This window comes from Squalius cephalus (genome assembly GCF_949319135.1).
Source record: "Squalius cephalus genome assembly, chromosome: 1".
Taxonomy (NCBI): Eukaryota; Metazoa; Chordata; class Actinopteri; order Cypriniformes; family Leuciscidae; genus Squalius; species Squalius cephalus.
This window is the reverse complement of record NC_137122.1, coordinates 48508652-48638488: the sequence shown is the minus strand read 5'-3', so window position 1 is coordinate 48638488 and position 129837 is coordinate 48508652. Positions and strand designations below refer to the sequence as shown.

Sequence of the window (129837 nt, the reverse complement as noted above, 5' to 3'; positions counted from 1 at the left end):
TTCACCCAACAATGAAAACTCTGTTATCATTTACTCAGCCTCATGTCATTCTAAGGCTGCATGACTCTCTTCTGTGGAGCACATAAGAAGATATTTTGAAGATTGTTTCAGCTGTTTTTGCCCATATTATGAAAGTCAACATAGCTCCAAACATAACTAAGCTCCAAAAAATAAAGCATGAAATGAATCCACTCAACTGAAATATTCCAAGTCTCCTTTAGTGACACAATAACTTTGTATGATCAGATCGAAACAGTCTTTATCAAATCAAAAACACTGATTAATGTTCGCATATGCAGACACATGAAATATGGTGACATAAACCACAAATGTGAATTAAAATCAAACCTAACTTTTCTTGCACATCACATGAGGTTTGGTCTAAACGGTTTGAGTGCAAAGGACGCTATAACATGACATATATAAACGTCTGCTGTCAATGCAGTTTGAGCCAATGATAAAACTGGGGATGTGGGAGTTGAAACTTGTTATTGTTGATTGTTGTGGAAAGAAATGTGATGGCTAAAAGGACAATGCACATTGTGCGTTAACATGTCTATCAAGATCCTGTGACTTATTTCCACTATCGATGTAAGTATATAAAAAAAACAGTGCTTTATTAGGCTACTTCTTCAGAAAAAAAAATACTGGACAGTAGCTACAAAATTAGACAAATAAAATGGTGATCCAGGTTCGAGGCCTGGGTCCTGATCTCACTGATTTTTTTCTTTTCTTCTTTAAAGAAATTATTACTTTCATTCAGCAAGGATGCATTAAATTGATCAAAAGTGACAGTAAATACTTTTTCACTATTTGTGCAATGATGTTAAGCAGCACAACTGTTTTCAACACTGATAATAATAATAAACGTTTCTTGAGCATCATATCATCATATTAGAATGATTTCTAAAGGATCATGTGACACTGAAGACTGGAGTAATGATGCTGAAAATTCAGCTTTGTCATTACATTTTAAAATATATTTCAATAGAAAACGGTTATTTTAAATTGTAACAATACTTCGCAATATTACTGTGTTTACTGATCAAACAAATGCAGACTTGGTGAGCATAAGAGACTTCTTTCAAAAACATTAAAAATCTTACCAACCCCAAAACTTTGAACAGTGTACATATTGGTAAGCAAACTTGAATGGAAGTGTAGGCTACATATTGGAAACATAAAGGTTTGCATTTGCTTTTAAAACGTCTTACTCATAATAATTTGCTTTTGTTTCAGCCTGAAATTAGCTATTTTTGTCTGTGGATAACATAAAGGAGTGAATAACCTCTCAGTAAAGCCCTAACAAGTCCTAGGACATCTTAGAGACTACTTAGCAACGCCTAATGGTCTAACGGCGAAAACTTTTACATTTTCTTTAGAAAAATAAGAAAAGTTTTCTTACTAGGCTATAATTATTTCTATATAAAAAAAGAACATATCTGCCTGGAGTAATCCTTTAGCAGTAGCTTTGGTTGGACGTCAGCGCTGATTGTGGCTGTTAGCATGTCAGCAGTAGCCGTTGGCACGTTAGCAGTAGCCGTTGGCGAGTTCAATATTAGCTCAAAAACGTTTGCGGAGCAATGGCAGAAGGGACACAGGAAGACTCGCAGGTGGCCGCAGGACGGAGGAGGACACACATGTCAGGATGAGAGAAAGTGAGAGAGGCAGAGATGGGCATATGCTCTCTCTCCAAGACTTGGCCGCAGCGTTTCACACACTACGCCGTGCGAGCAACAGGAACAACAGGAGAGAGATATAAAAGAGGTAGACGTGTAGAACGGCAGCGCTGGCACGAGTTCCAAATCCTGACACGTAAAGAACGCGTTCTTCCGCGTCATGTGGAATAGTTGGTAGGCCTATTACAGTTTCTCTCGATTGCTTAAACACATTTCTTGAAACTATGCCTCGTATTCTCAAAACAGAAAACACAAATCCATAAGTTCCCCAGTTCCCCAAACATCCTATTTTCAGGTCAAAATTAAGCTCTACACTCAAAACACTCACCTTTTCACATGATGAACACAAAAGACAACCAATGGATACATTGGCAAATTTGTATTCATTCATGTACTACACAGTCCAACACACACACACACACAAAATTAAACAAAATAATGAATTCCGCCTCAGCATCCCGTCTTTGGTCTGGGTCAGGCCAGAGAATCTAGTCCACATCACAGGGTATATTGGCCCTAGCCAGGCAGCGGGGGTAAAATCCTCTTGCATGCCTGTTCCCCGCTGGCACGCATCAACTGAAATATTTGGCAGGCTTCTTCCATTTCATCGCCTCTGTGTCCTAGAAAAATAGAAGTAGCCTACTGATTACTGTAACTGTATTTTACAGAATGGAAGCATTCAGAGAATCTCAATCTGTATGTGAGGCAATTTGATGCATTTCTTTTTATTACAGTATAGTGCAACAGCTACAGTACATGTATGTGTTGTAACAGCACATAGTACAGCTCTCAAAAGTTACAGTAGAGAGCAGTCTGAAGTACATCTACTGAACCTGTTTTTCTCCCGGAAGGTTCTTATGATTGAGGCGACGGTGAAGCGACTCAAATTTGGCCTGACTCGTAGCCCAGCCTCCCTCATAGTCATACCATGGACAAAGACATGGGCAACTAGTGTCTTGTCTCGTCTTGCCCCTTCACCCTCCTCCTCCTCCACTGCAGTGTCCTCGACCTCTTCCTTCATGTCTTTCTGGATCCATTGTTCCAAAACGGAATGAACTGACTCTGGCCCTTTTATCTATCTGTTGAAGGTTCTGATTGGTGTGTGATCAATTTTGACTTTTAGTGTTTCCACTTGGGTAATTGTATGCTAATTTAGCTGAAGCTGTGCTGACTTGAGTTCACAATATTGAATGCTATTGCTTTCTAAATGACAACATGGTCTAAGCAATGAATGAAGGGATTTGTAGTTTTGCAGTGACAGTTCAACAAATCTGACTCGTGTGTCAAAACAGGGGAAGTTTATAGTTTAGGGAAATGGGTGTGCTTTTTGATAAATGGCGTTATGGTTTTGACATAATTTAGTTCAAAAGCCTAGTTATAGTATTTAAGCAATCAAGAAAAACTGTATTAGTCATGGTCTTGACGGAAAACGGTAAAAAGGAGGGGAAAGGGGCAACTTGGCACGGGCCAGATCTCAGGGGAGATGTCCAAATATAGCGAGACGTCTCAGAGTATTGAACAGCAGCTCAGCTTACGTCCTCAAACCTGCTCCAAATGCCCTCTCGCTCTCTATCCTGAAATTTGTCGTTTTCTCTCGTCATAGAAGAAAGCTCAAGATAAAAGTTTATGAAAACAGCTGTGGTTTGCCAGAACTTTACCATAGTAAATAGCCTACAGTAGCAAAACATTTTGGTTTTATGGATTTGAACTTAAATTTACAGTAAAAAAAACATATTTCATTAACTTGTATAGGCCTATGCCAACCTACTGAAGTTCTAAAATCTGTTTTGTTCCTTTATACTAATATACTGACAAGTTCAACCTCCAAAACACAGGGGGTAATAAGTCAAATAAGTTCATCACAAATAGCTATATACTGATAAATAAAAGGTGCAAACAGTGTACAAAATGCACATAAATACAAAGCACTATCATGGTCACACACAACACTAAAATAACTTGTAATTATGACTTTATTTCTTGCAATTCTGAGGGGAAAAAAGTTATAAACTCGAAAATTGCGAGAATTAAAGTCTGAATTATTGCGAGTTATAAACTCAGAATTGCGAGAAAAGTCATAATTCAGAGTTTATACCTCGTAATTCTGACTATTTCTCGCAATTTAGGCAAGGCAAGTTTATTTACTGTATATGGCACATTTCATACACAGTGGTAATTCAAAGTGCTTTACATAAAAAGGATCATAAAATAATCACCAACAACAAGTGCATAGGAAATAAGAAAAACTAAATATGAGACATTGATTTCAAATGTATTAAATCCGTTATAAAAAGAATGAGAATAGGAAACGTATAAAGTGCAATCAGTCGGACGTGGCACAGTGCTCATTCAGTAAATGCACAGCTAAGCAGATGTGTTTTGAGTCTTGGATGTGAAGCTGTTGGAGCACATCTGATCTCTTCTGAGAGCGGCATGGTTCCAGCTACGGCTGGCATAATGGCTAAAAGCGGACTTGCCTTGCTTTGAGTGAACCCATAGTATTTCTGACTTGATCCTGATGATCCGAGTGATCTGGTTTATATTCAGTGAGCATATCTGCGATGTACCGAGGTCCTAGGCCATTGAGTGATTTATAAACAAGAAATATACTTTAAAGTCAATTCTAAATGCACCTGGAAGCCAGTGTAAAGACCTGAGGACTGGTTTGATGTGACTGGGCTGCAGCTGCAACTGTCTTATGGTCTTTTTGTGAAGGCCAGTGAGGAGTCGATTACAGTAGTCCACCCTGCTGGTGATGAAAGCATGAACAAGTTTATCTAAGTCTTGACTTGAAACAAAACATCTAATTCTTGCAATATTTTTTAGATAAGATGCTGATTTAGTTATTGCTTTGACATGACTACTGAAACTAAGGTCCGACTCCAAAATCACACCAAGATTCCTGACTTTATTTATTTTTTTGGACCACTAGAGTATTCACCTTGAGAATTTCATCTTTGTTTCCATATGCAATGACTTCAGTTTTGTCTTTGTTTAACTGAAGAAAGTTTAGGCACATCTAACTGTTAACTTAATTTATGCATTGGCACAGGGAGTCAATGGGGCTGTAATCGTTAGGCGATAGGGCTAATGAGATCTGCATAGCTGTGGTAAGCAGTTTGGTTCTTTTTCATTATTTGGACCATAGTTTGGACATCAGTGGGACCATATTCAAGTTAAACAGGAGCGGTGCATGAATTAAGCCTTGTGAGACTCCGCATGTCAAGGATGTCCACTTAGACTTATGGTCATCTATGTTCACAGTAACTCCTCCCTTATTATGACCTGAACCATTTGAGGACTATCTCAGAAAACCATAGTTTATAACTCGCAGTTCTGACTATTTCTTGCTATTCAGTCCTTATTCTGACTTTATTTCTCACTATTCAGTTTATATCTCGCAATTCAGACTTTATTTTTCGCAATTTAGAGTTTATAACTCGCAATTCTGACTTTATTTCTCGCTATTCTGTATATATCTCGCAATTCTGACTTTATTTCTCGCAATTTGGTATATATCTCGCAATTATGACTTTATTTCTCGCAATTTAGAGTTTATAACTCGCAATTCTGACTTTATTTCTCGCTATTCGGTATATATCTTGCAAATCTGACTTTATTTCTCGCTATTTGGTTTATATCTCGCAATTCTGACTTTATTTCTCGCTATTCTGTTTATAATTTGCAATTCTGACTTTATTTCTCGCTATTCGGTATATATCTCGCAATTCTGACTTTATTTCTCACAATTTAGAGTATAACTCGCAATTCTGACTTTATTTCTCGCTATTCTGTTTATAATTCGCAATTCTGACTTTATTTCTCGCTATTCTGTATATATCTCGCAATTCTGACTTTATTTCTCGCTATTTGGTTTATATCTCGCAATTCAGACTTTATTTCTAGCAATTTAGAGTTTATAACTCGCAATTCTGACTTTATTTCTCGCTATTTGGTTTATATCTCGCAATTCAGACTTTATTTCTTTTTTTTTTTTTTTTTACAACTTTATTTATGATTTTCATTCAGACTTTATTTCTAGCAATTTAGAGTTTATAACTCGCAATTCTGACTTTATTTCTCGCTATTTGGTTTATATCTCGCAATTCTGACTTTATTTCTCGCTATTTGGTTTATATCTCGCAATTCTGACTTTATTTCTCGCTATTCTGTTTATAACTCACAATTCTGACTTTATTTCTTGCTATTCTGTTTATATTTTGCAATTCTGACTTTATTTCTCGCTATTCTTCTGTTTATAACTCAAAATTATGACTTTCTCGCTATTCGGTTTATAACTCACAATTATGACTTTCTTTCTCGCTATTCGGTTTATATCTAGCAATTATGACTTTCTTTCTCGCTATTCGGTTTATATCTAGCAATTATGACTATTTCTTGCTATTCGGTTTATAACTCACAATTATGACTTTCTTTCTCGCTCTTCTGTTTATAACTCACAGTTCTGACTTTATTTCTTGCTATTCTTGTTTATATTTTGCAATTCTGACTTTATTTCTCGCTATTCAGTTTATATCTCGCAATTCTGACTCCATTTCTCGCTATTCGGTTTATATCTAGCAATTATGACTTTATTTCTCACAATTTAGAGTATAACTCGCAATTCTGACTTTATTTCTCGCTATTCTGTTTATAATTCACAATTCTGACTTTATTTCTCGCTATTCTGTATATATCTCGCAATTCTGACTTTATTTCTCGCTATTTGGTTTATATCTAGCAATTCAGACTTTATTTCTAGCAATTTAGAGTTTATAACTCGCAATTCTGACTTTATTTCTCGCTATTTGGTTTATATCTCGCAATTCTGACTTTCTTTCTCGCTATTCGGTTTATATCTAGCAATTATGACTATTTCTCGCTATTCGGTTTATAACTCACAATTATGACTTTCTTTCTCGCTATTCTGTTTATAACTCACAGTTCTGACTTTATTTCTTGCTATTCTGTTTATATTTTGCAATTCTGACTTTATTTCTCGCTATTCAGTTTATATCTCGCAATTCTGACTCCATTTCTCGCTATTCGGTATATATCTCGCAATTCTGACTTTATTTCTCACAATTTAGAGTATAACTCGCAATTCTGACTTTATTTCTCGCTATTCTGTTTATAATTCGCAATTCTGACTCCATTTCTCGCTATTCAGTTTATATCTAGCAATTATGACTATTTCTCGCTATTCGGTTTATATCTAGCAATTATGACTATTTCTCGCTATTTGGTTTATATCTCGCAATTCTGACTTTCTTTCTCGCTATTCGGTTTATATCTAGCAATTATGACTATTTCTCGCTATTCGGTTTATAACTCACAATTATGACTTTCTTTCTCGCTATTCTGTTTATAACTCACAGTTCTGACTTTATTTCTTGCTATTCTGTTTATATTTTGCAATTCTGACTTTATTTCTCGCTATTCAGTTTATATCTCGCAATTCTGACTCCATTTCTCGCTATTCGGTATATATCTCGCAATTCTGACTTTATTTCTCACAATTTAGAGTATAACTCGCAATTCTGACTTTATTTCTCGCTATTCTGTTTATAATTCGCAATTCTGACTTTATTTCTCGCTATTCTGTATATATCTGGCAATTCTGACTCCATTTCTCGCTATTCAGTTTATATCTAGCAATTATGACTATTTCTCGCTATTCGGTTTATATCTAGCAATTATGACTATTTCTCGCTATTTGGTTTATATCTCGCAATTCTGACTTTATTTCTCGCTATTCTGTTTATAACTCATTCTGGCTTTATTTCTTGCTGTTCGGTTTATAACTTCTAATTCTAACTTTATTTCTCGCTATTCAGTTTATATCTAGCAATTATGACTATTTCTCGCTATTCGGTTTATATCTAGCAATTATGACTATTTCTCGCTATTTGGTTTATATCTCGCAATTCTGACTTTCTTTCTCGCTATTCGGTTTATATCTAGCAATTATGACTATTTCTCGCTATTCGGTTTATAACTCACAATTATGACTTTCTTTCTCGCTATTCTGTTTATAACTCACAGTTCTGACTTTATTTCTTGCTATTCTGTTTATATTTTGCAATTCTGACTTTATTTCTCGCTATTCAGTTTATATCTCGCAATTCTGACTCCATTTCTCGCTATTCGGTATATATCTCGCAATTCTGACTTTATTTCTCACAATTTAGAGTATAACTCGCAATTCTGACTTTATTTCTCGCTATTCTGTTTATAATTCGCAATTCTGACTTTATTTCTCGCTATTCTGTATATATCTGGCAATTCTGACTCCATTTCTCGCTATTCAGTTTATATCTAGCAATTATGACTATTTCTCGCTATTCGGTTTATATCTAGCAATTATGACTATTTCTCGCTATTTGGTTTATATCTCGCAATTCTGACTTTATTTCTCGCTATTCTGTTTATAACTCATTCTGGCTTTATTTCTTGCTGTTCGGTTTATAACTTCTAATTCTAACTTTATTTCTCGCTATTCTGTATATATCTCGCAATTCTGACTCCATTTCTCGCTATTCAGTTTATATCTAGCAATTATGACTATTTCTCGCTATTCGGTTTATATCTAGCAATTATGACTATTTCTCGCTATTTGGTTTATATCTCGCAATTCTGACTTTATTTCTCGCTATTCTGTTTATAACTCATTCTGGCTTTATTTCTCGCTGTTCGGTTTATAACTTCTAATTCTAACTTTATTTCTCGCTGTTCAGTTTATAACTCGTAATTCTGACTTTCTCGCAATTTAGTTTAGAACTCACAATTCTGACTTTCTCGCAATTACGAGTATATAAGAATTGTAACATATGAACACGGAATTGCGAGAAAAATGTTGTAAACCCAGAGGAAATGGAATCCTGGGTTATCTTGCTTCACGTTTCACACAGCTAATTTACACGGGTTAACACAGCTCTCGACCATTTTTACAAAGACTCTGACATTGTGGATTCTCATTTTATATAATGCATGTTTGTATATCGACAGTACTGTTACGTTTTTCCTGAATGGACTTTTCGCACAAAAAGTAAGAATGCTTCTAAATTACAAGGGTGAAACGTTCCTCTACCTGAGGTTAAAATAAGGTTTAGAACAATGATAAGGGTAGTGTGAAAAGCCACAAGTGTGTTTTGTCACATCAGTTTGAGAACTCTGAAATCCCCTCGGCATCTGCAATAACACTTGTGGGTTAAACAGACATGTAGCACATGGCAACAAAACAGATAAAAAAAAAAAAAAAAGACAATAAAAATGACCAGTGTTAATTTAGGAACACTTAGAAAGAAAAGCATTTACTCTCTAACTTCTAAAAGTACAGTGATAATTAAAGACACTTTTGGACAAGAAGCTGTCATGATGTACTGATCAGACTGTTGTCACTTCAAGTTTAAGATGCTTAGCATCTACTAACTGCAGCTGTTGTGAGAGGGTGACATTTCTCCAGCCCAAAAACTCAACCAGTCCTAAGCAATCGAAAACAGTTTTGTCATTAAGCATCTGTTCAAACTTCTGCAGCCAAGTTCTGAAAGTTTTTTGATACTGCCAAAATAAATACAATTCAATTGGGCTCTTCTTCAAACTAGATGAACACAAAAATTAAGGGTCCAAAATAAGGTTGTTTGTTTGGGTTTTTTTTGCAGCAATGCCATAGATGAACCATTTTTGGGTTATAAAAGAACCTTTGAGAGTTTAATTTTTTCTTTGTTTGAAGAACATAATCTAAAGAAAAATGTTCCACTATAAAAAAAAACCTTCCAGTTTTAGGGATGTTAAAGGGTCTTCATTAAACCATGAATGCTAATAAAGAAACGTTATTTTGAAGAGTGTAAAATTAAAGTGAATACACCAGGTTTGATAAACTACCAGCTTTCTGCTTCGTCTAATGTCAAATTATAATGTCTCTCTTGTCCTGTGATGTGTGTGCCAGCATTACTGAAAAAAAAAAAAAAAACCCATCTTTCCTCCTACACATTTGGTCTTACTTCAACCACAAGCAATGTTATACTGCCCCCTATTGATGGTCAAACATGGAACCTCCCCTAAATAGTTGCCTGTGCTATGCCTGTGTATGGAAAAAAAAAGTATTTATTCTATTTGAATAAATCTATTTGAAAGAGAGCTCTGTGGTCTGACTGAAAATTTCCACCAGACCTAAACTTCTCTCTACAGTGAACACTCCTGTAGTGCTAACCACGCGCGCGTGTGTGTGTGTGTGTGATGTTTTTGAAAGTAGTCTCTTAATGTTACCAAGGCTGCATTTATTTGATCAAAAATACAGTAAAAACAGTAATACTGTGAAATATTATTACATTTTAAATTAACTGGTTTCTGTTGTAATATATTTTAAAATGTAATTTATTCCTGTGATGCAAAGCTGAATTTTCAGCATCATTACTCCAGTCTTCAGTGTCACATGATCCTTCAGAAATCATTCTAAAATGATGATTTGATGCTCAAGAATCTTTTCTTATTATTATCATTGTCAAACACAGTTGTGCTGCTTAATATTTTTTGTGGAAACTGATTTTTTTCAGGATTCTTTGATGAATAGAAAATTCAAAAGAACAGCATTTATAAACATATTTTTTAGTAATGTTTATAAATGTCATAAATGTCTTTACTGTCTTTTTTTTATCAATTTAATGTGCCTTTGCTAAATAAAAGTATTAATTTATTATTTATTTTTTTAAATCTCCCCAAATTATTAAATAATTACTTTTGGGAGAAATTGAGAAATTATGAATTATTTCTGAAGAATCATGTGACACTGGAGACTGAAGTAACTGCAAATTCAGTTGCTTCTTAGTACCACCAAAAGTTTCTGGCTTTGCCTTTCTTTTTTCTCGATATTGATGAGCTGCTTTTCTCAGAAATGTCTGAGGCACATAATGTGACAGTCTGACAGGAAAGTACCTTGGCAAGTAAATGCATGAACCCCCTCTCATTACCACATGTGATGTTTCTTTGTCACGTTTGCTTTTGGGGGGGGGGGGGCAGGATATCACACTTACAAACTGCAGTTAGGTTGTTAGCAAGACACCTACAACAACGTAGATGTGAAACTGCAGGTTTTAAGAGTGCTTGAGGGGAAAAAAAAAATACAACTTGATATAACTACATATTTAAAACAGTTCACAATTTTAGAAATTATTAATTTATTCATATTTTAAATTAAAAACATCTGGATTCAATTTGATAACGGCAAAGGCACATCCATTCTCATGGTTCAGATTACTCAAAACACTGCCACACTTTTTTGTGTTTGACTTTTTTTTTTTAAGCAAGAAATGGAAACAACTTCAAAAAAAGTGAAAAGGGAAATTCATTTTGCTATGGCTGTCATACAGAGAGGATCTACAGAGATTGTGATATGTTTCTTGTGGTTCTGTCAAGAGAATCAGAGAGAAAGAAAAGCATTATATGCTGGTTTGAGATCAGTCAGCATCTTTGTGCGCTGCTCAATACTCCCATCAGATATACAGCAGCAAAAATCATTGTTTACATATGTTGAATGATATGGGATATAGTTTTAATGTACTTTAGGTCTCTCAAATTGATCAATAAATAATCATTAATGCCACAACACAAGAAAAGGATTAAACGAATGAGTCTTGAGAAGGACAGGGCAGAAAGATCTTTTCGCTCTCTACTTCTACATTTCCTAGCTATATGGGCAGTGGTGTCAAGTTTGTTTGAAGAGTTCTAGTAAAATATCTTGACCCGAATCTCAAATACACAGCAAACCATCAAATATGCACTAAACAGTGTTAGACAATGCTGTACACATCAAGATTGTCACCATGTGACCATATTAAAAAAAAGTAAAAGGACAGAAACATCTAATGTCTTGTACCAACCTCAAGAGGAAAAAGTGCAACAAAATGTTTTTAAATAAATAAATAAATAAACAAAGGGGAAAAAAGAAGAGAGCAAAAACCTTCCTCTCGTTTCTGGCAAACTGCTGTCATTTGCAGAGGTATGTATCCTAGCCCTAGAATTATTATTTTTTATTTTTTAACAGAACCCAGCTGAATCACGTACACCTAGTAGACTCATGGGAAATCGAGTTTTTAAAGAGCTGGGCTATAATATGCTTTAAACATTGAATGACATGGCAGTCACTGAAGGCATCGAGAACTAAAAAAATGGTACCACTGACCAAAACAACTATCAACACTTCTTGAAATCCACGAACGGTCATTCGCACATGCACAAAAACACACGCATTCGCGCTAGCCATTAGCCAATAAAACGATAAGGTCCCGGGGTCACTCACCATCACACAAACAACACACGGATAGGCAGAAAGTATACATCAACACACAACACGCACACTTACAGTCCATCTTTTCTCCCTACACAACCCTTACAGGTTCAAAAAGCTTGACTGACAGTTTCATTCAAGGTTTCAGTAGCCAATCAGAGTTCAGTCCGTCACGAACGGCTCTTGGGATCCAGTTGCAGCAGTTTTCATTTGTGTTCTTGCGTCTTAACAGCTATAGACACAGAATCAGGTTTAGATTCAAGGGCTATTCTTAGTGAGCGATACACGATCTCGATATGATACGTTTATCGATGATCGCGTTCATGTTATGAGCGTGTGTGTCTCTGTGTTTCAGTGAATGCTTGTGTATATGTGCATTTGAGACATCGACGGGCATGGAAATGTACATACGAACATCTGAAATGTTGTGTAAATATGTAAGCTGCAGCATTTATGTTTTTTAGATGCATGTGTTGGTTTAAGTGCACAAATCAGGGGTGATTATCATGTGTAGTGTGTGCTTGTAGGGGCATGTGTGTGTGTGTGTGTGTGTGTGTTTAAGTTCTCAGTTATCCATGCTTCCTGTGGTGAACAGCACCCTCTGGTCGGTTCGAGCCAGCTTGGCGGGCGGCTCCAGAGATTCGTCCCCGATAGCGCCCATATCAGACTGCAGAGACAACTCCTGACACTCATCCTCACTATCTTCTTCCTCCTCCTCTTCCTCTTCTGAGGCACACAGACATACAGAGAATGTCAATTATAAAAATACATGTATTTTATTCAGTACTAAAAATGATTCATAATCCATGTAATTTTTTCAATAATTTTAAAAGTACAATAAAACTTTATTACAAATGACTGAAAATAAGAATTACTTGTTATTGTTGCCTATTATTATAAATACCTATACATTTTTATTGTTAGAAATTCGGTGTATTTTTCTTTTTTATACATATTTTCAAAACACGTAAAATACTTCAGATTTATTATCAATTCATTTTCATTACATTAAATAATAATGAATTAATTTTAAATACACATACATTTTTATTATTTTAATATAAATTCAATGCTTTTTTCAAAAATCGATAATGTAATTTACATTTTAAAATGTCAGATGTTTTAATTATAAATCACTGTACATAATAATTAATATATATACATTTAAAGGCACAATGTGTATGATTTTTTTTATTAAAAAATCCCAAAAAATATTTTTTTCACTTGTGTACTTACATCATCCCAAATGTTTCCAACAATGTTTAATTCAAAGAAATTCGGTATTTTAACCAGTGTCATTGCGTCGCCTGTCAATGACGTCATATCCGCGTTAACACCGGTTTCTGGTTTTACTTCCATAGAAACCATGGAAACACGAAAGACGCTTTAACATATTATGTGTTTTATTAGACAGGTGAGCAACAATTTGGATACTTTTATTGACAGAAAACTGATCATTGTTAAATAGCCCAACACAGTTAAGGTGATGATACATGGGGCAACTTTTGAGCAATGAGCAATGTTGCTTGGCAATGTTGCTGAGCGATGTTGTTGCTTGGGCACTTTCCCATTGATAATGGGCAACAAATTTCTATCTGGATAATTTAGATCGGTTATGGTCCCTGTGTCTCACCTGGTTGCCCGTTGGTGACAACATTGCTCAAAAAGTTGCCCCGTGTATCATTCATCACCATAAGTCTTATTGTTTGAATCTCTTGTTTTCTTATAAGTTACATGTAACATGTAGCGAGTAACATGTTTTTACCAAGCCACAGAGATAATGCTATCTTTTCATGTGACTAACATAACATTTAACCGTAAAATATGCATAAAAAACAAAATGAAAGGAGCGTCAGTGTCAGTTACGTTAAAAAAAAACGTAAAATGTCCCAGGCTTTCGACCCCACCCTGCTTCATACCACAGTAACGTTAATAAAACGTTTATACATTAGCTCATCCAAGCCTGCCTGAGTCCCATCGGATTGCTTTCCTTTGGCTGAGGAGGTGAAGACGACAACTCCCATGATTCCACACTCATTCACGCCGTCAAGCTACGCCTTTGTTATTGTTTGAATAAGAGGCCTTTAGCGGCGAAACTTACATACTGTGCCTTTAAAAGTACACTAAATGGTGAGTGGTGCACACTTCCTCAAGCCACTGCCATGATGCAAGGGTGTTTTGGTTGGTTGCTAGGGTGTTGCTATTTGGCTGCTAAGGTGTTCTGAATGTTTTAGTGCATTGCTATGTGGTTACTAGAGTCCTCTGGGAAGCTAATGCGATTTTTTCACTAAACCCGAATTTTGTAAATTAAGGAGAAACAATTACAAGTCTGTGATTGAGAATATATCAAGCTTTGGCATAGCAAATCTATCCGTGTGCTTGTTTGTTATTTAAAAGATTATTAAGTGTTTGGTTTTTGTGCGTAAAACTACTAACCTTTATCAGGATCGAGTGGGTTCAGACTTCGGCCAAGACTTGCAAACTTAAAGAGCAAAAGAGAATTAGGACATTTAAAACACTCTTTTCAATTCAGAATCAGTCATTCACAGTTCCCTCAGTCTTATATCCTGTTATGAGTAGCATGACGCAATTTTGTTTTGTATAACTCATCGAAATGAGAAGTGTGTCTGAGATTAACGATTTTTGCTTCTGAGTGCGTGTGTGTTTGTACCTCTCCCATGACCGCAATGGGAGTTTCACCCTTGGCCTGGGCAACTCTGTGCTCGATCAGATAGTACATGTACTCATCATAGAGCAGACGGATTAGGTGAAATGAGCCGAAGCTTGCAGCACTGCGGAGAGTCAGGTCTCTGATCACCATCGAGCTAAAGAGAGAACAAAGAAAGAATACAGGAAGTGTGAGAAAGAAGAGAGTTGTTGGGGGGGGAAGACACATGAGATGAGTAAGAGTGAAACATACTTGAAATTACAGTTAGTGGCACCAACAGTCAGTGCAAACCTAACATGCAATATGAAACCTGCTCCAAACAGAAAAATTGTGTTGCCTTTAAGGATTTATTGTTTTAGAAAAATCTAAGGGAGCGCTGCATACATCTGTCATGGATACAGGAGTCCCACAATGACTGCAACAAACTTTGAGAATATTTTCAAGACCTTTTTCAAGAAGACTAACAGAGTTGGAGGAAATTATATATAGATATATTTGATTAAAATATAGGCATATTTTATTCAAAACTACAAAATATTGTTTAAGAAATAGTGATAAAGAAAAATAGACAATCTTTCTCAATAATTCATTAATTTTATTTTATTTTATATATATATACACAGTACAAGCCAAAAGTTTGGACACATTACTATTTTTAATGTTTTTGAAAGAAGTTTCTTCTGCTCATCGAGCCTGCATTTATTTGATCAAAAATACAGAAAAAAATGTAATATTGTGTGATATATTATTACAATTTAAAATAATTGGTTTTCAATTTATTATACTTTAAATTATCATTTATTTCTGTGATGCAAAGCTGAATTTTCAGGATCATTACTCCAGTCTATCACATGATCCTTTAGAAATCATTCTAATATGATGATTCATTATCAAAGTTGGAAACAGTTCTGCTGCTTAATATTTTTTCATAACCTGTGATACTTTTTTAGGATACTTTGATGAATAAAAAGTAAACAAATAAAAATAAAAATAAAAAAAGAAGCAAATGTTTTAAAAATAGAATTTTTTTGTAACAACAATATACACTACTGGTCAGTAATTTGGGGTCAGTCATTTTTTTCTTTCTTTTTTTGAAATAAATCAAAAACTTTTATTCAGCAAGGAAGTGTTAAATTGATAAAAAGTGATAGTAAAGAAGATTTATATTATTAGAAAATATTTTTTTATTTTGAATAAATGCAGTTCTTTTTAACCTTTTATTCATCAAATATATTAGGCAGCAGAACTGTTTCCAACACTCATAATAAATCAGAACATTAGAATGATTTCTAAAGGATCATGTGATAGACCGGATGTCACATGTGACACTGAAGACTGGAGTAATGATGCTGAAAATTCAGCTTTGCATCACAGAAATAAATGATAATATAAAGTATAATAAATTGAAAACCAATTATTTTAAATTGTAATAATATATCACAATATTACATTTTTTTCTGTATTTTTGATCAAATAAATGCAGGCTTGATGAGCAGAAGAAACTTCTTTCAAAAACATTAAAAATAGTAATGTGTCCAAACTTTTGGCCTGTACTGTATATATATATATATATACAGTGCCCTCCACAATTAATGGCACCCCTGGTAAATATGATCAAAACTGGCTGTAAAAAATAAATCTGCATCGTTTATCCTTTTGATCTTTCATTCAAAAAATGTGCAAAATTCTAACCTTTCATTTAAGTAAAAGAATTGAAAGTGGGGGGAAATCACATTATGAAATAAATGCTTTTCTCCAAAACACGTTGGCCACAATTATTGGCACCCCTAGAATTTTTTACAAGTAAAATAACTCTGAAGTATATTCCCATTAATATTTACCTTTTTTAGCACACCAGGGTGACTAGGAACATGAAACTGTTCAGCTATGACTTCGTGTTTCACAGGAGTTTAAATATGAGGAAACACAAAGGCCAAATCCCCTTAATCATCCATCACAATGAGTAAAACCACAGAATATAGTTCTGATGCGCAGCAAAAGATTGTTGACCATCACAAAATAGAAAGTGGCTGTAAGACAATAGCTAAAGAATTGAAAATCCCCATTTTGACCATTAGGGCAATAATTAAGAAGTTCCAATCAACTAAAGATGTTACGAATCTGCCAGGAAGAGGACGTGTGTCTATACTGTCTTAATGCACGGCGAGCATGAAAGTTTGAGTGGCCAAAGACTCTTCAAGGATCACAGATGGAGAATTGCAGAGATTAGTTGAGTCTTGGGGTCAGAAAGCCAAAAAAAAAAAAAAAAAAAAACCCTACATCCCCACATGTTGTTTGGGAGGGTTTCAAGAAAAATCCTCCTCGCTCCTCCAGAAACAAACTCCAGCATATTCAGTTGTCAGACACGACTGGAACTTCAGACGGCACAGGGTTCTGTGGTCAGATGAGACTAAAAAAAGAGCTTTTTGGCAGCAAACACACTAAATGGGTTTGGTGCACACAAGGATAAAAAGTACCCCATGTGTACAATTTAATATGCCGTTGGATCTTTAATGTTGTGGGCATATTTTTCTGCTGGAGGTCCTGGACTTCTTGTTCAGATACATGGCATCGTGGATTCTATCAAATATCAACAGATAAAAACCTGACGGCCTCTGCTAGAAATCTTATAATGGGCCGTGGTTGGATCTTCCATCAGGACAACGATCCAAAACAAACATCAAAATCAACACAAAAATTTGTTGCGGAGCACAAAATGAAGCTTCTGCCATGAGCGTCCCAGTCCCCTGACCTGATGAGTGGGCTGAACTGAAGAGGAGAAGCACCAACATGGATCTGGGAATCTGAAGGATCTGGAGAGATTCTGTATGGAGGAATGGTCTCTGATCTCTTGTCAGGTGTTCTCCAAACTCATCAAGCATTATAGGAGGAGACTCAGAGCTGGTATCTTGTCAAAAGGAGATTGCAAAAAGTATTTAATAAAAGGGTGCCAATAATTGTGGCCAACGTGTTTTGGAGAAAAACATTTATTTCATAATGTGATTTCCCCCCCACATTCAATTCTTTTACTTCAATGAAAGGTTAGAATTTTGCAAATTTTTTGAATGAAAGATCAAAAGGATAAACGATGCTGATTTATTTTTTACAGCCAGTTTTGATCATATTTACCAGGGGTGCCATTAATTGTGGAGGGCACTGTATATATATATAGCCTATACATATATATATATATATATATATATATATATATATATATATATATATATATATATATTAGGGCTGGGGGAATTAACGCGTTAATTTTTGCGATTAATTTGAAATGTTTAACGCGTTAAAAAAAAAACGCAATTACCCCCCCCCCCCCCCCCACCCCACCCCACCCCACCCCACTGGAAAAGTAAAGTCCACTCAAATAACGTGAAATTTCTCTGTAGATTTCTGTTTGCTGAGCTGGTATAGTCATGCTGGGCAACAATGGTAAAAGCTCTGATCACAGGCTCTGGTAATAATAGATTTGTAGGAATATATTTTATTTTGATAATTAGTAGAAAGAAAAAAAAAATAATAATTGTGGTGTATTGGGTGGTGTAATCTGTTAAATTGATTATGCTGATTATTGAAAAATAATAATATATTGATATATTCATGTTTAATATTATTTTAATATAGGGCGATTTTCTGTTCCTTTTTTTCATGTGTTGTTTAATTTAATTAGGTGATTGTAAGTTTAAATATTGATGATTACAAGCTTGGTGGAAATGCAATTAATTGCAATTAATTACAGCAAATTGTGCAATTAATTAGTTAATTTTTTTTAATCGATTCCCAGCCCTAATATATATATATTTGAATTTATATATTAGTTCAAATTAAATGTTTTATTATAAATTTAATGTATTTTTTATATTTGTGCTTTAATTTTAGTTAGTTATTTCATAATATACTTACGGAGCCCCGCACATGACATACGGACAAAAATATACATATCGTGGCCCCAAAATAAGAATTTGTTCCCACTTGTTCCCATTTGATTATAGTCACACTGTACTAATTTATTTCCCTCAATTTGATTTAACTAAAACAAGGGAATGAATTACAATGTAGCCACGGTTTAGTAAAATGAGGGAACAAATTATCATATTGTGCGCAGACTGCAACAAATGCTGTTGTTTTGAGCTTTCTATTCATCAAAGAATCCTGAAATAAATGTATCACAGTTTCCACAACAGTGATAATAATAAGAAAGGGAATCATAATATTAGAATGATTTCTGAAGGATCATGTGACACTGAAGACTGGAGTAATGATGCTGAAAACTCACACTCAAAATTCTAAATCTTTTGTAATTTTCATTTTACACATGGAAGAAAAAATTTAGCCTTGCCATCACAGGAATCCATTTCAAATAGAAAACAGTTCTCAGTAGGTTTTGGAACAGGATTAATGTGTCACTTCATGTTCTTGTCCACCCCAGAGAACAAATCCCTCGTGATGAGCACAAGCCTAATGTTAGTACAACCTTCTGGAGCTCACCTGTAAAAGCTCCACTTCAGCAGGAAGAGTTTAGCTGCTTTTGGAAAGGCAGAGCTGGACTGGTACGGCTTTAAGACCTGCGAGACCACACCATCCAGCCAGGCTGCCCACTGCTCCAGAGAGTTCTGCTGCTGAAGGGTCAGTTTAAAGTCCTGCTCCAGCCGCTGCACCACCCGGTCCTCACACCGGCACACCCAAGAGGCCTGTTCCTACAGGAGAAAGCACATTGGGATTCAAAAACCCGAACTAAATGAGATATCTATTAATGATCCTTCAGAGATCATTCTGATATGCCGATTCACTGCTCAAGGAGCATTTATTATTATTATCAGTGTTGAAAACAGTTGTGCTGCTTCATATTTTTGAGGAAACCATGAAGTATAAAAATAAAATAAAATAAAAATTATATTCAGCAAGGGCGCATTAAACTAATTAGAAGTGACAGTAAAGACATTTATAATGTTACAAAAAATAATATTTCAAATAAATGCTGTTCTTTTAGCGTATCAGGGTTTCCTCAAAAATATTAAGCAGCAAAAACTGTTTTTTGTTTTTTTACATTTTGATATTAAGAACCATTTGTCTGTCTGTCTGTCTATCTGTCTATACATCTATTGTCTGTCCTTCTGCCTATCATCCATCCATCCGTCTGTCTGTCTGTCTGTCTGTCTCTCTATCCATCTATCTATCTATCTATCTATCTATCTATCTATCTATCTATCTATCTATCTATCTATCTATCTATCTCTATTTTTTTCTATCTATCTATCTATCTATCTATCTATCTATCTCTATATATTTGTTTTCTATCTATCTATCTATCTATCTATCTATCTATCTATCTATCTATCTATCTATCTATATTTGTTTTCTATCTATCTATCTATCTATCTATCTATCTATCTATCTATATATTTGTTTTCTATCTATCTATCTATCTATCTATCTATCTATCTATCTATCTATCTATCTATCTATCTATCTATATTTGTTTTCTATCCAACCATCCATCCATCCATCACAAACAGCAAAATAAACTGTACATTTACATTCTGAAGAAAATGTGATTGGTGCACGTCGCCAACATATTCCTCTCTAAATTAGTCAGTATTTCCCTTTTTGTTATGGCCTAGTGGTTAAAGCTATGACCAAACTGTCACCAAAACTTTTTTTCATTCCACAAGGGCTGATCCACAAACGATCACCATTGTGCTCTTGAGTAAGACACCTTACCCAGCGGTGACCTTATTAATATGTGTACTTAAAGTCATTTTGGATAAAATCATCAGCTAAATGACGGCTGGCATACTCAGCAAACCCACTAATTAAAATCACTTTCAAGGAAACAAACTCTATGTTATGCTAAACATTATGGGTTTCCGTTTCCCTGATAGCTAGACAGACCACAAACACCCACATGACATGCATACAAAAAGTGAGTGTTCATCTCAGATGGTGACAGATGAAAGCTCTAGTTCAGTCTTCATAAATACAGTGTCCAGTTTCAAATCTAACTGAAATGTGAGGGGGTTTGTTTAGTCACACACACCTGCACATTGGCAAAGTCCACTCTGTTGAGGTCACTGAGCACCTGGTTGATCTGCGCTGTGTTTTGCAGGACGGCACGAGCTGCCTGGGCCAGGTGATTTAGAGAGGTGTATCTGCGCAGAGTCTGAGCGAAAGCGCTTGCAGACGTCACCTAAAAACAAAGGCCAATTCACAGAGGAAAGATGCAATAAGTAACAGTTTTATTATCTAATGTTTAATTATTTGTTTTTTGGGTATGTATAACTTAAATAGCTAAAATACCACGGTTTTATGTATTTACTAGGGATTTTGTTTTGCTATTAAAGATCATTTAAAATTAAAACAGTATAAAGAGAACTCTCTTAATCCAAATGAAATTCATTAGGGAAAGTTTTTAAGTCTTTAAACACTTTCAATTCTAGTAAACCCCCCTAGTTTAAAATTGCATGCGTCACTACTATGTTTCACAAGCACACTGTTTTAAGTTCCTGTTAGACCAAGCGCACTAACTATTATTAGTCATTCATAAAAACAGATGTTTTATGGTATTGTACTGTACCACTGTCGTGGTTGACCAATGCAGACACGCTGAATGAAAATGCAAATTCAATCTCTGACAGTAGATGGCGCTTATGGAACATTAGAAATATATCGTTTTTTATAGTTATATCTGTAAACAAAGCAGCGCTACGCCTATAAACACTATTATTAGGTGTTATTTGTTGTAACTTTGATTAACCAATTTTGATGTAGCTTGATACTGAGCCAAGCATCGATGAATTTGAACTTCCCTGACACTGAGGTAGTTAAATAGCTCCATGCTTCTCAGGCATACATCATGCAGGGCTGCTGCACGTGATCACGATCCATAAGCTTTTCAGGTTTTTCCCGCTTTCCCTTCAATCAGTAGCGCTGTTTCATTCTGGCTTCGGCAGTGCAAAAAGGCTAATTTTTGTGATATCACCATACTACTCTAACAAAATTTTGTTCAAGTTTAATTCAAGCACTTTCAAGGATCTATGTTTGTTTTCACATACTTTCAAGAAGCGTGGGTACCCTTTCAATAAGAGTACCGTTCAAACATTTAACAAACATTTAAGGTCTTTAGATTTTCTCTTTTTTTATTTCACTGACCTTGACACGAACCATCTCTTCAGGAATGTTCATCATGGCGTTAGTCAACCAGCTCTCGAGACTCTTAGCAAAGTTTCGGATGGCTTGTGTTAAGGCACCTTGGAGAAAGAATTTAGAATTAATTTCAGCAAAATATATGATGTTGTCTGGCAGTGGACGCCCATAATTGGTACCAACAGCCCTGATATTGACCCACAAGTTGGCAAGATGAAGGTGAATGTGAGTGAAAGAGGCCCCTGTTGGCAAAATGTGACTCACTTGATAGATCACCACCGGCTCTTGCACATACTGCTGCATATTAAAATGCAAATCTGTAGTGAGAGTACATTGGTCAACTCACTGGGAATAGGTCTCAGAACGTCTGGGATGAGCATCTCCACCAGGCCCTGGTACAGTGTGTTGTCGCAGTCACGACTCCAGCGAAGCACTGGATCATATTTACAGAGCTGCACCAAACATGACTTGGGCAGCCTCTTCTCTGACTCATCATGTCTAATAAAACATCCAAAGAAAAACAGATAATGTTTAGTGTCTAATTATTCATTAAATCTATGAAGCCTACTTTAACATATTTGTTTCAAGAATTTCTAAGACCGTGTCTAAACCAGACGCAAGCGGCGCAACGCAACACGACAACAGAAAATAGAACCCATTAGGCCTTGTGTCCACCAAAGCGTTTTTAGCTAATTGAATACGCTAGGCGCTCTGCTAAAAATGCCTAGCTGTGGCCGCTTGAGAGTGTTTTGGCAGCGCAGCGTTTTTTTCAGCTGAGACGCTTTGCTTGCTATTATACAGAATAATTTCACAGATAGTTTGTTTCTGTGTTGTTTCTATATAAAAATGTTGATTCATTGTAAAGTATTTGCTCTGGCTCTTGTTTTAAATTATTTTGTTCCGTTATTATGCTTTTTGTCATCTGTTGACGTTGTACAAGCGGAATGTGACGGTTGGTCGGTGTGGTATTGTCCCGCCCCTCCTGGGTAAAAAGTGACAGTGATGAGCGCTGCTTTTTACTCAAAGTTGAACCTTTTTCAACTCTCTGCGACCTGTAAAAAAAACACAGTGTTCAGCGCTTCAGCATGACAGAACACTTCAGCGCCACAGAATAAAATAAATATTATTATTTAAAATAGAATTGTGACTTTTTATCTCACAATTGCAAGTTTACATCTTGCAAATCTGACTTTTTTTCTTTGTTTTATTCTGTGGCGGAAACAAGCTCTGCGAGTTATAAAGTCCAATTCTAAGGAAAAAAAGACTGACTTTTTCCTCAGAATTGCCAGTTTATATCTCCCAATTCTGACTTTATATCTCCCAATTGCGTGTTATAAAGTCAGAATTGCGAGATATAAACACGCAATTCATGCAATTTTTTCTCGCAATTGCTAGTTTATATCTCACAATTCTGACTTTATATTACGCAAATTGCGACTTTAGCTCATTCTGAGATAAAAAGTGAGAAGTAAACTTGCAATTGTGAGAAAAAAGTCAGGTTTGTGAGATAAAAAGTTGCAATTACCTTTTTTTTTAATTCTATGGCAGAAACAAGCTTCCATACTTAGCACCTCGTTACGCTCCTGGCATTTTAAAAACATGGCGCTCCCATTGAAATCAATCGGAAAAAAATACGCAAGTCGCGTGAAAAAATGCTTTGGTGAACACAGGGCCTTAAAATCAGAGATGCTGAATATACTAGATGCGGCGTTACGCAAAGCGACACGACAAATTCCCGACATTAAACTGATGCCCCGTTCTATTTTTGACGTACTTCAAGCGTTCATGCTACTTCTGACATCAAGAACAAAGGGATTTGCATCGGTCGTTTTGTCGCATCCTGTGTAAACCGCCTCAAGCTGTTGCGACAACTGTTGCGTCGTCCGGTGTAGACACGGAGTAAGGCCTCAACCACCCAAGAACCACATTAACAAATTCCTCCTGAACGCATGTAACAGTGAAAACCTTGACATGTGTTGGTCTAAAGGAGTTTGTTGTACTGAGAAGTAAACTTACACAGCTAGTTGTGCTGAGTCTCCTGCCTGACTTTCACTGAACCTCCAAAATGTTTTCCAAAGAGTCTCCACCAAAGGGAACTGAAGGTTGACCATTACATCAAGAATGGCCTAAAGAAACACACAACATCAGATAAAAACAGCTTGAAAAGACATTTAGCTCATAAACAGATATTTTTTGCAATGCTGACAGAAAATCAATGGATTCAAACAGAGAAGAAGAGACAAGACTCACTTCGCAGTGTTCTCTGTAGAGCAGCTGAAAGCTCTTGAGATGTTCCAGCTCAATGCCCTCTGGTAAAGCTTTACCCTGCAGGTCAACATCAGGGAATTCGGGGAGAGCTCTGGACGCATCTAAATATCAGGGATTACAGCAACCACATAATGACTTGTTCAAACAAACTGATTCACTAAAATAAATTGAACAGTATCAGTCAAGTGTATATTAAAAATCTCACCTAGAAACTGCTGGTACTGCTGGACCTGGGTGCTGATGTCCGACAGACCCGAGCTCTGCTGCTGCTGCTGTTGCTGTCCAGATCCTGAAGACATCCCGTTAGTGATTCCCTCCACCTTCTGTACCGGCTTCAACCTGCAGGGATACAGAATCAGACGTACTGAGAAACACAGGAACCAGAGAGACTGAGAGCAAGAAATGACAGAGAGCATGTGTGTCCACCTCTGTTTCTGAGAGAAGGGCTGCTGCCTCATGGCCAGGTGCTGCTGGTCCTCCATCAGTCGCAGCAGAGATGAGTTCGCTTTGATCCGCAGTCCATAGTAGTGATATTTGGAATTCCCTCTGGAACAAACACACCAAAGCTTCAGTGCACCTGCATGACCTGAACCATTGGATCATGGAGGCTTCTAACCACATACGTGTATATATGCATGACTCACAAAAACATGCACTACTAAAAACTATGAATATATAATATATACACTATTGTTCAAAATTTTAGGGTCGGTTAGATTGTTTAATGTTTTTGAAAGAAGTATTTATTTCAGTAAAAACTGTAATATTGTGAAAAAATATTATTACAATTTAAAATAAATGTTTTTTTACTGAATTTTCAGCATCATTACTCCAGTCTTCAGTGTCACATGATCCTTCAGAAATCATTGTAATATGTTGATTTGGTGCTCAAGAATCATTTCTTATAATTAATGTTGAAAAGAGTGTTGCTGCTTAATATCTTTGTGGAAGAAGTGATACGTTCTTTTTTCTTTGATGAATAGAAAGTTCAAAAGATCAGCATTTAATTTGAAACAGAATTTGTTTGTAACATTATAAATGTTACACATTAATACTGTTACTTTTGATTTAATGTGTCCTTGCTGAATAAAGGTATTAAATAAAAAGTAGTGACCCCAAACTTGTTATTGTAGTGTATGCCACATGAATTTACTGTGAGTTGATGTTTCTGATTTGAATACATAGAAAATGAAACAATCTAACTTAGACAAAACCTTAGTGATAAACAACTACGTTTCACTTGAATCTGAACAAACTGATTCACTTGTATAAACTGGGCGCTAACAGACAGAGGTCACGTGACCTTTCTCTCACCGTGTGCCGAGACGTCTGGTCCTCAACCCCATGAACACCGAGCGGATGAGTTTTCCAAAGGACGCTGCATTGACAGGTTCCAGCTTTTGCTCCTGACAGTGCAGCAGGTAGTGGCAGTAAAGAGTGGACCGGGGCAAACTCACCCCTTCTGCGGTCTCATAATTATCCAACAACCACTGCACCTGAGGGCCAGAGGACAGCTGCCGGGATAAGACACACACACAGCCATACACACACTCAGACAGAGAGCCCAGGCTAAAGGATGACCTAAGATACACGCAAACGCCTAAATGCAAACATGTGCGTACGCTTTTGCATGCAGACACCACTCATGCATATGCACTGTAATTATGCATTCATGCATAGTTTATGTTATATCATTTAAAGTCAACAAAAAACAGCATTCACTAACCCATTTTAGTTCACTTTAAAGCAAAACAAAACATTCAAGTGGAAAACAACGTAGGACAGAACTTGTTCTGGATCGGAATGTGAGTTTGTAGTGGATTTTAATTTCATGTTGACTTTAAATAAACAACAAATTGCATATTTAGCCATGTCTACACAAATACTCTTATTCTGACAGCTTCATGAAAACATACAGTGCTGTGAATGTCTCTGTCTGAATTTCTGAGTTTGTGCACATTTCTTATAGATTGTGGTAATATATAGCCTGGTGTTAAAATGAAAACAAAGTTTTGGTGTGTCTTTCATTTATCTGGTGTTCAAGGTTTCAGTATGCAATAATCATAGTCAAGTTTGAAGAAGTATGCTGACAGATGAATCAAAAGCAGAACTGTTTAGTAGAGTTGAGTAATAAGTAGCAAAACATTTTGGGTTGGGAGAAAAATCTTGTACCAACAGTCACCCTGTGGTGAAAATCAAGTTTTTAAAGTTGTTTATATGTCTATGTGGTGTTTTTAATATGTTTTAAGGCAAACCATGTGGAAATTCATAAGTCAACATCATTGCTGAGTATTTTCTCCTTAAAACGCCATTGAACCAAAGACAGTCTCAAAAACGCAGTTTGAAATGTAGCCAATCACGTCAACGTGCGGGGGGAATTTAGCATATCATGAACTGCTCTCTGAAGCAGGGGAGTCTCAAAAGAAGCCAGGTTATCCCAGTACATTTTTCTGTTGATATGAAAAGTCAAGTACATTTAGCAATATAGCGGATGAATTATATATGTGACGGACATTACGATGTTAAGATGAACTATATGCCTTTCTCCACTGAGCTACTATGTTGTTCGAAGCGTTTCTGATTTTTAGAAAGCAGCTGTCTGACTCTGAGATGGTGAACGGGAACATGGTTTGTGTAACATTAGCAACAAATTATTAGCTGTTTGATAACGTAGTAAAAAAAGGCTAATCATATCAATTACTTTTATGTGTTCGACGTTGTAAAGAGCGATACCATTGTGCAGCGTTGTTTACTACAGTAAAGTTGACCAAGTGGATCTCTGAGCTGGTGTGATTGAGTGGAGGCGGGGCTAATTAGCATATTCATGGATCCGCATAGATTAAATGAAGCAAGGGTGTAGAGTTACATTCAAGATATTTTAAGGCTTGAAGAAATTTTTTTCACTGGAAAAAACTTTAAAGATGAGTTCTAAGGGTTAAAATTAATGACTACAGGGGGACTTTAAGTGTTTAAGTGTTTAAAATAACTGTTGTCTATTTGAATATATTTAAGATGTAATTTATTCCTGTGATGGTAAAGCTGAATTTTCAGCATCATTACTCCAGTCTTCAGTGTCACATGATCCTTCAGAAATCATTCTAATATGGTGATTTGCTGTACAAGAAACATTTCTTATCATTATCAACTATGAATACAGTTGCGCCGCTTAATACATTAGTAAATCTGATGACATTCAGGATACAAATATGCAAAAATACAGAAAATCAGACAGGGGGCAAACACTTTTTCCCCGCACTGTATGCCTCTCGACAACTGTTTCTGCGTGCCGTGGCATACAAGACGAGTATGCAATGAAACGTTAAATCAATGGAATGCCTCAATCATTAACTGAAAGAATTTTGGAATAGAGTGTGCAGCAAATCTGGAAGGCTGCTGTATATATGAACATGTTGAACAGGACCACACAAGGCCCTCTGTCTCTCATGGATAATATGAATATGGTCATGACTGAAATGTAATGTTTTCTGCGATGAATACGACAGCACAGTGAAAGCCTTAGCAAGCATCAATGATGAGCTACATGTCAACTGGACATGTGTCGTCATAGAAATAGCATTCTGACCAAAGTCAGTCTGATGGCTTTATTTAAATAAAACTGAATTTGGATTTGGAAGTATCACTGTGCTCTCTGACACGTGGAACTGATCAATGAGATCGCCATGCGTTTAAACTCGTTTGGGTGGCAGAAAGAGGAGGGAATCTGTGAGTGGCGATGAGTGACGATTAAGCCCCGCCCCTACTGTCGTCATACCTTTTTGTCTGCCGACGGCACGCTATTGTCCTCGCCTTCGTTTATACTCACGGTGGACGGAGAGGCACGGGTGGGGTGCGGATAACCGTGACCGTTTCCGCTGCTGCCGGTGCCGCTGCCGGCCAGCATATAGCCGCCCTGAATCACGTAGCTCCCGCTGCTACCGTTAGCCTCGCCCCCGGAATCTCCAGAACCGTTCGCTGATGTCCCCGTGGCTGCCACTACAGCTGTGACTCCACCTACAGCCGCCGTCGTGGGATTGGCCACGATCTGCCCTGTCCCTGCCACAAACATGGACACCCCAGGGGATCCTGTTGTGACTGAGACGGTGAGAGGGGTGCCGGGGGACGTGGCCTCAGAACCGGAGGCAGGGGTGCTCTCGTAGTACTGTCCAGCAGTGGTCTGGGTATACAGAGGGGTCTCTGTGTAGGGGAAACTGCTGGAACGACTGTGAGAAAATGACAAGGGTCAGGATTCAGAATTTTTATCAAAAAAACTTGGGCTTTTCACACTTTGTGAGCATAATTAGGGGCAGTTGTGGCCTAATGGTTAGAGAGTTGTAACCCCAAGGTCGCGGGTTCGAGTCTCAGTATAAACAGGAAATGTAGGTTGGGGAAGTGAATAAACACACAAAACTGAGGTGCCCCTGAGCAAGGTGCCTAACCACCAATCGCTCCCCGGGCGCCGCAGCAAAAATGGCTGCCCACTGCTCCGGGTGTGTGTTCACGGTGTGTATGTGTTCAATACTCACTGCTGTGTGTGTGCACTTGGATGGGTGAATGCCGAGCACAAATTCCGAGTATGGGAAACCATACTTGGCAACACGTCACTTCAAAATGGCCTTGTTCTATGTTTAAAACTGTTCATTTTCAGCTGTATTTTCAGTATCATTTCTCCAGTCTTCAGTGTCACATGATCCTTCAGAAATCATTCTAATATGATGATTTGACGCTCCCTTTTTGATGAATAGAAATATTTTGTAACATTATAAATGCATCCTTGCTGAATAAAAATATGAATTTATTTAAAAATATCTATATATTTCATTGACAAACTTTTGAACAGAATTGTACAAAAAAAACACGTAAAATTGGAATGAAATAAAAATTCTCCCTATCTATTTTCTAAATGCATGAAAATTCTGACATTGAATTTCATAGTATGGAAATGTTTGGGTGAACTATCCCTTTAAGCCCTGTCCCTGCAAGCTCACATTCATCTTTCTCCACTTTTGAATAAAACGGCCAAAATCCAACAACAGTGACTTTAATGAAGAGTTAACTGAGGAAGCATGTTTAGTGTGAAAAGCCCTGTAGCTGATTCAGCACAGATGCACAATGCTGCTGCCGAGCGATGGTTTCCATGAATACTCACATGGTGCTGGTGGTGTAGTTAGCATCTCCTCCTTCCACATACTGCACCTGGTTAGTATACACATGCTGGACTGGCACCTGTTGGAGCTGCTGCTGTACCTGTGGCACACATGCAACAATACACAAATTGAGAAGGCACAATTGACACCATCACAGTTCTGCAATAAACTTGTTTATATAGCCTATATATAATGTCTGCAACCACATTCAGTGCACTAATTCAGTGTTTCCCAACCTTTTAGTCTTATGTACCCATCAAAAAACATCAGATCCTCAACAGCAAACTAAAAGCTTTTTTGGAATGTGTTAAAAATAGATCATTTTTTATTTATTTAGATATACTTATATATTTTGTATATCTACACTACACTTCAAACATTTGGGGTCAGTACATTTTTTATTGATTTTTCTATTTTATTATTAAAAAGAATACTATTTAAATTGATCAATTGATGAACATTCTACTCATTAAAGAATCCTATAATAAATATCATTGTTTCTACATTGATAATAATAAGAAATGTTTCTTGAGCATCAAATCAGCATATTATATTGACTTCTAAATGTACCAAAATGTGACACTGAAGACTGGAGTGATAATGCTGAAAGGAATAAGTTACATTTTTAATTATATTTAAAAAGAAAACTAATTTCAAATTGTAATAATATTTCACAATATTGCTATTTTTACTGTATTTATTAGCAAACAAATGCAGCCTTGGTGGGCAAAGGATACTTTCAAAAACATTAAAAAATAATAATAATTTCAAAAACATTAAGAAATATATAATTTACAGACCCCAAACTTTTTATTTATTTATTATTAATTATAATAATTTAAGTTATGTTCTATAATTTTTACAAAGCAAAATACCCAATGTATCCTGTGAAGTACAGTACTGTGCAAAAGTCTTAGGCATGTTAATAGTGGTTTTGAAAAATGGTTTTAATTCAGTTATTTATATCTTTTGCTGTAGTGTGTCAGTAGGAAATATCAGTTTACATTTTCAAACATTCTTTTTGCCATTAATTGTAATAATCCAGTGAGATTTGTGTATGCACAAGGAGTCTGACAACAGCCGGTATGATCTGATCTCACCATCATCGAGTCCGTCTGTGATTACATGAAGAAACAGAAAAAACTGAGACAGACCAAATCCAGAAGAACTGCGGGAACGTCTCTGAGATGCTTGAAGAAACCTATTATATTAACATATTATATATTAACATGCCTAAGACTTTTGCACAATACTGTACATGGACCCCTGGTTGGAAATCACTGCGCTAACTGATCTAACACAATCTCTCGCTGATTGACCACAGCTTCACCTACACACTGTTTTAGCTAAAGTCACCTACGCTATGGGCTGAGGGCATCTCATAGAAGAAAGACTGCACATCTGGCACAGCAGCAGAGGTGTAGGAGACCCCGTCTGTCTCCCAGCCCACCGACATGACAGGTAGAGAGAAGGTGACGGGCGAATAAGCGACAGGTAGAGATGGGGGGAAACAAGATGAGTAATCCAGCAAACCTCCATTAACAGATGCGTAAGATAAACTGTCTCCAAACTGGTTAGTGAGTTTCTCTAGTAGTACTAGTGCTGGCCTACGCTCCAACCAGTCTTCTATCTCTCTCTTTCTCTTCAATTCACTCTCTCTCTGTGCATCACTTCCTCTCTGTCTGAGAAAAGGGCTCTGAAAGCAACCATTAGAGGGTTAGACGACTGCCTGCTTAGAGAACTTTCCATTAAAGGAATGGTTAAGAAACTTTTTTTTAAGATAAACTATTCCTTTAATGTAAGATGGCATGATTATGAACATTAGATGAAATGCACATGAAATGTATTTTATATTGGTCACGGGTTGAACCTGTCTTGACATCATAAGCCATGTTTCCATACACTTATTTTTTGTCAATTTTGGAATACTTGCATAAAAAAGCTGGATGAAAATGCACATAAAAAACATATGCTCTCAACTGAGGCGGATGTTTTTTTATCCGATAAGAAGATGCGCATAAACTACAAAGGAAAGTCATTTACCGAATAAATCCCTCGATGCGCAACAAAAAACTGACTTTGCCTCAACAGTGGATGTGATTGGATAACTGGGCTTAACCAACAGACCAATTTCATTGCACAGCATCTCAAATGTTGGTTTGATCGTTCTGAAATTCCTGAACCAAACGGTTGGGTATAATGACCTTTCAGAAGCGTCTCACGTGATTGCGTTCCCAAACATCCGAACGCAAGATAAAATGAGTGTTTTTTTAGTTTTGTCTGCGTGCTCTGAGACGCAAAAAAACATCCACATTGCAGTAGCTTCCATATTTATTACAGAATTTCTGTGCCAATTTCCCTGGAAGTGATGATTTGGTTTTCTTGAACACATGGGATGGAAACGGTGCTTTATTGAGATGGTCCTCACTGCAGAACACGAAATCCAGGGGGAGGAGTTGGATCCAGATCCAACTCCTCCCACCTTACATATACCTAAACCTACCTGACTCCACCCCTTGATCCCTAAACCCACCCCTAAACCTACCCATCTCCACCCCCTGATCCCTAAACCCACCCCATAACCTACCAATCTCCACCCCCTGATCCCTAAACCCACCCCATAACCTACCAATCTCCACCCCCTGATCCCTAAACCCACCCCTAAACCTACCAATCTCCACCCCCTGATCCCTAAACCCACCCCATAACCTACCAATCTCCACCCCCTGATCCCTAAACCCACCCCTAAACCTACCAATCTCCACCCCCTGATCCCAAAACCCACCCATCTCCACCACCTGATCCCTAAACCCACCCCTAAACCTACCCATCTCCACCCCCTGATCCCTAAACCCACCCCTAAACCTACCAATCTCCACCCCCTGATCCCTAAACCCACCCATCTCCACCCCCTGATCCCTAAACCCACCCCTAAACCTACCCATCTCCACCCCCTGATCCCTAAACCCACCCATCTCCACCCCCTGATCCCTAAACCCACCCCTAAACCTACCCATCTCCACCCCTTAGATCTGGATCCAACTCCGCCCCCTGGATCTCGTGTACTGCAGTGAGGTGCTACTGGTTTTATTCACAAATGTTTTAAATTTTGCGCTTTAAATTCAAATTTGAAGTTAAATTCACAACTTTGGATGGAAACATAGCTAGTGGCATCAATTTGACAGCAAAGCCAGTCTTAACTGACATAACACATTTATATAAGAGAGACAGCTTACCTCCTGTGTCAGGTGCACGGATTGTAGGCTGGTGACATTCAGCTGGGGGCTCGGCTCGGTTTTCGTTGTCTGAGTTGTGGCTTGAACTACTGACCTCTGTTAATCGATTGCAGGGGGAAATGAAAAACATTAGCTCGCTGAACAAGCAACTGTAAGATTGACAAACCACAGTCTAATTGTTCAAAACTGGGCCAAGGTTTACAGCTCTAATGCTTGTTCTCATTAAAAAGCTTTACTTCTGAAAAAAAAAAATGAATAGTGCTGTGTTTTAAACTTGTGTTTAAAATGAGATAAAGACTCCAGTCATATCAGTGGCCTAATTAAAGTCGATTTATTTGGGGCAGAGATGTTGAGATCGCATGTTAACCTGAATACTAATCACATTTACCCCTGTTATAAGAATCTTCTCTCTAGAGAATAAATCACTACTAACTGTGAAAGGGTATTTCTATACTGATACATAAATTTACTATAATGTTTTAGCTTCATCCATGATGCTAGGTGTCAAAGACCACTGTTGTGCAATATAGCGGTACACAAATACAATTGACTAAATAAACCTTTAAATATGTTTTAGGAACACTACAGTTCAAAATTTGAATACATTTTAAAATGTAATTTATTTCTGTGACGACAATTTTCGGCATCATTACTCCAGTCTTCAGTGTCACATGATCCTTTAGAAATCATTCTAATATGATGATTTGGTGCTCAAGCAACATTACTCATTATTATCAATGTTGAAAACAGTTCTGCTTAATATTTCGGCAGGCTTTCGGGGTAACCCTAGCTACGGCCCTGCTACCGATCATGAACCTTTGAACAGTGGTGTACACAAATTGAGTGGTAGTATAAACTACAAAAAACTACAATAAATTGTGTAGAATGCCAAAAAAGGCATTCAAAGTAATGCATTTGCTATGTTGAGATTAACTAGGAACGGTCATTTAAATCGTAATCTAAATCTTATATTGCATAAAGAACTTGCTATGCTCTGGAGAAAATGTAAAACTGTAAAAGCGAATCAGTTCTTAGGGCCAAAGATGCACTGTAACATCATTGTACATGCAAAAGACAGAGACTGTAACCTAAGAAATGGCAAATGGCTTTGCATGATGTGGATCATTATAAGGAAGTCTGCATTAGTACACTTGGACATTTAGTTGGATGTTTAGCTGTGGATGTACAGTTGTTAATCTGCAGAAAAGGTTATCTAGCCCTGTGCTTATTTACCCAAATCATTGGGGCATTCCAGCAGTACTGTGAAACACAGTGGGTGATCTTTAACATATTTAAAATGGGCTTTATTTTTTTAGAGCAGTGGTTTCCTCTGTGGTCACTTGCAATGAACGTTAGTGTTGTTCAGGGTTTAGAAAACAGCAGAATCCCTCAATCATCATGTCTCATTCGTTCGAGGTCTGCAGGGCAAGTCCTTTTACAAGAACTGCTGTTCTACAAAACTCAAACAACAAGCTGTGCTGAATTTTTCTCCATCTGTGGACTGACTGAGGCCCAGGTGTTTAGAAATCTTCTTCCAGCTTTCCAAGCTTCAACAACACTTCTTCTGATCTGATAATCTAACTTAATTAGACCATATTCAGCTAAACACACATTTGACACACATAAAAGAAAACCACAGTTCTGTATTTGTGCATATTATATATATACACATATACATATATATATATATATATATATATAAGGTCAAAACTACCGAATTATGATGCATTCTTTTGAACACTTTAATTCATGTTTAATTCAATGTCATATTCAAGACATTCACATACTTAAAGGGTTAGTTCACTCAAAAATCACATATCTGTCATTAATTACTAACCCTCATGTCGTTCCAAACTCGTAAGACCTTCGTTCATCTTCGGAGCACAAATTAAGATCTTTTTGATTAAATCCGAGGACTCTCTTATTACCACTTTCAAAGCCCAGAAAGGTAGTAAAGACAACATTAAAATAGTCCATGTGACTACAGTGGTTCAACCTTAACTTTATGAAGTGATGAGAATACTTTTTTTGTGTGCAAAAAACCCAAAACAAAAACAAAAATAACGACTTTATTCAACAATTTCTTCTCTTCTTTGTCAGTCTCTGCCACTGTTCACGTGAGCACCACTGTGTTGCTGATGCAGGAGCCGGCCAATAGTGAGCCTGCGTTCTGACGTAGAAACCGTAATTGACGTAGTGTTTACAACGGGATCAGTGTCAGAGATGCTGTTTTGGGCTTTTTTTCTGCACAAAAAGTATTCTCGTCGCATCATAATATTTAAGTTGAAACACTGTAGTCACATGGACTATGTTAAAAGGGGTGGTTGATTATGATTTCACTTTTCTAGCTTCAGTTAGTGTGTAATGTTGCTGCTTGAGCATAAACAACATCTGCAGTTACAACACACAAAGTTCAAAGCAAAAGAAGATATCAGCTTTAAGGACTACAACAAACGGCTGGTAGGGAAATTCCTCCCAGGTTAGTGACATCACAAAACCTAACATTTACATAAACCCCGCCCCCGGGAACACGCAGTCCATGTTGAGAAGAGGAAGAGTTGTTGCAGTAGAGCACATTTGTGAGTCTGCTCAAGCTGTCGCATCCGTCTTTTGACATGCAATACAGTACGTAACACAAATGCAATAGCATGTCATGCTGCAGGCATCTTACAACAGTTCCGACACAATTTATAGATTATCATGAAAGAATATGCTAATCAAAGACTTGAAGATAGTTAACTCCACATCAGCTACATCAGGGGTGCCCAATCCTGCTCCTGCCGATCGACTGTCCTGCACAGTTCATCTCCAACCCTAATCAAACACACCTGAAGCAACCAATTAAGGTCTTCAGGATCACTTGAAAATTAAAGGCAGGTGTTTGATTAGGGTTGGAGATGAACTGTGCAGGACAGTCGATCGGCAGGAGCAGGATTGGGCACCCCTGAGCTACATAAATTCATCAACTAACCATTCAGAAACGTCCTGTTGCATTCTACATGTGGTCACTTCTTCTTGAGTCTCTCCATTGTTGTCCGAATCCAGTTTAAACAGGCAGAATAGTTTCTGACATTTTAGTGCATGTCTGTGTGAGGTCATTGGAGCTGCTAAAACTGAAGCCCCGTCCTCTGTGGGAGCATCAGCTCATTTGCATTTAAAGGAACACACACAAAACCATGCGTTTTTGCTCAGCTTTAAAAAGGGACAATTTTAACATACTGTAAAAAAATACCTGTTGGGTATTTTGAGCTAAAATTTCACATACACACTCTGGGGACATCAGAGACTTATTTTACATCTTGTAAGAAGGGGCATTATACCACCCCTTTAATGTCCCCTTGTAGTCAATCATTGTATCCCATAAAACTCATCTTTGATTTGCACATGGTTTGTCTTAAAGTACATTAAAAACACCACATAGACATATAAACAACATTAAAAACTTGATTTTCACCACAGGGGGACTTTAACAAAGTCTTTACTACCTTTCTGGGCCTTTAAGTTGCAATAACGTTGCTGCCTATGGCTGGTTCAGAAACCTCTGGGATTTCATAAAAAATATCTTAATTTGTGTTCCGAAGATAAACAAAGGTCTTTCGGGTTTGGAACGGCATGAGGGTGAGTAAGTAATGACAGATATTTCATTTTTGGGTGAACAAACCCTTTAAATACATGACCTTGATCACTTTAATAATTTTATTTGTGTATAGATATGGGGGGGAAAATGACTGCATTGACATTTTTTGTCATCATAACCAACATGTTTTGTTTTGTCAAGCCAGATAATTCCAAAGGGTTTCTATACACTTTTGTCAGTCGGTATATTAATCTACACTACCATTCAAAAGCTTGGAGTCATTAAGATTTTTTTTGCAACGTTTCTGAAAGAAGCAGCACTCAGCAGTCACTTTTAATCAATTGAATGCATCCTTGCTGAATAAAAGTATTTAAGTATCAAAAGTAACCTTTTGAACAGTAGTGTAAATATTAAATTATTTCTTGATTTAAGACTTGAAGCCATTGCAGTGCATTCCAAAGTTGTGCTTGTTTAGGTGAGTGGCGGTGCGGGTGGCTTTACTGTGTATTTGGGTGCACAGGTTTGGTGTTTAGGGTTTGTGTTACCTGTTGTGCGGCCTGAACCTGCTGCACCACCTGCGTAGGAACTCCAGTCTGGACTACAGCAGCAGGAGGACTAGAATCTGACACAGAGTCACTGGAATGAAGAGAACCCTCTACAGCAGAAGAAGAAAAGAGAAAACTGTTTAGGATAGGAGGAAAAATATTTGAGAAAAAAACAAGTATATTCATTTTAAAATAATATTTTACATTTATGCATTTGACAGATGCTTTTACTCAAAGCAACTTGGTACACATTTTATTAAGTTCATGCTTTCTCTGGGAATTGAACTCATGACCTTCAGTTGCTAGTGCTATGCTCTGTTTGAGCTACAGGAATAATATGAATAACTAAAAATATATTTAAAATAAAAATAAATTTACAAATAAAAAAAAACATATATACATATATATATTTATATACCATATATATATATATGTACCATATATATATGATAAAATAAACCATTTATAGAGATGATTATTAAATGATTATAAAAAATACAGATTTTTACATTTTCAGAAGAAAATATGAGTGGTGCTTGCCTGTATAAAACACACTGCCATGACACAGATTTCCCAGATGTTGCTTGGTCTAGTAGGGGTTAAACGGATCGTAGTTGATCCATGATCCGTACGGACCAGGCCCCACGGTTCAGCACGCATGTGATTCGTGGATTAATTGCAAAGTTTAATCATCAAAGACTAAAACTTTATCGTTTGCACGTGTTTGTCTTGCCAGTTAACACATTCAAGCTATTTTAAACAATTCCAGCAAGAAGAGGCAAAAGAGAACTCAATTCATTATTTGCGCGCTGTCATCTATGCATGCACACAGCTGCACATAACCAAAGCGCGCACACACAGAGAGGCTACGTACTGAAAGTGTGTGCAAACCGAATTGATTCCTATTTCACATCTCCTTGCGCTTGAACGGACACAAAATTATGTCAAAAAACCTGTCTCGGCAAGAATTCTCGTAAACACAGTTGAGAAAGGAATCAGATGTGTATCGTTATATCGGATCCGTGCATTAGCTCTTAAAGAGACAGCAGCCTATGAAAACCTGCTGCTGTCTGAGTCATTAATGTCAATCAAACAACAAAACACAGCTTTAACAAAGATTAATCTATTAAATCTAATTCATACAGTGAATACTAAAGTGTTATTTTACATTTAGGCCGAATTATTACATTTCTGTACCTGAATACTATTTTATCTATGTTTGTAATTAGTGTATTAGTTACTAAGGTGCTTTATCTGGTTGTTAAAGGAGAACTCCAGTCAATTTTAACATTGAGCTCATTTTTTTGTACATTTGGAGTGCTGTCAATACAGAGAACAACGACAAAAATCGGTGTTGCCTACACCGAGTTATTCTATTTTTAAAATTTGCACCCTGTTGACTTCAATGGGGCAAGTTTTAAACCTGCTTTTAGCCTCTTAACATCCTTGATGTGTCATTACAAGTGCACAGGTCATGTGAGTGATTCCTTCTGAGTGAACACGAGTGAATCTGACTGCAGTAGATGTGAAAGATATGTATAAAAATGATGTTATTTAAGCCAGCGCAAATACCTGTGTTTACATCCTGTTTTCGGTTGAAGTCCAAAGTAGTCGATTGCCGAGTTCACGCGCACTCGTCATTACAAGTGCACAGCCATGTGAGTGATTCCTTCAGAGTCAACATGCGGTGAATCTGACTTAAAATTAAAAAAATTTAAATCACTCACATTTTCTGTGCACTTGTAATGACACATCAAGGATGTTAAGAGGCTAAAAGCAGGTTTAAAACTTGCCCCATTGAAGTCAACAGGGTGCAAATTTTAAAAATAGAATAACTCGGTGTAGGCAACACCGATTTTTGTCGTTGTTCTCTGTATTGACAGCACTCCAAATGTACAAAAAAATGAGCTCAATGTTAAAATTGACCGGAGTTCTCCTTTAAGGGTTGGCAAGGTGGTTTCTAGGATGTTCTATGTGGCTGTTTACTGGACAAAATCAAATGACTCCAACATCAAGTGTCTATGTTATTCTGCTCTCTAGATATGTCCCTCCTTCAGTCAAAGAGCCTGTCCAAGTACCCACACTTGCGGTCTTTGCACTTGACCACTTGTCTACTTACATGACGTTTTTCCTGTATTTGGCCCAAGTGTTCAAGTAGGCGTGAAGACTGCAAGTGTGTGTGCAGAACTTTTGATTACCCGATGGGACACACTTACAGTGTTATAAAAATGCAAATGTTTACAGAGCTCTATTTTGATTTTCAATACTTTGCATTTTAAAATAGAAATCTAAATGTATTTTCAGTAGTCCCTATGTAACAGAGGACACAATTTAGTAATTGTGGTCCTTCTAATTAAGTGATAAAAAGCAGTTGTGCAAAATACAATCATATCTGATGGAAGAAGACATCTATTACCAAAATGATATCTCAATATAGGCATGTATAAAATCAAAGTCTTTTGTTCCCACGTATTTTGCTTATCTTACATCTCAAGACATTAATTCTTAGATAGTTGATTAACTCTTACCTGTAACTGTGACAACAATGTACTGTGGTGTATTCTGAGCATTGCTGGACTGCGTAGGTGAGCTCTGAATCTCAGCTGTGACATATTGAGTCTGAGTGGGCGGGGCTTGTGCAGGTGGTGCCTGGACGATTGCCTGGCTCTTCTGAGCTTGAGAGGGAGGGGGCGTGGTCTGGCCGGTGGACGGGGCCGCTGAAGGTGTGGCCCCTGTAGTCTGAAGTTCAGCCAGGAATTGTTGGGGAGCTGCTGTCACGGTGGCAGCCTGCCCTGATGTGGGAGTCACACCGCCTCCCTGGGGCTGGGAGGTCTGCTGCAGCTCTCTCACATAAACTGGAGTTGCCATTGGGTTCCCTTTTATACTGAGTGCAATAAATCACATGGAATCACATGATAATATGTAAGGTAATGTACATCACGTGTAATACGAGACGTGTAATACGCGCCAGCCTCAAATACCAGGATAAGCTGTCATTATACAGCGTTGCTATTGACGGCGGTCATTATCGGAGGATTAACAGAGTGCATTAGTGCCCGTCCACTTTTTCAGAAGTTTTTTTCCATTTGTTTTTCCCATAGGGATTAAAAAAATTCTTTGTTAAAGTGTTTTAAGCCATGAACCAAACCAATCAGGTACAAGGTTAATCACATTACAACCTTTTTATTTTAAGCAAAAAAAGTATTTGAAAATCGGAAAAAAGACAAATTGTACAAGACTGTGTACTTTAACTACAAAGAACTACAATCCCATGTAGCATTGTGAACAGCATAATTAATGAGATGGAGACAATGAATCAAAGATCGAGAAATATAGGCCTACTCCATAAAGATGGAGAAAAACTATTAATTTAAAGTTGATTATATTTATAGAAGTAATATATTTTTATTGCAATATATTATATACTGTATATATATTTATTCAAAATATTCAACATATATATATAGACACAAAAATATTTAAAGGGGTGGTTGATTATGATTTCACTTTCCTAACTTTAGTTAGTGTGTAATGTTGCTGGTTGAGCATTAACAACACTGCAGTTACAACACTCAAAGTTCAAAGCAAAGGGAGATATTTGCTTTTACCTCCCATCACCAACCCTAAAATGTTTATAAACCCCGCCCCCGGGAACACGATTTATAGATTATCAAGACAGAATATGCTAATCAATGACTAGAAGATAACTACACATAAGCTGCATAAATTCATCAACTAACCATTCAGAAATGGTGTCTACATGTTGTCACTTCTTCTTGAGTCTCTCCATCATTGTCTGACTGCGGTTTGAACATCAAAGGCTAAAAGTTTTTGAAATTTTCAGTGCATGTCTGTGTGAGGTAAAAGGACAGGAACTCTTGAAGCTCCGCCCCCTGTGCCGGGAGCAGCAGCTCATTTGCATTTAAAGGGACAGACACAAAAACGAAGCGTTTTGCTAACCCTCAAAAAGTGACAATTTTAACATGCTATATACAAATGTGGGGTATTTTGAGCTAAAACTTCACATACACACTCTGGGGACATCAAATACTTATTTCACATCTTGTGAAAAGGGCATTATACCACGCCTTTAAGGATTTTGAGAGTATAGGGAGACCAACATTATTATGTCATTCACAGTGCTACATGGGAGTGGGCGGAGCTAAAGAGCTTTTTAGGCACATTTTGCTTGGCATGATTCTCAGATTTGTGGAATTCATGGGTAATGCAGTTTTTCACCACAAATTCAGGTGTCAAACAGCATTGTTTTAAAAATAAGTTGAAATAATGCAAACTGATGGCTTCAACAGAAGCATATTCCATCGAAAACAACCTCGGAGCTCTGTCTTTAATGGTTTATAAGTTATAAGTAATAAAACAAAATGTTCCCTATGGAGAAAATGAATGGAGTTTTTACTTCCGGAACCCAACTGTTCCACTCTATTGTGAGTGAAACAGTCGGGTTCCAGAAGTAAAGATTCCATTCATTTTCTCCATAAGGAAATAGATTTTCAAAGATAAATTATAAACCTTTAAAGACAGATAGCCTTACTGTGAGCTACGAGGTTGTTAATCCATGGTATTTTCTACTGCTGAAGCCATCAGCCTGTTTTTTTTAAATAATCGTGTTTAACATTGGAATTCCTGGTGGAAAACTACATTACCCATAATGCTGTACTGAAAATTACACCAATCAGAGAGTCGAAAAAAAGCAACACATGCCAAAATAGCTCATTAGCCCCGCCCACTCCCATGAAGCACTGCGTAATGATGATGTAATCAAGTCAATCTCTCTACGCTCTCAAAGTACTGAAATGTTTGTATAATATATGCATATCTAGCAATAAATTTAAAATATAGTTTTTTTATACAACATATAATCAACGTTCGTAAATGAGTCATTTTATATTTGTCCATCGTTTTTTAATTTGATTACGCTGTTCACAATTTTCGCACAGTCGTGTACCTTTGTCTTTTTGTCCAATTTAAAAAAAAAACTTTTTTGCTTCAAATCAAAGTGTGTAGTGTTATGGTTCACCTTGAAGCTAATTGGCTTGGTTAATTGTTTATAACGCTTTAACAAAGGCTATTTTAAAATCCCTATGGAAAAAAATGAATGGAAAAAGGAATACTTCCGGAACCAGCGCCGCAGAAAAGGGTGACGGGAACTAATGTAATCTACTGACCTCGGAACGTTGTAACTGACCAATCAGAATCAAGCATTTCAGAGAGCTGTGTAATAAAGAAAATATAATAGACAAACTACATTTAAATGCAGTTGTGTGAAATTTCATCCATTCGCTAGGTAAAAACTGCCAATAGTGCAGGATGAATTATGCACTGATGTAAAAACTCAGTCAAAGTATGACCAATATTACTAGTAATGCTTGCCATAGCTAACAACAGTATCAAAGTTAGTTGGGTTTTTATCATTATCACTAATCACTTTTACTAAGTACCACCTTGGCACAACCATACGGTTACAGGAAAGCCCTAAAGACTACAACCATTGTTGGGCCAGCAAAAAGAAGAGGAGGGAAGGTTCGGGCAGAGCGTTTGGTGTCCTATTACCAGTAACCTGATCACCGCTTGCAAATGAATGAGGGCACACAGAACAAGAACACAAAGTGGGACTCGGAAACTAAAAAAATGAAAATTCAATTTAAATTAAGGTGTATTTCTCTAATAAAAAACAACCATATGTGGTCTTAGATCTTTAAAACTCTAATCTCACAGTTAGTAAAACCCTTCATTGTTGCTTGTCTTCTACTGTTACCAGCATTTGTTACACAACCTACCCAATAATGTCATGTGTCAGTATCAATTTACTTCATTACTGTTACTCTAATCTCACAAATTCACGATTCAGTTACGCAACAATCCTCGAATCAAGCCTGTATACATCTAGTTTACAATGTATTCTTATGAATCTTGTTGTTGCACTTGTTTTGTTCTGCATCACTTGGTTAATGAAAGGCCCTACATAAATAAAAGTATAATATTATAATAATTATCCACAATAATAATGTATTGTAATAAAATACAAATATTACTTACATAAATTAACAAGTATTGATATCATCAATAGGATCAATCCAGTCTATTCTTCTATAATATCTGCACATCATAATTAAATCAAAATAAGTATTTGATCGCATTTACTATAATCATGAAGTAAACTACAAATAACGCAGAAAGATTAAATATATATTGCAGAAAATAATTACATTTTCTTGACGTGCAAACAGTATCTGCGCAATCAAATTCCCTGGTTTGCGTGAGGGCATGTGTATATTATTTACAATGAACAGAAGGTAATTTCGGCACATAATTACATATGGTTTCATATCCAATAACCAGTGAGGTTAAGGACAAGAGGGTCCCTGGTTTATCCAGCAATAACTGCGGGTTTGTCCGCGTGCTCGTCGGTGTAACTATGCCAACAGCGTTTATAACACCTGGCTCCATAGCAACGCTAGCCGAATGCTATGTATGGGTGTCTATCCAGCAATGTGTGGTATGGAGACTCGCGTATTATTGCAAACAACACCCGCCATTTTGTACAACCTATCTAGTATATCGTCATAACAACAACGAGCAGCTTTTGCTGAGGCTGTTGGTCATGTCTATCGTTTATGAGAAACATGAGCTGGCTACAGCGCGCGACTCGATCGCTTAGCAATCCCTGCCACCAATAATGATTACTGGACATCGATAGACGCCAAGAATATCATCATCCTCGCACCTGCTTCGGTTTTCAACATAGTGTGACTTCATATGAAATATAAAAAACGGAATCACCTCTTATTCCGAGTGACTTTTCCAGCGGTACTTTTGATTTAATGCTTTTTTCAATGAATCGGGTTGTTGTTGTTGTTGATTCTCGTTGCTGGGTTCTTGTCACCACGACTACCGTGGCTATGGCGCTTCGTCCTCACCCAGGCAACTGTTGCTACCCACTCGCTGTGTTCCCGCCCCATTTCTTCGCTCTGATTGGTCCAGGTACAATGACTATAACGCCGCGTCTTCCTATTTGTGGAACTGGGGAGCCGATGCGACATTCAGCCGCTGGTTTGTCTGAAGCGTGTCAATCACACGCGCCTCGCGCTCAGATTGTACACACGGGGTGTACTGATGTACTGATCTGGAATCAGTCGTGTTGTTTCGTTAAAGTATTACTATTACAGCACAACTGACAGAAAGCTGAATCTGAATCTACGAGCTGTTAACACGATCTAGCATAAATACGAAATATAAAAAATGTACATACTTTTGATATATAACATTTTTTTATACCTTTACTCCATTTGACATGATCAAAACATGCCTTGAAATAAAATATGTGAAAATGTAAAAATACATCACCTATACATTTTAAGTTTTTAAATGTAATTAATTATATTTAAATATTATTTAGTTAGTATTTGACTACCTTTATAAAAAATAAAAATGGCGTGTCACTCATGAACACGATGGATCTGCAATTGCTTCTAAAATAATTAAAATAATATATGCTATATTTAAATCTCTGTATAAACTAAAAACAGTGGCCACCATCCTTGCTTTTTTAATTAAACACTTCAATTAAACATTTTTTTAATTATATTTAAATATTGTTTAATTAGTATTTAATTACTTTTAATTAAAAAATTGTTTTCAAGTTGTATTGAATTTATTTATTTATTTTTTATGCATATATTTTGAATAACTTAATAGATCTGGGAAATGACGGACCTGCAATTTTATGCTTCTATAAAAGATTTCAAATAACATATTCTATATTTAAATATTCGTATAATCCAAACACAGATGTCCATGGCCACCATCCTTGCAGGCGAAGTTGTAAACGTCAAACATTATGGTTAATGTCTCTCGAAATGTCATGCTGTTGTCATTGTTATCATCGCATTCATTAAAAATTCATTATTCTGTTGTCATTTTGGAAATTGGCGACCTTTGTCCATGTGGTTACAAAGATTACCATGTGCAATGGACTGTGTTATCATACTTTGAAAATGCCATGCTCGCTACATCTCTTTGTCTCTTAACCTTTAACCTCACAGTCATCACATCTTCTGAAAAAAAAGGAAAAATGAATGATGCATAGAAGTGCAAAGAAGGTAAGACAAGCATTTGGGTGAACTCGGGACACAGATTTATGAGAGGTGTGTTGTTATACTTTTATAAGTGATCAGACTTACAATTTTCACCTATAGTGGATGATAAAACGAGTGCACTTTTTTTATTTTTTAGCAGCCATAACCAACTAGAACCCTGTGGCAATTGCATAACAATTAAACAATTGCTGAAACAATTTAACAGTACTATTGTACTATTTCCACATGATTTCAAAAATAAAAATAAAGCATTCCTACGCTTTCCACAGATGATGTCTATAAAAATACACTTAGACCGCTGAACATAGTGATTGCTATGAGGATATGAGGAGACTTTCCTCAACCAGCATAATAATAAAAAAAAAATCCTTAGAGAATCATCTATTGAACATTTAATTTTAAAAAGCTCATAATCAGATTAAAATGACTTTTTATGGATTGAGTGATATTAAATAAACACATAATTTAGGGTTTTCCCCTATTTTTTAAGTTTCTCTTTATATTGACATGCAGGTAAACAAATGAAATACATATATTTTTTTTAGTAAGTGTGTTTTTATTTTTAAATTGTTTATTTTTAATTTACATTTTTACATTTTTATGATTTAATTATGTATTTATTTAAGCTGTTCGTCGGACCCCTAATGCACTTTTCATGTTGTCATGTTGTTATATAATAATCTTATTCAATTTATATATGTGATACATTTAGGTCAAAAGTAATGTAAAAGTAACCAAACAGTAGTCAGATTATATGTAATGTAAAAGATTACTAAAGATTACTAACTACAATTTTTGTCATGAAATGTGTAATCACCACAAATTTTGCACACAGCAATGACTTGAAATGAGTCGTATTGCAAATATGATTCATTAATTTGAATGGAGAAAGAGTGTTTCGTGTCACAGTACGCCATTGCATCTTTTATAATTACACAATCACCTTTCCTGCTCTTGCTTTTGTTTCCAGAAAGGTCTCTGACTTTATCTTACAGGGTTATCTGTGACTCCTGCCTGCCTGTGGGGGTGAGGAGTGAGGGGGGGGGGGGGGGGGGGGGGTGTATGAGCATGTGTGCCTCTCATCTCTTTATAAGCAGGAATAGGAACCCAGGAAAAATCATCAAACAGGCATCTGGTTCTGAACCAAAGGGATCCCAGCAGGTAACCAGCTTCTGAACATCAACCGCTGCTGTCAGTGAATATCTGCTCTCGGCATGATGTGGAAAACCACAGCGCTCGCAGTGTGTCTGCTGCTGGCCGGAGTAAAGGCACTGGACGGCCCCTCGTATGGGGTCAAATTATGCGGCCGGGAGTTCATCCGCGCTGTCATCTTCACCTGCGGAGGCTCTCGATGGAAACGCTCCTTAACAAACACAGGTTAGTATTGAACACTTATCAGAGCAGGAGTCTTAATTTCACTTTTTACTGGTCAGGTCATTTATTTTTATGTAAAACTTATTAAATGCTTATATATTTCATTTTAAAAATGTTGAATTTTAAAATACTTTGATCCCAAAAATATTACAAATACATGACCGGTCAAAAGTTTGGATAGGCTACACTCATTCATTATTTTCACTGGGTTTTACTATAGCAAAGTAATAAAAATTCTAAAATAGCAAAAATGGAATATGGGAATTATGTACACTAATATTCAAAGGCTTGGGGTCAGTATAATTTATTTAAAATAAATGAATTAATACTTTTATTCAGAAATGATGCATTAAATAAATAAAAAAATGGACAGTAAAGACATTTATATGTTACAAAACATTTCAAATAAATGCTGTTTTGAACTTTCTATTCATCAAAAATGGTCAGCACAACTGTTTTCAACATTGATAATAATAATAAATGTTTCTTGAGCATCAAATCATCATATTATAATGATTACTGAAGGATCATGTGACACCGAAGACGAAGTAATCAATGTAAAAAAAAAAAAAAAAAAGAGTTGCTGCCTTCAATTTTTCAGTACTATCTTGGATGTTTACATCATTTAAACTTAAATCACATTAAACTGACTTAAAAAATGAGTTGAATCTTGTATAACTTATAAAAAAAGTTAAAAATTGCCTAACTTATTTTGATGAGTTAAAGCAATGTAAAAACATATGTTGTCATAACTTCATGTAATATTTCACAGTGATGATGCTGAAAATTCAGCTTTGGCATTAAAGGAATAAATTACATTTTTAAAAATGGAAAACTGTTATTTAAAATTGTAATAATACGTCACAATAAGTATTTTTTTAATCAATAAATGCAACCTTGTTGAGCTTATCCTTCTTTCAAAATATAATAAAAATCACACCAACTTTTGAACAGTAGCATATGATTTAAAAAAAAAAAAAAGCTCAAAACTCTTGAGATTCTTCAAAGTGTATACAAACCTCTGACTTGTACATACTATCACTTATATCCATCTTTTGTTTTACAACTATTCCATTTATCAACATCTCTTATGTTGCACAGATGAAATACTGGACCTCTTGAACTCGAATGACAATAATGCTGCAGTTACGTCGGTGCTGTACGGTGCTGCAACATCCTCCCAGCATGCATCTGACTCAAGCCTTCCATCACTGGCACAAGGTGAACAGGAAGGTGACGTGTTCAGCAGGCCTGCGCGCTCTCTCATATCAGAGGAGGTGCTTGAAGCCTTGCGCTCCGTTGACAGAAAGGGACGCGATGTAGTGGTGGGACTGTCCAACGCCTGCTGCAAGTGGGGCTGCAGCAAAGGAGAAATCAGCTCACTTTGCTAAGACTAACCTTCTCTGTGGCATGAGTGAAGAAAAGAGAGTATGCGTGTGTTTGTGCTTCTACACCCCTTCCTCTGTTGAATGTTTCTGTCTCCGTTCATTGCTTGAGAAACCTAAATTGTTTGTTTGCATTGAGCTCCCATGTCACAGTTCATTTAAACAGTGATTTTATACATGTTGTAATGTAATGAGTTACTTTTTGTATTCAATATGTTTAATTTCAATATTTCAATCTTGAATAAAGATGATTATTTGCATGGATCGTTAATGAATCAGTCTGTGCTGAAATATGAACAAAATACAGTGTGTTCACATTGGAAGCTTTTAGTTCTATACACTTAGATACAAGTTTAATGCTTTAAATGTAAAATATACAATGAAGAACAGTTATTGGTAACACTTTACACTAAGGGTTCATTAGTTAACTAGATAACATAAGAATTAACAATACTTAGCTTTTACTAATCGTAGTTAGTGTTAATTTCAACATTTACTAATACATTATTAAAATCTACATTAAAAAATGTAATTAAAAGTTACATTTGTTAACATTAGTTAATGCACTAGTCTTTGAACGAACATGAACAAACGATGAACAGCTGGATTTTTAGCAACTAAAATTAATAAAGATCAATAATACTGTAACAAATGTATTGCTCATTGTTAGTTCATGTTAGTGAATACATTAATGTTTACAAATGAGACCTGTAAAGCGTAACCCAGATATTTAATGATAAATTAATTGAAGCACAACTGTAAAAAAATTCTAACCCTCCCAAATCAAAAATTTCAAGTGACCGATAACATCTACATTTTTCAATTTTTCAAGTGAAATTCTGTACATTTTAATTGGCCCAAGTGAAAATCTGTTAATTTAATTTTATAATTTACAGATTTTCACTTGGGCCAATTGAAAAATTTAGATGTTATCGGTCACTTGAAATTTTTGATTTGGGAGGGTTAGAAATTTTTTACAGATGGTCTTTGGAACATTCTGAAATCACGTTGGAAATTAGAGGTGAAATATTATGGGAGACATATCAAATGCTAATAATTTTTTTTTTTTTAAATCCTGCCTTTTTGTCTTAAATAAGGAAAAATACAACATAGAAGTGCTTTCATTAGTTGCAGACTTTTGGACCCCACAATTTATAGGCAATAGGCAAATAGGCAATTTAGTGTCTAGTCAGTTCAAAAGGGGAAGCTAAAAAAATCGTTTAGAATGGACAATTTCCACACACAAAAACAACAACAACAAAAGAAAACCACTTCCTGGATGCAGGAATTATGACTAATCATACATTGCCCAATCAAATTAGCCAATCCGCACAGCACAATAACCAATGCAAAGCCGATCTAAAAGAGCTATGGTGGAGTCTGATCCAGTGTAATCATCAGTGGATCCATTCTAATATTTCTGACTTGAATAAAAACCAGTTCATTTAGAAGATAGGCTACCAAGTGGAGCACATTTTTAGTTGACCAGTTATATACAGTGTGAGTTTAGTTGGCGCATAGTCTCCCAGAAACAAACTAGTCAAGCAGCTTCCTCTTTTGCTAAAGGTCATTTTACTGAAGGAATCCAGTAGCTCCTCACTGCAGAGAAGGAACCAAAAGGAACCATGCAAGGAACGTGCAGAGTATTTCCCCCCGTGATCTGATTGGTCAACGGGCTTTGCGTAGTAGTGACGATGCGGGCTTGTACCGCGAGCTCACGTACACTACAGGCGTGGACTGACTGTACAGCGACAGCGAGGTCGACTTCGAGCTTGACTGAAGAAGGACGAGCACAGCGAGTGCAACTAAAGCGACGGAAAACTTGAGCTGTAACTAACTTAAGGGAACAATATAACAAGAAATAGAAAATGCTCGTTCCAGGCTAGAGAATGCCGTTATTAAGTGATTACTTTTAAGTGGACTGGCTGAAGAACTTTCATGTGCTCCTTGCTGTCAGCGATGTCACGTAGCAGCGAAACAAACAAACGCCTGGACTTTCCGTAAACGTGCTAATATTACTCGGTTAACGGAACGTTGCGTAATACTGGACTTTTTTGCGTGCGCGAATGCCGTGAGCGATGGCATGGCAGAATGTAAAATTACATTTTCTTATGCTACTTTACATGTGGAGATGCTCTCAAGGTGAGCAAAAAAAAAACTTTTTTTGTGTGTGTGTGGAATATTTCATTCTATCATAAACTCTGATACTAACATGCTTTTTTCGGGGAATGTGTATAATAAAATATAGCACAAGCACACCTTTTACAAAAGTAAGTTTTATAGGTTTTAAATTATGAAACATCACAGTTTCAGACATAACAGTACTAATAGCAAAATACCTTACAAAAGTGAAGCTCTAGCAGCATTAGTTGGCATCTATTCCAGTAACATTTACACATTGTGTCCAAATACTTTTTAGGCAACTTTAACTTTATACAAATTAGTTTTTTTAATCAGTTTTCACATACATTAAATATTCAAATCATGTCAAACATATACAAACGAAGTTTAACATGAATTCAATAATCTATAATAGATTATTGAATTCATGTTAAACTTCGTTTGCATGTTTTTGTGGAACTGAGTGCAAGTCTGCATCTTTGCCCCAATCTGTTCTTGTTGCCATTCATTGTCTTCTTTATTTATTCAGCCTCTTTAGAAGTGGATGTAAACTGCTGGTGGAATCGAGCTCATCCTGTTGGGCACAATGTGTCCGTTGTGTGCCACACGAGTGCACGGGGAAGAGCAAAAAGTTGTGATCTCTTCCAGCTTTGTGTTATCACGCCGGGGCAGAGACATCTGTTACCCAGCACATGTGTCAGTGCCAAAGAAACCTTCAACTTCTCTATCGCAATAAAACATACAGGACATATTCACTGCATGTGCAATGGAAAAACATCCGATACCTGCAATTTAACAGTAAGAGGAGGCTGTGAGTATAACAGAATTGATCATTTATCTACAATGACTTCATTACTGAATCTGGGAATGCTCTGGGTTTCACAAGTTTTATGTACAAGTGTCTATGTTCACATGACACACACACACACTAGGATCCCTGAAGGGAATTGTTTACAAAGAAAAACGATGTAATTATACACAGGATTTTGTTACTCATAACCATAAAATATAAAGCAGAACGTTGTAATGTAAAGCAGAACAATGTAAAGCAGAGCCAAAATAACACACATTAATGAACCGAAGTTGGGATGCACGATATATCAGCCACCATATCGGTATTGCCGATATATGATCATTTTTAATGTTCTCATTATCGGCCCAATAAGAAAATTTGGCTGATATATTAAAGCCGATAAAGAATGGATTATTCCCTTCAGCTGAGACACTTCAGATGCACACTGTTCTCCATAATGGTTTTGAATTGCTTGAAATATGATTGGTATCACCTCAAAAAAGGAAGGTCTGTCATATAGGCTACATAAAATTATAATGAGAACATTATAATTGTGCGCTTGGGACATGGTAATGGTGAGGCTTTTGTTTTTGTAATCTGGCTCTCAAAAATTATATAAAAATGTAGATTTATCGGCCAAGATATCGGTTATTGGCTTTCAGATATAAAGAATTATCGGTTAACAGTATCGGGCAAAATTTTCATATCAGTGCATCCCTAAATCGAAGTGGTTTAACAAAAATACAAGATGCATCATTTTTGTTTCTAAGCTCTCTAGGATGCCTTTCCCCATTGGCTTCCATTGTAAGTGCATTACTGAAAGTTGTGTTGCTGTAGCTCAACCAGTAGAGCATGGGTTAAAGGGATAGTTCACCCAAAAATGAAAATTCTGTCATCATTTACTCTCCCTCAAGTTGTTCCAAACCTTTATGACTTTCTTTCTTCTGCTGAACACAAAAGAAGATATTTTGAAGAAAGTCGGTAACCAAACGACTGATGGACCCCATTGACTTCCATAGTAGGAAAAAACAAAAAAATACTATGGATGTCAATGGGGACCAGCAACTGTTTAATCATCAGCCTTCTTTAAAATATCTTCTTTTGTGTTTAGCAGAAGAAAGGAAATCATACAGGTTTGGAACAACTTGAGGGAGAGTAAATGATGACAGAATTTTCATTTTTGGGTGAACTATCCCTTTAAAATCCCAGGGAATGCATGAACTGATAAAATGTATACCTTGAATGCAATTTAAGTAGTTTTGGATACAAGCATTAGCCAAATGTGTAACTGTAAATTATTTTATTTGGTAACAGCTGAATTGAATTGAATTGATCTGAATTGAGTCTGGACTCTGGAACATTCTTTGAGAAATGCTTGTGTTTAAGTGATGTCCAAAATTAGACAAGGAAGGGAAGTGTGTGAAACACTGGCAGCTTACTTTTGCAGATTTACACACGTGACTTCCTGTTTTCTCTGTCTTGAAATTAAAGGTGCAGCTCTTTGTGTTGGCTATTATGGCTTTGTTCGTTTATATTTCCCATCCCTTTATCTATACTTTATTTGTTGGCTTTCCTCAAGAATAGTTTTCCATCTTTTACAGATCCACCCTCTTCCCCATCCCGCCCTGATTGTGCTATTGAAAACTCGGATGAAGACTTGGATGAAGACATTCACTGCTCCTGGACGAAATCCAATGAGCCAATGATTCCAACCATTTACACTCTTCACTGGAAAGATTGTGATGGGTGTGACAGTGTTTACTTACTAATAATAGACAAAACCTTTGCATTTTTTAAGTAGAACCTAAGTACAATCGCAAATGACTAATAATTCAAATTAAATATCATATTTAAACTTCAAATATAAAAGATTAACTTTGTGTTTATATTCAGGAACATTAACTCAAGGGAGAGCGATCAAGAGAAAGTGGTCATAATCCGAGAGGAGTATATGAAAAGCACTGACATTACAGCATGGGTCACTGCCAAAAATGTGTTGGGTTCTGCACAATCTGAAGAGTCTGTCTTCAACACAGGCCATATCAGTAAGTCATGTTTACTCTGTTGTAAACCATTTCTCTGAACCATGTGCATGTGCATTTATTGGCTGCATTTGAAGCACAGTGAAGTAGTCAGTGTACACACAATTCTGATGATGATTATTATTAATAAATGTTAAAAAAAAAAGAGCCCATCACCTCCAAATCTCTCTCTTCTCCCTCGATATACAGTACGAATCAAAGTACTTTTTTAAAGAAATCTGCACAACCATTTTCAACATTAATAATAATAATAAATGTTTCTTGAGCATCAAATCACCACATCAGAATGATTTCTGAAGGATCATGTGACACTGAAGACTGGAGTAGCCTAATGCTGTAAATCACAGCTTTGATCACACAAATAAAAAAGTTATTTTAAAGTGTAACAGTATTTTACAATATTACTGGTTTTACTGAAGTTTTGATCAAATAGGCAACGTCTACATTAAAGGGTTAGTTCACCCAAAAATGAAAATTCTGTCAGTAATTACTCACCCTCATGTTGTTCCAACCGCGTAAGACCTTCGTTCATCTTCGGAACACAAATTAAGATATTTTTGATGAAATCAGAGCTATGTCTCACTCCTCCATAGGCTGCTATGTGACCGAAACTTGCTGGCCCAGAAAAGTCATCAAAGAGATCGTTAATATAGTCCAAGTGACTCCAGTGGCTCAATCTTAAGTATATAAAGCGACGAGAATACTTTTTGTGCGCAAAAACAAACAAAAATAACGACTTTATTCCACTTTTCATTTCCTTCTCTCTGGGCCTCGTAGTGTTTTTGCGCTGCGCGTCTGTGTTGCACATCATCACGCATCACACACATGACCGGCGTCGGCCAATAGTGAGCCTACGTGGTGACGTGAACACAGACGCGCTGCGCAAAAAGACTACGCGAACCAACTAGAGGCCCAGAGAGAAGGAAATGAAAAGTGGAATAAAGTCGTTATTTTTGTTTGTTTTTGCGCACAAAAAGTATTCTCGTCGCTTGATATACTTAAGATTGAGCCACTGTAGTCACTTGGACTATATTAACGATCTCTTTGATGACTTTTCTGGGCCAGCAAGTTTCGGTCACATAGCAGCCTATGGAGGAGTGAGACATAGCTCTGATTTCATCAAAAATATCTTAATTTGTGTTCCGAAGATGAACGAAGGTCTTACACGGTTGGAACAACATGAGGGTGAGTAATTACTGACAGAATTTTCATTTTTGGGTGAACTAACCCTTTAATGTGGATACATTTGAAAATGGCGTTTTAACTAACGTTAAAAAAGCTAAAGTCATTTTATTCTGCATGTGTAAATTATAATAAAAGCTCACTGAGATGATACAGCGGGACCAGGCATAATAAAGTTAACGATCGCTTTATTAGCAAAATCTCTCACCACTTCTAGTGTGTCCAGGTCGCATTTAATCGCCATTCCATGTTTGGAAACGCAATTGTGCTCATGTTTTGACACAGAACAGCAATGGCGGGTACATTTTCTGCAAAACAAAATGCAAAAACAAGACCAAAGCATGCACATCACTGTCAAAAATATGCTCCGGGTTGGGTGCTCGACAAAAGAAATAACAGAAAAAAACTGAAAAAAGTCAGCACACCAAAGCACCAAAATATGCAAAAAATCTAATAGTGGACTGTGTGTTGTTGAATTAAATTTTTTGCATATTTTTGAGCTTTGGTGTGCTGACTTTCTGTTTTTTTTTTTAAACACTATGTAAATGAACAGCAGGAACTACAATGTCAGTACACATAGATAACTATCAATATCATATGTGTGACATTACTAAACATGTCATTGTTTTCAAATACCTCCTTTTCACAGTTCACTCTACAATGCAAAAATGGTGTTTTCAAATTAAGCCACTTGGGATAGTGTCTTCAAAAAGCTCTTCTCATGTGAACGGAAGGCCAAAACATAGAGGAAAAATATTTGTTTTCAAATGTGGTTAGTGTAGACATAGTCATAAATTGAGCCTTTATTGATCATAAGCGACTAAGAGCCCAAACTTTTGAATGGTAGTGTAGCTCAAGTTAATGAAACTTGCAGGCAAAAACTGTAAATTTCATCACTTAGAAAAATAATGAATTTAAATGCTTAGTTCTAGTTTTAAATCTTTTCCCTGTTTTTTAATTTTTTAGTTCGCCCAGACCCCCCCGAAAATATTACCTACACCTTCATGCCGCTGGTGATCTACTGGAACATGGGCTGTGGCAGTGTGGGCCCCTTAGACAATAAGTGTCAAGTGCAATACCGCACACACATGCTGGACTGGATTCAGGTGAGAGGAGGAATGGAAAATCCCATGTAATTTGATTCAGTTCAAGACAAAATCCTTATCCGATTCTGATTCACAATATTTGAACATTTTCCTCTAAGATTGGTGTCATTGGCTTCATGGGTGCAGCTCTGGCATTTTCACTCGTGTGTTCAAAAGTGCTTTAGTGTACTGAGTTTCTGTAGTGAGTTAGTCCAGAAGAAAATCCATCCATCTGCAGAATCAGAGGTGTGCGTAAAGTTTAATGAAGTATTATCACATCCATTAAAACAGATTAAAAGATGGATCTTTTGCGTTTTAAGAATCAGTATTGGATTATTAAAATACAAATCTTAGTAAAACAGAAAGTGTAGATTTTAAACCAGCCCTAGGACAAACACATTTGTGTATTGTCAACATTTTTCAATGTAAATTAAGGAAAAATTAATTAATTTTTTAATGTAAATTATTTTTTGTTATGACTGTAAGGATGCAATCAAAGATAGCTCGGTTTCACTTTATTTTGACAGTCCACTTTAGACATTCTACTAATTATAAGTTACTTTGCAAATACATGTCCACTAACTCTCATTGATTTACATTTAATCATTTAGCAGACGCTGTTATCCAAAGTGAGGGGAGCACTAGAAGCAATCAAACCAACAATAGGGCAACAATATGTAATACAATATGTGCTGTGACAAGTACCAATTAGTCTAGGAAAGTACACCTAGCAAGTTTTTTTTATACATGAAAAAAGAAAAGAAAAAAATGGATAATAGAAATAGAGTAGAATAGTAAGTGTTAATGAGTGTTAAACTATTAAATTGTTCAATTCAATGTAGTTGATTTTGCAACTGTGTAAACTAACTCTCATTAGAGTATTTGTAGACTGTTATGGTTAGGGTTAGTTTGTAGAATAAGCTGACATGTAGTTGCAAAGTTCCTTATAGTCAGTAGAATGACTGTTGGGGAGCATCAAAATATTAAGCCTCATGGCTGCCAACTTTCACGCATTCAGCGTGAGATTCGCACAGTTCTCGCGTTCCCACGCCACACATCCATTTTCTCACGCAGTGAAAAATCGCGGAGCAAAGGGACAGCATTAGTTGAGAGAATTTTTTTATTTGAGAAAAATTAACATGTAGCTACTGTATCTGATATTTATCCAAATGAATCAATATTGAATCAAGATTGGAATTGACTTACATGCTTATGACTTGAAATTGAGTCAAGCACTAATAAAAACAGTAGCCTACCAGTCATCGTACCATGTAAACATAACTATTAAAATGAATGAAATCCAAGTATTTTGACAATCACAACACTCCAAGCTTAAACTCAAAAGTTGGCAGCCCTGATTAAGCAGACCGTCTAATAATACTCTAATGACTGGTAGTTGAAATGTAGTTGCAAAGTTTCTTATTGTTAGTAGAATGTCTAAAGTGGACCATCATAATAGTGTTACCGATAATTGAATAGTTTTCATAATGTCAGAGATTTATCAATACTAGTTGTAAGATTTAGTTCACCCAAAATCATTAAGAACACCATTGAGGGTGAGTAGCTTAAATGGTGACAGAATTAAAGTTTTGGGTGGAACTGAACCTTTAATAAGTTATGTTCTTTAATATGTTATTTTGATTTGTGCAGGAGGATGATTTCCAGTCCACGTTTCCGTTGGAGGATTCTCAGCCATTCACAGAGTACCTTTTTCGTCTTCGCTGCCACTGTGGATATGAAGAGAAAGTCATGAGTAACTGGAGTTCAGTGTTTCCAGTCACAACGCCCCCTGCAGGTCAGAAAAAGACACATTATCCATTCATGTAGGACAGGGTTCCTCAAACTCGGTCCTGGAGGGCCACTGTCCTGCACAGTTTAGCTCCAACCCTGATCAAACACACCTAGCTGTGAGTTTCTAGTGATCCTGAAGACATTGATTTGCTTGCTCAGGTGTGTTTGATCAATGTTGGAGCTAAATTCTGCAGGACAGCGGCCCTCCAGGACCGAGTTTAGGAGGAACCCTGATTTAGGACATTAAAGGGTAACTCAATCGCTGGTCAGAGCCTGACTCCACCCACTGGCAATATTTGAAAAATGCTGGAAAAGTGGGCAGAGCCCAGGGGGCGTGCACCTGAGCGGTTAGCTGGTACCCTCTTACGTCACAGGGCACCACAACTTCCAATAGGAAAATTCAACTCCAGTAGCCACTATTCAACCTGAACAGGGCAGCACTTAGACGTTTTTACACCATATATTGTAGAATTAAAACACTTTATACCCTAATGTCAAAAAAATTACTTGAATCAATGAACAGCATTAATAAAGCCCCATTCTTACAGATCATTAACTAAAAAAAGTTGCTTAGGGTTTAGTTACTCTTTAATGCACTCATTTACTGTTTTTGAGGATGATCTTGATTCAAATTCACACAGCAGCAGAATACAGTTGTCAGTGCTAAATAAATACAGACACAATTCATTTTTAAACAAGAGTGAACACGATGTTTAGAATCCACTCTGACTATGGTTCAGAAGTTTGTGGTCGCTAATGTTTTTTAAATGTTTTTAAATAAGTCTCTTATGTTCACCAAGGCTACATTTATTTGATCAAAAACAGTTAAAACAAACAGTTTCTGTTTTCTATTGTAATATTATTTAAAAATGTAATTTATTCCTGTGAGGACAAAGTTGAAAATCATTCTAATATGCTGATTTGGTGCTCAAAAAACAGTTCTTATTTATTTATTTGAAACAGATTTTTTATCATTCTAAATGTTTTTACTGTTCTTTTTACCCAACATATATATATGTATATATGTGTATATGTATATATGAATGTTTGAATCGTTTTAAAAAAAAACTTTTTAATGTACAGTACATACTACAGCACAGTATGCTTTATGTAGTATGCTAGCGTTCCATTTTAAATCTATTATATAAAATAATCAATGACGATAATTGTCTGTAATATTCTGTCTTTTCAGCACCGGTTGGACAGCTGGACGTTTGGAGTGATTGTGCCCCTTATTCTGACTACTCCTCCTGTAACATCTATTGGAAAGTAGGCTATACTCCCATAATACATCATTCTAACTGGTTCTTGTTCAGTGGGTCAGTCACGATTCATTACATCATGAATGAGCTGTAGAAGTTTGACTGTCTGACATTATTTCCTGTCTCTCAGGAAATGCCTCCGTCTCAGGCTAGAGGGAAAATTAGCAACTATATTGTGACACTGAAGCTTAAAAATGGAACTGAGATCAGGCAGCGGAGAGACACAGGAAGTCAGCATCGCACTGAGCAGAACTGCCCGCAGCTCATACGTTTCCCTCTCAAGATGGGTGTTGTGAGAGTTTTTGTGTCAGCCAACACCTCACTGGGCACGTCCGTCCCCACATTCATGCCGTTTCCTGTGAGGGGTATGTCAATGCAAAATTCTGATTCAAAGTTATGTTAAGTTATGTTGAGCTTATAATTGATATTTAATTTCAAAATTATTAGTCATTTGCCATTGTCTCTCATTTTGTTCAAGTTCTACTTAAAAATGCAATATATATATATATATATATATATATATATATATATATATATATATATATATATACACACACACAGTTGCAATCGAAATGATTCAACCCCCATTGCAAATCAGGTTTATTGGCAAAATGACTTTCAGCTGTTTGCAATGAACAAATCAAACAAAAGTAATTGAAATGTCTCAACACATCAAATTTTTCAAGTGGTTTCCCCAAATTTGACTGAAAATGCAACTTTTAATGACTTCTGCAGTCTCAAAATGATTCAACCCCCTGAATAGAATCCCTCACAGCACAAATCTGCAAAAAAGGTGGTGTCTCAAGCACACCTGAGCTACACAATCAAGGGCTTCATTAGTTGCACCAGGTGTGCTTAAGCTAGAACACATGAAATATCTGAACTGGTTAGGTTTGTTGAGTGTCACGTTTGACTGCAAGTTAGAAATATGGCCAAAAGAAGTCAAAAGAATGGTCCAAAAAGTTAAGAGAAGATATAATTGCCCTTCACAAACAAGGAACAGGATACAAAAAGATAGCGAAGGCAATAAATGTTCCTAGCGATACAGTTGAAAGCATAGTTTGCAAGTTCAAAGTTAAAGGAAAAGTGGTTAAACTACCAGGACAGGGCAGAAAAACGCAGCTATCCAATTGCTGCAACCAGATTGCTGAAAAGGCAGGTCCAGAAAAACCCTAGAGTGACAGCAAAAGACCTGCACCAAGATGTACACCACTACTGACCCAAAAGCGCAAGAAAAGTCTGCTCCAATATGCTCAAAATCATATAAATAAGCCAAAGAAGTTTTGGGATTCTGTTCTATGGACCGATAAAACAAAACTGGATCTTTTCAGCCCTATGAATCAGCAGTATGTCTAGAGGAAGACGAATTAAGCATATGCTGAAAAGAACACTGTCTACAGTTAAGCATGGTGGGGCTCGGTGATTGCTCTGGGGCTGCTTTGCATCCTCTGGCACTGGAAACCTGCAGCGTGTGGAAGGAAAGATGGATTTATTGAAGTATCAGGAAATCCTAGGAAAAAACGTCATGCCGTCAGTGAGAAAGCTGAAGCTTCGAAGCTGAAGCATTGGATCTTCCAACAGGACAATGATCCCTAGCATACCTTAAATTCCACCAAGGCTTGGTTGCAGAAGAAGTCTTGGAAGATTCTACAGTGGCCATCACAGTCACCTGGCTTGAACCCATCTCTGGTGGGATTTGAAGAAGGCGGTATGGGCACGCAAACCCAAGAATATCACTGAACTGGAGGCCATTGCTCATGAGGAATGGACTAAGATTCCTCAGAAACGCTGCCATAAGCTGGTGTCTGGTTCTACATCTTGTTTGCAGCAGGTCATAAAAGCACAAGTGTGTTCTACCAAGTACTAAAGATGCTTGCCATGAAGGGTGTTGAATCATTTTGAGACTGCAGAAGTCATTAAAAGTTGCATTTTCTGTTGAATTTGGGGAAACCACTTGAAACATTTGTTGTGTTGAACTATTTCAATTACTTTTGTTTGATTTGTTCATTGCAAACAGTTGAAATTCTGTAACTGATGCCATTAAATCTGATTTGCAATGGGGGTTGGAATAATTTTGATTGCAACTGTATATATATATATATATATATATATATTAATAGTTAAATATTTTTATAATAAAATGAATGCAGCCTTGCTGAGCATGAGAGACTTCTTTTAAAAAAATCTTGCCAATCCCAAACTTTTGAATGGTAGTGTAAAATTACATTTAAATGATATTTATGCCCTGCAGGACAGACAACACCTGAGGTGTATCTGAGTGTAATGGGTAAGAAACAGACGCTGCGGGTCTCATGGTCTGTACACCCACAGTTCTCTGACAGCGTCCTGGAGTATGTGGTCCAGTACGTGTCAGTACCTCACCATCCGTGCCTGAGCTGGGTCAGAGTAAACGGAACCCAGACATCTGTCACAATCACAGGTGTGTGTGTGTGTGTGTGTGTGTGTGTGTGTGTGTGTGTGTGTGTGTGTGTGTGTGTGTACAGGTTTTAGCTATACTTGTGAGGGCCAAATGTCCACAGTGAAATATTAGTAACTGACTAGTGAGGACATTTTACTGGTCCTCACTAGTAAAAAAGGATAAAAAATCTGCCAATTTTTTTTTCTTTAAATCTAGTGTTTTGCACATGTTTCTGGAATGAGTAGGTGTAGGGGTGGGGGGTTGCTTTAGGCCATAGAAAATACCATTAACCTAATGTAAAATCAATGCAGGTCTATGCAGTGTCTTCACTAATATAGTGAAACAAGTGGATGTGTGAAAGAGAGAAAGCTGTAATTTGTTCTGACCCTAACAGTGATTTCACGTTTGTCTCCATCCAAAGGTGACTTCAGGAACTACACAGCATATAATGTGTCACTGTATGCTGTCTTCAACAACCACAGCACTTTCCTCAAGTCAGCGATTGCATACACACTTCAAGGAGGTATGACATCCCTTAAATTACTGACTGCACTTTTGGATGTTTTATTAACAACAGACCAAAGTCCACAAGACATCAAATAAAATCTGGCTTTTCCGTTTTAATTGCAAATTGTCCAATACAACAGAGAGCCAAAATTACATTTACATTACAATTAAGTAGCAGTGTGTATTTACAAACATACACCCCTGATTAACAGTTTTAATATTAAGCTTATTTGTCAAAAGACACATCCACTGTAGAAGTATATTGCATTGTCAATAATTAGCTTGTAAAGTGCAACATTTCCATTCACTTAGATTGATTTTAAAAAAAGTGTAATGCATTCCATTCATAAAACATTTTCTCACTTTGAGTTAGTTGTGGCAGTTTTAGGGCACAAAGTATCCTGTAATCAGATTTGCTAGTCATCAAGCCTTCATATTGGTATCATCTCTTTATCTCCCTGCCCAGTTCCTCCTAAAGTCCCACAATTCCTTGTGAAGATCGTCTCTCAATCTTCTGTCACTCTGATGTGGAGCCCCATCCCTGTGCATGAGAGCAAAGGTGTCATCCTGCATTACTTGGTGGGCATCAATGAGACAGGTAATCCATTATCTCTCCTTTAATGTAAATCTTAAGCTCGGGACAATCCTAATGTAGGGCCGTTTTTGAGCGTCTAGGGCAGGGTTCACCAATCTCGGCTCCAACCAGCTCTAACACACCTGTTTGAAAGTTTCTAGTATGCCTAGTGAGAACTTGATTAGCTGGTTCAGGTGTGTTTAATTGGGGTTGGAGCTAAACTCTGCAGGACAGCGGCCCTCCAGGACCGAGATTGGTGAACCCTGGTCTAGGGCTTCGTTTTTTCAGTGTGTTCTGCACCGTTGGCTCTAGCCAGGGGCCGTCTGGGTTTCTTTGACCGATTCAGCATGTTGATTGAACAGCTAACCAACTCTGATTGGCTGTTCAGCCTATGGAATGAGAAAAGTGATGAAAGCGAGCAAAGAAGTCAAGACGGTACAGACAGAAGGCTGTTATAATTTTACATCATCTTACCTGAGCGTTCGAATGCATGAATATTTTCATAATGGAATGAAGAAAGTGATCAGTGTGATTGATATTTCAAAATGGTAAACAAGCGCTGCTTTGTTTACGTTTTTTTATATCTGCAGTCCTAGTCTCGGTTTCCCTTTTTGAATGATGAAAATAGACTATTGATACCCATTTATATAGTCAGGTATTTCCTCACACGCAGGAGCAGAACACACGTGCAAGTTGAAAGTCGCCTTTAGTCCTTTTGGTGTGTTCAAGCGCAGCTTTTTGGCCGAGACGCAACTGATGAGAGGCGACAGCACAGTCAGCTTTAAAGCTACACTGTGTAATTTTTTAAGTTGATTCTTAGCAAAAAACACTTTGTTCTTTCAAAAGTATATGTGCTCATTAATGTGTAATTACTTCTACCAACTAATCAAGTATTCTCGTAAGCGTAGAATCTGCCATTTAGAATAAATACGAGCGAGTCGCTCGAATGGCGGCAGCCATGTTGTGCCTCCATCTTGAAGATACATTAGCCAAAGAGGGACATACCTGGAAATTCAAGCTTCGCCTTTCACGTTTTACACTCAGTGGCACCGTGACGAATGCGAGGGGGAGATTACTCGCGACTGCTGGCAGATTTGAAATAATACGGCCACCGTAGGAGTTAAAACACCCTCGGAATGGGAGGGGCTAGAAAGTAATATTCAGTTGGTAGTCATAAACAATTTCACCGCTAGATGGGAGAAAATCCTACACAGTGTAGCTTTAATCGCTGCTAGTTCTTTGATGTCGGCTTAGTGTGTCCCGGACTTAAAAAGTAATGCTTAGTACTTTCATTATATTGTAGACCCTGAGTTTCTATTATTTGACCAACATTGCAACATGAAATATTAATACTTAGACTACCAAGTTTGGGGTCAGTAAGATTTTTTTGTTTTTTGAGAGAAATGCTTTTATTTATTGACCAAAAGTGACCATAAAGACAATTTTAATGTTACAAAAATAATTATTTTTCTAATAAATGCTGTTCTTTCTATTCATTCATATTCTATTCAACTTTCTATTCATCAAAGAATCCTAGAATAAAATGTTTCACGGTTTCCACAAAAATATTAAGTGGCACAACTGTCTTCAACATTGATAATAATAAGAAATGTTTCTTGAGCATCAAATCAGCATATTACAATGATTTTTGAAGGATCATGTGACACTGAAGACTGGAGTAATGATGCTGAAAACTTTACCATCATAGGAATAAATAATTATTTATTTTAAATTGTAATAACACTTAACAGCATTACTGTTTTACTGTATTTTTGATCAAATAAATCAGGAGTATTCAATTAAAGTTAAAGAGGTTCAGTCTCTATATTTCTTTCCCAGCATAGGTCCGGACAATACTGTAGTAATACCGCAGCCACTGTACTGTAAAATAATAAATCCTAAACACTCAAAATATTCATAAAAGATGGGAATCTTGGGCCCCGAGAGCCAAAGCATAGATGTATAAGAATGCTTAACATTATTTACCAAAAAAATTATATTTCTCCCAACTGGATATGGATATAAAAAAGGTCAGATGTTTTATACGGCTATTATTTATTTATTTATTTATTTAACATTTACCATATTTATATTTTGCTCAAGTGGGTAATAAACTTCTAAAACAAACAAACTAATAATGAAAACTCTCATCATGTGCACAAAACAAAGTTAACTAGTAATTTCAAAGTTGTTTGTCTTCCCTTGCCATCTCTAAATAATTTTCCAGTTTATAACATTATTTTTTATGTAATGCTTTTAATAACACTAAATGTAAAAAATAATTGTAATTACTGCATTCTCATTTGATTATCTGCAGCGTTTTAGCAAAAGTATCAATTTGCTGCTCACCGTGTTTCTGCTACTGTTGTTAAAATAGCCGTCTACATCTGCAGCTTTAATGTCTTTATCGGGAGAGAGAAGCAACGCGCACGGAACGGAAAGAGCTTGAATGAAGCGAGTTTGGCTCTAGATAAAAATATTAGTGGATATAGCGCTGAAATAAATGACCCCGGGTGCTTTTGGTGTGAACAGCTCCGTTGTTTTGACACACTGCTCACTTTAAACTGTTGAAACGGTAAAATGGCCCGGTACAAATATGCACTAGGTTCCATCTGGACCACGGGACATAATTTTATTGGGCCCTTTCACCATTTCTACAGGTTCACCATTTGAATACCACTGAAACAAATGTAGCCTTGGTGAGCACAAGAGACTTCTTTAAAAAAAAAAAAAAAATCTTGCTGACCCCAAACTTTTTAACAGTAGAGTATATCTTTGTCCTCTGGCCTCTTTAACAGTGTATAACGTGAGCAGTGACAGAACCAGCATGCATCTGTCAGACCTGCAGCCGTCCCAGCAGTACCAGGCCTGGGTGAGCGCTGTGAGTGCTGCTGGTGAAGGCATGAGGAGCATCACCACTTTCTCCACCCCTGAAGAAAACAGTAATCTTTCTTCCTACCTTCCTTCCTTTTTTCCTTCCTTCATTTGGGGTTTACATTGCATGCATTGTCCAAAATACTAAGAGGTATTTGTTTGCATACAGTATGTAGTTCAAAAATTCAGCATCAGGTAGTTAACCAGTCATTTCTTTCCATCTCATCTCCTAGGTTATTTTTCTTCAATACTGATGGCTGTATTCATACCATTGTCTTTCCTGATATTAGTCATTGCTTTTAAATGGGTATTGTGAGTATTGCCTTTCATTATAATTCCATCATACAATATGGCCAAAAGTATATGGATACCCCCTTCTAAATAGTGAGCTTGACTAGTCTAGTCATTTCTGTGAGGATAAATCTTGACCTTAATCTTAATCTTCTACACTTAATGAGCAGGTTAGGGGAATCCACATAATTTTGGCCCTGTTGTGAATTGCATTCCATTCAATTATCAGATAAAAATTATACAATGCATTCCAACTACAGTAGTCAACGTTTGAAGTGGATCAAAACAAAACCTTTCATCAGTTATACATGAATTTTGAACAATACCTGTTCTTGACTTAGGAGAACTTTGATGAACTTTTTTGATCCACTTCAAATGTTGACTACTGTATATCATCCTATTATTTACCATTGCCATGCCAAGCTATCTATTGTATGAAGCGCTATATAAATAAACGTGCCGTGACTTTACTGGAGTGCCGAATTGCAGAGCTCATGCAAACATACCCACATCGCTATGATCAGATGCTTTCTTAAAGGGATAGTTCACTTTGAAATTAAATTTTGGTATGTTTTAGCTTACCTCAAGGGCATCCAAGATGTAGGTGTCTTTTTTTTCCGCAGTATTTTCAATTTTGATATTTTTAGGTCAAACAGTTCTTGTCGTATAATGCAGGTCTATGGTCACTATCTGAAAGAGCATGCACAGAGAAGTCCAAATTAAACAATTCCCCATCGTAAGTACACATTGATGGCCTAAGACACGAAACGAGCGGTTTGTGTGAGAAAACGAACAGTATTTATATATATTTATATATATAGTAGCCATCTTACCTACAATCTCTGTTCTGTGTAAACAATGAGTGACGTACACGCGCAAGAGATCACTTCCGTCTCTTTCCGGCGCTTGCGCAGACTAAGCCAGAACGCACGCCCACGTCACACACCAGGACGTGGTTGTGTACAAGGTAAAAACGATATAAATACTGTTCGTTTTCTCACACAAACCGCTCGTTTCGTGTCTTAGGCCATCAATGTGTACTTACGATGGGGAATTGTTTAATTTGGACGATGGGGAATTGTTTAATTTGGACTTCTGTGCATGCTCTTTGAGACCGTGACCACAGACCTGCATTATATGACTGACAGACAAGAACGGTTTGACCTAAAAATATCAAAATTGAAACTACTGCGGAAACAAAGACACCTACATCTTGGATGCCCTTGAGGTAAGCTAAAACATACCAAAATTTAATTTCAAAGTGAACTATCCCTTTAACTGGTGTTTTAGAATTGTAAAAAATAGTCAATCTTTTTTTTCACCCCTAAGCGAAGAATACAAAAAGACCTGTATTAGGTCCTCAACTGGTAAATTAGATGCACTTTGGTAAATGAATATCTGCTGTCTTGGTACAGGTTACGTTACTGTTCCCAGAAGATCCCAGATCCATTAAACAGTAAATCATTTAAACATATGAACTTTCAGGTAAGAATCTAAAGTTTTATATAAAGCTATATGAAAGAGATTGTCACCCATATAAATATGGTAGGATATTTGTTCTTCTAAACAGTGAGCTTGGCTTTTTTTCCAGCATGCATGGCCATGGCTCTGTTCTCCGTCGGAAACGCCTCTGAAGATCTGTGAGCTGGAGATCGTGGAGAACCCGCATCCCAACACACCTTCCTCTACCTCAGAGACTGAACTGGAGAAGATTTTAATCGATGTGGAACCCCCACATTTCCAGGTGCCAGATGGACTGGGCAGAACAAATGTAGGTGGGGAGAAGTGGTTAGAAGACTCTGAGGAATCAAACAGACGGAACATTTCAAAGCAGGACAGCTGGAGAAAAGAGTACAGTGAGATGGTTGATACTGATGAAGAGGAGGGCGCTGGTGGTGAAGAGTGGTGGGACCAGCAACTTGTCTCGGACTATGAAAGACATTTTATGCCGTCTGTTGAGGTGAATTAACTCTGCCATTTCATATTTCATGACGTTTGGTCTGTACTGTAGTGCCTTAAATAGAACAATCAGAAATGTTGATTGTTTTACTGAAGAACAACATGTATTGTTGTACTCTTTATACTTGCACTGAAAAGAGTATTAAGACAAGTTATTCATGAAATTCCAAATGTGTCTGTGGGAGAGATCTTGCAGTGCTATGCACAGATGTTACAGCTGAAGTATAAGTGTTGCTGCCTTAGTGTAATCAAATGGCATAAGGATTGTTTTCAAACGGGTTTCCAGTTCCTGCCTCAAAATAACGCCAATGTTGGGCTGTTCGGAACAGACCTCAGATCCACAGTCCCATGTGGTTTAACTTTTCAGGGAATTGACAGTCCCATGTGGTTTACACTTTTCAGGGAATTCAAACTACAAATGTCTTATAGTCTCTGCTCATTAAACCTTGTTGGAAAAAGGTATTTCAACATTGAAAACATTGCATTTATGATACAAATGAGACTATTACTGGTAATTATCTTCAATTGAATGTAGAGAATTGAATGTTTTTGTACATAATAAATCTTTGTTTGTATGGATGTGCTTCTGTAAGACTACTCATGTGAATTTCTCATGTGTTTTGTAATCATTTGTTTGACATGACGTTAGGTTTGCATGTAAACATAAGAGTAGTCACTATTATTAGTCTGTGATGTAGTCTACCTATATTTTGGAAGACTCTTTATGCCTGAGAGTAAAAAATAAAAAGACAAATAACTTTATTTCTTGTAATTGCAGCTTTATATGTCACAAATTATAATGTTTATTGTAAAAACTTTTTTTTTACTCTTGAGACAAAAACAGGCTTCCATACCATATAGCTTTTTGAGGAATATCAGCCCAGAGCCGGGATGCTTATATGCATAAATATTCACATCAACGCAAACTTCTAGCCCCCTAACCCCTAAAATAAAATGACTGTACAATAGTGCCAGTCCTGTAAACACTTGTTTGTCTATATTTGACAATCAAATGGAGGAAAGGTTGAGGATTAGGATTATAAAGTAGATCCATTTAAATAACAGAATTGTTCATGTTTTATAAGAGGTCTCTTATGTTCACCAAGGTAGCATTTTTAATAAAAAAAAATACATAAAATACAGTAAAACAGTAATATTGTGGAATATGATTACAATTTAAAATAACTATTTTATATATTACTATATTGTAAAATGTCTTTATTCTTGTGATTTAAAGCTGAATTTTCAGCATCATTACTCCAGTCTTCAGTGTCACATGATCCTTCAGGTCCTCAAGAAACATTTCTTATCATTATCAATGTTGAAAACAGTTGTGCTGTAGAAACTGTAATGTTTATGTAAAAGTTTATGTTTATCTAACTGTCTTTACAGTCACTTTTGAACAATTTAATGAATCCGTGCTGGATAAAAACTAATTTCTCTCTCTCAAAAATAAGAAAATCCTGACCCCACACTTTTGAATGTTGTGTATATCCAACATTTTTTATTTAACCAGCTTTGTTTGTTAATTTATTCGCATAAATATTAAGAAAGGAAAATCGAGATAATTGAATTCCTCGTTCAACACTTGGTGCCATATTACAGAAACATAACTCAGAATCGTATGTGTTTGGTAAACATGACGATTTCAGACAGGCTTTCCTTTTTACAACATTCATTCTCAGAACCTGATTTATTACTATGCTACAAAACAAAACAAAAAAATAGACTACGCTACAAAAACTAAAAATATATACAGATATAAAAAGTAGGTTTTCAGTAGGTAACCAGCAGCGACACCCATCCCCCATTGCGCCATGCAGTCTACATTCCATCCTACATGATGAGGCTCAACCCAACGGCTTCCGGTCGCTGATGTTAGGGGGCGCTCGCGAGCCGCCGACTGATGCATGCACAGGCCGCTCTAGAGATGCAATCAGACCAGATGGGAGGGGGGAGTGAGAAGGAAAAAGGAACTAGCTGAGCTGCCCTTTGTTTCTAGATTTGCCGAAGAGTACGGGGAAGAGACCGGCGCGAATCTACACTGTAAGTCACGCTCTAAACACGGCACAATGTTTGTAGAACACATGACGTCACGGCGGACTTTTAAACTGATACATTTTTGGAACGGCGATAGAACGCGAGCGAGTTCTTTGTATCGCCGGTTCGCTTGTGCTCCGATCAGTCCGACATTACAGTGCCAGAGCAGCGGCAGAATGAATGAAGAAGTTTTGGTAATGTAACGCGAGCGGGGTACCGGGGTCAAGCGTACGGAAGGCGGGTGGGATCAATCACCTTTAAAAAGATGCTCGCGGTGTTTATCTCTCTGCTCGAGTTGAGCATCTCAAATTATTTCCTTTTTTTTTTTTAAAGCACACACAGACAAGGAGAAGCACAGCATGGCCGACTGTAATCACACATACACACAAACCGGCCTTTTGCCCTTCTTTGTCTTTCCTTTTCGCTCTTGTTTATTAATTTCAAACCATTTAAAATGGTGTATATATACCGTTTAAACTCTGCTCCAACACACACCGTCTTGTGAACACATATCGGGAATGTTTTAACCAGTTAAAAGTCGTTTTGTTTTATGTCTTTGGTTTTAATGGAGCTCTAATCTTCCTCTTGTTCCCTAACGTTAGATCGTTCACGTCCTCAAAAATCACTAAAATAGTTATCGCTTTGCCACAATTTCTGGTACCTTTGTGAAATTTCCTGCAGCATTATAACGTGATTTATTACAACGTTGAAAACAAATATTAGTGAAGTTAATGGGATATTGTTGGCTAATGTTTAGCTATTCAGTGTTAGCAGGCTGCTAACTCTCGTTAGCCTTTGGGGGGAAATTTGACGTTTAATCTTTTTAGCACTGTTTATTAAAACTGTTTTTGATATGTTTGTTTTGCACCAATATTAAAAAGAAGTGTTTGTGAATATTTGGTTATTTTTTGTATATATAACCCCGCTGAAAGCTTGTTAACCGGCATATTCATTTAGCAAGTAATTAATTACCTCATTAAAGTTAATTGTTTTGCATTATTTAGACCTCAGAATGTATTTTCAGCTGTTTCATAAATGAAATCCTATTATGAGGACCGGTAGAAGACGTACTTTATTTTATTATATAGTTAACCCCGGGGCTAGTTGTCAATTTTGGCTCCAGTAAACATTTCTTATTTGTGTCAGTGTTATACTGTTTCTTTGCTACAAAACACTATTGAACTTTTCCGTTGTTATTGCAGTTATTAAAATGATACATATTCCGCTTGTCATTATATAGCTGACTGTTGTCTGAATGTATGCCAGTGTAGGCTGTTTACAGCAATAACGAAATTGTAATATTAGTGTTGAGGATTTATTTATTTTTTGTACAAATTCTTATTTAAGTTTTCACTGCTAAAGAAAACACATCTGTGTAATTTTATATTCATATAATTTTTTAATATAAAGGCTTTTTATTGTTGTTTTTCATGGTTTAAGGCAAGGTAATTACTTACGATTTGTTTCAAAGTCACTTTTGAACAATTTTGAACATTTTAAAATTAAAAATATCATATTTTGCATTTTTTAAAGTGACAAAAATGTTGATACAGCCTACAATAGGCTAAATGAAATGCAATCTGATTTCAAAATGCAAAGCCTCCTTTGGGGTCTTCACTAAAATGTATTCACTGACATACATTAAGGCACAGATTAATTAACCCATTTTCTTTTCTTATTTCAAGGGCCGTCCTTTTGTAGCCATAACTGGATTAATCTGAAGTGCATGTGATGTATACACTGTAATGTGTTTTTACAGTTGTACAGAAAATTAGTTTTTTTATTAATTGAGGGTTGTGGTTGGTTGCTATATACATGAGTATGAGCTTGTGGAAATATTTTTATTTCTCCTTTCATTCCCATCATTATCATTAGCTAAAATAGTTTTATACAGTATATATTATACATATGCTGTTTTTAAGCTAGTTTCGGCATGTTTAATGTGGTGTTGTTTATCAAGCTGCTGGAATTCATCCTATTTTCTTTCCCAGGCCTTCTGAAAACAGTTACAGAACACTGTTTTTCCGCCTCTTACTACTTCTGGCTCTGCTGAGCGATGTCCACCCCTGACCCTCCTATGGGCGGGACCCCTCGGCCGGGCCCTTCCCCGGGCCCTGGGCCGTCTCCAGGGGCCATGTTAGGGCCTAGTCCTGGACCCTCACCTGGCTCTGCTCATGGCATGATGGGCCCCAGCCCTGGGCCCCCCACCTCAGGACACCCACTACCTCCACAGGGCCCCTCAGGTTACCCCCAGGACAACATGCACCCGATGCACAAGGTACTGACAGGTTTTATCCACATGCATCTGATTCATTTTTAGTTGTGTTCCATGTTTTATTTATGCTGTTTGGTCCATATCATTGAGTCATTATTTATTTTTTTTATTGTTTGAAGCCCATGGAAGGCATGCACGAGAAAGCCATTCCCGAAGATCAACGCTACGGTCAAATGAAGGGTATGGGCATGAGACAGGGTGGGCACAGTGGCATGGGACCCCCACCCAGTCCTATGGACCAGCACTCTCAAGGTATCTATCTATTGTTCTGTCTGTTGTTCTTTTTATCTATCTGTCATTCTATTAATCTTTCTAACTCATTCTATCAATGATATATTATGTAATATACACATGCACATGTGTGAAATGTAGGATATGCAGATGTTTTGATGCACTCTGTGTTATATGGCAAACAGATGGTGTGCTCGCTGCTAAACTGTTGAGACTGGGTTTAAAAAAGCCATCCAACCTGTTTGCTCACATTTCCCTTTGATGTGCACTGCTTTGTTCCTCCACTGGGGCCGCACACACGCTTATTTTCCAGATAGAGAAATGTAGATTGAATGGGGTTACCCTTTTGAAACGGAAAGACAGACAGTTGTTGGAAACCACAAAGTCATGACAGAAAAAGAAACAAATATTATAAGCAAGCAACAGACATGAGTGTTTTGTGTTTTCTGCAGCTCTGTAATTGTTGTCCACATGCCTAAATTTTACTAATGGCTTGACAATTTTGTCCAGAAAATTTGACATTTTATTTAAAGTTTGCATTTATATTTGTCATAATCTACCAATATAATCTAATATCTTTGTATTTGCCTTAAAGCAAACATCACTGTTGTAATTGATCATACTTTTACCCCATCCCCAAGTATTAAACTGGTGTGTAACCTGTGTGTAACAGACATGAATGACACTTCAAATTGGGATTTATGTACTATAATGCAATTCAGAATGCATTCGCAATTACATTAGCAATGGATTGAAAAACATCCATGACTCAGCAGTGAATTATGTGAGGGGATTTTTTGGGGAAAATCTAACAGTTACATTAAAAAAAAACAATGACATTTTCTTTAATTTCTTCCAGGTTATCCCTCTCCTCTTGGCGGTTCTGATCATGCCCCCAGCCCGGTACCTTCTAACGGTCCTCCATCTGGCCCCATGATTCCATCTGGTCCTGGTGCTGTCCCAATGGAGGGTGGTGACCCTCAGAACCGGAGCGTAGGTGCAGGTTCGGGACCCAGCGGAGGACCTCCAAATGCAGGTGGGCCTGGTGGACCCGGCGGACCCACTCCTTTCAACCAAAACCAGCTTCACCAGCTGCGGGCACAGATCATGGCCTATAAGATGCTGGCGCGTGGGCAGCCTCTACCTGACCACCTGCAGATGGCGGTGCAGGGAAAGCGGCCCATGCCAGGCATGCAGCAGGGGATGCCCAACATGCCCCCTGCTTCAGGACAAGGAGCAGGACCTCTTGGACCAGGTGGCCCTGTTCCTGGGGGACCCAACTACAATCGACCTCCTGGTAAGATGACATTTCATAAAAAGTTCATAGCTCTCAAAAAATGCTTTCCTATGGTCAGCCTACAGCGTGAAATTAAAGCTGAAAAACATTGCCCTACCGTACCTTTAAGATTCTGTTATTTACAAATACTTGATGTATTGTAACATTTTATTCTTTTTAAATAAGCTTTCAGTCTTTCAAAATGCAAAAAAATCTTCTAAACGGTCTAATTGCAAAGTAAAATTGAACAACTTTTTCTTTGGTCTTATAATGTTTTGGACATGTTCTTGACAGATTTTGGCAGATTCTTACAATTAATTTATTTTAATCTTATTCCATTACAATTGTTTGGATGTTTCAGGAATGGTTGGTCCAAACATGCCTCCTCCAGGACCCTCTGGTGTTCCTCCAGGCCTGCAGGGACAACCCACCAATGGGCCACCTAAATCTTGGCCTGAAGGTCAGTAAATTGTGAAAATTGTCCACAGTCACTACCAATAAGCAATTTAAATGTAGACTTTGCATTGAATCCGGGAAACCTCAACAGCTATCAGAGTTGTATTAAATGAATTTCTGAGAAAGTAATTTCTTAGTCGCATATTTACGATGCATTTGTAATTCCAGGGCCCATGGTGAACGCTGCCGCCCCTGCAAGTGCCCCACAGAAGCTGATACCTCCTCAGCCCACGGGCCGCCCTTCTCCAGCGCCACCTTCAGTTCCTCCTGCTGCATCTCCCGTCATGCCCCCTCAGACCCAGTCTCCAGGACAACCGGCCCAGCCGCCCATGGTCCTGCATCAGAAGCAGAACCGCATCACACCCATCCAGAAACCTCGGGGACTTGACCCAGTGGAGATCCTCCAGGAGAGAGAGTACAGGTGAGATGAGGGTATCCTGATGTGTTTAGGCAAGAAATGGCAAATGTTTTAGAGTAAAACGCACTCATTAAATTAAATTCTGCGAACACCACCTTGTTAACTGGTTTCCCCAACATTTGATGATGTTGTTTCCATCGGTCAGGTTGCAAGCTCGTATTGCTCATCGTATTCAGGACCTGGAGAACCTTCCAGGCTCTCTGGCTGGAGACCTGAGGACCAAAGCCAACATTGAGCTCAAGGCACTTAGGCTCCTGAACTTTCAGAGACAGGTATGACTTGCATCATATTATTTAGGGATGTGCCCGAGTTACGAGGTTTAGTCACAAGCTCTTAGTATAAAGCTGTTTAATATAAAGTTCTATTCAAGTTCTGGTATAAAGTATAGGCAAAAAAAAGTATTAATTTTCCAGGCCTTTCCGAATAAGGTATTTGGCTTCGGACACATTATTATTATTATCATCATCATCATCATCATCATTATTATTATTATTATTATTATTATTATTATTATTATTATTATTATTATTATTATTCAATTACTGTTTCATTTTTATTTTTTATATATGCGTTTATTTATTTATCCATTATTTGTAATTTATACATTATTTTTATTTAATTTATTTTATGTATGTGTTAATACTATTATGTATTTATATGCCATTATCATGCATTTATTTATTAATTATTTTTCTTATAAATGATAACAACAAAAAATTATTTAAACATGATTTCCCAAAAAATATCTCACATCTCAATAATTATAATGCATAATGCTCTGGAAGGTGGTTGTAATTGAGTTCAGCCAAGTCCTGCCTCATTTTAAAGGGATATTTCACCGCTGGAAAGATGAATGTGTATTTAAATTGGGTCATTTATATAGTAGAAATGTGAAATTATTTTAGAAGTTGGTGCCTTCTAGACAGAGAAAAGCCAGAAAATGTATTTTTGTGGATGAAAGACAACAACTCCCAGAATGCACTTGCTTCGCTGCCCTACCAAACCACGCTTACCAGTTACAGAGGGCAGTATCGGAAGAAATGACACAACTAGGCGACTAGTCGACTCAACTGAAAAGACGCCGTTTTATCGTGAGATCCCCCTATGGGCGGGTTGAAAACATGCAGAACGAGCTCCTACTACTGGCTGTAGTCTCGAGCCTCTGGACAAAAAAGCCTCTGATGACGCAAAATGACGATTTTTGCGTCATCTGAGGTTTTTTCCAGACACACAATACAGAAATCTCTCGTCTCAGGGGGACATGAGGGAGGGAAGCACGGTCATTCGAAAATACTACCGGGTTTTTACTAATACAAAGCTTAATGCTAATCGGTGAAGTATCCCTTTAATGGTTTTTGACCCATGTTGTCCATGCCAACACAGCTCCGGCAGGAAGTCGTAGTGTGCATGCGGCGCGATACGGCCCTGGAGACCGCGCTGAACGGCAAGGCCTACAAGCGCAGCAAGAGACAGTCCCTGCGTGAAGCTCGCATCACTGAGAAACTGGAGAAACAGCAGAAGATCGAGCAGGAACGCAAGCGTCGACAGAAACATCAGGTACGGGACCATTTTGGCCTGTTCTTTTAGAGTTCAGTCATGAGACTGTTTTACAAAAGATCTGTACAAACTAATGTTTTAAATATGACCTGATTCACAAATGACAAAAGACATTGTTTGTGACGGAACCGCCTGTTCTTATATTGCATTTGTAGGAATATCTCAACAGCATCCTGCAGCATGCTAAAGACTTCAAGGAATACCATCGCTCCATCACCGCAAAGATGCAGAAAGTGACCAAAGCCGTAGCCACGTACCATGCCAACACTGAGAGAGAGCAGAAGAAGGAGAACGAGCGTATCGAGAAGGAGAGAATGAGAAGGCTGATGGTGAGGAGATGCACAGACTTCCCATATTTTCTTGAAATAAGAAACGTTTTTTTGACTTGACAACAACTCAACTTTAGAAATAAAATTAAAGCATTTTTGTCGGAACAAATATCTAAGAAAAGTATGTTTTGTGTGTTTCTCCCAGGCTGAAGATGAAGAGGGCTACAGGAAGCTGATCGATCAGAAGAAAGACAAACGTCTGGCTTACTTGCTGCAGCAGACGGACGAGTATGTGGCCAACCTCACCGAGCTCGTCAGGGCTCACAAAGCTGTCCAGGCCCTCAAAGACATGAAGAAGAAGAAGAAGAAAAAGAAGAAGAAGGTGAGCGGATTTAATGGAGTAGAATGGGTTCCGTAATGGAATCTAAATGGAGTTGTCTTTGTTTTTCCAGTAGTGTGTGAGATCTGTATGTCTGCTTTTCTACTCACAGAAGCCAGAGAACGCAGAGGGTGTTCCTGCTCTCGGCCCAGATGGAGAGGTGAGATCTTAAAATTGGCAGATATTTGGCTTTTTACAATTAGCTTGGCTGGTCATTTGTGCTAATGCATCTCTTGTGGCGATTTGATTCAAAATAAGTTTTTTTTTTTTTCTCCCTTTTTTAAAGTTTTGTTTAAAATTTGAAGGTTTAATTGAAAAAAATGTGGGTATATCATGTCTAATTGCAGATATTTCTTGGACATGTTGCAGCTGCAGTTGAGAATCACTGTTACATATTGTATTGTATTATGTTATATATATATATATATATATATGCTTTTATGTATTTATCATTCAATTATTTTAATTTCTTATATATGTATTTATTATTTTATGTATTTATATATGATTATTATATGTATTTATATATTTGTAATTTTCTCATAACTTCATTGCAACTTCATTTTTTATCAGTTATCAGTATATATATATATATAAAATATATATGTTTTTGTCTCCCATTGTAGCCTCTGGATGAGACCAGTCAAATGAGTGATTTACCGGTGAAGGTGATTCACGTGGACAGTGGGAAGATTCTCACCGGCATGGACGCTCCTAAAGCTGGACAGCTGGAGACTTGGCTGGAGGTGAATCCAGGGTGAGTGAGACACACTTTGGGCATCTCATTATTTCAAAATATGAGTATATGCTAAATGAAAAGGGTTGGAGTAGCACATCACAACAATTTTATCCCTAATATAGTATATTTATATTTATCTGACTAAAGCAGTAGGTTTGTTTGAATGTTATTTCGTTGATTTTTCTGTAGGTACGAGGTTGCCCCGCGGTCAGATAGTGAAGATAGTGGCTCAGAGGAGGAAGAGGTATGGCTGTTCTTCAGCTCTCATATCTAGATGTTCAGCATCTCTTGAGACACTGTGCTTTCTGAAAGGGCTTTAAACGCATTTGAAGAGAAAACTCTAGTGTGTGGGTGTGTGTTTTCAGCCTTGAGCTGTCAGTAAGTAGGCCATCATCAGAATAAGATTAATGTCTATTTTACCGTGAGATACTGCTGCCATGACCTGATACAGATAGCAAATATTTGCCTTTATGCACATTTTAACTTTCTGATACTGGTGTCCAATACAGTAGGCTGGTATTTAAAGGCCATTTTAACAATTCACAATACATTCTGTAACCTCAGTTAAATTTGATTTATGATCACAAATTAATTATATAATTACACAATTTGAAACAATCTATTATTGGTGGTTGTCCAGTAGTTTTACATTTGTATACATTTCATAACCTATTAATTTAATGAATTATATTTATAAACACAAATTATACAGAATAAAAAAATGGAAAGAAATTAGAATTATGTATAATTAATTAATTACAAGTCAAATTTATTAAATAGATTATGAAATGTATAAAATATAAAACTACTGGACAACCACATAAATCATTTTTCTAAATGTATAATTACATAAATATTATAAAAAAAAACGACCCTGTTATTTATGGGGTTAGTAGTTTTACATTTATACATTTCATAACCATTATTTATAATCACAAAATATATCAAATTAAAATATTACGTATATGTAAAATTAATGATTACAAAAAGCATCTAGATATATCAGCATCTATGTTTAACTTATTAGAGTTGAGTTCATATCTTTACATTTTATGGTATTAATGCACCATTGTATTTTCTTCTTAAAGGATGACGACGAGGAGCATCAGCCCTCTCAGGCCCCAACAGAGGAGAAGAAGATCATTCCAGATCCAGACTGTGAGGATGTGTCTGAGGTGGACGTCCAGCACATCATTGAGTACGTTACTGGCTTAAAGCTGTACTTTTTACTTTATACAAATGGGCTCATGTCTGACCCGTCCCATGGTCCTTTTGTAATTCTATTGCCATAATGGTGTATATAAATAAGATCCCTCTCTCTCGCAGGCATGCCAAGCAGGATGTTGACGATGAATACGGTAGCGCAGCGTTCGCTCGCGGCCTACAGTCTTACTACGCCGTGGCTCACGCCGTCACGGAGAGGGTGGATAGACAGTCGAGCCTGCTAATCAACGGCCAGCTCAAACAGTACCAGGTACACGCATACAGACCAACCAAACTGCAAATACACCTAGATGATCTATTTGAACTGCTGAGATTGATAAATGGCATGTGCTGAAGTTCTTGCATCTGTCCTGTCTGCAGATCAAAGGTCTAGAGTGGCTGGTGTCTCTGTATAACAATAACTTGAACGGCATTTTGGCTGATGAAATGGGTTTGGGAAAAACCATCCAGACCATCGCACTCATCACCTACCTCATGGAGTACAAACGCCTCAACGGACCCTTCCTCATTATCGTCCCCCTCTCGTGAGTCACTTTTCACACTCTACACCAGGGCTATTCTATTAGCTTCATTCGAGGGGGGGTTGGTTTGGGGGTTTAGCTTATTTATTGAAACATAACAGTATTGCAGATATATAAGATGTATACCATAATAAATAAAAACGTGATAATTTACAGCTGTGTGCAACTATTTACTATGAATATACGAATATATGAATTATACAAGCTGATAGCTATTGGTAAGAATTATTTTATAGGCTTTAAATGAAAATATTCTGACACTGTGACTTTGTAACCACAGATAAAACCATGCATGGATACTCACTCACTACCACTGTATAAAAATGCCTAAACACCTTCACAAGGACATCATTTCATAACAAAAATGAGTTATATATTCCTCTACCCACCTAATAAATCTAATGCAGTATAAATGACTGTTTCATCTGATTTAAAACTAGTTAAATTATTGAGTAATTTGTGGTTTGTAACAGAGGTGTGTCGCTTCTCGCTGGATGTCGCAACGCTGTTTAATAATGTTGATCGGGAGTAAACGCAACTTCAAATATTGCCAGTGGGTGGAGTCAGGCTCTGACCAGGGGTTTAGTTACCCTTTAAGCTTGCGTTCTGTTGTCCACTGGGCCGTGCGTATTTCAAACTAGTGAAACAACTGAAAATAGCGCTATTTGTTGTTACTGTACTGACTGAGAAAGCGCTTCAGATGATTCAGTTACAGATTCAGTCCGAACGAATCAGAAAGGTTTTAGACCGTTATGTAAGCGCGTTTGGCCAGTTCATGGAAAAGAAAGAATCGAAACAAAAGAATGATTAATTCACGAATGATTGGTATCGCTGGTTCATTCGACAAAAATACGGGGCACATAAAAACTGCTGAAATATTTGCACGGAAAACGTTTCTCAGGTCAGTCAGAGCGCCCATGGTACGCAAAGTGCGGATAGCCGTACAGCTACAGGTGTCAATGCGACCACGCATCAAACCAAATTAGCCGGAAAAGAGGAGGAGGGATGTTTGGGGTGCCCTCGGGCCGCATGGAGATGTTTTCGTGGGCCGCCAATGGAATAGCCCTGCTCTACTCTAAGAAATACACATTTTTGATAGATGACTTAAATATCTATATTTGGAAAGAATTTATCTTTCTAGAATGATTGGGGTGATTTTGTTGGTGAGTGCATCTGCATAAAAAAAAAAAACTTTTTGTATGAATCGTCCTTTTGGGCTGAAAAATGTGGGGTGTTTACATGTGTAATATACTCTTTGCAAGAACAAACTTAAACCTTTTTGCCATTTTTGTATTATTGGTCTATTATATTTGGAAACATTTCAACACAAATCATTTCAGTAATATTTATTTGTTTTCTCTTACAGGACTCTGTCGAACTGGGTGTACGAGTTTGATAAGTGGGCTCCATCTGTGGTGAAAATTTCTTACAAGGTAGTTACTTGATACATTTATGTAGTATTTAAATTATGTCAAAAAACTGGTTTTCCAAAAATGAATGCAAAGGAATACAAAATAAAACTGTATCTGGAGAACCATGTAGAATATTACAGGATTGTTAACTCATTTTCTTTGCTTGTTTTCGTCTTAGGGCTCTCCTGCTGCTCGCCGTGCGTTCCTTCCCATTTTGCGCAGCGGCAAGTTCAACGTGCTTGTCACCACTTACGAGTACATCATCAAAGACAAGCAAGTGCTGGCCAAGGTACAGACCTGCCGATTGTCAAGTTATCATTGTTTTGCATTTGTTTTGCAAAGCTTTTTGACTGCGTGCTACTTGTTCAGTTCCTAATGATTCTCTCTGTCTCTCTCAGCTCCGCTGGAAGTACATGATAGTGGACGAAGGTCACCGTATGAAGAACCACCACTGTAAACTGACTCAGGTGTTGAACACACACTACCTGGCGCCCAGGCGTGTGCTGCTCACCGGCACGCCGCTGCAGAACAAGCTGCCCGAGCTGTGGGCGCTGCTCAACTTCCTGCTGCCCACCATCTTCAAGAGCTGCAGCACCTTCGAGCAGTGGTTCAACGCTCCGTTCGCCATGACTGGGGAGAAGGTAAGCTGATTTCAAATCCAGACGCAAGAGAAGATTTAGTAGGTGTACTCGCACATTTGGACTGGATACGACAAATTGAAATTCTGTTTTTGTGTCATCTTGCTCTGTAAACGTAGTCGTGCAATGTTATGTTTTAAAGGTGGACCTGAATGAAGAAGAGACCATTCTGATCATCCGTCGTCTGCACAAAGTGCTCCGCCCCTTCTTGCTCAGGAGACTCAAGAAGGAAGTGGAGGCCCAACTGCCGGAGAAGGTTTGTTTTTGTGCTTGCAAACTATTCAGATATAACGATTCTATTTTTCATTCTTTAAACTATTCAATATAGATCTCAATTTGTGTTTGTCCTGAAATACGATAAGGTTTTGTTTTTTTCTCCCTCCTCAATCAAAAGAAGGATAAAGTAATATTAAACATGTTTAATCCAAGAAATTGTAAAAATGTACAATATTCCAGGCATATTTTCCACAACGTTTTTTTTTACTAAATTAACACATAATATTTAACTATTTCTTTGTGTTTGTATGCCCCAAAATGACAGTGCTTAGTAATAGACAGCAATATTTATCTATATACACTACTGTTTAAAAGTTGTTTTCAAAATGATTTTTGAAAGTTTTTCATGCTCACCAAGGCTGTATTTGTTTGATCATAAATACTGTTTCTATTTTAGAATGTTATTTATTCCTGTGATCAAAGCTGAGCATCATTACTCCAGTCTTCTGAAATCATTCTAATAAGATGATTAATGCTCAAGAAACATTTTCTTTCATGATTCTTTGAATAGAATGTTTAAAAAGACTTTCACTTTTGATCATTTAATGCATCCCTGCTGAATAAAAGTAGTGAATATTTATATAAAAACATTTTAATACCCATGAAATGCCACATAGAGACTTGCCCGGTTATTAATCGATTCACTGAAAAGAACTAAATGGCATGTTTGCTACAGAAGCTTCTTTTTTTTATGTTGAAAAGTGAATTTGTCTGTCTCTGTTTCCTTGCGTTCAGGTGGAATATGTGATCAAGTGCGACATGTCGGCTCTACAGAGAGTGCTGTACAGACACATGCAGGCTAAAGGAGTGCTGCTCACCGACGGCTCGGAGAAAGACAAGAAGGTGAGCAGACGGGATTCACGCCGAGAATGTGTGAGGAACGTTCAGTGTCTTTGAACTGGTCTAATATCCATCTACCTGTTACAGGGTAAAGGAGGCACTAAGACTCTGATGAACACTATTATGCAGTTGAGGAAGATTTGTAACCACCCGTACATGTTCCAGCACATTGAGGTGATCATTTGTTTCACATATTCTCTGCCTATGAGGTGTTTTTCATCCTGTATTGCTTATCTTGACATATTTTTTGTTGTCTGTTTTGCAGGAATCTTTCTCTGAGCACTTGGGCTTCACTGGAGGCATTGTTCAGGGGTATGTAGAGCACTTTTTCAAGTTTATAATTTTGCATTCTCGTTGGTTTTATCTGTGATTTACCATATTCTGTATCACCCTTCTTTAGACTTGATTTGTACCGTGCCTCTGGTAAGTTTGAGCTGCTAGACCGTATCCTGCCGAAGCTCCGCGCCACCAACCACAAAGTGCTACTCTTCTGTCAGATGACCTCGCTCATGACCATTATGGAGGACTACTTCGCCTACCGCAACTTCAAATACCTGCGTCTGGACGGTGAGTTGACTTTGACCAGGTTCACATAGAATCATGTGTCATTTTTTTTAATTTAATTAAAGGTCTTAGATTTAATAGTTCATTAAAGACTATCAGTCAAGTTACAGACAGTCTAATCGTGTTGATATCTTTTGTCCTTGTAGGAACCACTAAGGCTGAGGATCGTGGCACGTTGCTGAAGAACTTTAATGATGCGTCCTTTAATTATTTCATCTTTCTGCTGAGCACCAGAGCAGGAGGTCTGGGGCTGAACCTGCAGTCTGCTGACACTGTTATCATCTTTGACAGCGACTGGAACCCTCACCAGGTACAATACTGTCCCTTGAAATATTTAGTTGTTTATTAAGAGGGGGAGCTCTTAATGTCCACTGACAAAAGTGACTATTTTTCACAAATCCTACTCACTTTATTATAGACAGAATAGTTGTATTAGATCTAACATAATGTATGGAATAGAGTCTTTGGAATCATTAGTAATAAATCTTTAGGATAGATTCATTGTCGATTAGAATACTTTGTTCGGAATTGTATCATTTGAATCTTAAGAGTCTTTGTAGCATAAAATGTATGAATGTTAATTTGTCATTTTTAATCTTTGCAGAATCTAATCTTTAGTATAAAATCATTGTGGAACAGAATCTTTGGAATCAGTAGTAAAGAATCTTTAGAATAATTCAGTGTTGAATAGAATCTTCGGTAAAAAAAAAAATAGTTAAAAAAAAATTTGTAAAAAAAAAAGTTATAATTAAATTCATTGCAGAAACTTTAGTATAAAATCAATTTAGAATAGAATCTTTAGAATCATTAGTTAAAGGATCTTTAGAATAGATTCATTGTTGAGTAGAATCTTCTGTCTAGCATTATTGTACAATATAATCTTTAGAATTATTGGAATTGTAGAATAGAATGTATAATTGAATGTTCATTTTTATATAGCCTATATATTTTTACAATATCCATTGTGGAATAGAATCATTTGAATAGCATCACTGTAAAATAGAATATCTAATTAATTGTAGAATAAAATGTATAAGAGTTAATTTATGAACATACTAATGTTCATTTGTTAATTCGTCTTTATTCATAATACATTGTTCATTATACAACTTGAAATGTTAAAAATTGATTTATGGAGAAATGAACATCACCCTCAATTATAATATAATAAGTGTAATAAATGCTTAAAATGTTTTACATTGCTTATTGTTAAGTGTTAGCATTTAAGCTTTAGTCGAATCTGTGTAAAAGATTCAATGCATGTATCTACAAAGTTGTTCAATAGAATCTTTGGAGTCTCTGTATTGCTATAATATTTCTTGATTTTATGAGTCTGAATTCCGCAATATTTTATGTCTCTGATCGCCTCTCTTTGTTTCCTCATAGGATCTGCAAGCCCAGGATCGCGCCCATCGTATCGGGCAGCAGAATGAGGTGCGCGTGCTGCGTCTGTGTACCGTGAACAGCGTGGAGGAGAAGATCCTGGCCGCTGCCAAATACAAACTGAACGTGGACCAGAAGGTCATCCAGGCCGGCATGTTCGACCAGAAATCCTCCAGCCATGAGCGCAGGGCTTTCCTGCAGGCCATCCTGGAGCACGAAGAGCAGGATGAGGTACAGACACTCATTTATCATGGGCAGTTTCAGTGTCCTGTGGACAGGCTCCGTTTTCTGTTGCTGACGTTCACTCTCCTTTGTTTTCTCTCTTTTCTCAGGAGGAAGATGAAGTACCCGATGACGAGACCGTTAATCAGATGATCGCTAGAAGCGAGGAAGAGTTCGATCACTTCATGGTCAGGAGTGCTACTTGTTTTCGTTTAACCTTTGTCAACTTGACACTTTTTTTTTTCTTTTTTTTTCAACTTTGTTATTCCAATTCTTCCTGATTTCATTTCGACCAGCGCATGGATCTTGACCGCCGTCGTGAAGAGGCTCGTAACCCGAAGCGCAAACCCCGGCTGATGGAGGAGGATGAGCTGCCCACCTGGATCATGAAGGATGATGCGGAGGTGGAGAGGCTCACCTGCGAAGAAGAGGAGGAGAAGATCTTCGGCCGCGGCTCCCGTCAGAGGAAGGAGGTGGACTACAGCGACTCCCTCACGGAGAAACAGTGGCTGAAGGTGAATGAGGAATCCCCACACATCACATTGTGTTGATTCGTTTGTTGTAAAATGGCAAGCGTATTGACCTATGTTACTGCTTCTCAGGCCATCGAGGAAGGCACCCTTGATGAGATTGAGGAGGAGGTGCGCCACAAGAAAACGACCCGCAAGAGGAAGCGTGACCGTGACCTCGACCTTCCAGGCCCAGCCACGCCCAGCTCCAGTGGGCGGAGCAGAGATAAAGATGACGACAGTAAGAAGCAGAAGAAACGCGGCCGTCCTCCTGCCGAAAAACTCTCTCCCAACCCTGCCACGCTCACCAAGAAGATGAAGAAGACCGTGGATGCCGTTATCAAATACAAGGATGGGTTAGTCTCTTCGATCATGTTCCTGTCTAATTTTTTTCTCAGTTTGAATCATGAACATGCTTGCAGAGTGTAGACCCGCTGATGTGTTGTAGAATGTGTGTACAAAATTTCTATTATGATTGACGTTTGCAGATCAATTTAAGCTGCATATTTCATGGTTAAAGGCAATTTATTTTGCATTCATACATTTGGTTGATGGTTTAATCTGAAGAAGTTTACACTGCTTTGTAAATGTTTTTTTTTTAGTTTACGCATGTTAACTTTGCGGGGAATCAAACCCATGATCTTGGCGTTGTGAGCGCTATTCTCTACTGTTTTAAGATTCAAGAAAAGATCATTTTTCAGAATTCTGTTTAAAATGTTATTATTTTAAAATGAAGCCATAGTTGCAAAACTGTTTATAAAATGTACATTTTGTAAATAAGTGTTTAAACATTTGTTGTTTGAACTTAATTTTAAGGGTTTACTCTTTTGGTGAATTATATTGAAATATATTATATTATTCATAACGGTTATATCCTGGTTTTTTAACATAATACAAGGGCTAGACAAACACAGTCTTTCCAAATGGTTCCAAACCAGATACATGCAGTGTTTCCATGCTTATAGAGATATTTTATGCTTTAATTGATGTAGATTAGATAACATTTTGGAGTAAAAAAATTTGTCACTGTATTTCTCAACAGCAATGGGAGGCAATTGAGTGAGGTGTTTATTCAACTGCCTTCTCGTAAAGAGCTACCGGAATATTACGAACTTATTCGCAAACCTGTGGACTTCAGGAAGATCAAGGTTTGTCAACCATTCATTTAAATGATTAATTTAAAGTTTTTGTTTTTTTTTACTTAAATTTGTTTCGCCTTATGAATGCTTTGGCTGGTTCACAAACACCCATTGAAACACACTAACAAAATCTCAATAGGTAATTCATAATAATATATTAGTAAATAAAGAGTGTTGAATCGTGTTCTCTGTTCTGTACAGGAGCGCATCAGGAGCCACAAGTACCGCAGTCTGAACGACCTGGAGAAAGACGTTATGCTGCTTTGCCAGAACGCTCAGACCTTCAACCTGGAGGGATCACTGGTAATATTCATCATCCATGTTGTTAAATTAATTACACCAATCAAAAAGCACTAATGGATAAGCTTGTTCTTAAGTTGGTAGGGCATTTTGTTTAATCTTTAAAGTTGTTTTTAGGACCATTAAGATGTTTTTGCATCATGACATTGACAATTAGGTTCACTTTCTCCCTTCACTTTATGCTAAATATACCCAAGATGTTTTATTATCATTAATATACTATTGTAGTTGTTGTTTTTTAGCATTTTTATATATTTTTTTTTATTTTAAAGTTTTATTAATTTTTAGCAATTTTTGTAAATGTCTTTATAATTTTTTTAAAAATTTCAGTTCACCTTTTAACTTGTTGAAAATAATAACCCTAGTTAGTCGCACTTCATTTAGCTGATTCAGATGAGATTATTATATTTCAGATCTACGAGGACTCTATCGTGCTGCAGTCTGTGTTCACCAGTGTGCGGCAGAAGATCGAGAAAGAAGTAGAGAGCGAGGGAGAAGAGAGTGAGGAGGAAGAGGACGAGGTAGATGAAGGATCGGAGTCTGAATGTAAGTATCTATGATGATGATGATGATACTGCCTCTGTTTTGTGAAATTCATTCTATTTTCTAAGCAGAGTGTCATGCATGTACAACTCAAATTTAATTGAAGTGAGTCCATGATTAACACACATATGTATGTGTTTTAGCTCGTTCCGTGAAGGTGAAGATAAAGCTGAGTCGAAAGGACAAGGTGGAGAGAGGGAAAGGAAGACGCCGAACTGGACGCAGCTCGCGCCCTAAACCTGTCGTTAGCGATGATGACAGTGAAGAGGACCAGGAAGAGGTACTTATGAATAATGAATATTGAACTTAAAGAGAGAGTTCATTTAGTAAAAAGCCTCGTCTTTTTCTCATCCTCATGCCATCCCCACCAAATGTGTATGACATTCTTTCTTCAGATAAATGCAACGCAAGTGAATCAGTGTCGCTTGTTTGACACTTTAAAACAGCGATCGTGATTTTAATCCATACGGCCTCAGTGGATCAACGGCCCTGTTTACACCTGGTATTAAGATGCATTTTGGTTGATCGGAACACAAGTAGACGAGGGAGACGCATTCCAGTTTACACCTGGTGTTTTAATCCGTCTCTTCTGTCCACTTTCAACCACTGAGGGTCGATGGGCAGTTAAATGTATGTGTTTTTTCAGATCTTTCGATCTAATTGACAAAAATAAGCTCATGTAGTTTACATGAACACGACCGGAGAAAACAGAAAAACATACGGAGAGCATCAGCTTTCGTTTCTTTTCTGACAGCTGCAAGACCATGCAAAGTTGACAAACTCAAAGTTTTAGACACCGTATTTATTTGCTTCACGTTTCACACTGATCGTAATCTACCTGGGGTTAACGTTGATCCTGGGTATTCATAAACTGCTGTTTCATACTGTACATTACTAAACCCTGGGTTAACATATTAGCAGTGTTAGTGTCATTGATTTAATGAACGCTGTGATAGGTTTACATAAATGCACAAGAATTGCGCATCCTCATATTATATATAGCCGACTTTACTATCAAGTTTGGATGAATGCCGTGATGTGTTAAATAGCACATTACGAATCCTCATATTATGGTCCTAGCGTTATAGCACTAACAAGCCTGCAAAAGGTCACAGCCTCTAGTGTACCTCTTGAGGCCAGGGGAGTGAGGTTTACTCACACAGCTCTTACTAGTGGGCCTCCGTTACACTCACCCCCTAAAACCTCATTACCATCCGGGTCACGGCACCAATGTGACTGGTTCGAATCCAGCTTGGAGTGGTACGTGTAAGACCGGTCTCAGCAGCATGGGAGTCGAGAGCAAAAGACCACAAAAGTGGTGTTAACGCTGCTCTGGAGAAGGGTTTCATAAATTACAAGTGTGAAACGTTCCTTTACCCAGGGTTAAAAGTGTTTAGAATGACGATAACCCGAGGTTAAGCACAGTGTGAAAAGCCCTAGAGATGAATTATTTACTATCTGAAAAAGGCGTATATATTGGGAATGGTTTGAGGGTGTGAGTTTCAGGTATGAGTGAACTATCCCTTTAAAGAAAAAGTATAGATATTAATATATTTATCCTCTTGTTTTTCACTTATGCTAATTGTTTTTCTGTTTTTTACAGGAGCATTCTGTCAGTGGCAGCGAAGATGATTAAACCTCTCCTTCAGGACCAATTTATGTCTCTCGCTCACTTCTGCAACAGATTCAACAGATGCCCTCTCCCGAGGGCCTAGTTTTACCCTTTTTTAGAGAGAGGACACTGATTAAATGAGAAAATGACACTATAAAATGCAGAAAAAAAGAAGGCCCCCCATTTGCATATTTAAGCAGACGATATCAATTTATGTATAGCAAGACAGTTTACGTATTGAGCTTTAGTCTTTTCTTTCCATATTTGTTTTTATGATTTTTCACAAGGACGTGACATAAGATGGACAGATATTTGACAGACTGACTCAGTGGACCAGTAAGAGTGGATCATGTTTCAATGTCTTCTTGATTTTAACCGTGTGAACATTACCCCTTCATCCCCCACCCCAGACCCCAGAACGCATGTTGTTTGTGGAAAACGCAACCAGTTAGTTCTCTTTCTGTTTTTCTCTTGATGTCTCTGTTTAAATTAAGATTGCAAACAGGATAAAGGTACTTCCTCCTCGTCAGGAGAAATGGGGGAGAATAGGGTGTAGGATTCTGTACTGTCAGTGTCACTGGATTTCCAAAATGCACAATAAAAGCGTCTCAGAAATACTCAATGCTTCTGAGGAGTTGTTTTGCACAAAGTCAAGACTTCAAAACTGGTGAAATGCATATAGTTCTGAGTAGAGATTGACCAATTCATAGTTTTCATCTGACACACCCTTTGTAGGAATGCCCTCCATTGCCTGCCAGTTATTTGTTCAAAGCACTAATGTAGTAAGGCAGTGATATTGAAAGGCCAAATTCAATATACACCTTACTGATGATGCATACAGGTAGACAGATGAACCCATAACCGTAACTTTAACTAAATTTGATGGGACGTCCACTCCTGGGAAGATTGGCAACTGTCTTGAATGTTTTCCACTTGTGAATAATCATCCCTACTGTAGAATAATGGACTTCAATTGTTTGGAAATGGCCATATAACCCATCCCAGATTGATGGGCAGCAACAATTGCTTCTCTAAGATCATTGCTGATGTCTTTCCTCCTTGGCTAAATTCACCCCTAAACCTACCCATCACTGGGATTTAGACATCGTGCGAGGGACGTCGTATGAATTTGAATGCCAGCTCGTAAAATACGTACGAATTGGTCGTGAGATAGCGTTGGATTTTCAATTGTTTTATTTCTGCTTGTAGACTCAAATTCTTCATCACTATTCAAGGTGAAAGGCGTACTTCGTGATTCAAAGAATTAGGTACAATTAAGAGGTTTTATTGGTGATATACAGGCAGCCAGTGCTCTTAACGTTATAGAAGTCTTTGGATTACAAGACTTTGCACAATTTGTCCTTTACTGTGTGATGCGTGTTGATACATTACTTTTTGACCCCGCTGGCCGATTTCTTTTTTTGTTGTCCACTTACTCATGAAGGATCATAGTGCATTTCTCCAGAAAGTCAAACACTGAACTGTTGGTTTTGTGACGTTTGTAAATGTCCTAACATTGACTAACTTTGGAGCACTGGAAATTCCTAGCAAGCTTATTTTATCTGATTTGTAAGTGTTTTTTTCTTTTTTCTTATTCTTCTTGAGTTAAAAGACTATAATATGCATGCACTCAAAGGATTTTTACCTCTTATTCAGTTTAATTAATTAAAATGAGCAAAAGTAACCTGACTTTTTAACATTGTCACAGCTTAATTTCATTGTGTTCAATCCACCTAATATATTTAAAACTTAAAGTGAGAGTTCACCCAAAAAATTAAGATTCTGTCATTAATTACTCACCCTTATGTCGTTCCAAACTCGTAAAACTTTTGTTCATCTTCAACACAAATGAAGATATTTTTTGATTAAATCCGAGAGCTTTCTGTCCCTCAGTTAGCTACGCAATGACCACTTTGACGCTTCAAAAAGTTCATAAAGAGATCATAAAACTAATCCATATAAATTGAGCGGTTTAGTCAACATTTTCTGAAGAGATTTGATCGCTTTATGATGAACAAGTTTAATTTAGGGTTTTATGAACAAACCTCTTATGGAAGCTGAAAAGTGCTGCGTAACACGAGAATGAACCTCATTGGTTCATGAAGAAAGTCAAATGTGCTGCGTAACACGAGAATGAACCTCATTGGTTCTTGCAGAAGCTCAATCGTGCTGCGTAACACGAGAATGAACCTCATTGGTTCTTGCGGAAGCTCAAACGTGCTGCGTAACACGAGAATGAACCTCATTGGTTCTTACAGAAGCTCAAACGTGCTGCGTAACACGAGAATGAACCTCATTGGTTCTTGCTGAAGCTCAAACGTGCTGCGTAACACGAGAATGAACCTCATTGGTTCTTACAGAAGCTCAAACATGCTGCGTAACACGAGAATGAACCTCATTGGTTCTTGCTGAAGCTAAAACTTGCTGCGTAACACGAGAATGAACCTCATTGGTTCTTACAGAAGCTCAAACGTGCTGCGTAACACGAGAATGAACCTCATTGGTTCTTACAGAAGCTCAAGCGTGTTGCGTAACACGAGAATGAACCTCATTGGTTCTTACAGAAGCTCAAGCGTGTTGCGTAACACGAGAATGAACCTCATTGGTTCTTGCTGAAGCTCAAGCGTGTTGCGTAACACGAGAATGAACCTCATTGGTTCTTGCGCAAGCTCAAACGTGCTGCGTAACACGAGAATGAACCTCATTGGTTCTTGCGCAAGCTCAAACGTGCTGCGTAACACGAGAATGAACCTCATTGGTTCTTGCGCAAGCTCAAACGTGCTGCGTTACACGAGAATGAACCTCATTGGTTCTTGCGCAAGCTCAAACGTGCTGCGTAACACGAGAATAATCCTCATTGGTTCTTGCTGAAGCTCAAACGTGCTGCGTATCACGAGAATGAACCTCATTGGTTCTTGCGCAAGCTCAAACGTGGTGTGTAACACGAGAATGAACCTCATTGGTTCTTGCGCAAGCTCAAACGTGCTGCGTAACACGAGAATGAACCTCATTGGTTCTTACAGAAGCTCAAGCGTGTTGCGTAACACGAGAATGAACCTCATTGGTTCTTGCGCAAGCTCAAACGTGCTGCGTAACACGAGAATGAACCTCATTGGTTCTTACAGAAGCTCAAACGTGCTGCGTAACACGAGAATGAACCTCATTGGTTCTTGCTGAAGCTCAATCGTGCTGCGTAACACGAGAATGAACCTCATTGGTTCTTACAGAAGCTCAAGCGTGTTGCGTAACACGAGAATGAACCTCATTGGTTCTTGCGCAAGCTCAAACGTGCAGCGTAACACGAGAATGAACCTCATTGGTTCTTGCTGAAGCTCAAACGTGCTGCGTAACACGAGAATGAACCTCATTGGTTCTTACAGAAGCTCAAGCGTGTTGCGTAACACGAGAATGAACCTCATTGGTTCTTGCGCAAGCTCAAACGTGCTGCGTAACACGAGAATGAACCTCATTGGTTCTTACAGAAGCTCAAGCGTGTTGCGTAACACGAGAATGAACCTCATTGGTTCTTGCGCAAGCTCAAACGTGCAGCGTAACACAAGAATGAACCTCATTGGTGCTTGCTGAAGCTCAATCGTGCTGCGTAACACGAGAATGAACCTCATTTGTTCTTGCAGAAGCTCAAACGTGCTGCGTAACACGAGAATGAACCTCATTGGTTCTTGCTGAAGCTCAATCGTGCTGCGTAACACGAGAATGAACCTCATTTGTTCTTGCAGAAGCTCAAACGTGCTGCGTAACACGAGAATGAACCTCATTTGTTCTTGCAGAAGCTCAAACGTGCTGCGTAACACGAGAATGAACCTCATTTGTTCTTGCAGAAGCTCAAACGTGCTGCGTAACACGAGAATGAACCTCATTTGTTCTTGCAGAAGCTCAAACGTGCTGCGTAACACGAGAATGAACCTCATTGGTTCTTACAGAAGCTCAAGCGTGTTGCGTAACACGAGAATGAACCTCATTGGTTCTTACAGAAGCTCAAGCGTGTTGCGTAACACGAGAATGAACCTCATTGGTTCTTGCTGAAGCTCAAGCGTGTTGCGTAACACGAGAATGAACCTCATTGGTTCTTGCGCAAGCTCAAACGTGCTGCGTAACACGAGAATGAACCTCATTGGTTCTTGCGCAAGCTCAAACGTGCTGCGTAACACGAGAATGAACCTCATTGGTTCTTGCGCAAGCTCAAACGTGCTGCGTAACACGAGAATGAACCTCATTGGTTCTTGCGCAAGCTCAAACGTGCTGCGTAACACGAGAATGATCCTCATTGGTTCTTGCTGAAGCTCAAACGTGCTGCGTATCACGAGAATGAACCTCATTGGTTCTTGCGCAAGCTCAAACGTGCTGCGTAACACGAGAATGAACCTCATTGGTTCTTACAGAAGCTCAAGCGTGTTGCGTAACACGAGAATGAACCTCATTGGTTCTTGCGCAAGCTCAAACGTGAAGCGTAACACGAGAATGAACCTCATTGGTTCTTACAGAAGCTCAAGCGTGTTGCGTAACACGAGAATGAACCTCATTGGTTCTTGCTGAAGCTCAATCGTGCTGCGTAACACGAGAATGAACCTCATTGGTTCTTACAGAAGCTCAAGCGTGTTGCGTAACACGAGAATGAACCTCATTGGTTCTTGCGCAAGCTCAAACGTGCTGCGTAACACGAGAATGAACCTCATTGGTTCTTACAGAAGCTCAAGCGTGTTGCGTAACACGAGAATGAACCTCATTGGTTCTTGCGCAAGCTCAAACGTGCTGCGTAACACGAGAATGAACCTCATTGGTTCTTGCTGAAGCTCAATCGTGCTGCGTAACACGAGAATGAACCTCATTTGTTCTTGCAGAAGCTCAAACGTGCTGCGTAACACGAGAATGAACCTCATTGGTTCTTGCAGAAGCTCAAAAGTGCTGCGTAACACGAGAATGAACCTCATTGGTTCTTGCAGAAGCCCAAACGTGCTGCGTAACACGAGAATGAATCTCATTGGTTCTTGCTGAAGCTCAAACGTGCTGCGTAACACGAGAATGAACCTCATTGGTTCTTGCGCAAGCTCAAACGTGCTGCGTTACACGAGAATGAACCTCATTGGTTCTTGCGGAAGCTCAAACGTGCTGCGTTACACGAGAATGAACCTCACTGGTTCTTGCGCAAGCTCAAACGTGCTGCGTAACACGAGAATGAACCTCATTGGTTCTTACAGAAGCTCAAGCGTGTTGCGTAACACGAGAATGAACCTCATTGGTTCTTGCGCAAGCTCAAACGTGCTGCGTAACACGAGAATGAACCTCATTGGTTCTTACAGAAGCTCAAGCGTGTTGCGTAACACGAGAATGAACCTCATTGGTTCTTGCGCAAGCTCAAACGTGCTGCGTAACACGAGAATGAACCTCATTGGTTCTTACAGAAGCTCAAACGTGCAGCGTAACACGAGAATGAACCTCATTGGTTCTTGCTGAAGCTCAAACGTGCTGCGTAACACGAGAATGAACCTCATTGGTTCTTACAGAAGCTCAAACGTGCAGCGTAACACGAGAATGAACCTCATTGGTTCTTGCTGAAGCTCAATCGTGCTGCATAACACGAGAATGAACCTCATTGGTTCTTACAGAAGCTCAAGCGTGTTGCGTAACATGAGAATGAACCTCATTGGTTCTTGCGCAAGCTCAAACGTGCTGCGTAACACGAGAATGAACCTCATTGGTTCTTACAGAAGCTCAATCGTGCTGCGTAACACGAGAATGAACCTCATTGGTTCTTACAGAAGCTCAAGCGTGTTGCGTAACACGAGAATGAACCTCCTTGGTTCTTGCGCAAGCTCAAACGTGCTGCGTAACACGAGAATGAACCTCATTGGTTCTTACAGAAGCTCAAGCGTGTTGCGTAACACGAGAATGAACCTCATTGGTTCTTGCGCAAGCTCAAACGTGCTGCGTAACACGAGAATGAACCTCATTTGTTCTTGCAGAAGCTCAAACGTGCTGCGTAACACGAGAATGAACCTCATTGGTTCTTGCAGAAGCTCAAAAGTGCTGCGTAACACGAGAATGAACCTCATTGGTTCTTGCAGAAGCCCAAACGTGCTGCGTATCACGAGAATGAACCTCATTGGTTCTTGCTGAAGCTCAAACGTGCTGCGTAACACGAGAATGAACCTCATTGGTTCTTGCTGAAGCTCAAACGTGGTGCGTAACACGAGAATGAACCTCATTGGTTCTTGCTGAAGCTCAAACGTGCTGCGTAACACGAGAATGAACCTCATTGGTTCTTACAGAAGCTCAAGCGTGTTGCGTAACACGAGAATGAACCTCATTGGTTCTTGCGCAAGCTCAAACGTGCTGCGTAACACGAGAATGAACCTCATTGGTTCTTGCTGAAGCTCAATCGTGCTGCGTAACACGAGAATGAACCTCATTTGTTCTTGCAGAAGCTCAAACGTGCTGCGTAACACGAGAATGAACCTCATTGGTTCTTGCAGAAGCTCAAAAGTGCTGCGTAACACGAGAATGAACCTCATTGGTTCTTGCAGAAGCCCAAACGTGCTGCGTAACACGAGAATGAATCTCATTGGTTCTTGCTGAAGCTCAAACGTGCTGCGTAACACGAGAATGAACCTCATTGGTTCTTGCGCAAGCTCAAACGTGCTGCGTTACACGAGAATGAACCTCATTGGTTCTTGCGGAAGCTCAAACGTGCTGCGTTACACGAGAATGAACCTCACTGGTTCTTGCGCAAGCTCAAACGTGCTGCGTAACACGAGAATGAACCTCATTGGTTCTTACAGAAGCTCAAGCGTGTTGCGTAACACGAGAATGAACCTCATTGGTTCTTGCGCAAGCTCAAACGTGCTGCGTAACACGAGAATGAACCTCATTGGTTCTTACAGAAGCTCAAGCGTGTTGCGTAACACGAGAATGAACCTCATTGGTTCTTGCGCAAGCTCAAACGTGCTGCGTAACACGAGAATGAACCTCATTGGTTCTTACAGAAGCTCAAACGTGCAGCGTAACACGAGAATGAACCTCATTGGTTCTTGCTGAAGCTCAAACGTGCTGCGTAACACGAGAATGAACCTCATTGGTTCTTACAGAAGCTCAAGCGTGTTGCGTAACATGAGAATGAACCTCATTGGTTCTTGCGCAAGCTCAAACGTGCTGCGTAACACGAGAATGAACCTCATTGGTTCTTACAGAAGCTCAATCGTGCTGCGTAACACGAGAATGAACCTCATTGGTTCTTACAGAAGCTCAAGCGTGTTGCGTAACACGAGAATGAACCTCCTTGGTTCTTGCGCAAGCTCAAACGTGCTGCGTAACACGAGAATGAACCTCATTGGTTCTTACAGAAGCTCAAGCGTGTTGCGTAACACGAGAATGAACCTCATTGGTTCTTGCGCAAGCTCAAACGTGCTGCGTAACACGAGAATGAACCTCATTTGTTCTTGCAGAAGCTCAAACGTGCTGCGTAACACGAGAATGAACCTCATTGGTTCTTGCAGAAGCTCAAAAGTGCTGCGTAACACGAGAATGAACCTCATTGGTTCTTGCAGAAGCCCAAACGTGCTGCGTATCACGAGAATGAACCTCATTGGTTCTTGCTGAAGCTCAAACGTGCTGCGTAACACGAGAATGAACCTCATTGGTTCTTGCTGAAGCTCAAACGTGGTGCGTAACACGAGAATGAACCTCATTGGTTCTTGCTGAAGCTCAAATGTGCTGCGTAACACGAGAATGAACCTCATTGGTTCTTGCGCAATCTCAAACGTGCTGCGTAACACGAGATTGAACCTCATTTGTTCTTGCAGAAGCTCAAACGAGCTGCGTATCACGAGAATGAATCTACTCTTTACGAGAAGTGCCATGGGATTTTTAATGACCACAGAGAGTCAGGACCTCGGTTTACCATCACAACCAGTCTTAGGCTACAGGGTGATATGGCTGTGGATGCTTCCTTTTTTCAGGAAAGGGAAAGACATGTTAAGGCACAAATGGATTATATGTTAAAGGGTTATATGTTTGTTCGGAGCATTTTGTTTTGTAAACGAGGCAGTGTAATGGAGACATTTTCGCGCTAGAATGCTTGTTTTTCAGCGGGAATGCAATTCATTTGCTCAAAACACCAATTTGACCAATTGCATTAAGGCTACACTAAACCAGGACAGTTATAGGCTGCACACAAATTAATGTTAATGTTAATTAAAGACCAAGGCTAGTAAACGTCTTCTATAAACTGCATGTTGAAATTAGACTAGCACTTAACCATGAACACAAAAGCCACACCACACAATTGTCTTTTAAATGGTAAACATGTAACTATAATTGTTGAGTTCTTTCCATCAATCAGTTTCTTACTTTCACATTTAAAAGATTTCAAGAGGTTACTTAACTTATACCCTACTTGTCAGTCTGCACAAATACCGACCAACATGCTTGTTTGCTTTTGCGGCCCCTTTAAATAAATACCATGAAGGAAACAACATGTTTTAAATTAAGGTAATTAATTAAATCTCTGTAAATTAATAAACAAAGTTATGTTGGACCAACATAAGATTTTCACTGAAGTGTAAGTAGCATATAACTAAGAAAATGCTATTTTCACTTAATTGTCAAATTAATTTGACCTAAACTAACTGAATTGTGTTGACCCAACTAAACTAAATTATTTTGAATGAACTAAATGAAATTGTGTGTAAAAAATGTTTTTACTTTTAAAAAAAATGATTAATATCAGCCTAGAATAGAAGTGTGGCATGTTTGACCTGATGTACAGATTAAGATTTAATTCTTAAATAAATGTGTAATTCGTTCATCTCATGTGCATAGGCTTTCGATTATGTTTATCATATTAGCAAATAGACTAATTAGTGCTGGGGTTTTTTTTCACTTCTCATATTGCACAATATTGAACTTTTTTTTTTTTTTTAAGGTGAGTGGGTGGAGGCTTAAATGAGACAAATTGATAGCGTTGGCGTATTTACCAGCAGTGTCAGACTCATGAGTAGACGTCCACCTGCTTAATCAGAATATGGGGATCTCATTTATGTTCTTACTGGCAGTCGCTTTGTTCTGTCCTGTTCAAACAAGTGAGTAAAGGGAGTTTTCCTGAGTCTTTAATAATCATAAATTATCTTTAATACATTTCTTTATCTTATTCATAGACACATTTAGACATTTTCCTTACAATTGTGGGCGTATATACTGTGCCTGTCGGTCTGCACTACTTCTCTGTTCTTCGCTTGATGGACCCTTTTTGTAAATCCTGAAAAGTTTATTTATGTATTTATATATATTTTTCATTTTCATTGCCATTTAAGTGAATTTACTGAACTTAAATATACAAGCTTGATAAAGATGATCATTCTAGAAGAAATTTTCAGATGGCACTTAGAGGCTTTTGCATCTGAACTCTTCATATATATATATATATATTTATTATTATTATTATTATTTTTTTATTATTATTATTATTTTTTTTTTTTTATGTATGTAGGCCTACATTTATAACGCAGGCTATAGCCTACTTTGTATTATATTACGTGAGTTACGTAAAATGTAGGTCTTTCTCTCTTGAAAGTTTTTCTTTTGCTATTTGAGCAATGGAAAGAAACACTTCTTTTTTTTTTTCATTAAACATCATGTATAACACATTATTTATATGAAGCAGAATGCCTGACCTGCAAAGCTGGCACGAACATGTCAGTGTCAAATAAAGGTGCTAGTGACTTAGAAGCCAAGTATCATCAGGAGGATTGAAATTATTTTTTACTGAAATATTATTGTAGATTTATTTTTATTATAACCTATATGGCTATGAAAATAAACAGTGTCATGTAAAAGTTGTTATAAAAACTATTTTTATTTTATTGTATATATATTAATCTGTTGTTGCGGGCCAAACGTTAAATGGAAAGGATGTATTACTCAGGGTTCTCAAGTCTCACGCATTGGCCGTGAGACACACGCAATTCAACCAGTTCACACGCTCACACGCCACACCGTGTATTTCTCACGCTGAAAAGGCAATGCCAACCAAGCATGTCATGTCATGCAAGCTTTATATATAACGTTGTATACGAGGCGCGGGCACACAAAGTGAAGTTTTCTGCCGCCAGCACGTATCTTGGCCAGATTGCGTTCGTTAATAGGCAACACAGATGCGCGAACACACGGAAGTTGACGGAACATTCTCGGCCACCGTACGTTCGTTACTAGGTAACCAACAACATCGCGCGAACACACGTCGTGATGATGGAGAAGGTAAGTTGGAAGAAAGCTCGTCTAACATTTTTAGGCTAGAACATTTAATATATAGCCCATCATATACATTATTATTGATGCAGTCAAAAACTCTACAACTACTTTGCAACCAGGCCAGAATCTTTGGCTCAGTTTGGCTAGCTTACGTTATCTGAAACTAAGGGAAATGTTAGTGGGTATGGGAAGGAATGAAGATGTATCTCTTCATTTTATTTTAAATAAATTTAAATTTATTTATTTTATTTTATTTTAAATTATATATTATACTGTATTAATAGTATTTCTAGTTACATTAAGGCTACATACGTATTAAAGCAGAGTGCTCTGGGTAATATATATCCTGTCAAAACATAGGCTACATTAATCATTGATTGCCATTGCATTTGTATTTTTCAAACACTTACAACACAAAACACATTTCATAAGCTGGAGTGTGTACTCTTGTGTACACACACACACACACACACACACACCTTAATAATACTCTAATATGTCATTTGTTCACAATGTCCCACCACACAATAAATCATTATACCGTTTCGACTAGACATATTCAAAATGCAAAAATATTTGTTTTTCCAAACTGTTTGGAGCAATTCATTATATTTTTGTAATTTTTGTATAACTTATTTGTAATTTTGAAATATAACATTAAAGAGTATATTTGATGTGATGAATTGCTCTGTCATTTATTAGATTTACCAATTGTTATAATTTCAATTTGTGCGGGTTAACAATGGTTAAAATTGGGGGGCGGGGACAGGTGGGGGCGGGGCTCCATTAGGCTCCTCCCCCAACCACATGTGATCTCACTCCAAGCTTTTGATCAAACTTGAGAACCCTGTATTACTTTATGTATTAAACTACAATAACATAGTTGCAATGTTGTGAATGCATTTGTATTTTTTGATGCACAGAAATTATATTTGGCTTTAATTTTCGGCTTCTTAGTCACAGTCATGAAAGATTCTATTATGCCTTAATTGTCCATCCGTGTACTGTTGTTGTTTGCGTAAGCTTTGTGTTTCCGTTTAATGAGCTAATAAAATATTTAAACTCGAATCAATATTTTGTGGCAAATAACAGCGGTGTAATAAGCCCCGCTGAGGGGTCCAGGTAACCCTGTTTGGGTTTATTTTGCAAGAACAAATATCTGGGTGTAGGATACATTATCCCTCAGTATCTATAATTAATTAATTTTAATCCATGATTTTTTTTATATAAACGAATATTTGTTCTTTAAGATGAAATAGCATTCACTTTAAATCATTTTTAAAAACATTTGATAAACAATAAACATGTACATTACATAAAGCAACAGATTTGATTTTGATGTTAGCAGCATATGAAAGAAAAAAATTCAGAGGTTTACAAAACCATGCAAAAGAGAGAAATTTGTGCATATCCCCCTCATCCTTTCCTCGGGTCATTTTGACCCGAAACTCACTTTAAAAAAAATGTAAAAATAAATTGAGTGTTTATCAGAGTTGTCCAAGACCTTAGGACTTTAGTCACACTTGAACCATATAGGCCTACACCAATTTTTTTTTTTTTTTTTTTTTTTTTTTGACTGGATTCAAGGAATTTTGTGCTTGAATTTTTAAAAAGTAACAAATCCTTCCCTCGCTGGTCAATTTGACCCCCTAAGGAAAAGGAATAAATGGAATGTGAGGAATACTTAGCCTCGGTATAGAAAAACCTAAAAATGCTAAAACTTTATCAAAAAATGATTTTTATAATGTCTATCTCAAACATAGACAATCTCCCACCCTGATATTCAATAAACAGATTTGTTTGACAGGGAAGCTGTGCACAAACAGATATACACACATATATGCACGTTCGCGATTGTGCTGCATTCACTCACAAAAAAAAATGTTTTGTATATTTAGGGTAGGAAATGTACAAAATATCTTCATGGAACATGATCTTTATATCCAAAAGATTTTTGGCATAAAAGAAAAATTGATAATTTTGACCCATACAATGTATTGTTGGCTATTGTCACAAATATACCTGTGCGACTTGTGGTTTTGTGATCCAGGGTAAAGAAAAAAAAAGAAAAGAAAAAAGCACCCCTTTAAAAGGGCACCTAAAGTGCAGGTGCTGAAGCCCCCTTTGATGTCTATGTGTGCATGTGCCTGGCTGGCATAGACTCAAGACCAGACGAAAACTAACAGATACAACAGGTGCTAACGCAACTTTGGACATTAAAATGATGTTGTCAGTCCAAATGCAAAATTCACATGCATATGAATTGATAAAACTGTATGCCTTCAATGCAGCATACTTTTCATTGAATAAAAGTGTCTGCCAAATACAAATACCCTGAGTGGGTTGTTGAGAATCTGACTATTAAAAATATATATATTTTTTTACATGTTGGTCTGTACACCTGCCTTTAACCTGTGCATCAGATAATCAAATCTGTCATAAATAGAGGTGATATTTTGGAATCAGTGTAATTAATGCTTAAAACGCTTAAGATTTATACTTGGTTTTAATAAATACATTGTTAATGTAAACATACAAAATAGTATTGTATTAGATGCTATTGATATTGTGCCAACATTAGGTGAAACTTGAACATGGCCTTTCAGAACTCTGTCACTGAAGTATAACTTCTGCCATCAGATGTCATGATTCTCAGTTTGTTTTTGCTTTGATCAGAGGCCAGGACCTGTGGATCCAGTCAATTCAGCTGTGGTGATAAACACCAAATATGTATACCTATGATATGGAGGTGCGATGGTGACAAGGACTGTCCGAATGATGCGGATGAAGAAGGCTGTGGGGAAGGCTTTCCGTTGCCACAGATAAAAACTTTATGTAAGTATGCAAACCCAGACAGAGCGCCTCTGAAATTCAGTTAAGGGAACCATATTTCATTATTTTAAGTGTTTGCTGAAAGCATTTGTATTTTTGAGGAATTCAGTGCTGCCAAATCAGTTTTAATGAATAAATATAGTCATACAGTGCAAATAATAAAACAAACAAGGCTTGGACTACAATAACAGAGTTGTAATGTTCTCCTCTCTCTCTTGATAACATTAGCTTCTCAAGGTGAAGATGTGCCAGTCACAAGCAAGAACCAAACAGTGCAAAATGAAGGTAAAGCTCATGCTTACAATCTTACAACCATGAGTTAACTAACATGCAGTAGCAACAGCATTCTGCCACAGAATCTTTTACAACTAACAATGTTTCTGTCACACCGTAATGTTGCTAATGTTTTTATTTTTTAATTAAGATGATTTGGGAAGCACTCAGGTGAAACCTGCGGCAAGTGGCTCGGACACTGAGAAACACAGAGTCCCTCCAACCATCATTACCATAAATCATGTTATGGAAAAACAATATGAAGTACTGACACTGGAAAAGACTAAGCTAATTTTGGAAATACAAAATCTGAAATTACAGAAAACTAAACTAAAGTTGGGGCTACAAAACCTTGGACATGGAGTGTAGATCTCGTTGACAGTTTACAAAGAATTAATTCATCAATCAATTATATTTGAGATTTTCCTATAGACTTAAGGCCTGTTTCCACTAAGAATGATAACTATAAAGATGACTATACTAGACGTAAGCTCCACCCATTTGCTCTGCAGTGAGCAGCCTCTCGGCTACTTTGCTGGGAGACAAGCAGACGTAGCCTATGTGTGTGAGGAAATGTCATATTGTGTTAAAAAAGAAATAAATAACAGCGCATGAGAACAGTTCCAGTCTCTGTTTTTATTTGAGCACCCTCAGATACACCTAAGAACATTGTTAAACTGACGCGAAGCTCAAGCTTGCGGTGTGAAATGGCAGTTATGCTCATTTACACGTTTATACGTTTTTTTTTTATGGGGTCTACAACTAAAATACAATTACATAATTTAATGTTAAAAAAACTCATTATTTTTCTGAGAATTTGCATTGTTGCAGCACCTGTTTTCACCCTCTGACTGAATGCTCTGTTTTAGTTTCGATTCCTTTAAAACCCGCCTTCCGTCGAGTGCATTTTGCTCTGATTGGTCAGCCAGCCCCAGTCTGTTGTGATTGGTCTACCGCTTAGAGCGTGTCCCGGCTCTTACCATAACCGGCGAGCATCTGCTCCAGAGGCTTAATGAGGCGATGTAAACATGACTATCTGATGATGCACAAAACGAAAGACACAATATGAACGAGAATTGGAACTTTATATCTCACATCTGTGATTTTAATTAATTATTGTGATTGCGACTTTATCTAACAAATGTGTTTTCAGATAGATAGATAACATTCTACTCTCTCTCTCTCTTGATAACATTAGTTTCTCAAGGTGAAGATGTGCCAGTCACAAGCAAGAACCAAACAGTGCAAAATGAAGGTAAAGCTCATGCTTACAATCTTACAACCATGAGTTAACTAACATGCAGTAGCAACAGCATTCTGCCAGAGAGTCTTTTACAACTAACAGTGTTTCTGTCACACCCTAATGTTGCTAATGCTTTTATTTTTTAATTAAGATGATTTGGGAAGCACTCAGGTGAAACCTACGGCAAGTGGCTCGGACACTGAGAAACACAGAGTCCCTCCAACCATCATTACCATAAATCATGTTATGGAAAAACAATATGAAGTACTGACACTGGAAAAGACTAAACTAATTTTACTAATACAAAATCTGAAATTAGAGAAAATGAAACTAAAGTTGGAGCTACAAAACCTTGGACATGGAGTGTAGATCTCGTTGACAGTTTACCAAGAATTAATTCATCAATTAATTGTATTTGACAATTTCTGAGATTTTCCTATAGATTTAAGGCCTGTTTCCACTAATGATAACCATAAGGATAACTATAAAGATAACTATACTAGACGTAAGCTTCACCCATTTGCTCTGCAGCGAGCAGGCTCTCGGCTACTTTGCTGGGAGACAAGCAGATGTATATGTGTGTGAGGAAATATCATATATTGTGTTAAAAAATAAATAATAACACAGCGCATGAAACAGTTCCAGTCTCTGTTTTTTTTAGCACGCTCAGATACATTTTGTTCCGGTCACTGTCAGGGACTGTTTTTCTGGCGGAAAAATGGCATGTAATGATTTAACTTTAAATTAAATATGTTGTATGCATTCTGTGGTAACAGCAGTTCACAGATTCATAACCTAATTCAGATTCACAGCATAAGATTTGCAAAACACTTTCATAAATGCACAAGTTTGTTTCTATGTGCATTGGACTCTGGATAAGGGAACATCAGGTCTAGTTTTACCACATGAGCTGAGTTTTAGATAGAGACAATTTATTAAAATTCATTCAAAACCCTTTTTATTTTTTAACTGTAGTTAACATGTTATGTATTACTTCTCATCTGTTCACAAAAATGCCCTACATTCACAGGTTTAAAATACAGGTCCTTCAGATTTATTGATTGTTTTCATTAGAAATATCTAAAATATATTTGAAGCGTTGTTTATATTTCTATGTGGTGTTTTTAATATGCTTTAAGACAAACTATGTGCAAATTCATAAGTCAACACCATTGTTGAGTATTCTCTTTAAAACTGCAGTGAACCAAAGACAGTCTCAAAAACGCGGTTTGAAATCGCGGGTGTTTCTGACGTCACAACTACCTTGTAACCAATCACGTCAACGTGCCGGTGGGCTTAGCATATCATTAACAGTGAACTAGCAGGGGAGTCTCAAAAGAAGACAAGTTATCCCGGTATATGATCTATATGTCTTTCTCCACTGACGTTCTGAGTTGTTCAAAGCGTTTCTGATGATTGTTAGAAGGCAGACTGAGATGGCGAATGGGAACATAGTTTGTGTAACATTAGCAACACATAAGATATTTAATAACTAGTCAAGCAATTTCATGTCCTTTGATCATATTTTATAAAAACATTTTTGAAAAATTCACACTTTTATAGTTAAATTTACAATGAAAGTACTTTAGGAACTTTTTACCGGTAGTCTACGATGATTTTTTCACCTTTTTAAACATCAGTATACATGCAAATATTGCTGTTTTGTGCTTGTCCCACACCCAGACTTCTGATCTTCAATAATGAGAAAAAGAAGTGTAAAAAAATGAGTTATCTATATTTTTTTATTATGACTGAATAAAGTATCAGTAAAAGAATCAAAACATAATTGAGGTATTTAAGGTCAGACAACTATTAATGTGATTTTATATACAAAATGTAGTTGTCCCACAGTATTGCCGTCATTTCCACCACAACGCTGTAATGTCCCTTTAAAAAGTTTTTTTGAAAGATTGTTTGGGTAGTTTCTATGGAGATGAACAATGACATCACAGCACATGTCTGACATGGAGGACATTTTAAATTTCTTCAGCAACTTGGAGAAGAAAACTCAAGGTAAATATTGCTTGAAATGAAAATATTTTTATTGTATGTCATTTCCAACATGGCGTAACATCAAATGAGTTTGTAAATAAATTGATTTTGCTAGCTACCAATGCATAGCTAATCTGTAATACTAGCTTGGATTTTTTTACAAAATACTGTAGGATTTTCATTTCCACCACCGTCATTTCCACCACATTACCTTCTTGGGTGGAAATGACAAAGGTGAGGTGGAAATGACATTTATGCTTACAAGGTGGAATTCATAGATTGAGTGGCTACATATGAATATTAAAATGTACAACGCTAATGTATTTATTCAAATATATATTTGTTGAAATGCCTTTTCATCTATTTTTAAGATGCCGCGGAGGTCAACTGGATAAAGGTCTCACTATTTGTGGTTAAAGTTGTTTACAGTAAGACTGTAACTGTTCATCTGGTTATGGAACCAAACAGACTAATGACTAATGATTTGTTAAATGGGTTTCAAATAAATGTTTTCTGTTTTTCTACATGGACGTCCATTCATTGTCATTTCCACAACACCCAGTCATTTCCACCACCTCATAACTTTTTTAAAAATATGTACAAAATTCTAATCACTCATTAAAAATTTCTGCATCGTTAGTTTATGGGATAATGTTCCACTAAATGTAATAACTCAAGTAGTTATTCTTCTAAAATGTATCTAACCAATGCAATATTATATTTCAGGTTGTGGTGGATGTAAGCTTTGTGTTTGGGCCTCATGATAATTTACTTAATCCACAAATCTATGGTAATTGCAATATAGGTATAAATTGGTAAAACTATGTGTGAAAGTGGTCTTACACAGTTAAGAAATTATGTATATCATAATAATTTTAAATAATAATCAAATATTTACATGTGATGGAAATGACATTTGTTCAGTGCGGATCGGAAAATATGTCAAAAAACACCAAAAGTCTTATAATGTAAGTGCGTTCTCTTATGGATCATTAAACTAGACTAGTTATATTTAACTGTTAGACTGTGACCATTTTGATTTGAACACTTTTTTTCCCCTCAAGTTCACAAGGCCAAAAGTGCCTGTAGTTGAAGAACCCTTATGTGTCCGACGTTGTAAAGAGCCATACCATTGTGCAGCGTAAGTTTACCTCACTAAGTTTGCAGAGTGAATCTATGAGCTGGCGTGAGTGAGTGAGTGGAGGCGGGGCTAATTAGCATATTCATGATCCTCATTACTAAATGAAGGATGTAGTTACATTCAAGCTATTTTAAGGCATGACGATTTTTTTTTTTTCACAGGACAAAACGTATAAATATGCTTTTTGGTGATCAAAGATGAGTTTAACTGGGATAAAATTATTCACTACTGGGGGAGTTTAACATAGCCTAAATGAATACCATCATAGTTCCAGACAAGGTTGCGGTTTACAGTGTACACTCCAGCCCCAAAGAGCAGAACTGCCCTCTACATTGATCATAACAGGCATCCATCTAAGAAGGTCACACAGGGCTGCAATCTTATTCATCTAATCTAAGAAGATCACACAGGGCTGCAATCTTATTCTTATCAAAATGCTAAACAAGTCACAATGCTAGGCTGTTGTTGAGGTGTTTGCCAAAGCATTGCTAAGATGTTTTGGGAGGTTGAGAAGGGAGCCATAACAGGTGTGTTTATTGTATTTATTGTGCATGCTTTCTTTTTGAACACAAGGTGGCGCTGTTAGGCAGAACTAAAAAAAAGTCTGACCTCATCAGGAACACACACAACCTAAATGTTTATATAGACTTTTGAGAACGTTTCAGTGTCTACTAAAACAATTAGTGGAGGCTTATCTTTTAACAAGGTAATATTACAGCATTTCCTTGCCTGATTAAATGTGTAGGGCTGCCAACTTTTGAGTTTAGCTTGGAGTGAGAATTTTTGTTAAAAGGTTTGTTAAAAAAAAGCAAATAATAGTAATCAAAATGTGTATTGTGATTGTCAAAACATTTGGTAACTAGACTGAATTTGAGCTTAGTGACAACATGTTACAATGTTTACATGGCACAATGACTGGTAGCTTATATTGTTTTTAGTGCTTGACTCAGATTTCAAGATTTCAATTCATAAGCTTGTAATTCGATTCCAATCTTGATTCAGTATTGATTCCTTTTAGAAAAATATCAGGTACAGTAGCTGCATATTCATTTTCTTGAAGGAAAAAAATTCTCAAGTAGTGCTTTAGAGAGCCTATTATTATTAAAGGCTAAAATTAACAACTCAAATATAATGTTATTATAATCATAACAACTTTATCATATTTTATTTGTGATATAAGAGTAAAAAAACATGTAATATACGGCATATATTTAGCAAAATACTCCTATCTATAGTTCTTGCTAACTATGGTAAATGTAACATGACATTGTTCACAGTTGTTTCGAGCCATTAGATGAGACATCATTCATTTCAGTAAGTTGTACTGTATCTTTTAACATTCCTTCTAATGTTCATTTCTGTTTATTTACTATTTTAGCTAGCAGTAAAGAGGAAGAGATAATTGGTTCAGGAGGCATGCCACATTAAATAGCGCCAAAACTTTATTTATTGTTTGAATTTCTTAATAAAATTGATGTAATTGAAAGCTGAGACTTTGTTTCATATCAGAGTAACCTGCTCTGTGAGTTTGCAGCCCTGTCTATTACCACAGGTGTGTCCTGGGGCTGAAACGTCATCATTTAATCAGAGTCTTTTATCAGGTTAATATTGACTGATCTGTTTCAATAGCTTTTAAGAAGTCTTGCGTGTCTTTATGCCCTGACACACCTTAATCTCTCCCGAAATAACGGACTCTCTTTAAGTCAAATAATTACTTGATTGGCCTGTTCCTATGTTTTATGATGATGTTAGCTACATTGTGAACCTATTGGAACATCTCCAATAAAACATAGTGTACACTTTGAAGACCGAGAAACATTCCACGCAAATCTGTGATATAACACTTGAAAAATACCAGTTAGGACTAGAGCAAAGCAAAATATACAATCGGGTGAAATATTTCTTGGAGCGAAGTGAAGACCGACTTTCACAGAATGAGAAAATATGAAGAAAAACAAAAACAAAGTAACTCTACCCAAAACTGGATGAACTCCAAAAATAAGTAGCTAGACAGGAAGATCCATAATGAAAACAGTCAAGAGGCTTACGGAAACCCTGAAGAAGTTACAGTAGCTTCTGTCTGTCTGTCTGTCTATCTATCTGTCTATCTGTCATCGTCCGACCATCCATCCATCCATCCATCTATCTATCCATCTATCCGTCTGTCTTCAGTAATTTAGGAAATGACAATGGGAAGAATTAGCTGGATTTGCCCATGGGCGTTTTGGTGAAACAGACAACAAAAGGCACATTATGTGTTCAGTTATACATTCATCTTTAATTGTTATTGATGTCGTAATGGGCGTTTTGGTAAAACAGACAACAAAAGGCACATTATGTGTTCAGTTACACACTCATTTTTAATTGTTATTTGATTTTGAAATATCTGTATTTTATTCTGTTATTATATGCTTTAATGTTCAGGAATGTCCATGAACGGTTCTCGTTCAAATACTTCATGATTTTTAATGTTGTAACATAATAGAATGTGGAGGGGAATGAATTTGTACTGTATGCAACTGATCAAGGTCTAAGTGTGTGTTTGCACATGCTAACTAAATAACCTGATTTGCTCAAAGACCATCTGTCACTCGCCGCGCACGGTCTGGTGATAAATGAAGGTGTGGCGAATGAGCTTATTGGTTATCAACACCGGTGACACAAAAACAGCCAAGTCACATCTCATCCATAAATTAAAAGAAACAAAGAAACTATTTTGAATTGAGAAAACAGCCTGTTTTGAGAATTGTGGGAGAAAAAGTGCTTATTTGTCAATGGTTCAAGCCTAATTATCTTTATCCAAAAGTTCTTTCTATTGATTTTGAGATTGCATATGACCCAGGTGTGTTCATGACAGTTTTTGAGAGATTCAGCCTAAATATTTTCTGTCTCTGCTAAGAGATCATACTAAATCTTTTGGGTTTTTGCTTTGACAGTCTGTGCTGAAATCATGACTGCATGGTTCAGATGTCCTGTATCCTATCAGGTGCTGGGGGAGGTCTTTTCACTGGGACGCATGAGAACACTGAGACCTTATTGTTAACATCCCACCCCCCTTTGACGGGATGTCATAATCAGCAGTCAGGGCAAGATATTTTGACCGGGGTACTGTGGGAGTTTGCTTATAAAATATGTTTGTTCGGTTATCAAAGACTTGTCAGACCTGCTCAGTTTGTTACAACTGTCTTCTAGGTGTAAAAAAGCTTTGTTGAGTAATTTAAAAAGATTTTATCATGTGGTAAGATCAAGTCTGACTGTTTTTGCTCAACTAAAGCTTTTTATTTCATGACTAATGCAATCTGACTACACAAGTATACCAGCCAAATACATTTTTGAGGGTTAGACATGTAAGAATAAAATGTTGTTGGGACATTAAGTTACATATTCAGTTCTTTTAATGACTTCATATTCGTTGTGTTTGCATGTTAAACAGAGAATTACGCTCTGAACATCTAGACAATGCTGTTACTACAAACAAACTAATGTGAACTATTAAGGATGTGTATAGTGAAAAAAGCTTGAAGGACACATTAAACTCCCAAACAAGCGTGAAAACACAACTTATGTGCTCTTACTTTCTATTTGCAGAGTTTAATTGTTGATATAAGATATTGCTTCTGATGCCGAGTTGTTTTTCCCAAATTTTTCTTGCTTTCACATTGAATTATTTATTTTTTTGGCATTTTGAATCTATAGTGGCAACATAAAACATCAGAAAGTTACATAAACACCCAAGTATAAAATGGCTTGTTTTGTTCAAAAACTGTAATGTCGTTTTTTTTTTTCTGTTTTGACAAGCTGGGAAGCTTCCCGGTATAGCTATTAATGTGAGTGATGGGTGGCAGAGTGACGGATCCGGTTTCCGATTGGGGCGAGATGCAGTTTTTCAGGTGAAAAAGAGAACAGATAAGCGTGTTCACCTCACTTGCCCTACACACAAACATTGGACTTTTTATTTGCGCACACACTTGTTGTTTCCTAGTAGGTGTTTTGCGCACCACAAACTGATCTGGCAGAAAATAAAGTCATTTTTGCAATATCTTTTCATAGTCTTGTCTGTTTATTTGTTCTAAGCTGTTATGCTTACCCAAAATTACCCAAATATAAACTAAAACTAACATTAAACAATTTATACAAGATGCATTCAATTGATCAAAAAGTGACAGTAAAGACATATATATTGTTATTTTTGATTCATCAAAGAATCCTGAAACCTTTTTTCCAACATTGATAATGATTCTTGAGCAGCAAATCATCATATTAAAGTGATTTCTGAAGGATCATGTGACTTGATTGGAGTAATGATGCTGATAATTCAGCTTTGACATCACTTTAAAAATTAAATTTTAAAATATATTCAATTAGAAAACAGTTATTAAAAATTGCAATAATATTTAACAATATTACTGTTTTATAGATATAGAAATATAGATATTTTACTGTTTATAAATGCAGCTTTGATGAAAATTAGACGACAAACTTTTGATTTTTGACTACACATACACTCATTATGACCTTATACAACATTTTTATGGCCACAACGGTTTCATTTGTAGACCCGGATGCCACTGTGAAGCTACTACTTTGTTTGTATTCCGTTGATCTGAAAGATCACTGCGGTTCCCATGGATGTCAAACACAGAATTTAGCAGAACTGGTTCTAGGGGCCTCCAGCTCCAACTTGCAAATATTTTTCCTCCTATACAGTTAGGGAAAGTAAGTCTGTTTACACTTTATGATGTGCTTTCAGTAACTTAACATTATTTCTGGCATGCATGCTCTGGAGAACATTTTGACCTCAATTTCTATCTAAATATTAAGTGAAAACATCATGAAATTTTCAAAAAATCTACTCAAGACCAGACAGGAAAAATGACAGGACAACATTGCATTGTTTTGGTAAATGTCCCAGTGCTAGATTAAGAAGACTCTATGTTCTGATGACGTCCGGGCCACAAGTTCAAGGCTATTGAGTACTTTTTACACAGTGTTTTTACCCTGCTGCTAATTTGTCTAGTTAAACATTCGATAATGTGCCCCCACAATATATATAAGCCATAAGAAAACAAATCTTACATCATTCAATTCATTTTTAACAAAAAAAAAAAAAAAAATGTTGATCACTTTTAAAGGCTGTGCACCCATATGGTTTCGAAATGGATTTTATATAAAATGTGTCTAAGTGTTATTTGTTGTTTTCTATCCTACATAATCTATAGCCTGCATCTGTATAATAGCCTAATCATTAGCGCCTTATAGGTTTTTAACTCTCTAACAAAGATAACTAAGAAGCAAACAGCCCATTATTATTGAGCCCATAATGTTTTTATGACTGCGGTTTCCTTTTAATTTCTACGCATGTGATATGACCATTAAGGATAGTAGGGCTAGGCTATATTAAATATGTCAAGGTAACAAAAATACGGATGTGATTTAGATTTATGATATATTATTTAGTTTTACGACATGTGTCAGCCTTGAGAGGTTGGACAGGATAGAACAGATACATGTTAATGGTTTACAGCAGATATATTAGCGTAGCTTAATGCTTATCATCGTCACGGTTTCCGCATAAACGATAAGCAAGTAATTGATGAATTTTTCTCATCACTCTAGACTTCTACTAGGAAAGTGGAATTGTTTTTGATGGACGTGGACTTTGACCACGCCCTCTATTGTGAAACTCTTTCAATCACACCACCTAATTCTGATTCCCCGTCACTAAGCCCCGCCCACTCTGCGCACCCCGTTCAAATTCGAGTGGTTCAAGTTCAACCACCACAACACAAAATACCATAAGTAACAATTTCCCCGCAGCGTCAGACTAACAGGATTTCTTCTACTTTAACAAAGCCATTATTACAAACGTTATTGCAAACATCCACTAAAGCCTACAAACCACATCAATAAACAGAGAAACGAGGGGCTACAGCTCATTGAGTGACTATGGGGATCTCGTTAATGTTTTTACTGGCAGTTACATTCTTCTGTCCTGTTCATACAGGTGAGTAAACAGGTTTTCTTTCTCTTTAGGGGGTCTTTAATGATCATTAATTAAATTTTCTTATTTATTATTACTACCTCACTGAAAAAAATTATTCGTTGAATTTAATAAAAAATGTATGGTAAGTGGTTGCACACAATTGATTTTAGCTACATTTAAACAAATGCATTAAGTTGAACTAAAATTGATGAATTAAAACGTTTAAATGTAGCTAAAATCAATTGTGTGCAACCATTTACCATAAAAAAATTGATTAAATTCAACAAATCATTTTTTATCAGTAGCAAATAGACTAAATGTATTTGAACCTATAAATTGTTTTCAGTATTCTACATATATTCTGTTACACTGAAGTGGCCAATCTGGTCTGTAAGGTTGGATTAACCAAGAAGTTTTATATTTATATGCTAGTTTTTTATTATTATAACTAATTATGCATTAATAAATACAATAATAGTTCCCTTTCTGCTTTGATGAGGTTTACATAATTTTTTCCTAATTATTAGCTCATAAAATATTTAAAGAAATTTATTCTGATTATATTATTATGTGTTAGAGTCTGATGTTTAATGATGCTAAATGTTGTATTGAGTACTTTTCAGAGGAGTTATTGCTTTCTATTGAATGCATTGCAAACTAACCATTGCATCATTCACTACTGTTTTGCTGAACATGAATGAATTCTCCAGCCTCACAAAGCAGGGCAAAACATAGTATAGCCTTACAGTAACCATGTGTGTATATACTGTGCATGTTTCTGCTATAAGGGGCCTCATTCCATAGTGATTTCGCAGTCATGCTTTCCCAGAAGTTCTGAATCATTTACAGTGCGCGATGTCACAAGGACAGTAGTAGCATAGATCCATGGAATGAACCAGAAACAGGCTTCAAACTTGCATTCTACTAAAAATATGCATTACTCATTTAGTCAGATTAGAAAAATAAAGGTTTAAAGGAGACATAATGGCTATGCTTATGTTGTATGGTCTCTCAGTGTTGGTTTGGCAGGTCTTTCTGGATCGGTGTGTAGATGAACCGAATAAGCTGAGGAGGGATACTTGAATAGCTGCTATTGTTTAAATGTTTTTGTTGAGATGTCACTTTTGGCATTCTTTATTCTAGAAAAACATCTATAAAACACAATAAAAACCTACATGCATACAGTCTTCATTAGCTTCAGCTGTAGCTACAGTACATTCGGGTGTAATTGTAGATGTAGGCATAGACAGGCATTAAACTTCATATTATTATTGACAGGTCTCGTGAGATTCACCCATGTTCACTACATTTATGTTGACCTATGGTCTGATAGATCGGTAGACAACAGCACTGATGGTTTTATTGAACGCTGTTAACCTCATTCACGTGGGAGAAAGTTGAAAGATATATTAGAGAAAGCTTCTTTACTCTCTTGGCTGGTATCTACATGTTGATACCATGCAGACTCTAGCAAAGCAAGAACAATAGACCACAAATGCTCCATTAAATGAAAAAATAGCCTTCTCGTAGCGTAGGCCAGAAGGTTTGAAGATATCAGTTATGCATTATAGTTTACGATGCAATATGATAAAGCAGATACATAACTCCGTTGGATTGGCTTCCATGTGTTTTGATCCACCGTGAAGATATCTTGAAAGTATAGAGTGTTTAGATAATTAGACACACTGAGAGTGTCGAGAATGATGTCCATGAAAAAAGCAAACAGCCACGTTGCATTTTATGGCCACCAACTTCAGCCGTGTCTCTAAACAATGAACAATGCATTATGCTTTGGAGAGATGATGTGTGATGTCAAACCAAGGTCATAAACAGAGTTTTATATCAATGGAAGGTTTGTCTTTCAATACAGATAAGACTATGTCTATGTTACATTCCTGTAATCATTAATCAGTTTATGTTCACATTTGAATGATAAAATAGACCCTGAATCCTTATTGGATGATCCCAGTTTGAAGGTGTTGTAAAATGGTCGATAAAGTTAATATTTTTCTATATTGTGAATATAGTGTGAAGTTGCTGCATTGCTTAGCAATCACTTACAGCCTACAGTAAGGCTAATGAACTATACTACTTGATGTAAGAGCTGGTTTTTTTGTGATTATTAATTTTAAAACAACATATGTTTATCTAATAATATCAATTGTGTTAATAAATGCATTGTTTTTTGAAAAGTACCGAATTTTTTTTTTTTTTTTACAAAAGTGATAAGCCACTTATAAGGTTGTATGTACAGCAATTTTGCTACTTTTGAAGCAAAAAAGAAAATCCTGTTAAAGAATATCCTGACGGCTTTGAATAGACTCTAATAAACGTCACATAACTTCATTATATGCAGAATATCTTCTTTAGGTATTTTTGTTTGATTGTATCATCAATTAAAAGGGTTACTACTTTCACTAAAAGTCAGCCATTTTACATCCAGCTAGTGTTAAGTGCATGTTTCTTTTTGTGTATGCACAATTGTCTTTAATATTGTTTTAGTAGTGCATGCAGTGCACGCATCCTCGGGAAACTAAGACTAGACACCCATTTTTGGATAACAAAGCAGGAAAAACTCATTTCAATACTTGTTGTAATCACTTCCCAGTCTTAGAACTAGAATGTGATTGTGATATGCTTAGATAGCAGGACTAAGGGAGATGTCTTAGTCAATGATAAGGTGCAAAAGTGATTAATTCAGTCCTAACCCCCTGGTATTTTAGCTCTTTAATGTGACCACAAATTACTAAAACAGCTGGCTTAAGGTGTTAGATAATGTGTCATTTATGTGAAGCATCACTTATGTCTCCATCTGTCAGGTGTCTTGACTTGTGATCCACGGCAGTACGAGTGTGGCAATGGAAAGTGCATCACATCCAGATGGGTTTGTGATGACACTGATGACTGTGGAGACGGCACTGATGAACTTCCTGCTGCCTGCTGTAAGTCTTCCTCCACCTAAGATTAGTCAAATGTCCTGAAGAAGAAGTATGTTGGTGTAACATTAACGACAGCAGGCGCAAATGGAATCTGCGAGCTTTCGGTAAATTCCTCTTGCACTGATTGTGAGGGGGGAAACTGTAAAAAGTATTTCAATTTGGTTAAGTATGTTAATCTATAGTTGAAAATGATACACTCTTATTAATACCTGAAAGAAATGTATTACTTCAAAACTACATTTTTTGTGGGCACAGGTACAGAAAATGAATTTGAAAGGGCTATCTCTGATTCTGGCCCATACATATAAGCTGATAATTATTTGATGTTATGTTTGATACTTAAAATTCTGTATTATTTTTTTAAAACAAGCTAAAAGCAAAATGAATATTTTTTAATGCAAAAAGTGAATTTTCAATCATTTTGAGATTATCCATTTTACATTTAATAGTGTTATTAAATATTTAGTGTTGTTAAAAAAATAAGTGATAGCTAGGTTGTTGAGGTATAAAAAGGTAATCTAAATGTATCCAATATCGACTGGCATCTAACTGCTAAATGATATGGATATATTGTACATCCCTAGCTAGTAGCAACACTCACATTTTTACAAAATCTTGTTTTTTCACTCTCTTTCAGCGATGAGGACCTGCAGACCCAGTGAATTCAGTTGTGGTGGGCGACTAAACCAGTGCGTGCCAAAGACTTGGAAGTGTGACGGCAAAGCGGACTGTGAGAATAGTGCGGATGAGGAAGGCTGTGGTGAGTGACATCTTGAAATGTATATCTTTATGATGCTGCCAGTGTGCATGTGTGTTGAAAATCTCCATCACCACTCACAGCTCCTCGGCGGTGTATAGATGGCGAATTCAGGTGCGGCAATGGCCAGTGTGTGACGACTGCGTTTGTGTGTGATGGTGAGATAGACTGTGACGACGGCAGTGATGAAGCCTCCTGTCCGCCCACCACGTGTAGCTCCACCTCCTTCAGGTGCAACAATGCACAGTGTGTTCCTCGATTGTGGGTCTGCGACGGAGATGCCGACTGTGCTGATGGCTCCGACGAACTGCCTCAGAAATGCCGCCCAGGGACGCCTAAACCTACCAAAAATCCATGCTCCTCTATGGAATTCCATTGTGGCAGTGGGGAATGCATACACAGTAGCTGGAAATGCGATGGGGGAGAAGACTGCTTGGATCGCTCAGATGAGAAAAACTGCTGTAAGAAATAAGACTTGTTGATATTACATTCGCCAATTCATCCTGCTATTCTCAGTGGAATGTTCCCGGGTCAATACAAGTTGAGCGCTGTCGAACTGACATGCAGATAATCTTTGCATGGCACATAGCATGAAGGATCTGTTTGCATAGAGAAAAGACCCTCAAGAATTACCTTGAATAATATTGCATATTCTGATTCGTCCTAGATTAGTTTTACCACCACTAAAAGGATGATAAAGACAACTTCACAGTGCACATTTAGTATAGAAGCATAACTTTGATTAACAAAAAAAAAAATGCACATTTCTGTCCTCAAAAATGTCTTCCCCATAGAATTCCACTGTAAATGCAATTTTTGTTTCCAGTGATAATAATTGTCTGTCCACAAAGAATGTAAAATCAAAGTCATTCAGAAGATATTTGAAGTTTAGTGTACAGTTAGTTTCACAGTGGGCAGGGCTACACATAAGAAACTGAAACCAAGCCTTTAATAAAAGTTTCCTCAAGAATCATGAAATATTTTACTTTTTCCATATGAACAGCCTTGCCCACATGCCGACCGGATGAGTTCCAATGTGGCGACGGATCTTGCATCCACGGCAGCCGGCAGTGCAACCACATAAATGACTGCAAAGATTTGAGTGATGAGCTGGGCTGTGTTAATGGTAAACCATACGAATTATGCCCTTTATGCAAAACATATGCTTTAGGTGTTACCCTGAAATGCATCACTTATTTTTCTCCTCTCTGAATTGCAGCAACCCATTGTGATCCACCACACAGGTTTAAGTGCCGCAGCGGTGAATGCATCGGCATGGAAAAAGTTTGCAACAATAAACGAGACTGTAGAGATTGGTCCGATGAGCCATTGCGAGAATGTGGTAAGTATCGCGGCATTCAAAGAGGTCCATTGCCTTTGTAGACCTGGATCTTCTTGACAAGGTTTCAGAGCAAAAGCCAGTCTGTGCTACAATTTGTGCTTTTTAAATTCACAGATTCTAACGAGTGTCTTTACAACAACGGTGGTTGCTCTCATATCTGTAATGACCTGAAGATTGGTTATGAGTGTCTGTGTCCCACTGGCTTCCAATTGGTGAAAAAGAGGCTCTGCGAAGGTAAGAATCTGAAATTGGTTCCCATAATGAAAATCTGGCCCTAGGATGTTTAACCTCTGATAACAGACCTTGGTGCAGATCCAGTTCAAAGAATGATTTAATATGGACTTCATACTTCATGTTTGCTTTTTCTGAGCTGGAAATAAGATTAGAGTTTGTTCAGTAAGTCCATGCTGTCATGATTCAGTCCTTTTACGGACACCGTATTGATGCAGCTGAATGACTTCATGCCCTCAGTTTTGTTTGATTTCTTCAGACATTGATGAGTGTGCCAACCCAGACACCTGCAGCCAAATCTGTGTCAACCAGATTGGTAGTTACAAGTGTGAGTGTGAAGATGGCTACCAGGTGGACCCAGCCAGCAAGGCCTGCAAAGCTATTGGTACAGATTTTAAACTTTCAAATTGTCCTTTTCCATGGTCACATACTGACAAACTCATACTCACAAACATGGTTTTACAGGAACCATCGCCTACTTATTTTTCACTAATCGGCATGAGGTAAGGAAGATGACCCTTGATCGTAGCGAGTATGCACGTGTTATTCCCCGCCTGAAGAACGTTGTGGCGCTGGATATGAATATTGCTTCCAGGGAGATCTACTGGTCGGATTTATCCCTCAAAAAGATATACAGGTAAAGAGAGGATCTTTGGACTCATGGTCAGTTTTGGGTCTCTTAGGATCGTTTGCTTGTTACCCAACAGACCGGTACCTAGTGTCATATTTTGTATTTCTTTCCCAGAGCACCAATGGATACTGCAGATAACTCCTCCCAACACAGCGTTGTGATTGGCAGTGGCTTAGATGCACCTGAAGGTATTGCTGTCGACTGGATCCATGGAAACATCTACTGGACGGACAGTATCAAAGGTGCCATATCTGTGTCAACAGCGGATGGAAGCAGACGCAAGACTCTCTTCAAAGACAACCTGGCTAAGCCGCGTGCTATAGTGGTCGACCCTATCCAGAAGTACGTCAAGTCTCAGAAACTCTAAAATGTAGGGGAAAACTATGTAGGCAAGTGATTTACTATGTTAAATCTTCTCCAATATGTTGTAGCTTCATGTTCTGGACTGATTGGGGCACACCAGCCAAGATCGAGAGAGGTGGTCTTAATGGAGGGGACCGCAGTGCCCTAGTTACGGATAACATTGTCTGGCCCAACGGAATAACCCTTGGTATGAACTTGTCCACTTGCATAACTGTTCAGCTGTGTATAAGTGTACATTTGGTAACTTTGGTCTTTGGTCCTTTTTCAAACATAGACCTTTTGAACCAGCGTCTGTACTGGGTTGACTCCAAACTTCATACTCTCTCCAGCATCAGCGTACAGGGAGGTGGTCGGCGTACACTAATCGTTGACCAAGGCAAACTTGCTCACCCACTGGGTCTCACTGTTTTTGAGGTAATACTCTTATTTGAACTTGTTGAAAGACCTTTTTTTAGGAGGTTACCTCAATGCTCAACCAAGAATTCTTCATCTTCAGGAGAAAGTGTTTTGGACGGATGTGAGCAATAACGCAATTCTAAGTGCCAATCGTGTGACTGGAGGAGACATCACAAAAGTGGCCGAACACCTCTCATCGCCAGAGGACATTGTCCTGTACCACAACCTCAAACAGCCCACTGGTATGTTGGCCTTTATATAGGCATCAAAGTTACCATTCAGTGAATTAGTTTCCATCCAAAACTAAATTCTTCTGAACTCTGAATGTCCTCCCAGGAATCAACTGGTGCAAGGTCAACAACGGTCACTGTGAGTTCCTGTGCCTTGCTGCCCCTCAAATCAATAGATTCTCACCCAAGTACACATGTGGCTGCCCAGACAACATGATGTTGGCCGAAGACATGAGAAAATGTATTCCAGGCAAGTCAGATTCGGTGCTTGTTGTCAGGACTGGGATTAGGTTATTAATGTAATTCCTGATAATTCCTAAATCCAACAATTGTTTTTATTTTGAACAGCTGTTGTCACACCAGCATCTCCTGTCAGGCCTGAAATAGTTACAACTAGTCATACTCCATCAAAGACGACACCAAAATCTGCTGGCCCTTCCACTACCAATGCGCAACCTTCAACCACTCCTGCTCCTGTGACCCCTAACCGACCCACTCAAGCTGCCCCATTCAAGCCTTCCCAAACCACAACTAAACTTCCTTTATCCACCCAGACAGGTATGTCTTACTTGATCCACCTAGACATTACCCTCTGTCCCGGTCCTCTCCTTGTCCTAGCAAAATCAGACAAACCTTAATCTCAAGACCTCAGGGATTCTTCAAGATGATATTACAGTTTCGTTGAAATTTGTGAAAACTATTTTAAAAATGTTTGTGATTTCTCCTTAGATGACAACTATGGTAATGTTAAAGCTGTCTCCAAACCATCATCTTCCACACCTTGGGCCTTGTACATTGTGGTTCCTCTTGGTGAGTGCTTTAGTCCGAATGCTTAGGCAAAGAAAAGATATGCTGTGTTATAAAACCTAGTGAGTTACCTACACATTTTAAGGGTTTATGAAGATGTGCTCTGGACACAGAGGCTGTTTCAATAGATAGGCGACTTAAAGTCACGATGTAACGGAGGTATCAATAGATATTTTCTTCTGTATTGTGACATACATCCAGGTGAACCGGAATTATCTAAAAGAAAAAAAAATGTAGGGTGGGAACTTGGTTCTATTCATCGGTTGTTGGTTGGATGGAGGCAGATCTCAATGCAAGCTTGCAGTCGAGAGGGATGGGGTTTATGGGAGTCCAGCATACGTTCATAATTCAAGATGGTGGACACAGCGAGAGAAATATTTATTATAAGTATATTTCATTCAGTACTGACAAGGGTTGAGTGTTGATTTTTTAATGCATATTAGAACATTAGCTTAGCGACATGTTAATGGCAAACTCTATTGAAATCAGTTGTGAGTCACGTAAGGAGAGCTGTTTGTGTAGTGCGCAGTGTTGCTGCCAATCTAGAACATTCAAAATGAGTCACTGATGAGCTTCCATGATGGTTAAGATGCTACATGGACAGCAAAGCAACTTGGTTTTGTAACAGTGCGATACTCTTCAAAACCTATCTATTCTATTCTCTTATCTATTCCATCACTTTAAAACTCCAATTCTAATCTGAATGTCTTATCTTCTCAAAGCAATCCTGTGTTTGGTTGTGGGTGGCGCTGTGCTGTTCTGGAGAAAGTGGCGTCAGAAAAACACCAACAGCATCCACTTTGACAACCCGGTTTATCAAAAGACCACTGAGGACCAGGTGCACTTATGCAGAAACCGTAGTTCTGATGGCTTTATTTACCCGCAGGTAAGATATTATAAATATCTACTGACTACTGAACACAATATTCATGATAGTTTAGCTTTAGCTAATGTCTTAGCACATCTAAGTTTACTAATATCATATTTAGATGACTGTCTGGTATATAAGGTAACTGATGTGTCTAATAATGATGGTCTTATTTGGCTTATACAGAGACAGATTGTGAATCTTGATGATGAAATATGATGATGACATAAAGGTCCTTGCTGAAACTGACAACATTTCAAGACTAGAGCCATATTTGATGTCTTACCAACTTGGAAGTCAGTTCTTCAGCAAAACAACATTTGTGGAACAATGGAGATAACAACCGCCTTTCCACACAAGGCAATCAAAGCAAAAACAATCCAGGGCTGATGATTCAGGACAGACTCAAAAAAACATGAAAACAAAGAAACCTCAAACAACAACAACAACCTCAGCTTATGAAGGCTGCTTAACACTTCACTATATATAAATAATATAAAAAATTATATATAGAGATATATTTTAACAGCACTTAAAAATCAAGGTTTTATTTTCATGAGATGTCCATGATAAGTTATTGTAAATGTATTAGTATATTTTAAAGAGTTAAAATACATTTTATATGTATTTTAAAAAAAAAATTTTTTTTGGAGGGGTCAAAAATTACATTGCATACCATTAACATTTTCCAAAATATTTGGTTCATTTATTTTAATTAATTTAAAGATACAGCACATTTGAATATTTTATGCAAAAATAGACCATTTACTGTCATAAGCTGTGCCAAGTTTGTTTTCCTAATGTTTTATGCCATTGTTTACACCAATTGCAGTCATCCTTTTTTTTATTTTGTGCCAAAATGGTCAACGTTACATATGAAACTACTTGTTCATGATAAAAATACTTTCTCGTATGCAGTATTGATATAGTTTCTTTTTATCTCAGCAATTGATTCCTTACCAAATTCATTATGAATTTACTGTGGTGAAAATGTGGAAGATTCATGCCAAATACTGTTTAGGGAGTCAGGGAATGTCTTTCATTTTTATTTCAAACATATTGTAATCATGGCGATGTGATACATTTGTTTTACATTCTCTATGTGAATGTGTAAATAATTTATTTGTCTATGTAAATATGTTTATTATGTCGTATGTTATATATATTGCATTTGTATTTTTAAGTATACAGTATTGTATATAAAGAAATGTTTTATTTATTTATTTTAAATCTAAATCTTTGGATGATAATTGGCTTTCTTTGCTGTGTACTATGTCAGTTGTTTATTTGAAGAAAAAAAGTACATTCTGATTTATTAACTAATCTGATGCATTTTATAAAAAGTCAATCACAACTGTTCTTGACCTGTGTGTAATCCTTCCTTGAAATAAATATTTTGAAGATTTTACTATACCGTTTTTGTGTTTTTAATGTTGTAATTTTGTCATGACAAACATTTTCCAGGGCTGCTTAAAGGGGTGGTATAATGCCCTTTTCACAAGATGTAAACTAAGTCTTTGATCTACCCAGAGTGTGTATGTAAAGTTTTAGCTCAAAATACCCCACAGATATTTTTATATAGCATGTTACAATTGTCACTTTTTGAGGGTGAGCAAAAACGCACTGTTTTTGTGTCGGTTCCTTTAAATGCAAATGAGCTGCTGCTCCTGGCACAGGGGGCGGAGCTTAAACAGTTTGCACTCACACAGACGCACACTGAAAATTTAAAAAACTTTCAGCCTTTTATGTTCAAATAATGATTCAGACAATGATGGAGAGACTCAAGAAGAAGTGACAACATGTAGAAAACAAGAGGATATTTCTGAATGTTTAGTTGATGAATTTATGCAGCTTATGTGTAGTTATCTTCTAGTCATTGATTGGCATATTCTCTCATGATAATCTAGAAATCACGTTCCCGTGGCCTTTTTATGTAAATTATGTTTGGTGATGTCACTAACCCGTGAAGAGGCTCATTGTAGTCCCTACTAGCCATTTGTTGTAGTCCTTAAAGCTACACTGTGTAACTTTTTTTGTTGTTTCTTAGCAAAAAACACTTAGTTGTTTCAAAAATATATGTGCTCATTAATGTATATTTACTTCTTTCAAGTAATAAAGTATTTTCGTAAGTTTATAATCTGCCATTGAAAGTACATACGGGTGAGGAGTTCGAATGCCGGTCGCCATGTTGCCCCTCCATCTTGAAACTACATTGGCAAAAGAGGGACATACAAGCTTCGCCTTTCGCGTTTTTACACACAGTGGCACCGTGACAAATGTGAGAGGGAGATTACTCGCGACTACCGTCAGATTTGAAATAATACGGCCACCGTATGAGTCAAAACGCCTTCGGAATGGGAGGGGCTAGAAAATAATATTCAGTTGGTAGTCATAAACAATTTCACCGCTAGATGGGAGAAAATCCTACACAGTGTAGCTTTAAAGGTTGTATCGGTGATTTCAGGCCCCAAATTTTTTTTATCACATTCATCTAATCTTTCCTAACGATCCGTTGGAACACTATTTGTTTTGGTTTTGAGTGGTTGGTGAAACCACTTGTTTTTGTGTGCAGATCTCAGAGCCTAAACTGCCTACAGAGACGCGTTTTTTTGACGGCATGCTTATGGGGCGGGCAGCTAGCGGATCGTTAGGAAAGATTAGATGAATGTGATAAAAAAATGTTGGGCCTGAAATCACTGATACAACCTTTAAAACGCAATTTCTTTAAAAGCAAATATCTCCCTTTGCTTTGAACTTTGAGCGTCATAACTTTGTAGATGTTGTTTATGCTCAAACAGCAACATTACACACTAACTATAATTAACCACCCCTTTAATATTACAAAATACAATATATATCCAGTACTCTTCATAGCTTCAGTAAGTGAAGTTAGAATGAAAACTGAAAAGGCCTATGAGGATCAGTTTCAGCAGATGAGATGATCAAATGGTCAAATCCTTGAGATCAGCTAAATGTAAGCCTTCATATGTAGCACATGAGGCCCATACTGAAAAAGACTTCTGAAAAAAAAAAAAAAAAACACATAACAAAGGCAGCTGTAAATGTGAACCTATGAAGGCCTCTTTTTTTCTTTTTCTTTTTTGCTTATAAATGAGACCACTTTTCTTCTGGATGCATATATAATTCAGGTAGAGAGTGACCTGTAAAACCACAAAGGAACGATAATAAAGCCATGACTTCTGGTATTCTAGGAAATGAGGTGATGTATTTCTAGGAAAGGCATTTCTAGGAAAGGCCCCTCACAGCCCACGTCTCAGTTTTCAAAACACACTTGCCCCATGAGAAGACCCCATGATTTACAGACATCCTGAGAAAAGTGGGCCACGGATTAGTTGGGGCGGTGGGTAGGGGGGACCGTGACCTGTAGGCCTACATCTTTTTGACTAAGGCAACTGAGCAAACAGCTCTACATCCAACATGTTTTGTTACTGCTCACGTTTCTGGAGCTCCTTTGAATAGTGCGTGGGGCGACCAGAAAACAAGGCATGGAATGAGGTGGGCGGGATTTCATGTGAACGTAGACTACTACAGCTTTATTTTACAAGCAAAGTTCAAGGTGTGCATCTTGGGTGGTTACAGAAGATAAAAACACAATCATTTGTTTTAATCCTAATCTTTCAAATGTGTCTATCTAATCTATGTATTTACACCTGTTCAAAAGATTGGGTGGTGGGATTTTTTTAAAAATGTTTTTAAAAGAAGTCTCATGCTGACTAAGGCTGCATTTATTTGATCAAATAAAAACAGTAATATTGTCAAATATTATTGCAATATAAATTAACTGGTTTCTGTTGCAATGTTTTGAACTTATTCCTGTGATCAAAGCTGAATTTTCAGCATCATTACTCCAGTCTTCAGTGTCACATGATCCTTCAGAATATGATGATTTGATGCTCACGAAACATTTATTATTATTATCAATGTTAAAAACAGTGGTGCTGCTTCATATTTTTGTGAAACCGTGATACAGTTTTTGGTAACACTTTATTTTGATGGTCCCTTTTGAACATTCTGTTGACTATAAGTAACTCTGCAACTACATGTCAACCAACTCTCATTAGAGTAGGGGGGGGGGGGGGGGGGGAAGGAATCCTCATATTGCTTGTTAAGTTGAATACTTTTAACTTCTTTTACTTCTATGAGGTAAGATCCTCCTGAGGCAAAGTCAAGATTTTCACAAAACAGTTCAGTGATTGAAGAATTTTTAGTGTTTTAACGGTGAAACATATAGGCCTACTCAGTGGGTCAGGGTATATTCTGGCAAACCGTTTGCCAATCACGTCTAGCAATCGGCAAAGCAAACTGTGGCACACGCCATTTACCAACAAGCGATGGGTAATTCGCAAAGCACAATGTTATTTTCTGTTTCCCCAGCACGATAGTGGTGTAGTGCAGGGTATACGCAGGTATACGGCGTATACCCACTTCTTGTTCAGTCGGCATTGCGTATACCCACTTCTAAATCCCCTCTGATGTGCGTGTGAAAACACCCAGTCAGGGTCGTACCCACCATTGAGGTCCCCGAGGTCCGGACCTCAGTAATTGTTTTTAGTTTAGTCTATATAATGAAAGTTGTGAAATAATTGCCTAATATTAACTCTAATTTGGTGCTGCAATGATTTGCCCATCGCGACGATAACCGACCTTCTCATCTGAGCTGCTTCAGCACTCAAACACCCGCTCGTCAATGTCAAAATGTTTGAGACCAATCAAAGCAAGCGGGATTTATGTTCACTCACAGAAGAGCGAGCCGAGCGCGAATCCCAACGCGACGCTTCACGCTTGAGTTAACGATAATACAAGTAGCTAAACTGAACAGCTGTTTTTCGATCGAAGTTTTAAATGACCGACAGAAATAAACAGTTTGATCAAAGACAGTGGAAACTATAAGCTCAATTTAACAACACAAGCACCATATTAAATATATTGCCATTATTATTATAAATACAATGTATAAATGTATTTGTATAACGTTACCTCGAATGTATTTGAATATTTCCCCAGTATCAGCACTTAGACTTTTCACTGTTTGTATCACTCCGCTTGTCTGTGTTTGCGCAACTTGCATCATTAAGCCAGAAGGTGGCACACGTGACTGTCTTTATGAATGAGCAATTGAACCATTGATTAAATGAACATATTAGTCCAAAAACATTGATTAATTTAGTAAAGAAAAAGTAGCTGAAACTGATCTTTGATACTCATATAAATTGCTCATATGCCTCTGGTCTGGACACAGAAGGATTGCATTGGCGTTTGTTTGAAATGTAACATCTATGCAAAATAATCCTTGAACCATTTCTTATTTAAGGTCATTCCCGTTTCGAATATGTGATTGTGTATTGTCAACAATAAGCATAAACATTCTGCATTTCCATTTTGTAGTGTGGATCATTCATTGCGACATTTAAACTGATTCTCATGTTTAAAAATATCTGATAAAATACTTCATGCTACTGCCCACTGACATGCTTTTAAAGCTACTGTTGTCCATTTATTTTGGCCTTCAAAACACCTTAAAATGCACATGTCGAGATCAGGAAAATCTATATTTTCTCAAAATAATTTTTGGGACCTCGGTTTTTATAAAACCCTGCGTATGACCCTGCGCCCAGTAAAGACAGTGTTGCAGTGATCCCTTGAATAGTCGTCCAATTTTCATATGTGGATGGACTAAGGAATAGTCACTCAAAATTCATAATTATTTAGTATTAATAAATAATTAAAAGCCAGTATTAATTACAAAAACTGCACCTCTTCTGTGGCTAATATTAATTTTATAATGATCCTTTTTCTGTGAAGTCAAGCAGCAAAAGTTAAGTGATAATGTGTAAATACTATACTGGCCCATTTTGGGGTGAACTTATATGCAAGACTATCTTACATCACTGTTTATAACACAGAGCGTTCATCCTTTCCTGGGGCGCTTAAAAAAAATTTGAGGCATAAATTAAGAGTATACCCACTTCTCCAGGCACCACTACATCACTGGGCATAAAGTAAGAGGTTTGAGAAGTAAGAGGTTAAAAAATTTCAAAGTTAAAGTTCACGCAAACTGGTAGCCTATTAATAGACCAGGTTTAGTCAAATATTGATTGTTTATAGCTGAATTAGTTATAGGCTATATACAATTATACACAACCGATTTTATTGGTTTATAGCCTACAGCAATCCTACGCATGTAGGCTACACGTCTGGTACGAGTTTATGAATGATCTATGACGCTGTTTGGCCGTACTACAGAAATATTAAGTGATAACGATTTCAGTAACAAATTACAATCAATTGGATAATGTTTTGATGAACTTACGAATCAAGTTAGATGAAGTTACTGTAAAAATGTATTCGTATAGCCTAGAGCTCAATTCACATCGTTTTCGTTTCAAAGTTTTACAAAAAGTCATATTGTAAGCTTTATGGCTAGACGATATCACGAAATATGTTGCTGATAAATGATAGTGATAAATGTTTGAGAGTTAGCTTATATTAAATTAATTTACCCGATATATCAGTGCCACTTTTAGTGGGCAATGAGCATGACTGCATGAAATTACTGGCATGTCAAAGTCTGATATAGACAATATTTTTTCCGCATGCTATGCATGGCTCCGTAATTTTACTTCATGCTTCTTCGTTTTTCCATTAGGATCTGTGAATAAACACAACATCGGGATTTTACACATGGTGTAGGCCTAATAATTCACTGTAGGCTATTTCAGTAAAACATCAGAAAATATCTTTATTTTAAAGCAAAACCACCGTGACAAATAAGACAATATAGGCTACCAAATAGAACACAAGCCCTGCATGGCCATTGGGTTTTGTGCGTATGGGAATAAAGACCGCGCAGTGCTAAAATGTGAAAATAAATAAAGAAATATATTTTTTTTTTACTAAAACAGATATTATGTCGATCTTTAGCAAATATTATTATGTAGCCTATAGGCTAAACGTGCTCAAGAGCGTATTTAAGCAATAGGCCTACATGTTATCACTTCTCTGCTGGGTATTGTATTATTTTATTATATTATAGGCTAATTGCACAGATTTACAGCAGTAGTTTTTATGGTTATGCAGCTAGCTATATATGAGTGTTAATATTTGAAACCATTTTTATATACATTACACGCAGATTAAAACATGAACACACAATGCGGGTAGATAAATATGGTATTTATTTATATGGTAGATAAATAAATAATTGGATTTTAATGCCACAGTCGTAGGGCCTATGTGTCAGGTTTTAAAATCATCGGTGCCGTCACCAAGCGTTTGTTTGCAGCCGGTGTGAAAGCACAATGGGCACGCACGCGCAGCAAACGCTCTTCCGACGCGCCACTCAGGCGTGCTGTGCATCTAATGTAGGCCTATAGCCTCAGTATTAAACGATCAAGCTTTAGATGATTTTTTTCCACAGAAAATGAATGACACAAAACCATTTAAAACTTACCACACATACATGAAATAATAGCCTAGAATGCGTTATGCAATTATTTAATAAATTATGTTGGTTGGAAGTCTTATTTCTCTGATGATTGGCTACACTGAATTTCTGAAAATTTCTATAGTTCATAAAACGTCTTAAGTGTGGCTAGGCAACCCTGTACCATCTGGAAGCTTTACAGCATGGCCACCAGTTTGAGAACCACTATTAGGCTAAAATCTGTGTTAACGGACTTTACAATTATATTACAAAATGGAGGTGTGAACTTAGATATTAAACTCGATATTTTATTAAGATATTACATAAGAATGGGGTTGCTCATGCCAATATCTTATATCGTTGGATTCTTTATTGGATTATAGGGGAGAGCGGGGCACAAAGTAACGCTTTTTGACTTTCTCAGTTTGTGTAAATCTACTTATGGTTCAGAGTATTTTTTTCCCCACATTAATTTCCCACATGTCTAGTACAATTATGTGTTTTTGTTTTATTAATACAGTATATACTTTTTTCTTGATATACCCCGAAAGAATGGAAGTGAAATGTGACAACATGCCCCATAGGTGGGGTACATTGTAACATGTGTGGGGCACATTGTAACATGACCATATGACAGCTTAAAATGTTATCTGATCTAATAAAAAATATATACAAAACAAACTAAAATATTTTCTAAATAAAATACAATTAAAAAACGTTTTCATATAAAATAATGGCAATTTTTAATAATTAAATATAAACTCATTTTTGAGTTTTGACTACGAACACGAAAACACAGCTATACAACATAGATCAAAACAAATAAATAATTAGTAATTTCTGAACATTGACTCTCAGTCAGTATTCACCTTTTTCTCACGTTTTCTCAATAAAATTAATAAAAGTATAGAATATAATAGCATATTTCTAATAGGGGCACATTGTAACCAGTGTGACAACATGCCCCCGCCTGCACAACTGGGATTTAAACCCTGCTAGTGTCTTCTGCTAGTTAGCGAAACATTAAATAACTATCTCAACTGTTAAATAACATCTTAGAGATTAAAATAATATCCGATTTGTCTTATTTTAAATAAACACAAAAAATAGAGATGAAAAATTAATTTAAGTAAGAAATTTACTTGTGCTATGGTTTAATAAATGTCTATGGATATCTTCCAAAAAAAAAAAAAATACACAAAGTTTCGTCATTCAAGCATGTGCGGAAGTATTTAAAACAAGCGTGTTACAACTAACCCCGCGTTAGGTTGTGCCCCGCGCTCCCCTAGGCTATATTCTATCTATGTTCCAAATTCTACTAATTCAGCTATAAACAATCAATATTTGACTAAACATTGTCTATTAATACCTGTTTGCGTGAACTTTAACTTTGAAATTTTTTAACTGGTGCCCCGCCTCTTACTTCTCAAACCTCTTACTTTATGCCGTTCTATGGTATCGTGCTGGGGAAACAGAAAATAACATTGTGCTTTGCGAATTACCCATCGCTTGTTGGTAAATGGCGTGTGCCACAGTTTGCTTTGCCGATTGCTAGACGTGATTGGCAAACGGTTTGCCAGAATATACCCTGACCTACCCTGACCTCAGTGGACCAGCTATTCTAACACAGCCTTTTTTGGTTTTGGTAGTTAAATACACTCAGCTCTCTATTATTATTTACACAGCTGATCTTCTACTCAGTAGTGGTCCCAAAAGAATCGTTAGCCAACTATGGTCCCAAGTTCCGTCGTTATCTTCTTAGTTCAACGAGTCAGTGTTTCCCGAAACCAAAGTTCCAACGAACATTCGCGAACAGCATCGCAAAGTTGCGTGGTTTGAACGACAGCTCTCGAGCTGTGGTTAGAAGTATAGTTTCTTGTTGTGGACTCAATAAATCCTTATCTTTAGCCAAATAAGCAAGCTGACATTCAGTACAATCTATATCTTTTATTTAGAATAGCCTACATACAAATGTCGTTTACGTATTTTAGTTTGTCAAGAGATTTAAAGCACCGTTTTTGAAGAGTGCGCATGTGCGAACGTGCTCGAGCCTTTGATTGAATCTGGAAATAAAGCAAAATAACTAAGAAAAATGAGAAATAGTCCTCAGATGCCATATCCTGTCCGTAATTTATAGCAAAACATCTAGCATTAATTCGATATCAAACAGATTCATGTAAAGAAGTTATTACTCCAACCAAGGGCGTAGATTTGGTTTAAACATTGGGGGGGTTGAAGTTTGGGTCTGCATATTTTTCATGTGATCATGGTATAAATATTGGGGGGGTTGTAATGCATAGATATAAATATTGGAGGGGTTATCTCCCCCCCAACCCCCCCACAAACTACGCCCCTGACTCCAACACCTGCATGACATCAAAGCATTTAAGCATCAAAGTTCACCCAATTAGCCCATGATTTACTCACCCTCAAGTCATCCTAGGTGTATATGATATTCTTCTTTCAGACGAATACAATCGGAGTTATATTAAAAAATGTCCTGGCTCTTCGAAGCTTTAATGGCAGTGAATGGGCAATTTTGTTTTGAAGTCCATCAAAGTGCATCCATCCATGATGAAAATGCTCCACACGGCTCTGTGTATTAAATAAAGGCCCTCTGAAGCGAAGCGATGCCTTCGTGTAAGAAAAATATCCATATTTAAAACTTTATCGACTAAAATAACTAGCTAGTGTCTGAAAGAAGAATTGTCATACACCTATGGCTTGAGGGTGAGGTGAGTAAATTATGTTTTTATTTTTTTATTTTAGGGTGAACTATCCCTTTAACCAATGTGGTTGGCTTGATTTCTTCAATGATGCATCGTGGTTGTTAAGCAGCGAGTTCATTGTACGGGAAACGTACCTAAGTGTAGGAGATAGACCTAGGAGATATATATATATATATAACAATGTTTTCTAATATCTCAGATAGAAAACATTGTTATATAGCCT

The 129837-nt window shown here is 37.3% G+C and overlaps 6 protein-coding genes across 9 annotated transcripts; 5 read left to right on the top strand and 1 right to left on the bottom strand.

Annotated features, from left to right (window-relative positions):
• Positions 1-10557: 10557 nt before the first annotated feature.
• Positions 10558-43630, bottom strand: rfx1a (regulatory factor X, 1a (influences HLA class II expression)). 3 transcript variants are annotated; one of them, XM_079889115.1, is made up of 19 exons: positions 43353-43630; positions 39080-39435; positions 36552-36661; positions 32430-32525; positions 30554-30889; positions 29196-29293; positions 27822-28269; positions 25364-25563; positions 24476-24595; positions 24255-24388; positions 24032-24150; positions 23798-23907; positions 22128-22279; positions 21788-21885; positions 20676-20825; positions 19127-19335; positions 14636-14789; positions 14401-14446; positions 10558-12690 (listed from the first exon to the last, which is right to left on the bottom strand). In XM_079889115.1, exons 2-19 carry the CDS (start codon positions 39417-39419, stop codon positions 12530-12532), a joined length of 3081 nt encoding a protein of 1026 aa, XP_079745241.1. In that variant the 5' UTR covers positions 39420-39435; positions 43353-43630; the 3' UTR covers positions 10558-12529. The 3 variants fall into 3 exon arrangements, with proteins under 3 accessions (XP_079745241.1, XP_079745242.1, XP_079745243.1); XM_079889116.1 differs by lacking the exon at positions 30554-30889 and having other exon boundaries at positions 27873-28269; positions 43353-43627; XM_079889117.1 differs by lacking the exon at positions 30554-30889 and having other exon boundaries at positions 25364-25545; positions 27873-28269; positions 43353-43626.
• Positions 43631-45804: 2174 nt separating this feature from the next.
• On the top strand, positions 45805-47594 carry rln3a (relaxin 3a). The gene is made up of 2 exons (XM_079885364.1): positions 45805-46045; positions 47144-47594. Exons 1-2 carry the CDS (start codon positions 45883-45885, stop codon positions 47431-47433), a joined length of 453 nt encoding a protein of 150 aa, XP_079741490.1. The 5' UTR covers positions 45805-45882; the 3' UTR covers positions 47434-47594.
• Positions 47595-49160: 1566 nt separating this feature from the next.
• On the top strand, positions 49161-67142 carry il12rb2l (interleukin 12 receptor, beta 2a, like). Its single transcript, XM_079889152.1, has 15 exons — positions 49161-49569; positions 50078-50359; positions 51943-52087; positions 52235-52386; positions 54532-54671; positions 56301-56445; positions 57634-57710; positions 57834-58068; positions 59955-60143; positions 60544-60645; positions 61096-61227; positions 64002-64145; positions 64311-64389; positions 65784-65853; positions 65960-67142. Exons 1-15 carry the CDS (start codon positions 49506-49508, stop codon positions 66335-66337), a joined length of 2334 nt encoding a protein of 777 aa, XP_079745278.1. The 5' UTR covers positions 49161-49505; the 3' UTR covers positions 66338-67142.
• Positions 67143-68265: 1123 nt separating this feature from the next.
• smarca4a (SWI/SNF related BAF chromatin remodeling complex subunit ATPase 4a) lies at positions 68266-87796 on the top strand. The gene is made up of 34 exons (XM_079868648.1): positions 68266-68373; positions 70359-70645; positions 70762-70894; positions 71733-72170; positions 72511-72609; positions 72774-73026; positions 73169-73295; positions 74407-74580; positions 74736-74909; positions 75055-75231; positions 75341-75388; positions 75855-75985; positions 76157-76211; positions 77056-77165; positions 77294-77441; positions 77552-77715; positions 79079-79145; positions 79303-79413; positions 79523-79765; positions 79905-80018; positions 80774-80881; positions 80966-81052; positions 81144-81190; positions 81279-81445; positions 81589-81752; positions 82829-83056; positions 83158-83235; positions 83344-83562; positions 83650-83912; positions 84599-84704; positions 84897-84998; positions 85409-85541; positions 85682-85818; positions 87142-87796. Exons 2-34 carry the CDS (start codon positions 70424-70426, stop codon positions 87172-87174), a joined length of 4860 nt encoding a protein of 1619 aa, XP_079724774.1. The 5' UTR covers positions 68266-68373; positions 70359-70423; the 3' UTR covers positions 87175-87796.
• Positions 87797-88564: 768 nt separating this feature from the next.
• Positions 88565-103451, top strand: LOC307155188 (uncharacterized protein). Of its 2 annotated transcripts, XM_079865731.1 has the most exons (6): positions 88604-88719; positions 96089-96245; positions 100090-100248; positions 100474-100530; positions 101717-101773; positions 101913-103451. In XM_079865731.1, exons 2-6 carry the CDS (start codon positions 96188-96190, stop codon positions 102128-102130), a joined length of 549 nt encoding a protein of 182 aa, XP_079721857.1. In that variant the 5' UTR covers positions 88604-88719; positions 96089-96187; the 3' UTR covers positions 102131-103451. The 2 variants fall into 2 exon arrangements, with proteins under 2 accessions (XP_079721858.1, XP_079721857.1); XM_079865732.1 differs by lacking the exon at positions 101913-103451 and having other exon boundaries at positions 88565-88719; positions 100670-101768.
• A 7220-nt stretch (positions 103452-110671) lies between these two features.
• ldlra (low density lipoprotein receptor a) lies at positions 110672-120847 on the top strand. The gene is made up of 18 exons (XM_079865729.1): positions 110672-110898; positions 113697-113819; positions 114454-114576; positions 114657-115034; positions 115577-115699; positions 115793-115915; positions 116030-116149; positions 116406-116531; positions 116612-116783; positions 116892-117119; positions 117209-117327; positions 117415-117554; positions 117637-117778; positions 117873-118016; positions 118115-118324; positions 118496-118576; positions 119296-119459; positions 119628-120847. Exons 1-18 carry the CDS (start codon positions 110841-110843, stop codon positions 119658-119660), a joined length of 2607 nt encoding a protein of 868 aa, XP_079721855.1. The 5' UTR covers positions 110672-110840; the 3' UTR covers positions 119661-120847.
• Positions 120848-129837: the final 8990 nt, after the last annotated feature.

What these genes read in the sequence shown, in the direction of transcription:
- rln3a (XM_079885364.1), top strand. Translation starts at nt 45,883, where the DNA reads ATGATGTGGAAAACCACAGCGCTCGCAGTGTGTCTGCTGCTGGCCGGA. An exon ending in ACGCTCCTTAACAAACACAG is followed by an intron (nt 46,046 to 47,143) that starts GTTAGTATTGAA and finishes TATGTTGCACAG; the next exon opens with ATGAAATACTGGACCTCTTG.
- LOC307155188 (XM_079865731.1), top strand. Translation starts at nt 96,188, where the DNA reads ATGGGGATCTCATTTATGTTCTTACTGGCAGTCGCTTTGTTCTGTCCT. An exon ending in GCCACAGATAAAAACTTTAT is followed by an intron (nt 100,249 to 100,473) that starts GTAAGTATGCAA and finishes TGATAACATTAG; the next exon opens with CTTCTCAAGGTGAAGATGTG. An exon ending in CCAAACAGTGCAAAATGAAG is followed by an intron (nt 100,531 to 101,716) that starts GTAAAGCTCATG and finishes TGATAACATTAG; the next exon opens with TTTCTCAAGGTGAAGATGTG.
- il12rb2l (XM_079889152.1), top strand. Translation starts at nt 49,506, where the DNA reads ATGGCATGGCAGAATGTAAAATTACATTTTCTTATGCTACTTTACATG. An exon ending in CACTGGAAAGATTGTGATGG is followed by an intron (nt 52,088 to 52,234) that starts GTGTGACAGTGT and finishes GTTTATATTCAG; the next exon opens with GAACATTAACTCAAGGGAGA. An exon ending in CCTGTAACATCTATTGGAAA is followed by an intron (nt 57,711 to 57,833) that starts GTAGGCTATACT and finishes CCTGTCTCTCAG; the next exon opens with GAAATGCCTCCGTCTCAGGC.
- rfx1a (XM_079889115.1), bottom strand. Translation starts at nt 39,419, where the DNA reads ATGGCAACTCCAGTTTATGTGAGAGAGCTGCAGCAGACCTCCCAGCCC. An exon ending in CATTGTTGTCACAGTTACAG is followed by an intron (nt 36,662 to 39,079) that starts GTAAGAGTTAAT and finishes CTTCTGCTGTAG; the next exon opens with AGGGTTCTCTTCATTCCAGT. An exon ending in CGTTCTGAGACCTATTCCCA is followed by an intron (nt 21,886 to 22,127) that starts GTGAGTTGACCA and finishes TCTTTCTCCAAG; the next exon opens with GTGCCTTAACACAAGCCATC.
- ldlra (XM_079865729.1), top strand. Translation starts at nt 110,841, where the DNA reads ATGGGGATCTCGTTAATGTTTTTACTGGCAGTTACATTCTTCTGTCCT. An exon ending in TGCGGATGAGGAAGGCTGTG is followed by an intron (nt 114,577 to 114,656) that starts GTGAGTGACATC and finishes CACCACTCACAG; the next exon opens with CTCCTCGGCGGTGTATAGAT. An exon ending in TGAGCCATTGCGAGAATGTG is followed by an intron (nt 115,916 to 116,029) that starts GTAAGTATCGCG and finishes TTAAATTCACAG; the next exon opens with ATTCTAACGAGTGTCTTTAC.
- smarca4a (XM_079868648.1), top strand. Translation starts at nt 70,424, where the DNA reads ATGTCCACCCCTGACCCTCCTATGGGCGGGACCCCTCGGCCGGGCCCT. An exon ending in CTCTCGGCCCAGATGGAGAG is followed by an intron (nt 75,389 to 75,854) that starts GTGAGATCTTAA and finishes CTCCCATTGTAG; the next exon opens with CCTCTGGATGAGACCAGTCA. An exon ending in GTTATCAAATACAAGGATGG is followed by an intron (nt 83,913 to 84,598) that starts GTTAGTCTCTTC and finishes ATTTCTCAACAG; the next exon opens with CAATGGGAGGCAATTGAGTG.